Source organism: Anabrus simplex, chromosome 5 (assembly GCF_040414725.1).
Source record: "Anabrus simplex isolate iqAnaSimp1 chromosome 5, ASM4041472v1, whole genome shotgun sequence".
NCBI lineage: Eukaryota > Metazoa > Arthropoda > Insecta > Orthoptera > Tettigoniidae > Anabrus > Anabrus simplex.
The window spans coordinates 380,180,448-380,324,626 of record NC_090269.1 but is presented as its reverse complement, the minus strand read 5'-3'; the positions used below and the strand labels follow the sequence as shown (position 1 = coordinate 380,324,626).

The window sequence follows — 144,179 nt, the reverse complement described above, 5'->3', positions numbered from 1 at the left end:
CGAAAGGGGGATAGCAGCCTTTCGGTAGTTGCAAGGGCGGCAGTCTAGATGATTGACTGATACGGCCTTGTAATAATACTCAATATGGCTTAGCTGTGTTGATACTGCTACATGGCTGAAAGCAACGGGAAACTACAGCCGTAACTACCTCCTGAGGACATGCAGCTCTCTCTGTATGAAGGATGTACTGATGATGGCTTCCTCCCGGGTAAAATATTCCGGAGGTAAACTAGTCCCCCATTCGGATCTCCGGGTGGGGACTACACGAGAGGGGGCGATCATCAGGAAGATGGATACTGACATTCTACGAGTCGGAGCGTGGAATGTTAGAAGTTTGAATCGTTGTGGTAGGTTAGAGAATCTGAAAAAGGGAGATGGATAGACTGAAATTAGATGTAGTTGGTATAAGTGAAGTACGTTGACAGGAAGAACAGGATTTTTGGTCAGGCGACTACCGAATTATCAACACGAAATCAAACAGGGGAAATGCAGGAGTTGGTTTAATAATGAATAAGAAAATAGGGCAGCGGATAAGCTACTACGACCAGCATAGTGAAAGAATTATTGTCGCCAAGATAGACACCCAACCAATGCCCACCACAATAGTGCATGTCTATATGCCTACTAGTTCAGCGCATGATGAAGAAATTGAAAGAATATATGAGGAGATAGAAGATTTAATACAATATGTCAAAGGTGACGAGAATCTAATTGTGATGGGAGACTGGAATGCAGTGGTAGGCCAAGGAAGACAAGGTAGCACAGTAGGAGAATTTGGATTGGGACAAAGGAACGAAAGAGGAAGTAGGCTGGTTGAATTCTGCACTGATCATAATTTAGTCCTCGCCAATACTTGGTTCAAACACCACAAACGACGGCTGTATACGTGGACGAGACCTGGAGACACTGGAAGGTATCAAATAGACTTCATTATGATTAGGCAAAGATTCAGAAACCAGGTGTTGGATTGCAAAACTTTCCCAGGAGCACACGTGGACTCTGACCACAACTTGTTGGTCATGAAATGCCATCTGAAGTTGAAGAAATTGAAGAAAGGAAAGAATGCAAAAAGATGGGATCTAGACAAGTTGAAAGAAAAGAGTGTGAGGGATTGTTTCAAGGAACATGTTGCACAAGGACTAAATGAAAAGGCCGAAGGAAACACAGTAGAGGAAGAGTGGAGAGTCATGAAAAATGAAGTCAGTAGGGCTGCTGAAGAAATGTTAGGAAGGAAGAAAAGATCAACTAAGAATCAGTGGATAACTCAGGAGATACTAGACCTGATTGATGAACGACGAAAATACAAGAATGCTAGAAATGAAAAGGGCAGAAAAGAATACAGGCGATTAAAGAATGAAGTGGATAGAAAGTGCAAGGTAGCTAAGGAAGAATGGCTGAAGGAGAAGTGCAAGGATGTCGAATGCTGTATGGTCCTGGGAAAGGTAGATGCTGCATACAGGAAAATCAAGGAAACCTTTGGAGAAAGGAAATCTAGGTGCATGAATATTAAGAGCTCAGATGGAAAGCCACTTCTAGGGAAAGAAGACAAAGCAGAAAGATGGCAGGAGCATATCCAACAGTTGTATCAAGGTAACGATGTAGATAATTTGGTTCTGGAACATGAAGAGGCTATTGATGCTGATGAAATGGGAGACCCAATTTTGAGGTCAGAGTTTGACAGAGCTGTGAGTGACCTCAATAGGAACAAGGCACCTGGAATTGATGATATTCCCTCTGAATTACTGACTGCCTTAGGAGAAACCAGCATGGTAAGGTTATTTCATTTAGTGTGCAAGATGTATGAGACAGGAGAAGTCCCATCCGATTTTCGGCAGAATGTTGTTATACCTATTCCCAAGAAAGCCGGTGCTGACAGGTGTGAAAACTACCGCACCATTAGTTTAGTATCTCATGCCTGCAAAATTTTAACACGTATTATTTACAGAAGAATGGAAAAACAAGTTGAAGCTGAGTTGGGGGAAGATCAATTTGGCTTCAGAAGAAATGTAGGAACACGTGAAGCAATCCTGACTTTACGTCTGATCTTAGAGGATCGAATCAAGAAGGTCAAGCCCACGTACATGGCATTTGTAGATCTAGAAAAGGCATTCAATAATGTTGATTGGACCAGGCTATTTATGATTCTGAAGATGATAGGGATCAGATACTGAGAACGAAGAATTATCTACAACCTGTATAAAAATCAGTCTGCAGTGATAAGAATCGAGGGCTTTGAAAAAGAAGCAGCAATCCAGAAAGGAGTGCGGCAAGGCTACAGTTTGTCCCCTCTCCTTTTCAATGTTTACATCGAACAGGCAGTAAAGGAAATCAAAGAGAAATTTGGAAAGGGAATCACAGTCCAAGGAGAGGAAATCAAAACCTTGAGATTTGCCGATGATATTGTTATTTTATCTGAGACTGCAGAAGATCTCGAGAAGTTGCTGAATGGTATGGATGAAGTCTTAGGTAAGGAGTATAAGATGAAAATAAATAAGTCCAAAACAAAAGTAATGGAGTGCAGTCGAACGAAGGCAGGTGATGTAGGAAAAGTCTTAAAGGAAGTAGATGAACATTGTTACTTGGGTAGTAAAATAACTAACGATGGCAGAAGTAAGGAGGACATAAAATGCAGATTAGCACAAGCAAGGAAGAGCTTTCTTAAGAAAAGAAATATGCTCACTTCAAACATTGATATCGGAATTAGAAAGATGTTTTTGAAGACTTTTGTGTGGAGCGTGGCATTGTATGGAAGTGAAACATGGATGATAACTAGCTCAGAAAGAAAGAGAATAGAAGCTTTTGAAATGTGGTGTTACAGAAGAATGCTGAAGGTGAGATGGATAGATCGAATCACGAATGAAGAGATACTGAATCGAATTGGTGAGAGGAGATCGATTTGGCTAAATTTGACGAGAAGAAGAGATAGAATGATAGGACACATCTTAAGACACCCAGGACTTGTTCAGTTGGTTCTTGAAGGAAGTGTAGGTGGCAAGAAGGGTAGGGATAGACCAAGGTATGAATGTGACAAACAGATTAGAGCAGATGTAGGATGCAATAGTTACGTAGAAATGAAAAGGTTAGCACAGGATAGGGTGGCAACGTAGAAATGAAAAGGTTAGCACAGGATAGGGTGGCATGGAGGGCTGCATCAAACCAGTCTATGGACTGATGACTCAAACACAACACAAGTAATTCACACACTGTGGCATTCATGCCTGCTCTGAACTCAAAGTCAAATTCTCTTCAGTAATCCTTCCCTTATTTAAGTTGCAGCAAGTGAAAGGCAAGTTGGTAATATCAGAGCCAGGAAAGATCTTCATTGGGGTAATCACATAAATGGGATTGTAAATAAAGGGTACAGATCTCTGCACATGGTTATGAGGGTGTTTAGGGGTTGTAGTAAGGATGTAAAGGAGAGGACATATAAGTCTCTAGTAAGACCCCAACTAGAGTATGGTTCCAGTGCATGGGACTCTCACCAGGATTACCTGATTCAAGAACTGAAAAAAAATCCAAAGAAAAGCAGCTCGATTTCTTTTGGGTGATTTCCGATAAAAGAGTGGCGTTACAAAAATGTTGCAATGTTTGGGCTGGGAAGAACTGAGAGAACGAAGACGAGCTGCTCGACTAAGTGGTATGTTACATGTTACAAATCTCATATTATGATCCGTATTGAAATGTACTTAAAGTCAAATAATAATACTAGATTATAAATTCCACCTGTTCAATACATAAGAATTTTTTATTTAAATTTAAGAAATACAGTAGTTCTTAACATTTACATATAGGGACATGTTTCACCCATAATGAGGGCATCATCAGCCTAAAAATCTCATACCTGAAAGAAAGATGGATCCTAATTGTTCTTATACCTAAGTAAGAGGATACTGTTTTAGGTACAAATGTGTATAAAATGACTAGCAAGTAGAATATAGTAGTTATAAGTACTCTTATGACAAAGTCTCATAATCAATCCTTATTGTAGATATTTACGAATGTCTTGTTGTTTAAATGTGGTACCAAGTGGTTAGTTAAAAGTTCAAAAAGAAAACGTAAATTGCTGCGTTGAAATAAAATTTGGTAAATATGGTGCCTTATTCTGGAGATGGCGTAAGGAGCTTATAATAGCTTAATATTTAGGATAAAAGTCACTCTTAGTGGTAGTAAGTTGTTAATTTTATATGAAAAGATAATACGACAAACTTCTTGAAGCACTTAGGAGCGAGGACAAATACTCGTCAGAAATGTAGCTAGGTATTTTTATAATTAGCTGGTAGACGTGGTTGTAGCTTCTTGTATTAAAAGTTGAAAGGAAAATGTGTGAGGTTGAGTAGAGCTTGTGGTGTTATGTCTCTTCGACAGTTGTTGTGTTAATTTGGTTAAAGATGAGGTAAAATCCAAAGTTGTTTGTCTGATGAAGTTGTTAAATTTATATGAAAAGATAAGACGACAAATTTCTTGAAGCACTTAGGAGCAAGAACAGGTGTTCATCGGAAAACGTAGCTATATTTATAATTAGCTGGTAGACGTGGTTATAGCTTCTTGTATTAAAAGTCGAAAGGAAAATATGCAATCCACATCAGATACAAATGTTAAGCTATTAGGCCCAGTTAAGAATTGCTGGTATATCTAAAACACTGAGCGTATGTTGAACATTAAAGCTTGAAATTTTCTTCACCAAACGTAAACGAAAAATAATTCATGCAGTAGAGGGTTAACTTCTACAAGACACTTCCTGTAGGTACAAAATGCCTATGGGAGTGGTGACCCTGTCGTAATAATAGCCTATATATGATATGGTACTAGTAAATCAACCTCGGAAGAAAGAGGAAGATGAAGAAGTGCCATAAATACCCCGACCTGGCAGGAGCTGGATAAGGGGATATGATGATGGTAATGAAGACACTCCCTGAGGAGAACTTCAAAAAATAAGATGTCACTGCCCAGTGGCGGCGCGTGGATAAAGCGTCGGGGGGTTCACTGCTATCGAAAATAACGTGTTGAGATTTATTGTTACTTGACGTTTACATAGATGTAAAATAGTGACATTACTTGATTAGAAACGCGACTTTCCTTTGAAGCGACACGGCTACAGCTCAAAAAAGTTACCAAAACAATGAAGATGAAAGACAGAGAATATGAGGTGCATTGCATAAAGCTGATCCAATTTCCTCTGATTTTGGAGACGTTGCTTGCGTACAAATAACTTCTTCAAGAATGTGTTAGGCAGACTACTGTTGTTTATGTATTGACATATTTTGCTGCTTACTTTTCATAAAACACGTATTACTAATGAAAAGCTCCAGGGGCTCTCAACTTGGGAGTGTGGGTTGGCGACCGCGGGACCCTTAGCTGAGTCCTGGCATTGCTTCCACTTACTTGCACCAGGCTCCACACTTTCATCTATTCTATCCGACCTCCTTTGATCAAATCTTGTTCTTTTCCGACCCTGACGGTATTAGAGCCCTCGAGGCCCAGGGAGTGTTTCATTTTCACGCCCTTCGTGGCCTTTGTCTTTCCTTGGCCGACATCTTCATTTTCGAAGTGTAGGATCCCTTCCATTTTTTCTATGATTAGTGTTATACAGAGGATGATTCCTTAGTTGTACTTCCACCACTTACTAATGAAACGTTTCATTAATTACATAAACTTAGGCTACGTACGCCTATTGATGCTATACAAAACGTAGTTACCCAAATATCCTGGCTCATTGAGGTTAAGTACATCAGAATTGCAAAATTGTCAAATTAAAACCCCTCCAAAACCTACCACATACGGCAAACTTTAACCGCGCGTTCTGACAGTCCTTCGGCTAATTTCGGAACTGCTCGGTGTAACTCATGTCTATCGCTGGTCCAGTTGCCAGCGATCCCTGGGCTATGTTTTCCCTGCTCCTCACAGCCCCTCGCCTTCTGCACCCTCCTTACGTCTCACGGTCCCGCTCCCGCAGTCCTGAAATTGAACCTCTTCACTGGTTCCGAAGAGCAACAGAGAGTGTTGGTGTCAAAAATACTGCTACGCGTGTGAATATACAGAGCTTATTAAAGGAATAGGCTGTAATAAACCATTTTACATAGACTTATCTATTTCTAGGGGGTTCACTGAACCACTGAACATATAGAACGCACCGCCACTGTCACTGCCTGTAGGTACAAAATGCCTATGGGAGTGGTGACCCCGTCGTAATAATAGCCTGTATATGATACGGTACTAGTAAATCAACCTCTGAAGAAAGAGGAAGATGAAGAAGTGCCATAAATACCCCGACCTGGCAGGAGCTGGATAAGGGGATATGATGATGATGATGAATACACTCCCTGATGAGAACTTCAAAAAATTGATTTTCACTCATACCATGTTTTCTGTATTTTGGTCAACAAATCTATAAGAAAACATTTTCTAAAATGAAATATGTAGAATCCAAATACCGTACTTCATTGTCAAATCAGCATTTCAACTCTAACTTATTGCTTGGAACTACTGAATTTGAACCAAATTTAAAAGACTTCACATCCAGCAAGCAGTTCTAAGTGTCGCACCAAGTGCTAAGTCCATGAATATTATAGAGATATGGGCACACTATTTATATATTAAATTTTATTTGCTTATACAATCTTAAAAAAATAGAAAACCACAAAAAAGCACACTAAAAATACTTTGGAGTTGATTTTTTCTAATCCAGCTCTCACACTCTTCTGCCCCTGTGGGTCGGGGAGGTAGAATAACACCCACAGTATCCCTTGCCTGTCATAAGAGGTGATTGAAAGGGGCCCCAGGGGCTCTCAACTTGGGAGTGTGGGTTGGTGACCACAGGGCCCTGAGTTGAGTCCTGGCATTGCTTCCACTTACTTGTACCAGGCTCCTCACTTTCACCTATCCTATCCGATCTCCCTTGGTCAACTCTTGTTCTTTTCTGACCATAATGGTATTGGAGTATTCAAGGCCTAGGGAGTCTTTAATTTTCACGCCCTTCATAGCCCTTGTCTTCCTTTGGCCGATACCTTCATTTTTCGAAGTGTCGGATCCCTTCAATTTCTCTCCGATTAGTGTGATATAGAGGATGGTTGCCTAGTTGTACTTCCTCTGAAAACAATAATCACTGCCAACTCACCTCACCTTCTTCTTGCTTAGCTAATTCGGCCCACTGCACTGAAAAAAAAAAAGATTGGTGATCTGTGTCCCATAGTGTTAGTCTCTGGGGTTGCAAAGCAAAACAATCTCTGTACAGGCCATGAAGGTCCTTGGAAGTATGGAAGGTTAAGGCTTTCACTGTCCACAACCTCAGTACTGAATGGGGTAGAATTGTTAGTTCTATGCCCAGCAGCCTTTACCCTCAGGATTATTTATTTAGCATAGCCTATGACTTTTAGTACCAGAAGTGTCCAAGGACTAGTGCAAGTCTTTTTATTTCACACCCGTGGGCGACCTTCACGTCTGGGTGTGAGATGATGAAGCAGGGATAGGGTGAAACCCAGAGTCAGCACATAGCCTATCCCTGTCAGATAACACTATGGGGTTATCTCAAGGCTTAATGCCTCCATCCGATCGACTCGCCACCAACACCATCATATGAACACTGAGGAGAGGTCTGGAATTGAATCCAGGCTTTTGGCACACAATCTAGTGATTATAAATTGTATGCCACCACCTCTCCTACTCTGCCAGCCAACATTCTGATGGTGACATTTTTTCCACCAACGGGACTCAAAGCAGCTAACCACAGTGTCAGACCTTTAACACTTGACACCTTGACGATCATGGTCTGCCCGCAGGAATTAATCAGGTACTCATTTTTGGTGTAGGCTGAGTGAATCTCTGGTCCATGTGCATTTCCACAAGTTGAAATCTTGTTTCTAAAATATTCTACCTCCTAATGAGAAAGTTGCAAATTTCTCCATTTGGCACTGATAACTGTAACCCGTTGTGGGTGACATGGTATGTGAGCTGCAAGAAAACGTTTTAAGTTTTTATTCTGGGTGAATCGAACTATTGGACAGTGATCTCGAGAGTGTTTTCTATACTTCAAGAAATTGTAATTTTATTTTGTTTTCTCGGTAAAAATGTTTTGTGCATCTCGAGAAATTGTTTGTTTTTTTTCTAGGTAAAGACTATCCGAAAATTATTTTGAAAGAAAATTATTTAGAAACAAACTCTTTGGACATTTGAAGGAAAAATGTGTTATGTTTTGTGTATCCCAAGAAAGTTATGTTATTTTTTTAAGGTCAAAAGATTATTGGATAAGACTGTTAAAGAACTTTTAAAAATGCCTCAAGATATTTAAGATATTTATTTGATTGTTCAATTATTCCAGTGATAACTAGAAAACTTGAAGATTGTATAATTTGGTTTTGCTGATTTGATGTTTTAAAATTTTGGTCCAGTTTAAAAATGAACTCCCTATACTGACACGTGTAAGAAATTGATGGTTCAATTGTTGCGTCAGCAATTTCTTCATGGCGTGTCGTTTGCTTGATGCCCATATAAGGTTAGGGTTTTTGTAATTGGTTGTAATTAGAAGTGTTGTAATTTGTTTAACATGGAGGTGTTTTCCGATTGGCGGTTTGATATCGAACGATTTCCGGCATGATGTGAGGTACGCGTGTGCTACCGTTTTCTTGTTGTCTTTCGTTTTCGATCTTCGAAGGGGTCGGACACGCGGTGCGCGCAGTCCGGGCCTATGGGGCCAACCTACCCTAAGGTAAGCACGTTTAATTATTTTAAAATGTTGTAATATGTGATTTTGTTTTCCTCTTTCTAAGTTTACCTTCATGTGTTTCGGCCTTTCTTCTTAAATTTCGCAAAATGTAAATGTTCTTATCCTGCCAGGAAATCACCTCGAATCTTAGTTTGGGCTATTTCATTTATGCCTCTGTGTTACACGAGGCCACCTTTTGTTTGGAGGTTTTCCTGTTTTAAAATTTCTTTTATCCTTTATGTTGCAATGTGTTAATTTTCCATCAGGTTGCCTCCAGTAGCTCTGTATAATGAAATTACAAGAAAAGTATGTAGTCGTCCTTTGATGGACCATCAAGAAGATTGTCATATCCTATCTGGTTTATTGTTCAAGATTCAAGTTGCAGTTGTATTTCTGTTCCTTTTTCACGAACTGTTTTCGATACGTTTCTGTTCTTTGGTTTATTTTCTAATTATATTTTATACGAAGGGTATGGGCGAGTACGTTCTTTTCCTTACAACATCCTACGATCTTACAGCCTCATAGGGTCCTAGTCCGCTTTCCACACTATTCCTATCTGTAGTTGTCATTTAGACCTTTAAGCTTTGTGTATTCTATCCGCATCTTTTATTTTATTTACGATTTTATTTTTGATGTATGTAGCCTACCTTATCCTTGCTTTTGTTGTGTTTTACGTTCACATTTTATGCATCTCTTTGGCCGCAAATATCAATCCAGGCTACAATAACCTAGTCCTGAACACAATTGGTGGCATAGCACGGCTAGAAGCACCAACTTCAGACATGCTGGAATTAGCAGTTTTTTATGTGCTTACTATTAAAGTATACCAGTTTCTCGAACACTTCCATCGTTACTGAAGTGATATGTCTCAAAATAATGGAAATGAAACTCTTGCAGATCACTTCACTATGTGTAACTGAATGTGTTTCATTCTCAGCACACAGAAGGAAGTTACTAACTAGCACATGGAAAATATTTTTCCAAGTTTATTCTCTTATATGTTTTTGGTATGAACTTCTGTATTAAACACAAAAGCGCTATAAACCTACAGGATAGTGGAATGTGGAGTTTCTGTCACTCTGCGATCGCCAAGAGCAGCATTGCAGTTTGCAGTGATCACTTTGCCTTCGTATGTAGTACACTACAAAATCTCTTGCACACACTTCACACTTATCACGTTAGCTCTTGCTCGAAATGGCTACCAGATGGTAAGGAATATAACATGCTCCAATGGCATGCCATTTACAAGCAATTCCCTGGTATGCCAGTAGATGACATACAAGGTGAATGTACACACGGAGACATCTCGACATGGCACCATCTATTGTGCAATAGATATGTAGAATATCATGCAGGCCATCCAAGATATGCTGAATGGAATAAATAACAGCACCTAGTTGGTCAAGTTTATCAACAATGGTTAGAACTGTCGATTCGATCTGCCTTAAAGGTAATAAACATATGTGCCTCAGCAGCTTTTTTCTGCAAATGTCACTTACGATAATTTACTTCTGACATCCAGATTTAGTATGGAAGAAGTAGACCTATAACAATATTATGCTGTTCTTGGCTTGGATGGCACTTTCATCTCTCACCAGCACTTTTATTTAATTACTCCCCATCTTACTTCTCCAGTCATTTTATGAGATGGATAATTTGGTAAAATACATGGCACACTACCTGGTTTTAATTATCAAATTTTAAGATTTAGTTTGTCTTCGTTTTCTGAAAAATATTTGCTACAAACTACCTTGATACAGATGAGTTTATACTTAATATTTGGCTCAAACTTCTCACAGAATCACTTCTACATGCTTTCTATTAAGTTCTGAGTCCACAAGAGATTTGGCTGCCTGCATGAATAATCCTGATTTCTATTGAAAAATATTACTGTAGTTACTTAGCTTACTTTCAAATGTACATTCAACCACATAAAACTCATCTTGTTTGAAATAGGATGAATATATTGTGCAGCTGGTACAATTCCAAGCATCATCTCTTTGGCCACTGGCTATCTACAGTTTACAAATATCCTCGGCATTTCAAAAAGGTATAAAATTAAATATTAAATTGCTGGCCAATTTTTATGCGTTTACATTAAGTACGTTTTGACTTCTGTTCATTCATGCTGGTACATGCATAGGTTTTAAAACAGACAAACTTTGAAGTATCAATAATACGGCTTCACAGACACCTGCACATTACAGTAAACCACACACTATGAGAGCTCCTAGCGACAAATAACAGAACACCTTTCATTAAAGTATGAAGGCTTTCACGGCCAGTGTCAATGTAATAAAAATCTTCCGGGCTATTATGCCGCGGTCCACTCCTCTCATTTCGTCTAGATGTTTCGACTACTGCTGCGGTAGTCATCTTCTGTGGCGTCGTGTAGATACGCTCTCCTGTATCCCGCTGGCAACTGCGTAAGTTGCTTGGGAAGCAGCTGTATTTATATGCGAGTGTGCGGCCTCCAATTGGTTCGCGCCGTGCAATCGGACGTCTGATTGAATATCTGAAAGCATGACCTCCGATTGGGTTGCGCCGAGTAGTCTGACGTTTAGTTGGGTCTCTGAACACACGACCTCTGATTGGTTCGCGCCGTGCAGTATGTCATAAGGTTGAATATATGAGGGCATGATTTGGGTCGCGCCGAGCAGTCTGTCGTCAGATTGGATCTCGGACTGCACGACCTCCGATTGGGTCGCGCCGAGCAGTGGATCCTCTGGTTGGTTGACTGTGATGTCCCTGATCTTAGTTAGCTTAGTTATATAAGGGGGTGTACCAGGCCTTGCTGAGCTTCAGTCCTTCCTCCTTTCTATTAAAGTTATCCGGATGTTTGTGTACTTCGATTGCTTCCCTGTAGAGACGGGTGTGGAAGTGGGATGTTGTGGCTAGTATGTCAGTATCCTCGTAACGGATCTCATGCTTTCCGTCAAGCAGTGCATGCTTCGCTACTGCTGACTTGTCGTATTGCCCTAAGCGACAGTTCCTTTTGTGCTCCGTCAGATGAGTATTGACACTTCTGCCAGTCGTGCCAATATAAACAGCTCCACAGCTGCACGGTATCCTATAGACCCCAGTAGATGATAGAGGGTCACGTGGATGTTAGGCAGAATGTAACATGTTTCGTAGCTGTCGGGTTGGCTGATAATCGTGACGTTGAAGGAGCCTTCCAATACGATCCGTGACGTCCTGAATATACGGCAAGAAAGCGCTACCTTTCTTCCTGGGTCGTTCTCGTTTACTGTTAGCTGGCTGTCTCCTGGGGTGGAGTGCTCTCCTGACCTCTTGTACCGTGTAGCCATTGGTTTGTAAGGCTAGATCAAGATGCCGCAGTTCCTTCTTGATGTACTCTGGTTCACAGACATGAACCAATCAGAGACCGTGTGTTCACAGACCCAACCAAACGTCAGACTACTCGGCGGGACCCAATCAGAGGTCGTGCTTTCAGATATTCAATCAGACATCAGATTGCACAGCGCGAACCAATTGGAGGCTGCACACTCGCATATAAATACAGCTGCTTCCCAAGCAACTTACGCAGTCGCCAGTGAGATACAGGAGAGCGTATCTACACAACGCCACAGAAGATGAATACCGCAGCAGTAGTTGAAATGTCTGGATGAAATGAGAGGAGTGGACCACGGCATAATAGCCCGGAAGATTTTTATTATAAGAACACCTTTCATTCACTAGCTCCTGTAAGATCTGGCGAACTTAAAAAGACATCGCAGCAGACTATGCCCAGGTAAACCAAGCATGCTTTTACTGCCTGGGTTGGGCAGTTCGTCTCTGGGATTGCTACAAATCAAATCTTTGTGTTATTTTTCAAATACAGAAACAAGCTATTAGAATTATGTTGATGGTTTTCCGTGGTTTCCCATTTTCACACCAGGCAAATGCTGGGGCTGTACCTTCATTAAGGCCATGGCCGCTTCCTTTCCATTCCTAGGCCTTTCCTATCCTATCATCACTATAAGACCTATCTGTGTCAGTGCGATGTAAAGCAAAAAAAAAAAAAAAAAAAAAAAGAATTATGTTGAAATGTAATAGATTAGAACATTGCAAAATATTATTTAAGAAACTCCAATACCAAATATAAATGTCTGACTGGACATTCTGCTATGGCAATGGAGAAGACTGTACAGCCATAGTCTCAATGCCAAGTGTCAGGTAGCGGTAAATAACTTGACCCCTAAACAAGCCAGCGGTTTTGGGCAGATGAGCCCCTTTAAGCGAGGTGATGGTCCCCTGAGTGAATGAAACATCATCCAAATTCATAAAGCAGCATCTGTTCCTATAAAGGGCAGCTGAGGGTCCTATATTGGGCAGCAGCAGTATGGACGTCTGAGGTGGATGATCACTTGGGTGTCAACAGCACAGATCGATGTGTGAGAGAAGGCAATAGTAAACCACTCCTGTATATAACACTGGAACGGGCAGCTGCATATGAGTATGATGATGGGTATTAACCGGTAGGTGCGTTAAACAGCTACCATAGAATAAAAACAGAGGTAGGTGGAGTAACCACCAAAATCGGCAAAGCTACAGCATATAGAAAACAACAGGAAACTACCACGTTGAACCCTTGAACTTACTGTTCCATCATTGGTCGTCGGCCTTGGCTGCTTCAATACAGCAATATCGAACTCTTAGATCTTGGGGTCGTAGCAGGTTTTTTTCTGTCACTACATTGACCAAACGATGGGGTTCAGAAGAGAGCCTAACTACTTTAAATGAGGAGCAAAAAATGTGCTTGCTAAAATATTTATTCAAATTAAATCATGACAATTTTTTATTTAATTAGCCATAAAAATCACTTAATTTTTCAACGTTTTAACGCAGTCACAATACATAACGCGAGTGTTATCTTTTTATTATTGTTTAACATTATATTTCAGAGACTGAAAAAGTATTACAGTATAAAATTTGTGGACAGCAAAAACCAGAAAACGAGAATAAAACCTGAAAATCGGGCACCATTGATCCAAATGATAACTGAGAGTAAATCCACACGATCTGTGGAAAATCTGACCTTCAACAAGTAGAATTCCAGATTTACATTTAATTAAGGTTATCCACCAGTCTACTATCCTATTGGATATTGGAACATCCCCCAAATGGACCCTTAATCGAACCAAATCGACTATCAGTTGCTTTGGATAGCTTGCGAAATATTACGAGAAAGCATGGTGTTCATTACAAGTTAACAGAAAATTCCACCATGTAATGTAATCTCTTGACACCCTTAAGTACAGAAAAATCCCGATGCTGAAACATGCATCACCCCAAACATATGTTCAGAAGGAACCAACAACACTTGATCCGAGGGGATCTTACGTTACGTCGTCCTGAAGGTATAAAACTGCGAAATGCAGGAAAACATTAATTCATTATGCATTTAGAAGAAATGCCAAATACTGAAGTTAAAGAAAAGTGATAAGTCACTTGAAAATGTTCTTACTAGACCAACTTTCAGGTCATAAAATAATTATGTCGTTAAGTTTGTTAACATACAAGTCCACATCCAAACAAATAAAAAGAAATTTCAAATTTTCTATAACTACGAATACGACTGCCATTAAAAATCTGTCTACCTACACTTGTCCCATTAAACTAAACTGCAAGTAATCGGTAGATCAACGTCTCACTTAAAATAAAGTGAATAAGGAAAAATGAAAGTAAAATATATATTAACAGCTGATGAATCAAAACAGCATTCGTAGCGTAAATCCTACATAAATCAACTAAGTGTCAACACACGGCATTATCATAAGATACTGGACATCCAAACAAATAAATCTAAAAGAAAAGTAAAATAGAAAAATGAAAGTTCATCGAACTTGAACATGCGCAGCTAAGCAGTAATGATCAGTCTCCATTAGCTAGGTTTCCACATGGGACAACCCTCACATTCATGCCACTACTGATGCAACGCTATTATGGGAGCATCTCCTGGCTAGTAAGAATTATGCTGAAACACAGCCTGAATAGTACCTGTTAACATCCTTCACGTCTGTATTCACTTCTGCAAACACTAACAACATTCAAGTTGATTCGCAAAACTGACTAACTTATGACTTGACTATATACAGACGACGCCCTAATCCTGTCGTTACCAGGCGAGTTGGCCGTGCGGTTAGAGGCGCGTGGCTGTGAGCTTGCATCCAGGAGATAGTGGGTTCAAATCCCACTGTTAGCAGCCCTGAAGTTGGTTTTCCATGGTTTCCCATTTTCACACCAGGCAAATGCTGGGGCTGTACATTAATTAAGGCCATGGCCACTTCCTTCCAACTCCTAGGCCTTTCCTATCCCATCGTCGCCATAAGACCTATCTGCATTGGTGCGACGTAAAGCCACTAGCAAAAAAAGAAAAAAAATTCTGTCGTTGAGCCTATGTTACAGTGTCTACTCATCCTTAAATTATATAATACATGCAGCATCTTAAATCTATCATGGAGCCAACGTTATGGTATCTACACATCATTTACACAGTCAGGCGAAATCAAAACTTCAAACAGAATCCTGGATATTTAAATTTATTCCTCGTTGAGACTCTAGCACAATGCAGTGAAACTCGCCACACAATAAACTTGAACCTAGAAATACTGAATAACTGTGTCCATTTCTTACAATAAAACGTGAATTTGAAATTAAACATATCCGAATAGTTTAATCTATTCCTAATTACATTCTTAACACCTGCAGTGAAGTTTGCTAAATAAAAACAAACTCAACTCTCGTTTGATTTTACATAATCTCACTGAAAATAGTAATCACTACCATCGTGATTTCCACGGCATAACTCAAGTCTGAGGCTCCAAATGGCCTATCATCTCAATGTTCCAAATATGTATCACCGTGAACTGTCCAGTGAAGTAACTTTTCATCAATCTACCCAAGCTCAACTATCATTCTAATAAAATTCAATCTTCACACCCACAATGTTTCTAGTCAGCAATACTTTCATGTTGTAAAAATGCAGAATAGAATTCAATTTACAATAATCAAATATTACCTTGACCGTGAGTCAGAATGTATTTTGTTTGTGAGGTCGGCTATTACAAAAATGTACTTTGCTGGTACCAAACAGAATCGTAACTTGGACTTAATTGCCAAAACCTATGGCTTCATATAAAATAGCAATCATGGGAGAACATCAGCATGTACTTAAAATAGGCATTACACTTGGTTCTGACCACCTTTAATTTCATCAACTGTTTTGGATTGCTTACAGGACATTGTCATCTCACACAACCTGTCTCAGAAATATTACATCTTAACATATACCCTGTCACAAAAATTCCTCTCCGTCGAAAAACAGGGCCTCTTATTCCCAGCCTTCTGTTCATTATACATCACTCATAAAATACAGGCTTATTCTGCCTTTAACATCTTCCTAACTATTCTTACATTATTTCATTTCCATTACAATCCATTTCTTCCTGTTCAAAACATTTCAATTACAAATACTGTAATATAATTACCAACAACTTTATGAGGACCTCACAATTAACTTCTCTAAAGTTTCCTGACCTCAAGAGCAAAATAGCATACTTTGATTTTCTATATCACAAATACACGGTGTCACAAAATTTAAGTTTATAATACCAATATAAATGGTTCGTTATTGGTCATAAATTTTCCAGCTAACTCATTTCTGGTTGCCAGCGTTTTGCCCCAGTGTGCTAAGTTGGGCTCATCAGTTGGTAAATAGCACACCCACCAAGACGCATGGCTAGTGCATACCGTGGAGGCCACTGCGTAGGCTAGTTGGAGCCACCGGCAGTGCCAATGCATTATGAAAGACTTTGTCTCATTATCAAAAAGTGATGCCTGCCTGGCCATCAGATGACATAGATGTTGATTCCCATAGGGAACCTGAAATATTGGTATTATATTGGTATTATAAATTAACTCATTCGGGGCAAATATTTCAGGTTCCCTATGGGAATCAACATCTATATCAAATTTAAGTTTCCCAAAAGCAAATGCCAACTTTACCATACTTCACTGGATTTCGGTATAAATTGCAAATCTTGCTTGACATTACTACTGAACACATAATTTATCATACCAAATTTATCCTGATGTGAATATTACTTTATTATTATTATTATTATTATTATTTTTCAACTATTTATCATTATCAATATTGTAACTTTTATCGGCCCGAACATTATTTAATTGATTTTCATTACAATATTTAAAACTTCACCTTTTACATTTCTCTAAAGAAATTTAAACGCATTTTAATGTTTCACGCACTGACATGAATAATAGACAGTTTGCCTCAATATTGCAATACACTTAATTTTTACACACGTCACATATTAATATAACGGGACAAGCATATACATTTGTAACTACAACATGATATTAAAATTAGACAGACCTTGTAACTGCGTCGTGGGCACGAAGCTATCATGGCTCCATTTTGGGCCAGCTCCTCTCAGACACTTAGCCCTTCATATTTGGAGAGCACATTCTTCTCTTATTATATAACTTATGATTACACAGATTCTACACTTTAATTGATCTAACACATGTAAATAATAACTTATTCTATTCTAGACACACAAAATATGTACAACTGCCCCGTTTTGTGCCGAGGACTCAAACTCTCATCTGTGAGAACCTTCAACTCTCCTTACATCAGGTGTTTAGAAGATATGAAACCCGAAGCTTATCTCTGCCAGTCTATGGTTCCCTTTACCGATTACAAAAATACACCATCTCACAGTAATTCGCAAAAGCTATCTATGAATTTGCTGTTTCCATTTGAAAAGTTCAGGAATCCTATGCTAATTCAATTAACACCTTTCTTTTGCCATTACCCCCTCCCCCCCGTCCCCAAACCCCATGGCAGTACAGCCCTTGAAGGACCTTGGCCTACCAAGCGACCGCTGCTCAGCCCGAAGGCCTGCAGATTACAAGGTGTCATGTGGTCAGCACAACAAGTTATCTCTTTTGTCATTTATTGGTAAAATATTCTATCTCAAGCCAACTAACTGTGTAAATCTCACAAGTTTATTGAAGGAACCGTTCAAGACCTCTACTTGATGTTGCCCGATACAGGTTCACCCTCACAAACTATGACAAAGTGAGTGCGTGGTGTCCTGAGGTAGGGGTATTTAAAGACTTCCTAGGGACGCTTTCCTGGTCATGATGTATTGTGGTGTAATCATACAATTTGATAACCACTGTACCGATTTCTTCGAGACTGACCCCAAACATTCCACCTAATTTTCAAGTCATGATGGTGTTGTTCGCTGATTTTTCCCGTTCCTTTAACGGGGGTAATTAATTAATTTCGTGCAGGTGATTTTGCGCGCATTTTGATGGTGTGACCTTGACACGTGCTTTCCTCACAGACAACATAGATGCCAATTTCTCTCCTGGCCTAATTAAATACATTTCCACCCTGTGGACTTTGTTGTTGTTGTTTGAGTCATCAGTCCATGGACTGGTTTGAGGCAGCTCACCATGCCACCCTATCCTGTGCTAACCTTTTCATTTCTATGTAATGACTGCATCCTACATCTGCTCTAATCTGTTTGTCATATTAATACCTTGGTCTACCCCTAACGTTCTTACCACCTACACTTCCTTCAAAAACCAACTGAAAAAATCCTGGGTATCTTAAGATGTGTCCCATCATTCTATCCCTTCTTCTCATCAAATTTAGCCAAATCGATCTCCACTTGCCAATTCGATTCAGTATCTCTTCATTTGTGACTGGATCCATCCATCTCACCTTCAGCATTCTTCTGTAACACCACATTTCAAAAGCTTCTATTCTCTTTCTTTCTGAGCTAGTTATCGTCCGTTTCACTTCCATACAATGCCATGCTCCACACGAAAGTCTTCAAAAACATCTTTCTAATTCCTATATAAATGTTTGAAGTGAGCAAATTTCTTTTCTTAAGAAAGCTCTTCCTTGCTTGTGCTAATCTGCATTTTATGTCCTCCTTACTTCTGCCATCGTTAGTTATTTTACTACCCAAGTAACAATATTCATCTACTTCCTTTAAGACTTCATTTCCTAATTTAATATTTCCTGCATCACCTGCCTTCATTAGACTGCACTCCATTACTTTTGTTTTGGACTTACTTATTGTCATCTTGTACTCCTTTCCCAAGACTTTGTCCATACCATTCAGCAACTTCTCGAGATCTTCTGCAGTCTCAGATAAAATAACAATATCATTGGCAAATCTCAAGGTTTTGATTTCCTCTCCTTGGATTGTGATTGCCTTTCCAAATTCCTCTTTGATTTCCTTCACTGCCTGTTCTATGTAAACATTGAAAAGGAGGGGGGCAAACTGCAGCCTTGCCTCACTCCTTTATGGATTGTTGCTTCTTTTTCAAGGCCCTTGATTCTTATCACTCCAGATTGATTTTTATACAGATTGTAGATAATTCTTCGTTCTCGGTATCTGATCCCAATCACCTTCAGAATCTTAAATAGCTTGGTCCAATCAACATTATCAAATGCCTCCTCTAAGATCAGACGTAAAGTCAGGATTGCTTCACGTGTTCCTACATTTCTTCTGAACCAAATTGATCTTCTCCCATCTCAGCTTCCACTTGTTTTTCCATTCTTCTGTAAACAATACATGTTAAAATTTTGCAGGCATGAGATACTAAACTAATGGTGCGATAGTTTTCACACTTCTCAGCACCGGTTTTCTTGGGAATAGGTATAACAACATTCTGCCGAAAATCCGGTGGGACTTCTCCTGTCTCATACATCTTACACACTAAATGGAATAACCTTGCCATGCTGGTTTCTCCTAAGGCAGTCAGTAATTCAGACGGAATGTCATCAATTCCAGGTGCCTTGTTCCTATTTAGGTCACTCACAGCTCTGTCGAACTCTGACCTCAAAATTGGGTCTCCCAATTCATCAGCATCAACAGCCTCTTCATGTTCCAGAACCAAATTATCTACATCTTCACCTTGATACAACTGTTGGATATGTTGTTCCTGCCATTTTTCTGCTTTGTCATTTTTTCCTAGAAGTGGCTTTCCATCTAAGCTCTTAATATTCGTACACCTAGATTTCCTTTCTCCAAAGGTTTCCTTGATTTTCCTGTATGGAGCATCTACCTTTCCTAGGACCATACAACCTTTGACATCCTTGCACTTCTCCTTCAGCCAGTCTTCCTTAGCTACCTTGCACTTTCTATCCACTTCATTCTTTAATTGCCTGCATTCTTTTCTGCCCTCTTAATTTCTAGCATTCTTGTATTTTCGTCGTTTATCAGTCAGGTCTAGTATCTCCTGAGTTATCCACTGATTCTTAGATGATATTTTCTTCCTTCCTAACATTTCTTCAGCAGCCCTACTGACATTTTTCATGACTATCCACTCTTCCTCTATTGTGTTTCCTTCAGCCTTTTCATTTAGTCCTTTTGCAACATGTTCCTTGAAACAATCCCTCACACTCTTTTCTTTCAAGTCATGATGGTGTTGTTCGCTGATTTTTCCCTTTCCTTTCTTCAATTTCTTCAGCTTCAGATGGCATTTCATGATCAACAAGTTATGGTCAGAGTCCATGTCTGCCCCTGGGCAAGTTTTGCAATCCAACACCTGGTTTCTGAATCTCTGCCTAATCATAATGAAGTCTATTTGATACCTTCCAGTGTCTCCAGGTCTCGTCCACGTATAAAGCCGCTGTCTGTGGTGTTTGAACCAAGTATTGGCAAGGACTAAATTATGATCAGTGCAGAATTCAACCAGCTGACTTCCTCTTTCGTTTCTTTGTCCCAATCCAAATTCTCCTACTGTATTACCTTCTCTTCCTTGACCTATCACTGCATTCCAGTCTCCCATCACAATTAAATGCTCGTCACCTTTTACATATTGTATTAAATCTTTTATCTCTTCATATGTTCTTTCGATTTCCTTATCATCCGCTGAGCTAGTAGGCATATAGACCTGCACTATTGTGGTGGGCATAGGCTTGGTGTCTATCTTAACGACAATAATTCTTTTACTATGCTGGTCATAGTAGCTTACCCACTGCCCTATTTTCTTATTCATTATTAAACCTGTACACCTCTATGCCGCACATTTAAATCTTGCACCTAAAAGAACTCCTCTACAGGAGAAACAATGAACTTGAAACTAGACCTATTTAAACCTTTACTCAGAAGATGTCACTATCGTAATTTTGTTATTGTGAAGTTTCCAGTACTGTGTGAATTTCAACTTGTTTTTGTTTTCCGTTCATCAAGAAGTTTGGACACTCTCTCATAGATGTCACGGCTAGAAAACTATAATCATGCACCCTGGTATGAAGTGAAAGAACATTTTTGAAGAAGTTTTGTATTCATAAGTTATTTTTTACTAAATTATGTTCATTCATTTTTGGGTTGGCAATATTGATATTTCTTTCTGCCAGTTTTGAATTTAGCCAATCATGAATTTCTGTAATTAATTTTCAGCCTATCACAGGCTTCTTCTTCGATTTTGTGTGTAACTTTTATATCCACCAATAAAACCCTGTGGGTGTGCCATGATTATTCATGAAAGGTCTCGAACCTTCCCTGAGGGTTTATAAACTGCGGATTTTCACGTCTCTTGGCCATTTGATCAACATCTAACTAAGTGTGTGTGTGCCAAGCAGGAGGCGGGAGGTGCCTCTTTCATCAGGCAGCAGTTCTTCAGCAAGGTAATGGCCAGTTAATATCTTTATTTCTTGCAGTTTAACCTGAGGGAAAGGTCCGAAACTTTAACCATGTAACCTACTTTCTACAAATGTAATTTTCTGCCGGCTTATGTAAAAACTTCATAAAATCTTCAACTGCTAATCGGGGATAGAGAGTGATGCACCCTCTTGAGCTCCCCTTCATTTTGGTTTGAGGCGACTACGTTTTGTAACTGATTTTCTTCCTTTCCGTAATGTCTTAAATTTCTTTCTTATACGAGTCACCTCCATGGTTTGGGAATAGCCCCTGTTTCATCAGCCTAGTGCCTTTTAGGTTTTAAGAATGCATATTTAGGAGTGCAAGTTCATGCCTCTGTTCAATTTGTGTTTTGGACCATTTACTTAACCTGTTCCTCTCCGCTATGGCCCAATAGGTTGGGTACCAGATACCCCTGTTTCAATTTGGAAGTTGTGCCTTCATGGCAAATGATTGTAATTTTCTGATATCGCCTTGAATAGGCTGGGAAAACGGAGAGCACGTTAGCTCTTTTTTTTTTTTAGTACTGCTAAAGTGCCTCTAGAAGGCTTTATATTGTAGATTACGGAGCAAGTGCTCCAGGTAGTAGGGGATTTCTGCCCTTTTGTAAATTTATGCTCTTTGGTGGTAAAGTTGGAGCTGGAAGCTCAGAAATTGTAAAACTTGTAAAACCCTTTTCAGATTCTGTAATCTACCACAACGATTCAAACTTCTAACATGCCACGCTCCGACTCGCCCAAGTGTGTTAAAGTGTTGAAATCTTGAAATTTTTTTCTAAGTCTTGTTTCTAAATTGCTATGTCATTGTTATCTCACTAAGTGAAAAGTTGTTAAAATTTTGTTTTTGATTGTTGAAATTCAAAAAATATAACCTTTGTTAAAGTTTTAAATTAACTTTGATTTTGTTGTTAGACCCATTCACCCCGGCACATTCTTTCACCTCTGCTGGTCCACGGGTAACCCCATAACAAAACCAACTCCTGCATTTCCTCTGTTTGATTTTGTGTTGATGATGCGGTAGTCGCCTGACCAAAAATCCTGTTCTTCCTGCCAACGTACTTCACTTATTCCAACTACATCTAACTTTAGTCTATCCATCTCCCTTTCCAGATTCTGTAATCTACCACAACGATTCAAACTTCTAACATGCCACGCTCCGACTCGCAGAATGCCAGTATCCATCTTCCTGATGATCACCCCCTCTTGTGTAGTCCCCACCCGGAGATCCGAATGGGGGACTAGTTTTTTTTTTTTTTTTTTACTAGTTGCTTTACGTCGCACCGACTCAGATAGGTCTTGTGGCGACGATGGGACAGGATAGGGCTAGGAGTGGGAAGGAATCGGCCATGGCCTTAATTAAGGTACAGCCCCAGCATTTGCCTGGTGTGAAAATGGGAAACCACGGAAAACCATTTTCAGAGCTGCCAACCTACTATCTCCCGAATACTGGGGACTAGTTTACCTCCGGAATGTTTTACCTGGGAGAAAGCCATCATCAGTACATCATTCATACAGAGAGAGCTGCATGTGCTTGGGAGTTAGTTACAGCTGTAGTTTCCTGTTGCTTTCAGCCGTGTAGCAGTATCAACACAGCTAAGCCATGTTGTGTATTATTACAAGGCCATATCAGTCAATCATCCAGACTGCCGCCCTTGCAACTTCCAAAAGGCTGCTACCTTCCTTTCGATGAACTGTGGACTTTAGCTTCATTAAATATTTCTTAAAATTCTTAATTATTTATTTCTTTGTTAATGATAGTGCCAAAATCTCTTGCAGCGAAGGTTATTATCTAGAAGCTCATTATTAAATACCCAAGGTCAGCCGAAGTGTTCCAACCCTGTTCGAATGGGTAGGCAGCATGCTCTGGTGAGTTGTGATACCACAGAATGCGAGATGAGCTTGCAGTAAAGAATTACGGTTGCACTCGTAGTTGCAATTTTCTAGTTGCAATATTTAGCAAGGCAGAATTATGGGTTCAACATAATGTTTTACTAGTACAATCATCATCATGGTTGAGACATCCAATGAAATGGCCTTCAGTCCCCAGCAGGCTTAAGTGGCCGGAGGGTGCTAAGAAACTCCGAGTCAGCCATTAAGATTGCAACTTGGAATTTTCGAAGCATGTATGAGCCAGACAAGTTTAACAATGTCAAGTGTGAAATGGAGAGGTTGGGAACAGGCATTCTCAGTGTCAGTGGAGTGTGTTGGCCAAGAAGAGGACAATGGAACATTGATAATCACACTTTATATTAATCTAGAAATTACAAAATCCATCATCGTAATGGGCTCTGTCAAAACTTTCATCCCATTTTCGGACCAGGTCATGATGTTGTAAGTCAAGTTGAAGCCTGCAGACTTGAGTATCATTCAGGTATACGTACCCATGCCACATGCAGACTGCTGACATCGTAGAAGCGTTTTAACAGGAAATCAAATCCATCTTAGATTTGACGAAGGCTCAGAATGGCGGACTTCAGCACTAAAATAGGCCGAGGGAAAGAAGATAGAGTTGTGGGAACTTTCGGTCTGGGACTTCAAAATGAACAATTTGATCAATTGGTACAATTCTGTCAAGAGGAGGAATTTGTTGTCATGAACACCTTCAAATTACTAACTTGGAGGCTCTATTCCTGGAAGTCACCACAGGATGGCCCTCAAAATATTGTCCAGAATCAATAGACTGTAGTTCGATGAACAGATGGTTCAAGAATAGCATTCTGACAGTTAAAATCTTCCCAAGAGCTGAAGTCTCAATGGACCATAATCCTCTGGTTGGAAAGTTAAATGTCAGGTGCAGAAAGTACCTGTCAAAACTAAGACTGACTGGACTATGCTAAATAGACTCAGGTCAAGGCGGTACTTACTTCAGTGGCACAGAAACATCTGAAGGCTGATAAAAAGAAGCAACGCAAAACCTGGATGGCAATAGACATTCTCGAGCTAATGGATAAAAGATGATCATGCAAAGGCAAAGATCAACAGAGAAACCATGTTCTACAGAGGTTGATTCGAACTGAGATCCAGAAAGCCAAGGGGAAATGGTTGGTCAACAAGTGCCATGAAATCAAAAAGCTTCAGAATAAACAAAACACATTTCACCTGTACAAGAATATTAATGAACTGATAGGAAGACAGCCTAGCCAAAGCATTGAGGTATAAGTGGATGATGAAAGTTACTTCGTTGCCATGACTTGTGACAAAAGGAAGCTATGGGAATGGTTGTGAACAAGCTCAAATTACTACCTTGGAGTCTCTATTCCTGGAAGTCACTGAGTTGCAGATCACGGCATCGGTGAGACAGATATTGGACCAGGTATTCTCCGAGAGAAAATGAGGATTATTTGCGAGATGTAGTCTAGCAAAGTTCCTGTATCCGATGATGTTTGTGCTGAGATTCTAGAGGTTATCACATCCCTCTTCACTTCAATTCCCAAAGACTGGCTCAAGTCTACTTTCATTCCTCTACCAAAGAAGCCTAATACAAGGTGCTGCGAAGAACATCGAACAATCAGCTTCATGAGTCTTGTCCTCAAGCTCTTCCTGAAAATAATTTGTGTAAGAATCTTCTGAAAGTGTAAAAAATTTATGGAGGAATCCGTGGTGGATTTCACACCAGTGATAACTTATTCTCTATATAAGACATTGTGTAGTGCTGCTAAGACATGAACAAGGATGTGTGCTTCATTGATTACATAGTGATACAAGCTATGACAATAATACTGCTTCCACTTAACACTGCAGAAGACATCCTTGTGCTTCGTTTTGTTTGCGATTTGATTTTGTTCACATGCAGCTGTTGTTGGAAGTCGTTTTTAGACCTACTTTAACACACTGAAGACTGGCCCTAGAGAACCCCATATTACTGTTGCCAACGGTTGTGGATGGGCCCCATAAATCTACATTTTTACATATTGGCTTAGTTTTCAGCTTGTAGCACACTCTGTTAGCTAGAGTTTGAACTATTTGCCATAATATCATGTAGCAGTAGAATCATAGATGTTAGTGCCAATTTTCTTTTTCCACCTTTATGATCAGTGTAACCATGAAAACAAACGTGTGCACCTAGAGACAGCTGTTGCTCATGGCATGGCATGTACAATGACAAAGTATTTCAACATTTATACACAGATTCATTATCTGATGTGCCACATGGGTGACAAGCCCTGAGAATTCTCGTAGTTTCTAAGCTGACGGGCTACAAGAATCCTCGCTTTTATGCACATTGTATTTTCCTTGATCACTGATACAATTGTGGGCGAGATGATGAGTTTCAAATGGTGTAGTCATGGAATATAAACTATCGCGGCATCCTTCTTTCTTTAAACATTCATGTATCTAACGAAGTATTGGATATGTAGAGCTATACCCTGGAGCTCCAGGGCAGATATCAAAATGGCACGGGGTATTCATTTGCTGATGGATACAGATATTTGCGATTAATTATGTGCAGACCAGTTATCATAGGTACCGAGTGACAGTGAATTGGGTATGTCTAATGATTAACAGCTAATTGTAAATATGGAGTAATCATAAAGAGAAATCCTGCATAGTTAAATCCAATAAGTACACGAAAGGCACAAACAGGGCATTCCTATTACACGGTGCTAAGAAAGACTACCCACAACAGTACTGCTTTGAAAGGTATCACACCGCACAGACTACTAAGCTCCTAATGAGTACATGATCCAAGTCTGAGGTCACTATTTTGAGTACTTTGAGTTACAGTAGTTCGAGTGCAGCAGTGTAAGCATATAAATATAATGTATATACCGCTCTATAAAATGACAATAACATCAATGTAACCATAGTTATTCATGATCATGCAACCAATCTATTAAATAATCCAATTTCACCTATTAAATTTAAAGATCGGGGTGCAGCTATATTTGAACTACCCGGTCTACATGGGGTAGCAGCCTTTGTTCGGGGCCCATCCTCAATGTGTTAATTGAAGTCACACAAAATGCAAGCACAAAACTTCTCCCAAAACGAAAGGACAATGCTGATTTTTAGGAACAGTTGAAATGTACATCTGATGAAAGCAGAGTTAATTTTAACTACACTTACACATGACAAGAAGGCAAATATGTTAAGACCAATCATGAACTTCTGGCTGCTACCAAAAATGTAAACAAATATAATTTTAATTAAGATTTCTGTAGTTTATTAACTTTTGCAGTTTTTTTTTGATGCAACCTGTCTCAAATTTTTATTCTTGTTATTCACAGCCTGGAATTGAACCCAGGATTTCTTTGGCAAAAGCCCAGCATGTTAACTAGCGAGTCTGATTCTAAATAAGATTACAGATACTAGTGTCATTACTTCACTCATTTTGGCATTTAAAAAAACCTTCTCAGTAACATCTTTTACAGCATTGAAAACATGCTGGTAATGATGCGGTTACAGTGAGAGTCTCACTAGAGTTGCCATTATTCCCTATTCTATGTTTAACGAATGGCTGATGCAGTAGCCACTTGACCTATATCGTTCACCCAGTGATGTCAAGTTCTCGGCTAGCTTGCAATAAGTTTGCTTCTTATACAGCAGTAGTTGATCGGTTTAGTGTGTTTCATAACTTCTAAACTAAGTGATGACTAGCATATTTTTGTGTGCTGTAAGTTTTTTTAATGCAGTTCACACAGACATTTTGAGGATTTGAGGCTGAATCACAGAGAATGACTGGAATATCATCACATGGCACAACCGCTTGTCGATAGGCTGAGCGAGAGCATTTTCAACACTTACTGTAATGGGGTAAGTTTATTGTTTATCTATTTTTCATTTTGAATATCCATTCATTGAAGGTTATTGTTCTATGAGCACATGGGAATGATGTGACTGTGACCACACTCTTGTTTACCTACAAGTTGCATGCAGGAAGGTTTTATTGTTTATCTATTTTTCATTTTGAATATCCATTCATTGAAGGTTATTGTTCTATGAGCACATGGGAATGATGTGACTGTGACCACACTCTTGTTTACCTACAAGTTGCATGCAGGAAGGACGACAACTCTCTTGGAAATAGCTCTATATTAACTTCGAAAAGTTCTTGGAAACAGCCCTAAATATCTTGTAAATAACTTCAAATTGTACGTTTATTTATCACTGTGGCTTTTTATGGGTGCGGTATTTTTGCATCAGTCTTTTGGTTCTGGCTAGAGCAAAGTGTAACTTCCTGCAAAGTCATTTATGGCTGGGACAGTATGAAAGTTGCTAAGTAACTTTTGAAGCAAGACTCAGAGTGCCTTATTGTTATGAAAGGCACTAATCAGACAGTTGTCCGGCTCCATGGCTAAATGGTTAGCGTGCTAGCCTTTAGTCACAGGGTCCTGGGTTCGATTCTTGGCAGGGTGGGGAATTTCAACCATAATTGGTTAATTTCTCTGGCATGGGGCCTGGGTGTATGTGTCGTCTCTATCATCATTTCATCCTCATCACGATGCGCAGGTTGCCTACGGGCATCAAATCAAAAGACCTGCATCTGGCGAGCCGAACTTGTTTCCGGACACTCCCAGCACTATAAAAGCCATACGCCATTCCATTCCATCAGACAGCTGGTTGGGCTGCTATAGCATTTTCTTACCCAGTAAGATAACACAAAACCAGACGACAAGTTGGCTGTGCGGTTAGGGACGCACAGCTGTGAGCTTGCATGAGGGAAATAGTTGGTTCGAACCCCACAGTCGGCAGCCCTGAAGATGGTTTCTCCATGGTTTCCCATTTTCACACCAGGCAAATGCTAGGGCTGTACCTTAGTTAACTCCACGGCCACTTCCTTCCCACACCCAGCCCTATCCTATCTCATTGTTGCCACAAGACCTATCTGTGTCGGTGCGATGTAAAACAAATTGTAAAAATATAAATAAAAAATGATAAATGGTAAACTACTATTTCATGCATTTTCTGCCTCATTATGGTAACAATACTGGCTTTTGTTGTTTCCCTATTACAACATAACCTTTAGTGGTGCTATATGAGGATCCAATTAACCTCCCGGCTGGACTTAACAGATCTGTCATTGGATATTTACTTATTTTTACTTCTCGTACCTCCTTCCTTACAGATTTTTGCTTTATCTGTGCTTGTTTAATGTTGAGACAATACATTCATCATTGTACATATTTTAGAATATTTAGAATATGGCATCCAAGATTATCGTTAGTGTTAAATCACTTTACAATTCCTATACTAACTGCATATTTTGTAATACGTAATTGTATAGCCCATGGAATTATTACAAGATATTACTATTATTCCATATTGACGGTTTTCACTTTACGATAGAAAAGTATATAGCCCATGGAAGTTAAATAAATAAATGAAAATAGAGTGGTTATATGACAAGTTAAGATGCCTTCTGCCTTAAAATCCTTTAATGCCTGGCATGTCCATATGATCACAACCTGAGTTTGACTCATGGTTTTCACATACTTTCATTTGATGGCACAGTCACAGTGGCTGAACTACGAAGGTACACTTCAAGTAAGTTTGATATTTCACAAATGTTTATGTTTAGATTACACAACTTTTATGCTTAATGAGTTCAGAAATGATGTATGTTTATGTTACAACAGAGTGAATTTACATATAATTGCAAATGTTACTCCTATAGGCATTAGAGTATGCAATTCATTCTGTACACATGTTCATGTTAGAGGTCATGCTACCTGTTATGATTACCACCATACAGCAATTTTTATTGAAGAAATGGAACTCTGATTTACGGTCATCTATTCTACATTCACAAAAATGTGATGCGTCATCTCAAGCACAACTACTGATGGGCAGTCGTGAGTCAGGGTCTCGAGACTAGCGCAGGCACTGTTCCTTGCAAGAAATTTTGAGAGATCTTGAGTTTGTTGCCCCCACATTGTGTGGCAAGCAGCGTGTTGTAGGCCTACAGGTAGAAAGAACTGAATGTTGCTTGTGCCGAGTATGCAAATAGCCAACCACAGGCTTTTCCATTCCATAAATATGTGTCAACAAGTGTCAAGGCCGTACATTTCTTTAATTTCTACCGAGGTCTATTTTGATGCAGTATAACATAGTTATAAAGAATACATGTTCTGGCATTGTATGCAGCAGCAAATACACGAATGAGTAGGTGAAGTAAAGAAACAGACTGCTACTGTAGGTACACCTACATATCAAGACGGGGTAAGATGCGCCTTGCTAAATATTCAACCACCATCACGCATGAGTGGAACGTGTAATCTAAAATGCCTGAGTTTGCTCCAATTCTTTCAACAGGTAGGTGCACATCATTATCAGACCCCACATTCAATATCATACGACCACTGTTTTTGTTTACTGATGAAGTTTATTTTGAAGAGATGTCACATAGTATAACTCTGTGTTGTTTATTCAAAAGAAGTAAAAATATGTCAGCAGAAATACTTCTGGGATGATTCGGCACTTAAAAACACACAATATCGCTGAAGGGGAATCGTCACAGAGAACATCTCCAGCCCGGCCCACATAACAAGCTCTCCTGTTGACAACTGCGAAGTATCTGGTAGGTTCACAATTAAGTATTTAATTTATTTTCCACCTAGTCGATACAATGATTGCTTAAGGCAATTTTTAATGGTCAAAAGTGGTACATGTTTCGTATATTATCAACATCTTCAGCCACATAACACTGTTTAGATGAAAAATATATAAAAATTGACAAAGTAATGCTTTAGAGGAAGTGTCCTTAAAATTAACATAAGCTGATTTTATGTAAGTATCTGGTAGGTGTACGTTCTATGTACAGTTATTCAGCTAAGATGTCCACCTCAATTATGTTGAACCATTTAAGATACTGACATTGTATTTTCACTTTCGCTAGTGGAATTAAGGGGTCATAGTTGAACATGCAGTACTTTTCTATGCTTTTGAGAAAATTTATTAGCACACACGTTTCCATATGAGACTTTTTTTTTTTCCAGATAACAAATGCTGATATGGGATATACTATCAAGCTTACACTCATTATTGGAACGTCGCAGGGAATGCAGTATATGAGAATGTCTCTAGATTCTCGCAAGAGTTAGAGATCTGAGACGTCAGTCTCGAGCGAGAGCGTTACCCATCACTAAGCACAATTATGTAGTCCTGTATTTTAGTGATTGGCAGCCTGAGGCGTGGTCTCGAGATTTCTTGAGATTAGCTCAAGCATTTAAAGATAAAAATTTCATTGTTCCGTATTGAAATTATTGATGTTAAAAATTAAATAACTGGAAAGGAGGTTCAACCTATTCAATACTCAAAAGAAAGAAACGTAGCAATCACATTTCTATTTAAATGGGACCGGTTTCGACCTTAATCTAGGTCATCAGCCATAAAAAACATATAAAATGTTTATGAATGTTGGAGGTCAGTTCCACACTCTGTTAGGCACAAAGACACGACATCACATTCTGTGACTTTGTGCAGGACAGAATGTGATGTTGTGTCTTTGTGCCTGACAGAGTGTGGAACTGACCTCCAACATTCATAAACATTTTATATGTTTTTTATGGCTGATGATGACCTAGACTAAGGTCGAAACCGGTCCCATTTAAATAGAAATGTGATTGCTACGTTTCTTTCTTTTGAGTATTGAATAGGTTGAACCTCCTTTCCAGTTATTTAATTTTTAACATTAGCTCAAGCACCTGCTTCTCACTAGAAATTTAGAGAGATGTTGAAGACGTTGACCCCGCATTGTGTGGAGAGCAGCGTGTCACGGGCCAACAGGTAGACTGAACTAAATGATGTTTGTGCCAAGTATGGGAATAGCCAGCCATGGATCTTTTCCATTCTGTGAATATGTGTCAACAAGTGACCACACCGTTCATTTCTTCCATTTCTACAGAGGTCTATTTTAACACTGTATAACAATTATAAAGAATATGCATTCTGGCTTTGTATACGCAGCAAGTACATGAATGAGTAGGCTAAGTACAGAAACTTACTGCTACTGTAGGTGTACATCGTTATCAATTTATCAGACTCCACATTCAATATCCATTTGCGCTTGTGTTTACCGACGTTATAGTGACAAAAGGAAATAATTCCTTACAATGTTACAGAGTATTTGAATCATTAGGTACTTCGATATTTGATGGTGCAATGAGTAATTGTTCGCAACAATTTCAAACTATGCCCGAAATGCAATGTAAGTTGTGGAGGTGGGATTATTTTGTAGAGATGCTACATAGCACAGGCCTCTGTGTTTGTTCAAAAGAAGTAAAATAAGTCAGCATAAATATTTCTGAGATGATCCAGCACTAAAAACGCATCACTGAAGAGGAATTGTCACAGAACACCTCTGGCCCGGTCTGCATCACAACAAATTATCCCGTCAACAATCGAGAGGTATCCGTGTAGGTGTATATCCTGTCTATAGGTAATAAATTATACAGGGTTCTTCAGCTAAGATGACTACCTCAAGTAACTGTTTCAGATACTGATATTCTGCTTTCACTTTTGTTAATGGTATTAAGGGACTCCTTGAACATGCAGCATTTTTCCAGGCTCTTGACAAAATTTATCGGCACACAAGTTTCAATATGAAAACGTTATTTTGCACAATAACAGCTGATGATGTACTGTCAAGTTTGCACTTTTAGTTACTGGGACGTCACAGATTGCAACACAATAGGTTCTGAGAATCTCTAGATCTGTTAAGTCAGTCTCAGAGTCTTGAATGAGAGCAATGTCCATTCTTAATGTTATGTTGATATGGTGTATGGCTGGCACATATTGGGATGCTGGCTAAGCAGCTAAAGCAGCACAGATTTTTATAATCCACACAAATCATTACAACATCGCCAAGTAGAGACAGGGCATAACAGAGCAGAGCAGTCTGGTTCTGTACCTACTTCCGCCTACACGTGCAGTTTTCGAAACTGTTTCCTATGAAAGTCATGTAGTTAAGAACATATACATAATTATAGACTGTTCTGCCTTTCAGCATTCAGTCTGTAAGCCTCTGTGAATTTACTAAACATCGCCAAAATCCTCTATTTGCAACTAGTGCTGTGGCCTCATTTAGTTTTATACCTCTTTAAATCGTTAGAAACTGAGTCTAACCATTGTCATCTTTGCCTCCTACTTCTCTTACCCTCTATAACAGTGGAGGAGAAAATGACCACAGCAGTCCGGTCTCACCATGTTTTGTAGGTACTATGTGAACGATGTGGACTACAATGAAACGTTTAATTTTAATTTCCGTTATGTTTGTATAGGCATCGTGATAAAATGGCTTAACAGAATTTAATGAAAATCGGTATGTAAATTTTGGGAAAAAGGCACTACAGTCTAGGCTATAATTAATTTTATTCATGCCGGGTAAAATAGTAGTTTAGGGGGAGGCCTAAAATTTAACTCTCAAATATCTATGTAACAATCTGTGGCTGAAGTTCTCACAACATTGGGTATTTCGCATCAAGATCTAATGTTGATTATGGAGAGCATCATTGCCGACTCCGTGGTCGTCATCCATTATCACATTTATGTGAAGAAATAAGTACAGAAAATAATTTCTCTTGTCAAATATAAATGCAAACTCATTCACAACAGATTGCCAATGTTGACTGATTTTAGTATACCGTCAAACGGGGCGATTTCGGACACAAAGGTGGTTTTGGACAGTATTGTAGATTTGCCGTATTTTGTTGCATAGCAACGAGCAGCCGGTGCTTTGCACTTCCACGCGCGTTTTAGTTTAATCTTGAGGTTATGTTCCCCGCGTCCTATGCTTTTTATTACGAATCGAAATCATACTTCGGAAAATTTCCCGTGTGTACTGGCAATGTTGAAAGTTCATGCATTATCATTAAGTGGATACTTTCGATTGTTGCGGTCGGAAGGAATGCATTATAACTATGGCTTTTAGTGAGTTCAACTGACTGAAGTGTTTATAAACGATTGCTGTGGAATTTTGGTGTAATTTAGTGAAAAATAGCGTTTTACGCACATTTGACTTAAAATTGAAAGCAGTCTGGGTGATTTCGGACAATGTCTAGAAATTATCAGAGGCAGAAAGAAGCTGCTTTGAGGGGTAGTTACGAACCAAAATTATTAGAAAACGCCATACGTGATATTAAACGTGGCAAGTTGTCTTATAGGAAAGCATTATTGATTTCTATGGTAGGCCTATGCCTTGGTCCACCCTACAAAATAAAGTGCGGAATGTACATCCTAAAAATGGGACGACAACCTATGCTAAATGAGGAAGGAAATGCTCATGGAAGCTCGTCACCCTCCGGCCATGCTCCAACCAAATACCCAACACAACCTGCTACTTCTCGCCGCCACCGCAAATGAAATGTTCTACCTGGGAAGCCGATTTTTGGCCGTGACTTCCGTCGAGATGAAAGCAGTGCAGAAACAATTGATGGCGCTGGCAGCAGAAGTGAAAATGAATGCGATGAAGCACACAATGAATGTAATGACGTTCTGGTGGTGCAAGAAGAGGCTTTCCTTGTTGCAGATTATAAATATAAGTTGAGGAACAAAGAACATACAGGAAGTATTTTGGCCTGGCCTGAAATATTCGTTCAAGGGATGTGGATGTCTTCCCTAACATCCCTGCTGAGGATACAATAGCTAAAGAACAAATTTCAAAAATACTTCCAGTCCAAGTTGAGAAGAGAGGAATGTTTATTTTCAAAGAAAACTTATTTTAGATTCATAGACTGTGGCAACTACGTGTTCATTGTATCGATTTTTTTGCTCTGATATTTGTATCTTTTGTAAGAAAAATTATTAAGATTTCTCAGTAGGATCTCTGTACAGTTTATAACTATTAATATTTCAATTTAGACCGGAAAACTTTTACATTTACCTTGCCAGAAAAAAAAAATCAGTAACACATTACATTTATCATTACAATGATTTTAACCAGTTATATTTTGGACACCCTCCGAACACTTTAAATATCTCAAAACTAAAGCAAAAATAACGAGGAATTCAATAATGGACTATTTATGTCCGAAATCACCTAATACGCTTTGAAACTTCGGACAGCGGTTTAAAATGAATGTGCGTCCGAAATCACCCCGAAGTACGGGGTGAATTCGGACACTACGTTTTGTTTTATCAGGAAAACCTGTGTTGGCGTATATTTTTCATTTGTTGGGTATTGCATTAATTGGATATATTCCCCATTATTAGGATGATAAACAATACAATTTAAGATCCCCTTCGTGAGTTAAGACGAAAATAACCTCAAAACCGTCCGAAATCACCCCGTTTGACGGTACTGTGTTTTTTGGCAACTAGATGTAAATCTAGCAGTACATCTGTAAATGTTTTATCCGTCCCTCCCTCTGATCGTATTAATGAATACAGTATTACCTAACGAAAGTTAGAGAGAATCCAACTTTTTCATTTATGTCTGTTTCATCATACCAGCCGTAACAGAAATAGGTATTAATGAATTTACCAAGCAAGTTGACCGTGCTGTTAGGGTTTCCTTGCTATGAACTTGCATTCGGGAGATAGTGGGTTCGAACCCCACTGTTGGCAACCTTGAAATAGTTTTTCTGCGGTTTCCCATTTTCTGACCAGGCAAATGCTGGGGGGGGGGGGGGGGCGGGCTATACCTTAATTATGGCCATGGCAGCTTCCTTCCTACTCCTACCCCTTTCCTATCCCATCGTCGCCATAAGATGTGTGCCCGTGCGACGTAAAACAAATTTTAAAAATACTGAATTGAGACTTTTGTTGCTTAGTCCATATGAATGCCGAACATTGCCAACATGGAAATATTGTTCAGTCTTGTAAACTGGCGATGGTGGTTGTTTTTATTGGGATTGTCTTAAGGTGAACAACCGCATGATCATCAGCACATGGAAAATTGTGAGAAATAATCAAGAATGCTTGAAGAATAAGAAAAGGAGCCTCTTTATACTGGATGCGCCAATATCACAAGAGTCTGAAGAAAACATGTTCTTTTTCAAAACCGACGGGATACTGCGTAGCAATGTGCGCTCACATGCACTTCGCAGTTTAAGCCCCGCACTGTCCTGCTATGCGTCCAACTGCTTCTCAATGTGCGCTCGGCCTAAAGGTCTATATCCACCAAAGATAAAATATGTTTAGTTGTTGAGTAGTCCAGAGCAGTCTTACTTTGCGGTCTCATGGGTTCACTGGGGTAAATCTGACAAACTACCAACTTTTGGAGGTTGGCATTATTTGCTGTGACCAAACAGTCCGATTAGTCTGGTTGACCAAGGTGTAAGCATAGAGGCTAGAGACATGTCTCCTCTGTGGGACACAGTAGTTCGAGACATGCACTCTTATTCTCAATCCTAATTACAATGGACAAACCTGGCAAGCAACAGAAGCAATGTCAGACCATTCATGAAATGACTCACTCTGCAGCCAGATACTGAAGTCATTACTGTAGTTCTACGAATCTGTCATTTCCAAGCTCCACAGATCACTTATTTTTATTTACTTATGGGATAAATACACAAAGAGTAAAAAAGAAAGGCATTTCATTAGAGTGAAATCATTTTTGATATTTGCTTTGAAAGCAACAATTGTTCCTCATTTAGGGAAAGTTTGATTTATCTCTATCAACAAACATTTCTGGTGGGTGAAATCTCATTCTCTTAAAGACAAAAAGGGATAAAAGAAAAAGAGAAGCCATTGATATTTTTATATACACAAATTAATCTTTATTTAACATTTTTACAATGAGATCTGCATTTCAGTAGAATGAATGACTGTGCATGTAGAATCAACAACTCTCATTGCTGCATGTTTCCTGTCTTAATGCGTCTATTAAGACCAACCTGTAAATTCAAAATAATGAAAACAATTGCTCTTCTGTGAACATGCATACCAAATGCAATTAAGTTAAAGAAATAACTGAACACATTAAGCTTTTCTTAAATGCTTGAAGCTTACGTAGAATTTCCAATCATTAAACCAATTGGGTTGGAGCAAATTAAATGTAAATAATGAGGTTCCTACTTGGGAACAAAGTTATTGTTGCATTAAATAACTGAACAGAATACGATTTACAAGAGTAAGGCAACACTGGCATGAAAAATTAAAGAATCATCCCTGGAAATTAAGGCACTCAGTTGCTGATTCAAAAACAAAGAGCTTAGGCTGGAACAGAGGGAGAAGTAGTAGTGGTAGTAGTATTAGTAGTAGTTGTGGGAGAAGTACTCTCTACTTCACCAGGACTTGATGGCTTTTGGGGTGAAGAATCATTACCATTACTTGGTGGAGAGTTTGCATTGGTAGTACCAGGTGATGAACTAGGAACCTTTACTGGTGAATTGGGAGCAGTCTCTGGAGTAGTCGATCCACTAGCATCACCTCCACCCGATTTGTTTGGCGTTTTATTCTTTTGTGGCTTATTTTCACTATTTTGCTTCGCATCAGGATTGAAATGTTCATGCAAGATTGTCTGAAGATCCAGGAACTCTTTTGGTTTCACACGAGGTAATTTGTTCAAAAGTTCTTTAAGACCTTCATCCCCATTTTGCTTGTACGCAGAAGAAAGATCGTCATAGTTAATACCCGCTTCTGCCAACATCCTGCGCAAATTCATTGCACGCTGCCTCTCTCTGAGCATCATAGGCCGAAACACAGGACGCAACGAATTCTGACGTTCAACCACGACCTTCAGGCCAGCAAGTTCTTGCTCCTCGTCGGATATTGTATGTGCAAATGGGATGACTGCTTGCACCACTGCTGGGCTTGTAGTTTCTGCTGCATCTCCGCTACCCTGGCGGTCGTCGCTGCCGCACAAATGCTGCACTATCTGAAACAATAAATGCCCATGTCTACTAATTTTAACTCTAAGAAGAAAAGAGTACATGAATTTGTTACAAAATATGGTTTGTAGAACAGTTTGTTAAAAAGAACAATCACAAGAACAAATATATTGCCCAACAAGAATACTGAAGCTCCCAGAAGGGTGGGAGGAAACAAAATGAAACTTCATGTGTTGAGAGTGTATGTGCTATTTTAGCAATTATAAAACAAAGTCACGTGAGCCTCAGTGGCTCAGATGGCAGCGCATTGGCCTTTCACCACTGGATACCATGGTTCAAATCCCGGTCACTCCATGTGAGATTTGTGCTGGACAAAGCAGAGGCGGGACAGGTTTTTCTCCGGGTACTCCGGTTTTCCCTATCATCTTTCATTCCAGCAACACACTCCATTCTCATTTCATAGCATCACTCATTAATAAATAACTTTGGGAGTGGCAACCCCATCGTACTGACAACCTATATCTGTTTCATTCATTACATCCCTGACCAGTCTTTGATTGGAAAACAGGTTGTAGGTTTTTCATTCATTCAAAACAAAGTCAAATTTACAAAGAATTTGGCAGTATGAGGCCACTTATCAGTATGATGTTGCTTCACCTCTGGCCTGGATGCTTGCACTGATTTGGTTGGGAAGGGTGTCAAAGCCCAAACTGGCCCACAACTGTTTTAACTAGTCTATACTAATATTATAAAGAGGAAAGATTTTTGTATGTTTGTAACGGATAGACTAAAAAACTACTGAACCAGTTTTAAAAATTGTCACCTATAGAAAGCTACACTGCCAGTGAGTAACATGGGCTATATTTTATTTTCAAAACAACTCGGGTGGGGATATAAAAATAATAGGTTAATATAGGCGAAATCAAATTTGTCGCACAAGGACGAGACAAAGCTCATTTTAAGCCCCTTGATGCAAAGAACATAACTCTGCAACCCCTACGGGCCCGAAAACAGTGTTTTAACGCCCCAAAACCAACCATTATGGAGATATTGGCACCATACTACCCTTGATCCAGGAATCGGATAAAGAAATGAACTGTCGTAACCATGGCAACGTCAGCTCCAGTATTCTTACAGCAGCGAGATTATCTACAATATATCACAAAAACCTAAACATGTTACAGACATGAAAATTGGTATTTGGAATCTCCTTAAAAAATAAAACCACAAATTTTTGTTTCCAGAAAATCCACTTAAGGGGCGAGGGGAAGGGGGTTGAAAAGAAGTGAGGAAGGAATTGAAGTCTTTGTATGATACATATATCTCAGAAACTGAAGATGTTACAAACGTTAAAACTGGCACTTGAAATCTCTTCTAAAAATAAATGAACACTTTTTTTTTGAAAATCCACTTACGGGGGTGAAATAATAAAAAAGCAGGCAAATTTTTAAAATGATTATCTTCTTTTACCGCTTTTTCCACACCTGTGCGGTTGCGAACTGTGTCGCACATGTAGATTTGACCCTGTTTTACAGCTGGATGCCCTTCCTGATGCCAACCCCATGTGTAGGGATGTAATTACTATTGCATGTTCCTATTGTGGTTGGTAATGTGGTGTGTTCAGTGAATATGAAGAGGAGAGTGTTGGGACAAACACAAACAACCTGTCCCTGAGCCAGATGAAGTAATCACACATGATTAAAATCACCGATCCAGCCCAGAATCGAACCCGGAACCCTGCAAACCGAAGGTCTTGCTGTCCACTCAGCCAAAGAGTGGGGCAGTTATTAAAATGAGTATATCTACAGTATATCTCAATCTAACAGTTACAGACGTGAAAAATCTGTATTTGGAATCTCCTTTAGAAATAAAGAAACTTTTTTTTTCCGACTTAAAAGACTACTGTTTCTTAGATGTAGAGTTCCATGTCGCATGTTCCAGATTTAGCTCTGCCAGTAGCCTGGTCATGTTAGCCCAAAAAGGCAATGCCACAAACGTGGTTTAAAAAAAGGTTCAGGGGTAAATGAAATGCAATTTTTCGGTTGAGTTTTTATACTTCAGAGATTTTCAGATAAGTTCTTGGTGCAGTACCGAGGAACAATTTTTATCAACCTACCAAATCCTCGCGAGCGAAGTCGTGGGTAACAGCTATCCTAGATATCCTGGACACTGGGACGGAGTTGATATCCGAGCTGGTCTAACATGTTCTATTGGGGACAGATCTGGGGATCTTGCTGGCAATGAGTATATTGTTTTTGTAAAGTACCTCAACATCATGCAGAGTGTTCACAAAGACAAGTGTCATGTATGGACGAACACTGTCCTGCTGAAAAATGGCACCATGATACTGTCGCACGAGAGGTAACACATGGAGGCAGCATGTCCGCGACATACAGTTGTGCTATCAGAGGTCCTTCAATCACTACCAGCTGTGACTTAAATTCATACCTAATAGCTCTCCACACCATGATGCCAGGAGTAATACCACTGTGGCTCTCCAAACAATTGGAAGAATGGGTTCTCTTCCCAGGTAGCCGCCACACTCTCAGGCGGTCATCTGGGAACCTCTATTCATCGCTGAACACAATGTGGCGTCATTCATTAGCAGTTCCCAATCACGGCACCACTCCAAATGCAGCCTTTGGTGTTGTACTGTTAATGGCAGCTTACGCATGGGATGGTAACTCCCTAGTCAGGCTGCTGCCAGTCTCCGACCAATTGTGTTGGATGACTCACAATGTTGCAGGAGTCCATTACTTGCTTTTTCTCAGATGGCAGGCGCAGATGTGAAGGGGTTACGATTTGCTTGGTGCACAATATGGCAATCCCCCTGTTGGGGTCAGACGGGGTCTATCAGAACCCTGACAACGAGTATGCCTGCTCTCACATTCCTATATTGTACAATTTAACCAGCCAGCCAAATGGAGACCCGCAATGAGGCCCCCTTCAAACTGCCAGGTGCTAATAATGCCTTCTCATGCGCATACACAGCATCTGTCCTTCATAGATATTGCTCAACATCTGGTACTTTTCATGACCCTTATATACGCTACCAGGCCTGGTAACAACACCAATGCATTTTGGTGGCCATTCTACCTGCATACCTGCCAACTTTACAAAACCAAAAATCAGGAGATTTTGATATGAAAATCAGGAAAAATCAGGAGATACAATTGGTCAAAACTGCTTATTCTACATGTCTTGCGCAATACAGTACTATGATATATTTATAACACGTGTTGTCTCGAAGCCCAACCGCTGCTATACGAGGCTGCAAGGCTAAAATTACACATCTCTATTACCTCACAGAAAGTATGTGAGCGAGATGATCGGTCTCTGATAAGCCTTCTGAAAATAGTATGAACTCGTGTACCACATGTGTGAATCGGTCATGCAGTTAGATGCCATTACTTAGCAAATGCATATATTGCATCAAGCACCCACGCGATTATGTGAAGCTCAATGCTATTTGTATCAAATAATTAGCTGTTGTACCTGTGCTTTGCTACAGAATTCTCAGAAAGACTGTCCATATAGTTTTCCCAACTGAAGACAACATAGGTCATTACAATGTCAGTACGAAAGTCACAATTAAAAGTAATGCTGTCATATGAAATAATCGATAAAATGGAAAACAGCACATTTTCTCACTTTTAACGAAAAGTACTACGGTGTCGATCTAACCGTTGAAAGTCCCAGAGCTAGAACGACCAGGCCGCAGACAGCCGCGAACACTCCTGTGTCATTATTCCGTTTAAGTGTGCACACACCTTTCCAATCACTGCCTCAAGAGTAGGGATCGAAAAGCTGGAATACTATGATGATCCAGTGTGTTACGTACCAGCAGTATCTGAAAACTTATGAACCAGATGAACGGCATGCTAAAGAAGAAAGATATCTAACTCCCAAGCTACTTCCCGCCAATATTCAGGCAGGCTGTTATACTAGGTACGCAGCAGTAATTCCATCTATCGGAGATAAATGGCAGCAGAATACACAAAGCACATCACAAAAAAAATGGTCAATGTAATGTTATTGTTGATCAATTTTATGAGCTTTCTATATTGCAGGCCTTTACATTTAGTTTTCTTCCGACTCTGTGATATTAGAGCATTTAATGTAAAGCGAGTCGTCCTTTCTTCATGACTCCCTCTTGTGTTATTATTTAAGTGATCATTCCTTCGTGACATTTTTCTCATTCATATCTTCACAATTTAATCACCACCACCACCAATATTATTATAGTTGGTATGGTAAAACTGAATAAGACATAAATAACCAGACATTGTACTTTCTATAACTTTTGTTATGTAGTACTTTTCGATATGGCCAATAAGATAGGTAATTAAATTTTCGGCACCTTGCCCTAAACTACCATTTCGAACAGGGCGAACAAAATTATTTATAGCAGACTGTATTTCCTTACTCCCCAACTTCACATACCGATTTTCATTAAATTCTGTTCACCCATTTTCTCGTACTTTGGCGCTGATATGGACTTAGCAACAAAAATCCAAATTCATGAATATCTCTTATTATAGCTGGTATGGTGAAAATGTGTAAGACAAATGATAGGCATTTTAATAACTTTAATTATGTAGCATTTATCGATAAGGCAAATAATAAATATTTGAGAATTAAATTTTACGCCCTCCCCTAAATTACCAATTCACTCAGCGTGAATACAATTATTTATGGCCTAGATTGTAGCGACTTATTCCCCGACTTTGTATACCAATTTTCATTAAATTCTCTTCAGCCGTTTTCTCGTGACGGGTGTACATACATACATACATACATACATACATACATACATACATACATACATACATTACAGAAGATTAAAACTTGCACTTCTCCTTGTTACCGTGCTCACGACCGGTACAGGAATATCAGATGATATAGATGTTGATTCCCATAGGGAAACAAATATTTGTCCCGAATGAGTAAATTTATAGTACCAATATAAATGGTCCGCTATTGGACACCATAAATCCCCCAGCCAACCCACTCCTGGTCGCCAGCGTCCTGCCCCCGTGTGCTAGTTTGAGCTCATCAGCTGGTACCTAGCACACCCACCAAGACGCTGGTCAGTGCATACCGTGGAGGCCACTGCGTAGGCTACCTGGAGCCAGAGGCAGTGCCAATGGACTATGAGAGACCCCGTCTCTTGACCAAAAAAAGATGCCTGGTTGGCTATCAGATGATATAGAGGATTTCCATAGGGAACCGGAAATATCTGTCCCGAATGAGTAAATTTATAATGCAATATAAATGGTACGCTATTGGACACCATAAATCCCCCGCCAACCCACTGGCTGTTATCCCTGAAATTCTGTCACTAAATTACTAAAAAAGAATCCATATCTAGCGACTAGTCTAGAATCGACTAGGACTGATGTGAACGAACATGAACATAGCACGTGAGAATGAGAGATTTACAATCGATATACAGGTTTCAATAATCATCGCACATTCGCGCACATTTCTCGCATTAATAAACGTCGATATTTTGTTTGAAAGCTGCCAATGAGCAAAGGACTTCCGGTCACTGGTGTAAAAAAAAAAAAAAGCTGAAATGGCGGGATTTTAAAAATGTTTGAAGTTTACCAAAAAATAAGCTAAAATCTGAAGAAATAATAGAATAATCGAGAGGCGGGGAAAACTGTCGAAAATTGAGTCTCCCACCTAAATTGGGAAAGTTGGTAGGTATGTACCCGTCAGAGAATAGCAACTTTAATCATTTACATACCCATCGATGGTTGTGTGTGTGTGTGAAATTACATTGATATCTGACCATTTCTTCTGGGTGCTTAATTTTTTTTTTTTTTTGTCAGGCAGCTTATGTTCATAGATCACTGTTTAAACAATTTCCAATTTATTGCAAGTACTGTATTCATTTACTGGAAATCATTATTCAGCAAACATCCAGTTCATTACATACTGTTCCAAACTACCAAGTGCTGAAGGACATCAGTACACACACTAGCAGACAAATTATTAACATACAGAAATTTACTTAATATGTTTGGGAATAGGGAGTTTATACTCGGTTCCTATCTGAGAGAAAGACTAAGAACAATACAGAGACATACAACTGTAAGAAAAATTGATATTTAAAGAATGTTTAACAAATACCTCTGTGTTGCAGTAGATACCAGGTGTACGCACAAGTCTTGTGGTTTCACTACGAGAAGGTGCCAGTGAACAGTATGCAGCGTATGAATTTGACACAGGTCTGTTTGTTTGTCTGAAGGCCGGTCTCCACTGATTAACATTCAACACCAACATGTTAAATTTTTAACATGTTAGAATTGACATGTATGTTGTCACTACGTCTTCCAATCAACTTTGCAAGTTAATTACCTGCTGAGGTTAACACTCAACATGTTGGCGTGCTTTCCGCTCCAAGTCGAAAACTTGTTGAGTCAATTCATTGGTCGTGAGATGTCGGCAACTTCCGTGCCGTTTCTATGCCAACACATAGCTTAAACAATGTGCTTCTCATGAAAAAAGTAGGATTATAGTTAGAAGCTACAAATACAGTATGCGCACATGTCGTTCTCTCTGCACTATACTACAATTTATAGTCGGAAATGGAGTGGAGCAAGGAGATCACTCTGGACTTAATGATAAAATAGAAAGGCTGTCTTTGTGGGATGTCTCATCGAAGGAATACAGAGATAAAGCGAGGAAAGCCGACAGTTTCCTGGAATTTGAAATTATCTATAATTGCTCCCACAAGTGCATTGAGAAAAAAACCTCCCTCCGCTCCCAGTACAGTCAAGAATTGCAAAAAAGTTCATAAAAGTCGGTAGTCGGGGATGGGAGTGGACGAAGTTTATACTGTGCGGAAACTCAAGAGTTATCCCAAGACGTAGGAGAGGTGGAATAGCTGCTCATAACTGTGTGTCCTTTCTTATGGAAGAAAGTATTTTTTTTCCGAAACTACATTAAAATCATGCTCAGACATTCTCGGAAAGTTTTAAAATCCAAACCTGGCTTCTACTTTTAGCTCATTCAGAATGTCATCCACATTGTGCCTTTTATTGGGATATTGTCGTACCCCACATTCTGCTTTCCTTCCTTCAAGATACTGTAATAAGCAACAGTTTGAATAACAAAAGCCAAATCCTTTTCATCTGAGTCCATTGTCCTTGTTTGAAAATACAAGACACCACCTGAATGTATTACCACAAACTGATATGATGAACTGCCTGTATATAAACAAAGGAAGTCAAGTTTAATAATAATGTTATTTGCTTTACGTCCCATTAACTACTATTACGGTTTTCGGAGACACCGCAGTTCCAGGATTTTGTCCCGCAGGAGTTCTTTTACGTGCCAGTAAATCTACCAGCATGAAGCTGATGTATATGAGCACCTTCAAATACCACCGGACTGAGCCAGGATCAAACCTGCCAAATAGGAGTCAGAAGGCCAGCGCCTCAACAGCCTGAGCCACTCAGCCTGGCAGAGTCAAGTTTATCATATTAGTAAGTGTGGGCACAATGTTAAATGAAACAGAATTTAACATTTAATGGTTTTGAAATTTAACACGTTAAATGTTAATCAGTGGAGACCGACTTTGACATTAATCTACCAACACACACAAGTTTAGTCCGCCAAACACTAGCGTCTGTATTGCATCATTCAGTGATCATGTCGATGTTTGTGCCTGAAAAAGAACATTTGTGGAATGCATTGCTTTTCTTATTTAATCAAAAGAAAAAGGCTGTGGAAAGTCATCGTTTGCTGGTAGAAACATATGGCGAACACGTTCTATCGACTAGAACATGTGAGACATTGTTTCGACAATTTAAACGTGGTGATTTCAATGCGAAAGACTGTGTGCGCTCTGGATTCAAAACTGAACATCAATTGGCACATGCATTAAATGTGTCACAAGAAACAATCGGCAGACGTTTACGAGCAATGGGGAAGATCAAACACTATAAATGGGTCCCACAATTCGAACGAACGGCAAATGGAAACTCGCAGTCACTCAAAGGTTGCTTCAAAGCCATGAAAGATAATTTCTGTACAGAATTGTGACGGGTGATGAAAAATGGATTTATTTTCAAAACCCAAAGCGGAGAAAATCATGGCTGTCACCTGGCGAAGCTGGTCCTTCAATACCAAGGCCAATAACAGACCATTTATATTGGTATTATAAATTTAGTCATTCGGAACAAATATTACAGTTTCCCAATGGGAATCAACATCTGTATCATCTGATGGCCAAGCAGGCATCAATTTTTAGAAGTGAGACAGAGTGTCTCATAGTGCATTGGCACTGCCGGTGGCTACAATTAGACTAGGCAGTGGCCTCCACGGTATGCACTAGCCATGCGTCTTGGTAGGTGTGCTAGGTACCACAACTGATGAGCCCAGCCTAGCACATGAGGGCGAAACGCTGGCAACCAGGAATGAGTTAGCTGGAAAATTTATAATGTACAATAACGGACCATTTATATTGGTATTACCAAGGCCAAATCGCTTCGGCAAGAAGACCATGCTTTGTGTCTGGTGGGACCAGAGTGATATTGTGTATTATGAACTCTTGAAACCTGGCTAAACAGTTAATGCACAGCGCTATAGCCAACAAATGATTAATTTATATTACACATTGATCGAAAGACGACTGGAATGGGCCAGAAGACATGGCAAAGTGATTTTGTTACACAACAATGTGCCGTCTCACAGCAAAACCAGTGAAACACACCTTGAAATCGCTTGGATGGGACAACCTGCCGTACCTTCCATACTTCCCTGACCTGGCACCATCTGACTATCACCTCTTTGCATCAATGGGGCACGCACTCGCAAAGCAGCAATTCAGCAATTTTGAGGAAGTTGGAAAATGGTTCGACGAACGGTTTACCACAGAAGACTAGCAGTTTTTCTGGCATGGTATTCCTAACTTACCACCTGATAGATGGGCGAAGTGTGTAGAAGCCGACGATCAACGTTTTGAATAAACAAAAAATGAATTTCCCTTGAAAATTCTTTACCACAAAACCCAGCAAAAACTTAGGCATACACTGGTAGGTAATTCTGAAAATACCTTTAATAAATAATGTGAAGATAATATTCAGGTACATGAATACAAGTTAAGTGGCCTTGAAATGGACAGTTTAAAATCATTTGAGTGTAATGTGTAATAATGGATGTAGTGAGAGTATAAACAATATCTGCATAGCCTACTCCTTGTCATATATAACTGAGGGGTCTGCTCATGGCCTAATGCCCCCATCCTAAGGATGGAATAATACAGCCCCACTCTTATTAGCACTGTCGAGAGGTTTGGAAATAAATTCAGGCTTTAGGCATGCAATCTAGTGATTAGGAATTTTATACCACCACCTCCCATTCCCTGCCAGCCAATATTCTGATATATTCTTTTTCCACCAATGGCACTTGAACGGTGGCAGACCACAAAGACTTTACACCGCAACAACCATGCTCACCGAAAATGTACATACATGAAATGGATATTGGTCACCTCTTTGTTACAGAATATGCAAGGTGCCTTGGCAATTCCTTCAAATGCTGCTACAGATACATGTGATGAGCTGTCTGTGGAGAGATGGCAGGGAATGACAGTAGATGAATAAACTTGGAGTTATTAAAATTATGAAAGATCATGATCATAATATAAAACTAAAGTTTGAGTCCAGGAGGAAAAATTGGGACAAGTATCAGTTTATAGGAAGAGGAATTAGGCATTGGAATAATTTACTAAGAAAGGCATTTGATGAATTTCCTAGTTCTTTGAAATCTTTTAAGACATTGTATATAACTGATGTGGAATATGCCACCTGGATGACAACCCTAAATCCAGATTAATGGCAACTGATGACTAATTATTGATTATAGTTTTGTTGTCTTGAAAGAAGGCTAAAATACAAAAGCTACTGTTTACAAAGAGGATATTTAAATACATGGCAAGTCTGTATTCAAACAGCACGAAAACCATTGTTGTATACAATAGTTACACAAATTTTTGTTGCTATACCATTCAGTGTCAGTTAGTTGGACAACCCTCTCTTGAAAACCTGCATTTCAGCTCATAATAAAAAGCAATATTTTCTTTGTTAACGGACATTACTCTGCTAGAAGGGAAGCAGTAAAATTTTACTGACTCATACAAAGGAAATAATTGAAATGATTCTTTGTTTTGAAAAGTTTCTACCTACGCGATACAGGTCACAATAATGTAGGAAGACAAGCCACTCATTGGTGGATACCAATACAAATATGTCAGGAGGAGTTGATGAACTGCAGCGCTGTACGAAGGTTGACTGGAAAAGGTTCCCTGCAAATGATGCAGCAGAGCTATAAATGTGTATACTTGTAAATCCAGTATTATTTACTCTTAAATATTTGAAATACATTAAGTTAAAATACAATTTCAATCCTACAACTGAAACTTACTGACATACAATCCCTTTTAGAAAGTGATTATGATCAGAAATGTAGTTCTTTCATTGATATCAGTAGTAAGATTATTTCTAGTAACAGTTCTGATGAACAAAGTGATGTGAAAATCAAAGATGACCATGTTACAGCTCAGCAGGTGGACTGGGTATGGATCTGTGATGATAATAAAATAAAAAGTATTCCCTGTTCCATGGTTCATGGTATGAATGCTGCTGTGTTGAAGGAGGCTAGGCAATATCCTTCAGTTATACAATAGTTTCAGAGTTTCTTGGTGATAAATTTTATTACAGTAAAACCTCATTAAGACGTTTCTACAGGGGACAAGGAAAAAGAACATGCTAAGCAAGAAAACATACTAATGAATACACAAATAAAAACTATCCAACAGGGATATGGAAACACTAGATAAGATTATTTCCAACATGACTACATTTTACATCATATATCCACAGGTACAATGGAAACTATTCTCTACCATTTCTAAAGATGAGAGAATATTAAAAGGTGTGTGTGTGGGGGGGGGGGGGAAGAAAGAATATAAAAACCTTTCAACTCAGGATTATAAAATAAAAGTGCACTGAAAGGTGTGAAAAACATCTCACAACAAAAAATATGAAAACATTTGCACAGGTGCCAATAAAAATATCAAAGTATTATTATAGATCACACTCTTTCTAATAAATGTTATTAGAAGCCTTTTATTTTGGAGCAGTGGGTTATTAAACATTATTTTCTGGTCACCCTCTTAGACAATGAACTGAAGGTTACACTCTACCATGTGCAACTGTGACTTTGGCAGCCATTTTAAAATTGACAAAACTTCGATACGACCAACTTGAATGATCGAGTTGAAACTCGAAGGTGCGAGTTTCAACATTATCGCTACCACTGCATGCTTAAAGATGCGGGTGCCAGTCCATTTTGATAGATTTAAATTTTGTCCTCATTAGTAAGTAATTTCACGACTTTTACCGAATCCACAAACAGGCTGTCACAAGAAAATATGCACCACGCTAGTCAACTTCACAAGATTATGTTCCTAATCTCGATGTAGGCTATCAGGCACTACCCTTCACTGTACCACCCAACACAAAATAAATTTCTAATTTCGGAATGGAATGAAATACAAGCACAAATGGGCTCGCTGTGTTATTCAGCAATCTTGCTGCTAACCAGTAAGCAAAACTGAACATTCCTGAGGCTAACGGCTCGCTCCCTGAAGGTGCAACATATCCTATGAATTTCAGGAATTCAAGACCTTTTCCTATCAACATGCGACTGTAATAACGGCTCTTTCTTGCCCGAGTTGGAAATCGCGTTCCTTTTGCAAGGGATGACAAATAACATTTTCAGGGCTACGTAAAATGGGATTGTACTAAGCGGTAATAGAGAAAATTCGTGACGTAATAAGCGAGGTATTTTTATATAGATTTAATGGGATGAGAATCGGGACTTTGAATTTACGATGTGATAAGAAGAAACAACTGCTAATGAGGAGCACTAACTAGGTTTCACTGTATATGGTAACTGTGGCAACTAATGACTACGCTAAACATCTGAGTGATCCAAACCGAAACACACTATAATCAGAATGAGTATGGCAAGAACGTACTGTGGATGAAATGAAATCCTCTATTGCTTCGTATATTCTTACGGGTCAAATGAAAAAGTCCAAAATAAAGTCATACTGGAAAAAAAAAGGAAAGCGGCAAACCCTTGCATATAGCGCCACAATGGACTATGAATGGTGCTAATAAGCATGTTCCTTCACTTTTCTAACAACAGTTTCATTATTGTAACTGATAAGCTCCAAAAGATAAGGCCTGTCAACTATTTAGAAACCAAATTCATGCAAATTTGCAACATGGGATGTGATGAAGCTGTGGATGACAGCCCCATCAAGTTCTGTGGTCACCTGAGTTATATTTGATTCAACCTTTCCAAATGGGCCAGGTTTGGAATCAAAATGTACAAATTTTGCACAAGTGGGGCAGGCTACTAATATGCATTTAGGATTTATAAAAGAAATGACAAGGTCCCGAGCCCTGATCATTTGGTTACTGAATCTGTAGTACTGAACACAGGTCATGTGGTGCATTTGGATAACTAGTACTCATCACCACAACTGTTTCATAAGCAACTGGAAGTAGGTTTGCATGGTGCTGGACCTGTTAGGATAACAGGAAGAACATACTACATTTCAAGACCATTCAACTACAAACAGGGAAGGCAGTGGTTCGGAGTAGTTTGAACATAATGGCTGTGAAATGGAAGGATCATAGAGGTGCATGTATGCCGTCTACAATGTGTACAAACATTTCTATGCAACAGGAAACTTAGGGATGGTGGTGAGAAGATGATTGAGAAGCCTCTTCCGATCATACTCTAAGGGAATGCCTGGAATGGACAGGCAAGGTCAAGTACTTGCAAGCTTTCCAGTAATGCATCATACAGTAGAGTTGCCAGAAACCGTTCTTCTATATGATGGATATGACCTTATTCAAATCATATGTTGTGTACCAGAAAAATGTTATGAAAAAGATGGACTACACTGATATCAGAGTAAATGTAGCTGAAGGAATGTCAGCAGTGTCAGTCTCCCACAGCAGGAAATTTCAGGGAGATCTTCACTGGCCGATGACCCCGTTAGGTTGCAATCCAGGAACTTGACTCATTTCCCTACTCCTATTCCACACGCTGCAACAAAGCAGTTCCCCTTCAGAGCCTGTAAAGTTTGCACAAAACACAAGAAGAGAGCTGAAGTGAGAAGGTTGTGCCCAAAATGCCAGGTTCCACTGCATTTGGAAGCGTTTTCAGGCTTACAATACACTTTTGAACTACTGAGGAGAATGTTAGGTGTGATGTAGCATATATTAATTCATAATATGTTTTATTCATGTATAACTTCTTTAACACTCTCGTAAACAAGATATCTCCCATGTGAAGAGTCACTGTATTTCCTTCACAATAATCCCTATCTCAATGCAGTTTTAAACCAAAAAATATGCAGGGCTCAATGGGTTAAATAAATGCATGCAGCTCACCTCCATTGGGGGTGTGCATGAAAAGAGCTGCACCACCTGTGGTGGTGGTGGTGGCGGCAGTGATTACAGTTTTAAGTAGTCCAACTAGGCAACCATCCTCTATGTAACACTAATCAGAGAGAAAAAATGGAAGCCATTGGCCAAAAAGGTGTGAAAATGGAAGACTCCCTAGCTCTCAGAAACTGAACAGCGTTTGAGTCGGAAAAGAAAAGTTGACCAAGGAAGGTCGGATATGATAGATGAAAGTGAGGAGCCTGGCACAAGTACATGGAAGCAAAGCCAGGTCTCATCCGAGGGCCCCGTGGTCGCCAACCCACGCTCCAAAGGTACGAGCCCTTGGAGCCCTTTTAGTGGCCTCTTACGACAGGCAGGGGATACTGTGGCTGTTACTCTACTGCCCCCCACACACAGGGGGAAGAGAGAGGTACAGAACCATGGTACACGTGGCCTGCGACCAATCACTCTAATTAATTACTGGCCCTGCAAGTAAAAAGGTTGGGGTGGTCTTGGTGTAGACAATGCTTTCCTTGTTTCTACTAGCATAAATTAGGACGTTCTTACAATTATTAGAATATGTGATACTAAGTTTTGAATATCTAAAAGCCACCCACTATCAAGTGACCTAAACAAGTGTTAAGCATGTGATCATAATGTCAGCCCTGATGAAGAGCCACACATCCAAATCGCAGGCTTGCCGCAAGAATGCAGGTCAGCAGTAACAAAAGCAAACTGTCACTGCCATGCATAGCCTGAACTCAACAATTGTCGAGATTATTAGTAAACATTTCACAGGAAAAGTTAACTGCTACACAACTTCATTCAAGCTAAAAACTGTAAAATTTGTGGAAGAAAATTGTAACAGAGCAGCGGGTTCTGTTCGCGAAAAACAGGCAAAGAATTGGAGAAAGCAGCAAGTGGGATTAAAACACTAGTTCACCCAAGCATGCTTTTCATGGCTCAAAACCAAGCAAATTCCCAGGTATTGAGGAACCATAACCGGGATGTCCGACTCCATGGCTAAATGGTTAGTATGCTGGCCTTTGGCACAGAAGGTCCCGGGTTCGATTCCCGGCCGGGACGGGGATTTTAACCTTATTTGGTTAATTCCAATGGCTCGGGGGCTGGGTGTGTGTGCCGTCTTCAGCATTAGAATTCATCGTAGGTAGGCCCCATTCTCATAGACAAGCAAGTCGCCTATCGGCGTCAAAATGGAAGAACTGCACCAGACCTCTCCGGAGGCCACATTTTCTTTTTAAATACTGGAATGAGATCTATATATGTATTGGTGGTGATTGTTTTAAGAGGAAGTACAACTAAGCAACCATCCTCGTATATAACCCTAACCAGAAAGAAAAAGAATAAAATGGAAGGGATCAGACACTTTGAAAAGTGAAGGTATCACCCAAAGGAAGACAAGGTCCACGATGGACATGCAAATGAAAGACTCCCTATGCCTCGAAACCTAAATCCGTTGAGGTAAAAAGAAGACCAAGAGTTGACGAGGTCGGATAGGATAGACGAAAGCGAGGAGCCTGGCACAAGTAAGTGTAAGAAATGCTAGGACTCTGTTCAGGGCCCCATGGTCGCCAACCCATGCTCCAAAATTGAGAGCCCCTGGAGCCCCTTTTAGTCTCCTATTATAACAGGCAGGGGATACTGTGGGTGTTATTCTACTGCCCCCCGTCCCCCACGCTCATGGGAAAGAGATATACAGAACCACGTTTGCAATGTTTCCCACAAAATGTTACAATCAAAAGAATGGGAAATTGTGTTCCCACGATATTCCAAGAGATTCTTGATTACCTTAGGGGTTGGTTGCCTCCCCCCCCGAATCATGTTCAACTTATATACTGCAGATACGTTAAACAGTATCAAGAAAATTTGGATATGCAGATGACTGAGCACTTTGAGGAAACAAGGGAGGCCCCAACAGACGACCTTAGAAACAGTACAACAGAACGTTCCTTCTATGTACGGATAACAAAATGGCAAACAGAAAATTGAAGTTGTACAGTGGAAACCTGCTACTGAGGAACAACACATGCCCTTAAGTACTAAAGGGTTATCCTGCACAAAACACTCCACTGAAAGTCTTGTACAGAATCGTCATCGGATGTTGGCTGTCATCCGGGTGATCTGATTCTTACTCTCAGGAAATCTAAAAAGAGTGGAGTACTGAGCCCTACCATTCTCATACATTCCTTGCCAAGATATTCTTCCTCTACTTCTTTTTTCAATTTTACCTTTTAAGATAAGCTGAAGTAATCTATATCATTTAAAACCTTCCCTTCAAATACACCATCAGAATTAAGAACCAAATATAAAAACTGTGTGGAATAACTTGGGTTCAATGGCAACCACTTTTCAGTGCATGGCTTTGGGGCTTGTGTTGTCAACTGCTGAGTATTGCGCCTCTATCTGGCTAAATAGCTCTTGCATAAATTCTTAAATATGCAGCTTAACATCACAGTGTATCCAACCACAAGGTCTACACCCACACAACGGTTACCTGCACTTAGTGAATTACCCCTCCGTCAGACAAAAATGATCTTCAAGAATTCAAGAAAGTGATGATGAAGCTTGCCGTTTAAAGGGGCCTAACATCCAGGTCATTGGCCCCTAATGGAATGAAATGAGACGAAATGTAATGACAATTTAAAAGTCCAAAATTCATCCACTGACCAGAATTCAAAATAATCAGCAGATCCAACTCACAATATTGAAAGTTGAAAATACAGTTGCGACTTCCCCTTTCGGAGAACAATCATTGAACGAGAAATGCAACCATGCAAGCTAAGGGCGCCAATCTTTAAGTTGATGACTTAAAGATAAAAATTTATAATCAAGCTTGGACGGACTCTTATCACAGGGATAGTGCACTAATCATTGAGCAGGAGAATTAGAAATCAAAAGGCTAATTAAGGCAGATTGATTAAAGTGAACTAGGAAAATACTATTTATTATATTGAATATAAATGACGACGGTTTAACGAGAACTGAATTTAAAATAGGAAATGAATTTAACAAAAAGTTGAATGACTCTACTTCGCGAAAACATGCAATATTTTTAACTCGCTTGCTCACCATGTAGTCTTGTTCTGCTGGTCCTTGGAAAGCTTCCATCCTTGTAGCTGGGACATCACCGGTCGTCTTTGAGATATCTTCATCTGCAGCTAAGTACCATTCCTGCCTTGCAAATTGCATCAACCACTAATTGGATGATGGCTTTGAAACTATCACTCCCTGTTATGCTCTATCCCATATATTGGAGATGAGCCCTAAGTCATAGTCAATTAACAATCCTTCCAACTTTACTGAAAATGTGCACTGAAGTTTCATTTCTATCTAGTTTAATACTACCTATTGTCTTAGACTGGTATAAACGGGTCTAATACAGAGCTGTTCGTACTTCCTGATGAGAGTGGCTATACACCCATCATTCAGAAATTCCTAAGTACCACGTCGTGGTAACGAAGTAATGAATGTAGAAGTGATAAACTATCACACTAGTCCACTATGGTAGAACAACCATAAGACAAGTTATCAGACCTAAAGCGAAATACAAGATAGAAGAAGATTAAGAAGATTAATGATGCAAAGGGCTCCAACACGCCCTTTTATAACCTTTTCTGGCTCTAATTACAGGTCGCTACACGTGGTCCAATCAGTTGACACGTCTCTTCCCACTCCAGATATTAGAGTTGATGGGTCCCAACCAAGATATCAACTGTTCTTCTATTAGCCCTTTCACTCAGTATCCATGGCAACATGACGTTCCTTTGAAAATATAGGCGGTGATCAGTTTGAATTATTCTGGTCGAAATACAATAGCTGTCGTTACAACGCTTGAACACGTGCTCGCTTTTCCCAGAATTTGATGTCTAAATTTGTCCTTCCTTCTTCCTCGGTGATGTGGCAAGATAGAGGAAATCTACTGCAAGTTAAATTTAAACGAATGTCGCAAGAATCTAAGTGAATATTAGGATATTCAGCCCTCGTTTACAAGTCGTAGTTACAAAGTAATGAAATGATAGTGAGCAAATGATCAACCATGAATTATAATACAATTACATACCAAGATAAATATCATGACGTTAAATTCCTGAATTAATCACACATAATAAAATTAACATAATTACACTGTGACGTCTGGAACGTTACACAGTATAAGTCCGCTATAACGAGTACGGCCTATAACCAGAACTCCGCTATAGCGACTGTTTTCTGTCCCTTCAAATTTCCTATATTAAACTGTGTATCGTCCTTCGGTTACAGCGAGAGTCCTATCACTGACGCATCCGTTATTACGAGCGATTAAGCGCGCACGATTTTTCCGTTGCCGATATTTATGCACCCCAGCGATGATATTGCATGCGTTCGATTACCTTTGGCATCGTTTCCTCGCTATGTGCACTAGCGAGTTCTCTCGTCGACATTCGAAGGCGATGTCGGAGTCTATTAGTAATACCCGTCAACTGCTGTTCCGCAAAGAAAATTCGAAATGAAAGAGAACATAATTTCGTAATAAATGCGTAAATAATGTGTGTGTTAACGGTTGTTAACTCGTTAAAAATTAAGGCTGACTAAACGACCGCTTAATTTTGAGGCTAAATACTGCAATTAAGTAAGAATGGGATACACCTCGAGATATGGCAGAGTGCTTAATTGATTTCAGATGTTGGTTTATATCTCGCTTCTGGTTAAAGTACGAAAAGGCTATTATGAAAATTAATTACAGTTCCAACCACGCATAAAGCAATAAAAATACGAAGTTTTAGTACTTAATAAATATAAGAAGACGGCTCAATTTTCAACAATTATATTATATATAATGAATTTTATCCAACAAAAGCAGCTAATATACAAATGAAATGAACATTTTAACATCAAACAGACTACATGCAATTTTAATTCCTCAATTTTAAGTGCGCATTCTAATTAGACAGTACGAGAGCATAGAATTACAGACATTAAGGAATGTGAAGACAACTCATCAACCAGATGAGAAAAATTTTACATTCATGACTTACAAGAATTCTCTTGTTACATATTAGGGATATTTAATATAGCATAATAGATGTTTAGGATTTAACCAATAAATATTCTGTTGTATGTAAATATGTATATGTATGAGTTAAGTATGACAATATTTTGTTTAACATTTAGATCGCCAAGTTTTTTTCACATTTTCTAAATCAGCTGATGATGGTGATATAATAGAGCACCGAAACATGTACTGTAATAAATAATGTTGTAAATATCATCCAACAACATTGTATTAGTATTGAAAAGGTGGAACCTGATAGACTTTAATTGTGATCTCAGTTCAATACGGACAAATAAGATGAAGTTCCTTACGTTTAATGAAAATTTGTAGCGAGAAGGTTATAATTTCTCTACTGGCGCTTGAAGTGTGTTTTCATCATACGTATAGTACAGATAAGTTTGGATAGGTGACTCCGTTTGAATGAGAGAACTGAAACGTTTGCAACAAAATGCGATCGATCATCTTCAGTACGGTTGTGCATGCGTTTCAAATATGTTTTCATGATACATAAACGGTTACGTTAGGTGACGCCGTTTGAAGAAGAAAACTGAAGTGTTTGCCACAGAAACCTCTGGAGTTATACTGTATTTCTCCGAATCCAAGACTTTTTTTCTCAGAATCTCATGCGAAAACTCAAGGGTTGCCTTGCATTCGCGACCTAACAGTAAGTTAATGGATACCACTGGCAACTACCAAGGTAACCACGCTGCTTCTTTTCACACGCACACAAAACTCGTTGACAATAAACGACCGGCTCTTTACTATAGCCTACCTCGCTATCCGCGACAACCGGTTGTACAGTGCTTGTGTGTGTAACGTCACTGGATCTCAGGAAATAGTGAAGAGAGTATGGCGTTCTATTAGCTTCTAAAAAAAAGTTTCTCAAATCTGCAGAATGGCATCAAAACATGCAAGCCTTCGAATTCTTAGAAAGGCCATGGCTACTCAGTTGCAGTTATAACGCGTCTATTCTACTTGACGCTTAGTAAAATTAAGTTTTATAGACAGCAGAAATATTTTCGTGATGGATAGCCGTATTGTAAAGATACGTGGAAAAGGTATTGCCGGCAAATTTTCAACGGGTTCTAGTCGATATTATGATGCCAATTTTACTGTAAGTTAATGGTTATTAAACACTCGTAAATGTAGAATAATTGTGCAGCCGCAAGAAAATATGGCATAGGCCTAAATAAAGCCAATATTTGGCGTTAGCGTGAAGACAAAGAGGTAAAATACTGCGTACTGTACAAAAAAATGCATTCAGCGGTCCGCAACAAGGACGCTTTAAAGAAGTCGAAGGTGAAATTGTGAAGTATGTGCACGAAAAACGCAAGGGGGGAATGGCCATACCGATGCTCAATAAACTCGTTCGTTGACTTTCAACGTCCGCGATTAGGCCTATACATCGCTAGCCGCTGAATTTGGCCGAACCCGGCAAGCGAGACGTGAGTAGCGGTAGCCGGTTATATCTGACGCCGAGTAAAAGTAACAGTTTTATAGACAGGAAGAATAATTTCCCGATGGATCGTCGTATTGTAGAGACGCGTGGAATAGGTATTGCCGGCAAATTTTCAACGGGTTCTCTTCGGTATTATGATGCCAGTTTTAAGTTAATGGTCCTTAAACCAGCGGAAATAAAGAATAATTGTGCAGCCGCAAAAAAAAGGCATGATGAAATTTAATGTTCGGCGTCTAAAAATAGGCATAGATATCAAGGATAATTAAATAAAAAAACCACCTATTCAATACTTTCCACGTTTAATGTGGTTATTATCTACATGATTTTATGTAGAGTCATTTGGTCAGGTACATGTTTCACCCATTATTTTGGGCATCTTCAGCCTGTAAACAACCTTTAGGTCAAGGTTTGGGACCTTTTTAACTAATATAAACATAGTTTACAAATCTTGACCTTAAGGTTGAAGTACCTATTTAAACGGTATTTTGCCTGGTTGGCTACCAAATTACAAGTAACAACTCTCATTATTGTTCCGTATTGAAGAAGACGTTAGGCATAGATATCAAGGATAATTAAATAAAAAAACCACCTATTCAATACTTTCCACGTTTAATGTGGTTATTATCTACATGATTTTATGTAGAGTCATTTGGTCAGGTACATGTTTCACCCATTATTTTGGGCATCTTCAGCCTGTAAACAACCTTTAGGTCAAGGTTTGGGACCTTTTTAACTAATATAAACATAGTTTACAAATCTTGACCTTAAGGTTGAAGTACCTATTTAAACGGTATTTTGCCTGGTTGGCTACCAAATTACAAGTAACAACTCTCATTATTGTTCCGTATTGAAGAAGACGTTAGGCATAGATATCAAGGATAATTAAATAAAAAAACCACCTATTCAATACTTTCCACGTTTAATGTGGTTATTATCTACATGATTTTATGTAGAGTCATTTGGTCAGGTACATGTTTCACCCATTATTTTGGGCATCTTCAGCCTGTAAACAACCTTTAGGTCAAGGTTTGGGACCTTTTTAACTAATATAAACATAGTTTACAAATCTTGACCTTAAGGTTGAAGTACCTATTTAAACGGTATTTTGCCTGGTTGGCTACCAAATTACAAGTAACAACTCTCATTATTGTTCCGTATTGAAGAAGACGTTAGGCATAGATATCAAGGATAATTAAATAAAAAAACCACCTATTCAATACTTTCCACGTTTAATGTGGTTATTATCTACATGATTTTATGTAGAGTCATTTGGTCAGGTACATGTTTCACCCATTATTTTGGGCATCTTCAGCCTGTAAACAACCTTTAGGTCAAGGTTTGGGACCTTTTTAACTAATATAAACATAGTTTACAAATCTTGACCTTAAGGTTGAAGTACCTATTTAAACGGTATTTTGCCTGGTTGGCTACCAAATTACAAGTAACAACTCTCATTATTGTTCCGTATTGAAGAAGACGTTAGGCATAGATATCAAGGATAATTAAATAAAAAAACCACCTATTCAATACTTTCCACGTTTAATGTGGTTATTATCTACATGATTTTATGTAGAGTCATTTGGTCAGGTACATGTTTCACCCATTATTTTGGGCATCTTCAGCCTGTAAACAACCTTTAGGTCAAGGTTTGGGACCTTAAGGTCAAGATTTGTAAACTATGTTTATATTAGTTAAAAAGGTCCCAAACCTTGACCTAAAGGTTGTTTACAGGCTGAAGATGCCCAAAATAATGGGTGAAACATGTACCTGACCAAATGACTCTACATAAAATCATGTAGATAATAACCACATTAAACGTGGAAAGTATTGAATAGGTGGTTTTTTTATTTAATTATCCTTGATATCTATGCCTAACGTCTTCTTCAATACGGAACAATAATGAGAGTTGTTACTTGTAATTTGGTAGCCAACCAGGCAAAATACCGTTTAAATAGGTACTTCAACCTTAAGGTCAAGATTTGTAAACTATGTTTATATTAGTTAAAAAGGTCCCAAACCTTGACCTAAAGGTTGTTTACAGGCTGAAGATGCCCAAAATAATGGGTGAAACATGTACCTGACCAAATGACTCTACATAAAATCATGTAGATAATAACCACATTAAACGTGGAAAGTATTGAATAGGTGGTTTTTTTATTTAATTATCCTTGATATCTATGCCTAACGTCTTCTTCAATACGGAACAATAATGAGAGTTGTTACTTGTAATTTGGTAGCCAACCAGGCAAAATACCGTTTAAATAGGTACTTCAACCTTAAGGTCAAGATTTGTAAACTATGTTTATATTAGTTAAAAAGGTCCCAAACCTTGACCTAAAGGTTGTTTACAGGCTGAAGATGCCCAAAATAATGGGTGAAACATGTACCTGACCAAATGACTCTACATAAAATCATGTAGATAATAACCACATTAAACGTGGAAAGTATTGAATAGGTGGTTTTTTTATTTAATTATCCTTGATATCTATGCCTAACGTCTTCTTCAATACGGAACAATAATGAGAGTTGTTACTTGTAATTTGGTAGCCAACCAGGCAAAATACCGTTTAAATAGGTACTTCAACCTTAAGGTCAAGATTTGTAAACTATGTTTATATTAGTTAAAAAGGTCCCAAACCTTGACCTAAAGGTTGTTTACAGGCTGAAGATGCCCAAAATAATGGGTGAAACATGTACCTGACCAAATGACTCTACATAAAATCATGTAGATAATAACCACATTAAACGTGGAAAGTATTGAATAGGTGGTTTTTTTTATTTAATTATCCTTGATATCTATGCCTAACGTCTTCTTCAATACGGAACAATAATGAGAGTTGTTACTTGTAATTTGGTAGCCAACCAGGCAAAATACCGTTTAAATAGGTACTTCAACCTTAAGGTCAAGATTTGTAAACTATGTTTATATTAGTTAAAAAGGTCCCAAACCTTGACCCAAAGGTTGTTTACAGGCTGAAGATGCCCAAAATAATGGGTGAAACATGTACCTGACCAAATGACTCTACATAAAATCATGTAGATAATAACCACATTAAACGTGGAAAGTATTGAATAGGTGGTTTTTTTATTTAATTATCCTTGATATCTATGCCTAACGTCTTCTTCAATACGGAACAATAATGAGAGTTGTTACGTCTAAAAATAGTCTAAAATGCGTAGGTCTACTGTACAACAAAGGCATTCATATGATTTTACAAAGTACTTTTTGAGCCTGATTTAAATTTTTTGAAGGAAAAATTGGGTTCATCTTGGATTCGGAGAAATACGGTACTATATTTTTACAGAATGAAATTAAACATACACTTTCATGTAGTATCAGATTTTGAAAAATAACAAACAAGTAAGCCGGTGTGGATATCATCTGCAGAAATGCAAGTTTTGAACAAACTTATTGCCGTTTCACACCGATTTTAATGTTTATGGGGTTTCCCTGACTTTTATACAAAAATCGGATATAACGACAAACCGTTATAGCGAGTAAATTTTCCGCTTTTGTGAATTCTCCCTATAACGGACTTCTACTGTAATTCCAAAGTCAATCCACTGACTAGAATTCAAAAGGACAATGATGAACAATGATTATGAACTTAAAACAATCTGTGGATCCGACCCGCCAAGCCCCACCTTCCCAGAAACAACGTTAAAGCAATAGTATATATTGACCAACAGGCTGCTTCCAAAGCATAATCCTGAATCAATGATGCTTGTCTAAATGGGTGCAAAATCGAGATCAATGGCCCCTCGTAATGGTACTTACCGCTAGTAAAGTAGAACCATGGTATTTCTCATGTAGCAGTACTCATGACAAGCAATGTAGATTCGCTGTGTTCCACACATTATGGAACTACTCACAGGCAACGCAAACCCACAGTCACTCATATAGTGTTACTAATCACAGGCAACGCAAGCCCGTGGTGTTCCGCATAGCGATACTAATCATGGGTACTGTAAACCCATAGTGATCCACCCACTGTTGCTTCTAATAAACCTAATGTGTACCTAACACAGTGGTACTACCCGCGAGTAAAGGCGACCCATGGTGTTCCTCACGTGATGGTACTAATCACAAGTAGTCTCATGGTTCTAATTCAATCATCCCTTGGTCGCCCCTTTTAGTCACATCTTACGACAGGCAGGGGATACTGTGGGTGTATTCTTTATCTGTGTCCCCTATCCACAGAAGGTTCTTGAAAATAATAAACAATTCGAAATTACTTATACATGACATCATTGAAGCCGGTTTGAGATATATGCATTCCAGCCGGTTCCAGATATATGCATTCCAGAAGTCCTTCAACAAGAACGGCAATAGATCCAAGTGATAACTCCAATATCTTTCACATGATAGAAGAGAGTAAACTTCATACCTTGCATAACTAGGCCACGCATTAAGATACTGTCACCTGGCTTGGAGCTTCCTCACAACACCTGACCTACCCTCAAAAGGACATGAAACGGCCATGGCAACTGTGTAGAAATCAAACTATTTGTGAGCTGAACTCCTACAAATAAAATCAATTGCCACCAAACCCAACTAGGCTTGAGCCACAGGAGTTTGGAGTTCTTGTCAGTTTTGAAAACTTCCAAGGTTTACTTTTACCTCTTTTCACATATTCAGACTAGTCTACTGCAATCATAAAAGCTAGTCTTTATACAGAGATCTGCTTGATTAACTAAAATTTATATTTTTGCCAATGAGGAGTGATATATTCAGAAATACTGAATAATTAGTTGTCTTATACTTTTGTTTCATTGTTTACGGCACTGAATTTACACATACTGTATTGGCCCAAATATAGGACAAAGTTTTTGTACATTAAAATGCCCTTACAAAAACTATAGTCTTACATACAATGACTACCTGTTAAAAAGTTTGTATTATTCCCCAGCTGTACTGGCTTTTGCAGTCGAGTCACCACATGCTTCGCAGCCAAGCTCAAGGTCATGAAGAAACCAATGCTTCGAGTTTTAACCGCTTCCTAATTTGTGGCTTGCGATTATCAATGAGGAGAATCTAATACAATGCATTCAAGAACTTTAGGAGAATCTGTACTTGCATTCAAAACCATATTCGAGTACAACATAACTGAACAGCAATCCAGCAATCTTCTGCAGTGATAAGCATTGATGCTTTTGATTGGTTCTGGTTACTATTCCAGCCATGATGGATCGAATGAAACGGAAAGTCTTCATTTCACTTAAATAAAGGAGCGAAGAGAAATTGTGAGATACACTTCAAATGGCAACTTTTATGAAAGGCAAAACATACTAATAAGGTACAGGGTGAGGAAAAGTTTGGTGTTTTTGAGTGTAATTTTACACTTAGCAAGCATTCAGAGGACACAAAAAGAAAAAAATTAAATTGAGAAGCTTGTTTCTGAATTTGGGCACGAGAAATGAAACGAGCCTTGGGTGGTGTCAACAAATAATGCAGCTTTCAGGACTGTGTTTACAACGTTGCACTATTGTTTCAATACTACCTCTTAAAACTATCACTGTTGAAAAGGCATGATGTTTCAGCAAGTAATAAGGTCAGCACAGTTTATATTAGAATGACTATTTATTACATACGTAAATCACAAATGGATGCAGTGAAAACAATAGACATGGAGATTACAATCATAACATGTCCGAATGGAAAAAGAAACCGCAGTGTGTAGGTGGCTCAGCCAGAGTCGGATAAATATATATAAATATTCTCAACACCCCTTCTCGAAGGCTGAACCAGCTTCAAAGTTTGTCTCCTGACACCCAGACATTCTAAGCACTTCCAGTGCTTATCCCTTCGGTAGTCCCTTAGTTAATATGTCTGCAGGCATCTTCTCAGTTGACAAGTATTCGAGATGAAGGTCCCCAGATGAAAGAACCTCTCGTACAAAATGATGTCTCACATCAATGTGCTTAGTCCGAAAGGGGAAAACAGGATTTCCAGCAAACTTCCGAGCTCCAATGTTGTCATTATATAGCTGTACAATCGACACATTTAATGCCTATCTCACTTGCTAGTTGTAAGTGCACTGCCTCTTTTGAAGCCTCACTCAAGGCCATATATTCAGCCACCGTTGAGGACAATGCCACTGTCCATTGTTTCCTGTACTCCCAAGATATGACTCCGCCATACATTGTAAAGGCAAAGCCAGTGTATGATCTGTGATCGTTTATGCATGCAACCCAATCAGCACCTACATAGCCAGTTAAATTGCTGGCCAGTGTTCTTTGCCAAAAGAATCATTGCATTGGCTTAAGACACTCGCTGCATGAGATATATCTGGACGCGTTGCAGTTGATAGGTACATAAGAACACCTATGAGCTCTCTGTAGGGGGGCCTCTTGCCATCATCCCTGGACCACGTACTTTATCTTGACAGTTTAATTCCAGATTCAATTTGTGTGGCCACGGGCTTGCAATCAGACATTCAAAAGCAATCCAAGATGTCCATAACGTAACCTTTCTGTTTCAAAGTGATACTGCATTCATTACGAGAAAACTCAATCCCGAGACAGTACTTAATGTCTCCTAGGTTTCTGACCTCAAACGACTTTTGTAGAAATTTGTGGACCTCGTCAACATCAGCATCTGAACCCTTCACACAGATAATCGAATTGCCGGATGCTGATTTGACACCAAGCTTTAGTAGTTGCTTGTTCAAGCGTTGGTGCCAACAGTGGCCAGCCTGTTTCAAGCTATACAGAGCCTTTTTAAAATGGCACACACAATCCTTGTTCAGCATCCTCTTGGCTTCAGCTATGATCTCTGATGTTGCATTGCTTTCCTGTACGATGAATTTGAGTATTTTCCCGGTGGAGCTTGTTACCCCCATAAAGATTTCCTCTTAAACAAGGCCATTTAAGTATGCAGTTGCTACATTGAATTGTCGGACATGTTGAGCAGTGAGCGCAATAGACATTCGTATTGAGCTGAGTCGTGCTACTGGTACGAACATTTCAGTATAATCTATACCTGGCATCTGGGAAAAATCCCCTGGCCATTCCTAAGGACTACATGACTTCCAATTGTCGTCCTATTTTCCGGGCGGTCTATGAGATCCCAGGTCTTGTTTCTTAGAATAGAGAAATTCATCTGCCATCGCCAGCATCTACTCATTTTTCTCTGGACCTGAAAATGTCATATGAATTGGAACCTCATCCAGACATACCGAATCAATTTGTCCTCCACTGTGTTCCTGGTAAAGCTTTCAAGGTCTGTCTCGTGTTCCCAAACGAATCATTTTTGGTCTTCCAGGAGCATGTCGAGATGGTCGTGTTTCTGGTTCATTTTCAAAACCAAGAAATTCTTCTTCTGAACTATCTGGATCTTTGATGCTTTCTGTACGTTCTGTGTGTCTAGAGTTATGTTTACATTGATGAAACGATCAACCTGCTCTGGCTCTATCCTGGGATGATCAAAGTGCTCTACATTTGGGCACTGACTTGGAAAAATATCAAGATCGTACTTTTGCTCTTTTCTGTCTCCTTTCAAAAACTTGACATCTTGTGAGATTTCCACTTTTCGTTCCTGTGGTATCCAAATTCTGAAACCTTTGGACTGCTTCGCATATACGAGGAATATGCCCATTCTTCCCCCGAGGGTCGAATTTTCCTATGTTCAGCGATCGATTTAGGTCTCTCATACAAATTTTTCGAATTTACAAACATTTGGAACCTTTCCAGTCCAGGCTTCATAAGGAGTTTGTCCACCCAGTTTACTTGTAGGACATCTGTTCCAAATGTAATTCGCTGTTGCAAAGACCTCTGCCCAGAAAGGAGGAGGAAGTCTGAACTGCATTAATAAACATCTGGCCATTTAGACGAGTGTACGGTTTTTCCTTTCCGCTACTCCATTTTGATCCAGGTTATGCGGAATCGTCAGGCGTCATAGGATCCCGCAGCTCTTCAACAGTGCGTCGAATTGGGAATTCACGTACTCCGTACCACTATCAGACTGCAAAATCTTTATCTTCGCATTTTTCTATGTTTCCAAACGTTTTCTGAAGTCCTGAAACTCATTAACGACTTCATTTTTCTGACGAAGAAACTTTACTTCGCACCATCTAGTCACATCGTCGACAAACGTGACGAAGTAACGCACGTTTCCATTTGAGGAAACCCACATGGGGCCACAAATATAGGAATGATTCAATTCCCCTGGTTCTATTCTCCTATCGGACTTCTTTGGAAATGGGGTACGTGTTATCTTTCCTTGGAAACATATCACATTTAAAATCCTCTTTAGTGTATGACTGATTCCCTCTATCATTTTAATCTTAACTGCCACACGTAGATCCGTTATGTTTAATTGTCCCAATCGAATGTGCCAGTCCATAATAGACCCTTTGCGTGTATCTTCAGCTCGGGCAATTTTACCCTGTTCTTCGGTGTACGACCCATTAATCAAATAACTTCAGTCTTTTCTATGTGCAAAAAATAAGGTACTATTGTTCGCATCCGTAACTTGAGTGGATGTTTTGTCAAACACTACACGGTACCCCCGTCTATGATCTTCCCGAATGAGAGTAGATTAGTACGCAGATCAGGCACATATAATGTATTGCATAGGTTGAAACTTTTATCACAACCATAAACGTTCATTGACACTTCACAACACATTTGCACTTATTTTCATTGTAGAACTGTTCGCTAACTTTAAATCGTCAGAAACATCTGATGATACTTGTGAAAAATAGTCTAAAATTTTTACACATGTACAATATACAGCCGCTGTCGAGGCACCACACTGTATCTACATCGCAGTCCGTCACGAACTTGCACGAGTTAAGTTCTGGGGCCTATTCCACAAAAGTATGGTCTTGTACATTACAAGTAAATTCTCTAGTAACTAGTACAAATACCAGAGTTTCTGTTCCACAAAATAATTTTCTACAGTTGTACTTTACTACTCCACACTTACAAATTACCAGTGCATTTTTATAGGTATGTTCCACAAAAGTACTAGTACTTGTAATTTACTAGTGAATTGGGAACTATTCTCTACCAGTGAAAGGTCAATAATATATAAATGTACTAGTGCTATTTAAATATACTTATTTCAGATACATTTTGATAAATATGTGGTCTAGCAGAAGTGATAGAGATGGTAATGAAAATGAAAACTACCGTCTGTATAGGGAAATAAACTTCTAGTTCAACACTATTTGAATACAATGAGAGTTTTAGGTTAAGCACAATACAAGTGGAAGAACTTTTGATGGATATTTATCATAGGTTGAAACCTCCTACGAACAGAAATAAATCTCTCTCTGCTAAACAACAGTTAGGCCTACTAACAACACTGCTTTGGCTAGGAAATTGTGGTCAGTACCATGGTATTGCACATATGCATGGGATGCCAAAATCTTTGGTCTGTAGGTCAATACATTCTGTGGTAGCTGCAATAAATGATATAAAATTTCCTCAAATTGTTTATTGACCTGAAAATACTAAACAAACATGTTCCAAGAAGGATATTCCTGGAATCTTTAATTCCAAGTAATTCTAATCATTAATCCAACTTTTCCCCTCAAAAGCTCCATGAGCTTTTCCAAATCAAATATTTCCATCCAACCCTTTATTTTGTCTTGTTTTTTTCAGACTCTTGCTGAATGCACCAAAATTAATATCTTTCCTTCTTTCTGTTTCCTTCAAAATGAATAACTTCCTTTCCTTGACACCATTTTTACGGCCGAATGTCGTTATTAGCGGCATCCGATTCCAAATGACAGACCAAGGTGTTTATGTCAGACTATCGTGGAACATATGCGAGGATCGCGGAAGAACAGAATGGGTGATAACGGAGTAATTTCTTATCATCAAAGAAATAAACTGAAAAATAACATTGTAGCATTGAGAAATTCACAGAAAAATTAGAGTTCTTTGAATCTTTGCTACATAACTTAAAATACGATATTAAGATTAATGAGGCAAGCATAACCTAATTCAATGAATGGAATATGAAGATAAACAGCTGATTCATGCTATGACATAGTATGTTTATTGATATATTGTCACTTGTAAAACTTGTAACAATTCACTAGTAATATACAAGAGACTATCAATCTTTTGTGGAACAGAAATGTACAACTCCATACATTACAAGAACCCACACTAGTAACTTGTAATGTACAAGACCATACTTTTGTGGAATAGGCCCCTGATGTAGTATACAGCGAGGTACTTCCTTCGGCCTTGTGAGCATTGTCATGATCATTTTTACTCTATTTGCACTCCTTCGCCTTATGACCTATCTTTTTACAACAATAACAACGAAGAGATGGGGATCCTCTGTTTTTGCCTTTGCTTGTGGACTTTCTATAATTCTTGTTATTGTGCATTTTCGTTCAACAGTCATACAGTTTTGCATCATGTTGTTCCGGTCACTGCTCATCGCGTCACTTTCTATGACAATTTTTATGCGTAATACCTCACGCTATGGACGTTTGTTGTGGGATTCTATCGCGCACCGATTCGAAACTGACTGGCAAGCTATACAGAAGTAATATGGACAACAAATCATTGTTGATTGCCACGTCCGTACCACTAAGCCTGTCCACAGCGTTGAAAAATCTCCGCAAATGATCGCATACATCCCATCTTCACTCATTCTTTGAAGCACGATCTGTTTTAATAATGTTGCATTCCGCGCTGGCCCCTTCGATTGGTAAATCAACTAGTTTTAGTCACAGGTCGCGCGAAGTGACATTCTTTTACCTGCTTCAATTCCGAGGGCTGAAGCACCAAGATGATATCTGACACTGTTTCACTGTCATGTTCTTCCTATTTTGTAACAGCGGCCGCATTCTCGCCGACTGGTTCAGGGTTAACCTTTATATCAGCTATGTACGCCCATGTACGATTTTTTACTAACACAGCCTTCATGTGAATTTTCCACGTGTCAAAGTTGTCCTTTGACAACGTCTCGATGTGCACCATACTTGAAGAGTTCATCTTCACACACAATTTCTTCGCAGAAGACACTTGGCTAAATGTTAAACTCAACCTCGCCTTCCGTACGCAACAAGATGTTTTCACGCGTCTGTTTTTCAGTGTATTTTATCACTACGCATTTAATCACTTTCCAAACGCACATCCCAGGCTCGCAACCTGTTGAAAACTCATTAGGTTTCGGAAAGTAATACATGGTTTATATTACAATGACACTATTTATTACACATGTAAATAACAGATGAATGCAATGAAAACAATAGACATGGAGATTACAATCGTGGCATGTCAGAATGGAAAAAGAAACCGTAGTGTGTAGGTGGTGCTACTTGATGGTGGCTCAGCCAGAGTCATATGAATATACATACATATTCCCAACAATCGCTACAACCGCTATTGTTTAACGCCTACCAGCAGAATACGCCGATAAACTGATTGCTTATCAGCGTTCCATAATAAAATTTTGTCAGATTGGAAATTTGTATCTAACTCCAGTATTTAGGGGTTGTAGTAAGGATGTAAAGGAGAGGGCATACAAGTCTCTGGTAAGACCCCTACTAGACTATGATTCCAGTGTATGGGACCCTCACCAGGATTACTTGATTCAAGAACTACAGAAAAACCAAAGAAAAGCAGCTTAATTTGTGCTGGGTGATTTTTGACAAAAGAATAGAGTTACAAAAATGTTGCAAAGTTTAGGCTGGGAAGACTTGGGAGAAAGGAGACGAGCCGCTTGATTAAGTGGTATGCAACTTAAAATCCAATGAAAGTATTTATAAAACCACCTATTCAATACTTTTGTCCATTGATATGTGGTTACCAATACATATAATCATTTATCACTTTTGGGATATGTTTTGCCCTATTTAAAGGCATCTTCAGCCTTGAATACAATCTTAAAATATTACACTTAAATACTAAAATAGAAGCTAGAAAATTAGCCTTGTAACCTTATTATCTAAAATACTGGTACACATATTGTGAAATGGATTACATTTGATAAACTCTTGATAAAATGTCAATGGAGTACTATCTATGGTCATTCTAAAATGTTCATTCCCATGGCTTGGGACCCCCCTGTGGGTGGGGCAGTAGAATAACACCCACAGTATCCCCTGCCTGTCGTAAGAGGTGACTAAAAGGGGCCCCAAAGGCTCTGAACTTTGGAGCGTGGGTTGGCGACCACGGGGCCCTTAGCTGAGTCCTGGCATTGCTTCCACTTGTGCCAGGCTTCTCCCTTTCACCTATCCTCCCTATCTGACCTCCCTTGGTCAACTCTTGTTCTTTTCCGACCCCGACGCTATTAGGTTTGCGAGGGCTAGGGAGTCTTTCATTTTCATGGCCTTCGTGGCCCTTGTCTTCCTTTGGCCGATATCTTCATTTTTCGAAGTGCTGGATCCCTTCCATTTTTCCCTCTGATTAGTGTTATATAGAGGATGGTTGCCTAGTTGTACTTCCTCTTAAAACAATAATCACCACTACCACCACCACTATGGCTTGGGAACTGATAATGTCCCTAAAATATTTTGCTGTTCACGCACACTCTTCCCTACCTCAGTATCATGCTGTTTCCCTTGCACTGCAGAAAATGCCTGCCCTCATTGGAGGATCTGCCTTTTTAATGTCTGTATCTGGCTGTGAAAGCCACACAGTATTATTACTGTAGTAATCTTATGAAGCCTCCATATTGGAATGATCTGAAATATGTAACTCCAAATGTTTGGCACAATGTGGGCAGTTGATTGTCATGCCTTTTGATCAACTGCAAACAACTTTATCTGTCTTCAGTTCTTCTGTCAAAGTGATTTACTTGTGCTCTAAAAATAACTTCTCTGTTTTCAAAATAATATATGGTGAAAGTGTCCTACCACTTGCAGTAACCAGCAACATGAGTCATGCAGAATTACTAGTAGACCTTATCACTGTTCTTGTGCTCTTTTTTCTCTCTCTAGAGTAACATACATTAGCTTGTAAAAAAATCAATCACTACTGATCTGCATTTAGGGCAGTCGCCCAGGTGGCAGATTACCCTATCTGTTGTTTTCCTAGCTTCCTGGTAATGAACCGTTTAAAATCCCAGGACTTAGCCAGGAATACAACCCAGGGCTCCAAAGCCCAAACACCAAGACTTGACCACCCAACCAGAGCTGAACATCACTTTAATAAAGAAACTTGTCTGCCTGAAACAGTCTGTCCTCTTGGTTATATACCATTCCCCATCATCTAACACTGTAATGAAACACTGGCTGTACAGTCTACTGAATACTGGAGCAAGAAATTCTTTTGGCCTTGTTATAATGGCTTCTGAACATGAACTCTGAAACCCTGTTTAAAATAACTTCACAGGCTCAACAATTAATGCAGTTACACGTATGGCAGGGTTTCCCTTGCCTTGTATAAGTTGTTTATTTTGTGTGCTTTTAGAAGTTTTACTTGTCTTATCTCCTCTAAAAAACTTTCATAGCATTGTTTTAAACCAGTCCTACTCTATTTCTGCAATTACCAAATAGACCTATACGCAGACACTCCAGACATTACTCTGAAATTTAGTGAAGAAAAATATTGGTCTCCTCAATGTAGGAAATGACGATGGAACCCATTGAATAGCATGACACCAGGTTAGGGGCGGCTGTGAAAGGAGTCTTTACTCCATTTCGGGAGCGGCCTGATCACCTGCTGGCAGCAGCTCTAAAATTCCTTTGGGAGTAGAGACACCATAGTAATAATAGCCTAAAATGAAAATGGCACTTTTAAATCAGCCTCAGAATAGGCTAGGGATTTCCCCGGAACTGACTCGCAGTTCTTATGCTGAGAGAACTGTAAGAAGTGGGCAACCCGTGGAGAACATTATGAAGGTGGCCATAATAAACCCCATGTCACCGACTGAAAAGTCAGAAGAGGAGACCGATTTCATGGAGATAGAGAATATAAGTATGATGGGAATGAGTGAGATTAAGTGGAGAGGCTGTCATTGTAGGGAACATGGGCTTCAGGAGTAGAATAGATTTGTTTGCCCTGAATGGCATGGTTGAATGGTAGAGATCATTTCCTTTGAAACTGATGAAAACTGTTAGTGCATATACTATTGAGGATTGATAGGTTTGATGCAGAGGTTCCCTATGGGAATCAACATCTATCATCTGATGGCCAGGCAGGCATCAATTTTTGAAAATGAGACTAAGTCTCTCATAGTGCACAGGCACTGCCGGTGGCTCCAAGTAGCCTATGCAGTGGCCTCCACAGTAAAGCACTAGTTGTGTGTCATGGTAAGTGTGCTATTTACCAACTGATGAGCCCAATTTAGCACACTGGGGCGAAACGCTGGCTACCAGGAATGAGTTAGCTGGAATGTACTTCTTCCCAGAGTGTACGAACACGGCCGGAATTCATGTTCATTGAAGTAAATATCAACAGACAAAAAGTGATGTTTTCTGTCATATACAAACCGCATGGTGTAACTGATATGACCAAATTCGAAACGTCTTTACTAGACTTCCAGGCTATTTATGAACACATCATTATGGGTGACTAACTGTAACCTACTTAATACGACTCCTAACAGTAAACGATTAGTAGATTTGTTTACAACTTGTAACATGACTATTCTCCCACTACAACTCACGAACCACACGTATGCAACAAACGGTTTATCACACACACTCGTAGATCTCATAACTAACAACCCAGGTAAAGTAATAACCCATGGACAAATCCCTGTACCATCCATTTCGACCCACGACCTTATATATTTATCCTATTCCCTCAAAGTGCCTAAATACAAACCCAAGTACATAACTGTCAGAAATACGAAGGACTTAAACTTGGATTACTTGAAATATGACGCTTATCAACTACCGTGGGACGATATACGGAGTCTAAATGATACTGACGCTAAAGTTAACTTGTTTAATACGATGGTAAAGAACTTATATGACAGACATGCCCCCAAACGTCGAATAAAGGTTTCTCGCCCTTCTTGTCCATGGCTAGATGATGAAACCAAGAGAATGATGGTCCACCGTGACTATTTCGACATTATAAGCATACCCTAGATGACGCAGACTTCGAATTTTACCGGATCTTAAGAAATCGCACAAAGCAATTAATCAGAAATAAAAAATGGGCATATTTCCGGAATTTAGCTAACAACATAAATTCTAATCGTGCATGGGACCAACTTAGAGCTCTGGGAATAGGAAAACATCAACAGAGACAGACAACTCCTGACATTCCACCTGACGAACTGAACGATTACTTTAGTAGAATAAATATTCAACCTGCCCCAATTAACTGCACCGTCTCACCGCCCTCCCCTCCAGCCAATCCACCATTCACATTTCACAGTGTCACAGAAAATCAGGTTAAAAAGGCTTTGTACTCAAATCAAAGGCCACAGGTGTAGACTATATTCCTATTGCTTTTATACATAACATTATGGGTGCTGTCCTGCCTATACTGACGCACATACTGAACGTTTACTAAACGGAACTTTCCCAACTGTCTGGAAAACAGCCAATATTATACCGGTACCTAAGAGTTTAGACCCACAAACATCCTCTGACTATCGTCCGGTGTCCATACTCCCTGCGCTTTCTAAAGCCTTAGAACGTTTAGTATACGAGCAGGTTCTGGAGTACCTACATAAAAATGCTCTTTTGGACCCTTTGCAGTCTGGATTTAAGAAGGGGCACAATACTGCGACAGCACTTTTGAAGGTTACTGAAGACGTTAGAAATGCTATGGACAAATGACTGCTTACTATACTTATCCTTCTTGACTTCAGTAGCACCTTTGACACTATAGACATTCAGACTATGATAAAGAAAATGGAACTACTGAATTTTGACCTGGCTGCGCTTAAGTTTTTAAGTTATTATTTGAGTAACCGTCAGCAGCGTGTAACAGTAAACGACAAGGTTTCTAAATGGAAAATGAAACTTAGTGGTGCCCCACAGGGCAGTATTCTAGGGCCCTTACTTTTCTGTATTTATATCAATGACATATCATCGGTGACAGGAAATAACACACACCACCTCTATGCTGACGATCTTCAGATTTATCGACACTGCAAGACTTCAGACTTAGATGAAACAATACAAGATATTAACAATGACCTCTGACGACTCAGTATATATGCACAACAAAATTCTCTTATACTAAACTCCACAAAATCTCAGGCAATCATAATAGGAACACGAAAATTACTGAACTGCTCAAACAATATTGCAATCCCGCCTATCCTACTGAATGGTAACATTATTCCCTACAATAAAACAGTTAAAAATCTCGGCGTAATTATGAATGAAACACTTGATTGGTCTGACCACACGAAAATCATCTGTAAAAAGATTTTTGGAGCGCTGCACCCTCTTAAACGGCAAAGGGATGTATTTCAATTTCAGCTTAAGGCCAAACTAATACAGACACTGGTTCTCCCTATTCTTGATTATTGTGACGTTGTTCTAGTTGATATGACAAGAGAAGAAACACTTAAACTTCAACGAGCACTGAATTCCTGCCTGCGATTTATTTACAATATTGGGTACGATGTGCACATTACTCCATACTATAAGGCTCTCTCATGGCTGAAGCCTGATAAATGTCGGCAGCTACACATTTTAACAATGGTATTTAGAGTACTAGCAGAAAGTCAGCCACTGTATATTTCTTCTAAATTCACCTTTCTATCATCATTTCACAACTTAAATACACGTTCCAGATCCACTCTTTCTATTCCAGTGCACCGCACAAAATAAAATTAATAGATCGTTTGTAGTGACCGGCGCCAGATTATGGAATTCCCTGCCAGCTCAGGTCAGAGAAACTAGCTCTTTACAAAGGTTTAAGGTCACCTGCCGAGACTACCTGCTGAGGACAGCTAACTGAATGGCTGAAGTATGAATGAGTGCGCGCCTGAGGATAAGTCATTATTAAGAGTTCTTACTTTTAATTAGTTTTATTATTAACTTAGTAATGTATTTACATTTGCTCTCAATACTATTAATTTTTTGTTTGGTTTTAACTATTTTAAATATCTCATAATTTTATGTATGGTTTTGATTAGTATGTGGTTAAGTGGAAGAGAGGGCCTCGAGCCCTAACTTCACCACTGAAAAAAAGGCATAAATAAATAAATAAATAAATAAATAAATAAATAAATAAATAAATAAATAAATAAATAAATAATGTCCAGTAACGGACCAACTATACTGGTTATGGTCAATGTCGAGGAAAGTGAGGGAGATTAGCGAAGTAAAATCGACATTAATTTTATGCTGAGTCATCAGTCCATAGATAGAGCCCTGCATGGACGTGGATATCCGCGAAGTTAGTGTCTTGGCGGATACAAACTGTATGGCAGTGCGGGCAATTTTGCTGATAATTTCTAAATATGACGTTTATTTATTTTCACTCAGGTTTAGGCCTACTTTTGTTTTTGCTTGTGGTCAGGCAACCCTTGACATTGGTATGAGAGAATAGTAATATAGACAGAGCCTTGAAACCATTAAGCCGTAAATCTGACCTAAGCCTAACTGGCTCCTGCCCGCACTTAATGGTAGGAACAAAGGTCAATATGTCGGCAGTTGTCGCAAGAGAAAATCTCTCATAAACCTGCGAGTGTATGGTTCTGGTGCCAGGTGTCAGGACACTTGTATTATGATATCTGTTTCAATACCCTGGGTGTAATATACTGTAGTTAAATATTTAAATTATCCGCAGATAACCATTTTGAGGATGCGGATGAAGGAAGGGTGGATGCAGATATTTTGTATACCCGCACAGGGCTCTAGCCATAGATTGCTTTGATGCAGCTCTCCATGCCACCCTATACTGTGCTAACCTTTTAATTTCTACGTAACTGCTGCATCTTACATCTGTCATATTCATACCTTGGTCTACCCCTACCGTTCTTACCCCAAAAACCAAATGAACAAGTCCTGGGTGTCAGCAGATGTGTCCATCATTCGATCTCTTCTTCTCATCCAATTTAGCCAAATCGATTCGATTCAGTATCTCTTCATTCGTGTTTAGTTCTATCCATCTCACCCTCAGTATTCTTCTGTAACACCACATTTCAAAAGTTTCTATTCTCTTTCTTTCTGAACTAGTTATCGTCCACATTTCACTTCCATACAGTGCCACGCCCCAGACCAATGTCTTCAAAAACATCTAATTCCTTTATCAATGTTTGAAATGAGCATATTTCTTAAGAAAGACCTTCCTTGTCTGTGCTAGTCTGTATTTTATGTCCTCCTTACATCTGTCATCGTTATTTTACTGCCCAAGTAACAATATTCATTTACTTCCTTTAAGACTTCATTTCCTTAATCACATATTACCTGCATTACCCAACTTAATTAACTGTATTGATTGATTGATTGATTGATAATTCAACTGAACTCCATTACTTTTGTTTTGGACTTAACAAAAGCACCCATATTTAACATTTTTACATGGACCTGATATTTTTAACCTTAAATGGGGGTTTACCTTAAATTGAGGTTACAGAATAAAGCACACCTTTTTCAGAGAGCTTTGTCTGTATTACCATTTGTACTATCATACATTATTTGCACAGTGATAGCAATAAAACAGAGATATCTACCCCACACACTGTAATTACAACTTTGTACGGTTTGTGTTGAAGATTACTCTTGTGTTAAACTGCCTGTGCTATCTAAGAGAGAGACCTGTATAGCACTAAAAGTCGCACTAAAACTCGAAATAAGTGTAGTAATAACAGACAGATAACATTTGTTACATAAATTTTTCATAAAAATGATCAATGTAAATAATAAAACAAGTGTTTCACAATTTAACATGCTTTTTCCTTAGAAAATGTAAGTGATCCATTAATTTTGCCGGTCAGTGTTTTACACATGTCTTAAAACTTTTGTCTCCCTCTATATCTCTTAGTTGGTTAAGAAATTGTTTTCAATGTTATTTAGGAATATGTTCACTGTCTTTGATAAAGTTTATAGAAAAATATTTGGCCCATGGTTCGATCCTATCTCTCAAAGCTGGCAGAAAAGATCTAATTAAATGAGATTTACACCCTCTCTCAACAACAATAACGTACAATGGGTGAATGTTTGGTCCGCCCTTTGCAAAGTGTACATATAGTATCTAGAGTTGAGGTTAGAAATGACAATGCTTAATGTTAATGTGATAAGATGTTATAGCTTGAGACTTAGGTAAGGTAGATTTTGATGTAAATACGCTGACGAAGGGAGTTAAGGCTCCCGAACATGTATGTATAAATTATTCAAATATTAAAATATATTCACAGGGCGGACCAAACAATCACCCGTTGTACGTTGTTATTACGAGTCAATACGGACCAATTAAGGACAGATATGGTAAAGTTTGTCGACTCTCTCAACAACACACTATGGGTGTGATAGAATCCAACAGACTGCACAGGGCTGGACATGTACTGAGGATGCAGGATAACAGAGTACCAGCAGATCTATACAAGGGATCTCTTAATGGGAAAAGACCTTCAAGAAGACCCCGAAGCACCTGGAAGGAGATCAAGGTATTCCGGACCCTCCAAATTGATAACTGGGAAGAGCAGGCTGAAGATCGAAAAGGATGGAAGAGGATTGGGAGATCGGCACAGGAACTTCAAGATCCTCACAAGCCTACGAAGTGAGTATTATTCCTGATAATGGTGATCTCATGGTCAATCCTTCCTTTTGGCATATTTTTGTTCATGAAAGCAAAACTACTTCGGTTTAAAGTTGCTCTTGTAACGATATACATGATTTTCCATAGAAGTCGGGAAAGATACCAAACTCGCACAAAAACACATTAAAATCTGTATGAAACAGTAATCTGTTTGTTTAAACATTTTTGTGGATGTTTCCCAAGCAGCAGCTTACTCATTAGCAAGTATTTTCTAATTCCAATAGTCTGAACACGCATATTCAGTTTCATTCATAATTTGTAATAGCATCACTCCAGAGGCCTGTGGCTTCTTACTTCAAATGGTGGCACCTAACCTAGGGTTTTTTAAAACAATTTTCTTAACGTCGCACTGACACAGATAGGTTTTGTGACAATGATGGGACAGGAAAGGGCTAGGAATGGGAAGGAGACGGCCGTGGCCTTAAGGTACAGCCGTAGCATTTGCCTGGTGTGAAAATAGGAAACCACGGAAATCCATTTTCAGGGCTGCAGACAGCGGGGTTCGAACCCACTATCTCCCGGACGCAAGCTCACAGCTGCGCGCCCCTATCAGCACAGCCAACTCACCTGGTAAACTAGGTTTACTGCGCACGTATTATGAAAACCTATTTCAAGCTCCATGTAGAATAATAACCCTTTCGCTATGATTTACACAGGAACAGCCTTTCTGAAATTTACACCAGTCAGTGTTGTGAGGAAAGCTCTGGCTCGCTCAAGATTGACTCGCTCGTGTGTAGCGAGGAATCGATATGGAAGATGATCGATTGCACTTAATATAAACGCTGGAATAGAGTATGAATATTGATCAAAATTAACACGCCCAAATTTGCTCATAACAGATGAATCAGTAAAAGGGTTCTCAGTGTAACCGAAGAATATTGCAAAGTTTAATGTAGGAATTTTCGAAGGGCATGATAATATTGTCATTAAAACAGGGGTTCTCTTCCGCTGTACTACAGCGGCCGCAGCTGGATGTGTATCCGAGTCATACATCTCACTTCAGCCTCAAGTGCCCGCACTCTAAATATCCTCTTCTGCCTTGAATAATCCTTAGGAAACTTATGTCTTTTTCACGGGTTCGTGTCCCATAACTAAAATTAATTGAAATAAATATTTGAGAGTTCTAACATTTACTTAACGCTAAATGCAGGTTTCGCCCTATTGTGAATTACGTTAAATCTAATATAAAATTGCATTGCTCTTATGGAATAATTTTCAGGACTTAAAATTTCTTCTGCTAAATGCGGGTTTAGGCTAAATCAAGGTTATAGGCCAACTGTACTTATTTTCATCTTTTACTCCTTAGCCGAGACTCCATCCATACCATTCAGCAATTTCAGCAGATCGTCTGCAGTCACGAATTTTATATATACTTTATCTGTGTAATTTTCCAATCCTTAATTCTGAAAATGAAATGCGGTGGGGGGAAGTAAGTTCGCATAATTTTTCCACCATGATAATGTAAAAGTTTTCTGTCATCAACGTTTTCTATTTATTTCTTTGTGAAGTGCGCAGTCGTGAAAACTTTTATAATTTCAACAGCCAGCCATCCCTTTGTACGCAGTGACCGAGAACCGCAAGCGACGACACTGCAGTGATGGGGCCATTTAGCAATCGCACAAATAAGCAATATGTACAGTGTATATCAGAAATAATTTATATAGGCCTATTATACATGCAAAAGAGGGTGGCTGTGTAAATTTACAAAGAGGAACAACCTTTCTCTTCATAGGATATCTATGCCAGTGATTGCTGAAGGACCATAATGAAAATTTGGCAGAATTAGATCCGGTTTTTTGAATTAAAAATTTAATTTGAATAATTCTCTCACCCACCACCAGCACTTTTTGAGATTAAATACACTAAAAATGTGAGGAAATTATATAAGAAAATGAGGTATTTACAATGTATAAGGGCATGTGTTTTTTTTTTGTACCTGAACATTAATAATTCAAACTGTATAGCTGGGAAGATTTTTGTTTCAATAACTCACTGTAACGAATGGACAACTTACTTGATAAGCTAGACGAGCTCTATCCGTTGCATTGTTCAGATTCTCCTCCCTGTCGAGCAGTACTCGAGACAGAGTGCGCAACGAAAAGGAGCGTACACTTTTGGCACACTTGTATTCTGCTACACTGAAGCTGTTACAGAATCCTTTAACTACAGATGAAAATTTATCCAGCAAGTTATATTTTCTTAAAGCTTCCAAAAGTAGAGGAGCAGCCACCTTACGACCCTCATGACTCACAAGTATCACACCGTCTCCAGTCTTCCCGCGTACTGTTTCCAACCACTGGATGAAATCTGTTAAAGCCGAAATTTCACTCTTTGTCTTCAAGACCTAGAAAAAGTAAGTACAGCATACATCAGAAATAATTCACATTTGCCTACTACACATTCACTTTATTAGTAATATCCTGCATTATACTTTGCTAATTTCAAAGTCATGATTCCAAGACTTACCCAAATCACATTCAATAACAGAAATCCTGTCTAATGGACAAGGTGTATGGCAATAATCTAATCCAAAATTTCAGTAATAATGAAATCACCACCTGAGCAAATACAAAAATCAAGAATGTGAAAGTTCCAATCTATAGTTAATCTATAGTTAAAACATGATTTACTTCTGACTCAGGACCAACCTTGAATTTCAAATATGTACATATGCAAATAACCACCACATACTTTTTTCAAAATTTGGCAATTAGGTGGAACAATTTCTCTGCTTGATTTATTGATTAATTAATTAATTAATTTATTTATTGATACAGACCATGAAGTGGATGGTTTGCAAAAGATGTGTGGGTATTTTTTTGTATCAAGGTTGGTATAGTTTTGCCGACATACAGAAATAATTGGTAGTTTGTATTTTTACGCCCACACACTGTTTATAAATATGTTCTCGCCATAAGCAAGAAGTAAACTGCAAACGTGCAGTGTCATTTGCATGGCCTAAGTTTAAGTACTAATGTGTTTAGAATGACTAGCGAGTTCTAGTTTAAGGCTGTGCATTATAAAAGAGGCAAAGCAATTTGTAATAATGATGTGAGAATGAAGTCGATGTGGACAAGAGTTGAGGTATGCAAATGGAGGAAAAATATGTCTTCGACAAACAGAAACTGCTGGGCAATTTGCAGACAAAGTGAAGTTTCTAGAAATCAAAAAACAGGACTTGCGAATATGTGACAGAAAAGAAAGTCTGGATGTGCAGACACAAATTAAATGTCAGCTGAAAGCTACAAGTAATAGCATGAGTTGTGTGTTTTAAGGTTAGCCATGCATGACTCATGTTTTTGAGCAAAAATTTTGGTAGGAAAACTAGCGTTGTGCAATAATGTCTCTTAGTCAATTATGAAGAAAGACTGAATTTCTACTGATCTGTTATAGATTTACGCCAAAGGAATTAGTATTTACTCTCGCAAATTGACAACTCAGACCAGACGGCAGTACATTATGAAATACTGCTCGACAATATCAATGAAGATTTAAGATTCGACTAGGTTCACAATTAAAAATAGGAAAGAATTTCCACCAATCAATACTTGTTTATTGCTTATATTAAGCTACAGGACCGGTTTCGACCCCACATACAAGGTCATCTTCAGCTGAACCATGAATACATATTTATATGATGAAGCTTTGATTAAATTGCATTGTCAAGGGAGTGTCATATGATGTGCATTTAGTCACATACAAATGGGGCATGTCTTAACTTGAATTGGCATATGTCAGTATGTACAATATTGCAACTGTATGTCTAAAATATTATGTTGAGGTCCTAAAATTAGTGTATAAAACATATCTTCACTTAAACTAACATATATATATATATATATATATATATATATATATATATGTACAGGATAAAATACAATATATAAAAAACATTTCGTGCACATGAACAATCGTATCTTGCTTGTTGGTCAATTCATCAACTCTCGTATTTAAGTCCAATTTTCAGTTGTACACTCAGCTGCTGTTCTTGGAGTTTAAAAGATATGGTTGTAAAATTGCATGAGTAAAAGGTTTAGTCTTCTTGTGGGATAAAACACTTTCCAATTTTAAAAAAGTTGCCAGATGTATGGATAAAATTAGGCTAAAATATGTTCAGCTCTGATATGTATGTTGCCTTATGTTAGAATCAAATCTTGTTGTCCTGCGGCGTCCGTAAAATTGGGTTCAAAGTAATGGCTCCTTTCCCATTTGTAGTTGTGCAATGGTGCTATGTTTATCTGTGGAAGATAAGATTGAGCTATGAGAGATATTATGTTGGAGGAATGTCTAAAGGTTATGTGTGTAAATTTGGATATGTACTTACCATTGTTGGTGTAGCCGAGTTGCGTTTGACGTGCGAGCTTGTAATGTACTACTTCGTGTTCTTCTTGGGCTCATACTAGCTGCTGTGAGGGAAAGGGAAGAAGAGGTAGGGAGAGTTGTTGTTGTGGGGGTAGGGGTGGAGCTGGGTGTGTTGTTTGATGTTTTTCTGTTACGTGTCGCGTTCTGTTTGTCAATTAACTTAAGGTAAGAGTTTTTTAGGGCGGGGATAACTGTATTGAAGATGATGTTAGTTTTTTCTGTGATTTCATTTATGTTGTAATTGGGATTGGTGTTTTAGGATTTGCATATCGTTATCGATGTTTGTAAAACTGTTTATAGTCTGCGACATGTTGTCCTATTGAGGAAAAATGATTGTGTTTTACCGCATTTATGTGTTCGTTATATCGGGTTAGGAAGTTTCTACCGGTGCGTCCGACATAGCTTGTCTCGCAATTATTACATTTGATATGGTATACCCCTGAGTGGTTGTATTTGTTGTTGCTATTGATTGTTCTGACGTTGTGTATGATGTTGGTACTATTGTGTGTAGTTTTGAAAGCTATTCTTAGGTTATGTTTTTTAAAAATGTTGGTTATGGGGTATATGTGTGCATTATTGAAGGTGAATAGTGCGTAATCTTTCTTGGATTCGTCTACTTTTGTTAGTTTGGTTTTGGGTTGGGATTTTATTTTGTGAATGATTTTGTTAACCATTTCTTTCTTGTATCCATTGTTCTTAGCTATATCATGAATTAGTTGTAATTCTTTGTTTAGATCTTTTGTTAACGGTATATTGAATGCTCTGTGTATCATGCTATAGTAGGCTGCTCTTTTGTGTGTATTGGGGTGAACGGAATCCATTTTAATTGTATTTGAGGTTTGCGTGGGTTTTCTGTATATTCTGTAAGAAAGGTGGTCATCATGTCTAGTTGTCGTTATGTCCAGATAGTTCAGATTGCGATTGTTTTCGGTTTCCATGGTAAATTTTCTATGGGAATCTATTGTGTTGAGTTTATCTAATATGTCAGTTTCATTTGTGGACCTATTATCGATGATGACAAAGATGTCATCAACAAATCTGCACCAAAAAAATATATTGTCTATTTTGTTGATGTATGTGTGCTCTAAATAGTCTATGTAAATTTCGGCGATTATACCAGAAGCGGGAGATCCCATCGGTAAACCCTGTTGCTGATAGATAGTATCATGAAATTTAAAGTAGTTGTTACTAATGGCAAAATTAAGTAATTTAATGAACTCTTCTATTTCTAAAGTGTTTAGACTGCTGTGGCTTTTTAGGTTAGATTCAATGATTTCTATTGTTTTTTTTGTGGGAATGTTCGGGTACATGTTTACTACGCGAGATTATGATATGGTTTAATCTTTAATCCTTTTGTTTTATTACAAAAATCTGTTGAGTTCCGTACTGTTTTTTTAGCTAAGACATAGTAAACATGTACCCGAACATACCCACAAAACAAACAATAGAAATCATTGAATCTAACCTAAAAAGCCACAGCAATCTAAGCACTTTAGAAATAGAAGAGTTCATTAAATTACTTAATTTTGCCATTAGTAACAACTACTTTAAATTTCATGATACTATCTATCAGCAACAGGGTTTACCGATGGGATCTCCCGCTTCTGGTATAATCGCTGAAATTTACATAGACTATTTAGAGCACACATACATCAACAAAATAGACAATATATTTTTTTGGTGCAGATTTGTTGATGACATCTTTGTCATCATCGACAATAGGTCCACAAATGAAACTGATATATTAGATAAACTCAACACAATAGATTTCCATATAAAATTTACCACGGAAACCAAAAACAATCGCAATCTGAACTACCTGGACATAACGACAACTAGACATGATGACCACCTTTCTTACAGAATATACAGAAAACCCACGCAAACCTCAAATACAATTAAAATGGATTCCGTTCACCCCAATACACACAAAAGAGCAGCCTACTATAGCATGATACACAGAGCATTCAATATACCATTAACAAAAGAAGATCTAAACAAAGAATTACAACTAATTCATGATATAGCTAAGAACAATGGATACAAGAAAGAAATGGTTAACAAAATCATTCACAAAATAAAATCCCAACCCAAAACCAAACTAACAAAAGTAGACGAATCCAAGAAAGATTATGCACTATTCACCTTCAATAATGCACACATATACCCCATAACCAACATTTTTAAAAAACATAACCTAAGAATAGCTTTCAAAACTACACACAATAGTACCAACATCATACACAACGTCAGAACAATCAATAGCAACAACAAATACAACCACTCAGGGGTATACCATATCAAATGTAATAATTGCGAGACAAGCTATGTCGGACGCACCGGTAGAAACTTCCTAACCCGATATAACGAACACATAAATGCGGTAAAACACAATCATTTTTCCTCAATAGGACAACATGTCGCAGACTATAAACACAGTTTTACAAACATCGATAACGATATGCAAATCCTAAACATAAACCCCAAAGGCCCCCTGCTCAACATAACAGAAGAATTTTACATTACTCTAGATCAGTACACCAATCCCAATTACAACAAATGAAATCACAGAAAAAACTAACATCATCTTCAATACAGTTATCCCCGCCTTAAAAAAACTCTTACCTTAAGTTAATTGACAAACAGAACGCGACACGTAACAGAAAAACATCAAACAACACACCCAGCTCCACCCCTACCCCCACAACAACAACTCTCCCTACCCCTTCTTCCCTTTCCCTCACAGCAGCTAGTATGAGCCCAAGAAGAACACGAAGTAGTACATTACAAGCTCGCACGTCAAACGCAACTCGGCTACACCAACAATAGTAAGTACATATTCAAATTTACACACATAACCTTTAGACATTCCTCCGACATAATATCTCTCATAGCTCAATCTTATCTTCCACAGATAAACATAGCACCATTGCACAACTACAAATGGGAAAGGAGCCATTACTTTGAACCCAATTTTACGGACGCCGCAGGACAACAAGATTTGATTCTAACATAAGGCAACATACATATCAGAGCTGAACATATTTTAGCCTAATTTTATCCATACATCTGGCAACTTTTTTAAAATTGGAAAGTGTTTTATCCCACAAGAAGACTAAACCTTTTACTCATGCAATTTTAGAACCATATCTTTTAAACTCCAAGAACAGCAGCTGAGTGTACAACTGAAAATTGGACTTAAATACGAGAGTTGATGAAATGACCAACAAGCAAGATACGATTGTTCATGTGCACGAAATGTTTTTTATATATTGTATTTTATCCTGTATATATATATATATAAAAGTTAGTTTAAGTGAAGATATGTTTTATACACTAATTTTAGGACCTCAACATAATATTTTAGACATACAGTTGCAATATTGTACATACTGACATATGCCAATTCACGTTAAGACATGCCCCATTTGTATGTGACTAAATGCACATCATCATATGACATTCCCTTGACAATGCAATTTAATCAAAGCTTCATCATATAAATATGTATTCATGGTTTAGCTGAAGATGACCTTGTATGTGGGGTCGAAACCGGTGCTGTAGCTTAATATAAGCAATAAACAAGTATTGATTGGTGGAAATTCTTTCCTATTTTTGATTGTGTAATTCGTCAATACGGAAATGAAGATTATAGATTACGATTGACTAGGTTCTCCACATTTTATTAGCTGTTGTACCAGTCGCTGATGGACTATCACCTAGCATGTACACGATTACATTTCTATTGACCCTTCATGCTGTTTCTTACATTCTGAGGTATTTGTCATGACTTCTTGAGTCTCTTTCTACATTTGATCACTATCATATGGTATAAAAACCAAATAACAGGTTAACATTCAAAAAGCACAAAGATGTACAACGCATTTAAAATGTTGCCGGTATGATCTCCATAGCAACTCTCCACAGATTTACTGGCTCTTGGACTATCTTTAATATTTTCTACAGGATCAGGGGGAAAAAAGTTTGTAATTAACATTCTAAATCAATGTTGTCATGAGCAATTTTCTGTAAAAATAGATACATGGAGTTTTATGATTTTGCCCCCCCCCCCCCCCCTCCAAAGAAAACCCCTCCCCATTCCTACTGAATATCTTTAAACATAGTTAAGAACTCAATTGCTCTTATCCTAAACTCAAATACCAATTTTCATGAAAATCACTCCAATCAAGTTTCCTGTGATGCTGCAACAGACAAAATGACTGAACCCAACATAGGCTATTATTTGTGCTGTGATATAAAAACCAAGAATCAGGTTAATATTAAAGTACGTAGGCTATATATACTTTAATATTAACCTGATTTTTATATATATACCTACCTACAGGAGATTTGCATAATGAGGTGATGTTTTAAACTGATATATTAGCATATAATATTTCCCTTGTGTCAAGGTCTTCTTTCCTCCCTTTCCCTTGGTATAACAGGTTAATATTTAAATATCAGATATATGCACAAAGCATTTAAAGCACGGCCCAAATGATCTCCATGGTTCAATCGAGTTGGGTAGCAGCTCTGGGCCTCAACTTTCACACGACTGCTGCCTATATCCCATTTTTTTTTTACTGTATTGAAAAAGTATAGAACAAAGAAAAGGTGGTTCTTTCACATTCATGACCACACAGATCACTTTAGGCAATCCATTATCCAAGTCTCTTCGAAGGGACTGTTCGGGCTAAGTGGCCCTCCCAGTACTTTTTCATATGTTCCGACCTTCATGCCCTTTCTGGTGTTAAAAATATTTTGCCTCATTTCTTTATTATGACTGAAGTGGATATTTGTGTCCTGGATTTGGAAAAAAAACCCACCTAATCTTATATGTGGTGTCTTTTGGTGCAAGGCCTCATTTCTCGAAAAACAAACAAATTTATAAGTAATACATTTTTTTTCATAGGAAGTTTTCCCATAAAACCAACCTAGAGAGAGACCTAAATTTATGTTTCAGACCATTCTTGATACCTATTTAAATAGTCAAAGTTTCCTAAACCATTTCAGTATCATTGTTTGCCTTACTAACAGACAAATGAAAAAGTCTCCTAGGATGTAATCTTCAATTACACGTAAAACAACCAAACCCATATATAGGATATATCAGAACTACACAAGACAAATCAGGGATGTTCTTCGTGTTATGTTAAGAACGATGGTGCAATCAGATTGGCGGAGAAAATTTTTCTTTTCAAGAAAATGAGGTTACTTCTGGGCGTGCGATTCAAATTGACGAACGTGCTGTAATTGCTATGCCAGAGCCAGCCACTGCCTGTTGCTATAATGCTCTGTGTGAATGCACAGTTTCTCTCTTTTTTTTTGGCATAGTCACTCCCCTGCCCCAGTAGGCAGTGTACAGTTTTTTTTTTTTGCACAAACCGACTACTATGTGAACCCTGTAGAAAGAGACTATTTTATCAAGAATACATGCAGCTTTTCACGTCATTCGCAACACACAACATATCCTGAACAGAGTCCAAAGGTCACTACTACACCGTTTTGAACTATGCATCGAAGTACGACAGGGACATATTGAACCTCTGCCTGGCTGAGCGGTTCAGATGATTGAGGCGCTGGCCTTCTGACTCCATCCTGGCAGGTTCAATCCTGTCTCAGCCCAGTGGTATTTGAAGATGCTGAAATATGTCAGTCTCCTGTCTGTAGATTTACTGGCATGTAAAAGAACTCCTGTGGGACTAAATTCCGGCATCTCCGAAAAACGTTAAAAAAAAAAAAAAAAACGTAGTTGGTGGGACATAAAAACAAATAATTATTTTACTTATAAGAACCGTATAGGACTAGCACTTTGGAGTGTTCAGCCTGCCAGGAGAGTTGTAAAACTAGAGTGCTCTGGAACGTTAGGAACAGCAAAGGATTAATTTATACTAAACTAATGAATTTGTCTTGAATATATTAATTGCCTGATTCCATTAGCTTTCTTTAATATAAAAATGTCAGTACTGGTTAAGAAGGGCTTTTTCCTGTGCTTTTAATTTTTACCAATGTTTTTCAACAATGCAAACTAGTCGATAAAAAACCTAATGACGTAAAAAATGAAATTCACATTAATACATAAATTTAATAAATCGGTGCACACACAGGATCAGATTGACTTGCATCGAATGCTATCGTCATGACACGCGGTAGGCCTGCAAGTTGTTCTCAGTCGCTTAACTCATGTCCAAGTATTGTGATCACATGTTTGCTATTCGACTGTGTCCACCAGCAGTCTCTATTGTCTACAGTCTTCGGCTTTCCAAACTGTCACTCGAAGAGGCGCGTGAGTTGCGTCTAATCTGGTCTATCCATCTTCTGACAGCTCTTCCACACGGCCTGATACAGTTTACTTCTTGAAAAACTAGTTTTTCAAGGCTATTTTCTCTCTTTTTCAAATGCGTCCATGTGCTTTTTTATTTTATTTTTTATCCTTGGCCTTCAATGTTCATTTTACAATGGCGAAAAATGAGGGTATCCTCCTATTCAATACATCATATATTCCGTCATTAGACGGAGCAAACAAATTCAGACATGTTTCGGTTCGCTTGAGCCATCTTCAGTGAAAAAAATTAGGGGGGTTGGAATAATTTACATAATATAAGTTGAAAAAATGCTAAAAAACATAATGAAAGAGTAAACAGAAAAACAAAAGAGAGCTTTCTTTGTGTTCTTATCGATTGCCCAGTCACGCCAAATCATTTGGAGCTTATCCATAGCAATTTTTCCAGGAGCAATTCTTGTTCTGATCTCTTTCTCGCAGCTGCCAGTGTTGCTCAGCAAAGTGCCAAGATAAATTCGTTAACATCTAGGCCTACAAGACGACCACTAAATTTAAGCTTCTTTCCTCCATCAACAACCATCACCTTGGTTTTGCTGTGATTCACTTTCAATACAAGCCAAAGTCTTTTCAACCCGCTGCAACAATTTAGCAAGTTCATCTTCACTGCTTGCCAACAGAATACGGGTAGTATAAGCAAAACTCAATTCTGTAACATCTTTCCTACAACTGACACTCCATGCCAGCTGTCCAGAGCCCTCTGCACGATGTATTCCCATATATGTTGAACAACAGAGGAGACAGAATGCAACCTTGTCACACTCCTGACACTCTGAAGACCTCTGATAAGCCACAGTCCAGCCTGATATGAGCAGTGTTGTATTCATGTAACCTTTTTATCAAAGCAGTAAAATGAGGAGGAATGCCCATTTCATGCAATACTTCCCAAAGCTTGCACCAACAAACACGGTCCTTCAAGTTCCATTTAATTATTTTAATATTATAATGTATAATATTTTTTCTCCTTTCTATGTAATAACTGTGTGGTTAATATTGCATAATAATTTACTAAACAAGGTTATGAACTTGCGATATTTCTTTAAGATTAAATCTGGATACACACTTATGTTTCTACAATTTACCCTCTATGAATTGTGCTTTTTTTCCTTTTTGTTTTCTTTTCTTTCTGTTCTTATATGTTAAATATTTAATTTGTATTAATTGTATGTTGAATGTATTATTGAATGAGTGAATAATGAACTGAGCTTACTGCCTGTATATTCACATGTTAGGTATCTGCTCCCTTGAACACAACCTGCCAGTTTTGGGGGAATTTCTCTCTGGAAAATTGACTTTAGGCACTGGTGTATAATAAGTAAGAGAACTTTGCTGGCACGCACGACCAAAGTAATATAGTTCTGATAGTTACTGCAGTCCAGTGTGGATACCTTTTTGTGTAAGGGTAGTAACCCAGTCGAAGCCATAACCCCGTATTCCAAACTTTACTGCAGATTGAATGTCTCCTGTAGAACAGAATATACCGTATAATCTCGAATACCACCCACACTGTTTTTTCGAAAATATCGCTTCCAAAATTGGGTGCGGGTCTTATTTAAAATTTTGGGAAATTTATCTTTCAGAATGTGCGTAAATCGGGCATCACCGCCGGCGTGGCTTGGCAAAAATGCTCTCTCAGTATACGCTACTTCTGCGCTTGGCATCAGTCTCTCGCACGTTCTTGGAGTATCAACATGAATTCCACAAAGCGTTTCCGATCTTTTACTGAGAATGAGAAACTGAAAGTAGTTCAGGAAGCCGAAATTATTGGAAATCATGTCGCCGGTAGGAAATACGATATTGACAAGTCGTGTATTCGCGATTGGAGAAAGAAGAAAAACGTACTATTAACATGTAGTGGTGATCGCAGAGCGTTTCGTGGACTGAGTGTACAGTTTCCAGAAATTGAAAAAAAAAAAAAACTTTAAAATAAGTGACAGAAAGGTAGGAATTGGGATATGGTGTGTCAACCGAAATGTGTCAGCTAAAGGCATTAGAGATCACAAAGGAACTTTCATTGGAAGGGTTTATGGCAAGCCGAGGATGGGTTTGTAATTTTTATAAAATAAATGGATTGAGCATACGAAAGCGTACCTCAATTTCACAGCGTCTTCCTGGTGCCTACTATGAGAAGTTATTGTCGTTTCAGCATCACATAATTCGGTTGCGGAAGGAAAATGCATATTTGCTTTCCCAAATTGGCAATGCGGATCAGACGCCAGTCTACTTTGAAATGCCAGTGGACAGGACTGTGAATGTTAAGGGTGCAAAAAGTGTTACCATTAGAACAGGTGGTAATGAACAACAACGGTGTATGGTAATGTTGTGTATTCTTGCCGATGGAACCAAATTGCCGCCATACATTGTTCTCAAGCAAAAGACGCTTCCTAAAAGTCTACCCGCTGGTGTTATCGTCAGATCTCAGAACTCCGGCTGGATGAACAGTTCACTTGTGGAAGACTGGGTAAAGTGTGTCTGGCAACGTCACCCTGGTGCATTATTGGGACAAAAGAGCTTGCATGTTCTCGAGAGTTACCGCGGCCACACAACAGACGCTGTGAAGAAAACCTATCAAGGATGGGAAAACGGACCTAGCAGTCATTCCGGGTGGGATGACTTCTATGCTATAGCCGCTGGATGTCTGCGTGAACCGTCCACTTAAAGCAGCCTTGAAACAGCTCTATACAGAATGAATGGCAGCTGATAATCACACACTGACGCCAACTGGTCGCATTCAGCGCCTGGAAGTTCAGTTGCTGTGTTTGTGGATTTTGACAGCATGGAATCGTATCCCTGGAGACCTCATACGGGAGAGCTTCAGGAAAAGTAGCATTTCTAATGCTTTGGATGGCAGCGATGACAAAATTTTGAAGGAAGGTGATGGTGATGAAAGTTCCGAAGTTGGTACTGATGATGATGCTGATGAATGAACTTGTTGGATATCGCTCTAGAAATGATGTTTAGGTACTTTTATTTGTATTTTCTAATCATTTTATGTGTGTTAGTAAAGACTGCAAATAATTGACACTTTTTTTAAATTTTGTTCTTTCAAAATAAGGGTGCGGGTTTTATTCGGTGGTGGCTGGTATTTGAGATTATACGGTATTTTTGTTGAATTACAGAGGGCAGATTGTGATGGCCCAGAGGCTTGGCACGAGCATTTTGGAAACTGCAAGATTTGTTGGGTGTTCGAGGACGGCTGTGGTGAGCGTTTTCAACAAGCTGCGAAACCACGTCCAAACGTCAAGGGGTTGGGCGGCCACCCCTCATTACAGATGTTTGACATCGTAGGCTGGGCAGAATGGTAAAACAGGACAGGCGAAGAACTGTGGCGGAACTACCATCAGGCTTTAATGCTTGGCAGAGAACAAGTGTGTCTGAATACGCAGTGCACCGAACGCTCTTAAGGATGAATCTCCCCAGCCGATTGAAATGGGCACGTGGCTATCGTCACTGGACGTTGGCGTAGTGGCAGAGTGTTGCATGGTCTGATGAATCTCGATACCTTCTTGATCATGCCGATGGGAGGGTGCAAATCCGTCGTCTTCCACGGGAACAGGTCCTCGACACCTGTACTGTGGGACAGAGACAATCTGGCGGCGGCTCAATTATGCTCTGAAGAACGTTAACGTGGGCATCCATGGGTCCAGTAGAGCTTGTGCAAGGCACCATGAGGGCCGAAAAGTACCGTACACTGGTTGCAGACCACGTACACCCCCTTCATGACTATCATACTTCCCAACGGCAGTGGCATTTTTTAACAAGATAATGCGCCATGTCACAAGGCCAGGAGTGTGATGGAGCGGTTCAAGGAACACAGTGGCGAGTTGCAACTGATGTGCTGGCCCCCCAACTCGCCAGATCTTAACCTGATCTAATATATTTGGGATGTGATTGAACGTGGCGTCAGAGCTCATCGCCCCCTCCCCAGAATTTACAGGAATTAGGTGACTTGTGTGTGCAGATGTGATGCCAACTGCCTCCAGCGACCTACCAAGGTCTCGCTGCTTCCATACCAAGACGCGTCGCCGCTGTAATCTATGACAAAGGTGGACATACCGGCTATTAGGTAATGACTAATGTCATAAGGTTCTGGCTGATCAGTGTATAAACAGCCAGATGTGTACGTAGCACACACCTATTTTCTTGAAGTGCTAAATATTTTATTTGATACTGTTGAATGACTTGCGTGACAACTTTTCTAACATAGCAAGATTTTCCTCTTTTTTGCTCAATAATAGGGCACAGCCTGGAAATAAGGTGCTTGAGAAAAGATTCCGGAAAGGGTTAAGCTTGAGCGTTACATGAAAACTAAGGTAAATCATTTAAAAAACTTAAAATCAATGCAAGATTTTCTTTTGTCAACACAGTTTACTTTTAATTCAACTTACCTTTCCAGACTTATTATCCTTTAGCATACGAAATCGTCCAATGGTAACTACTCTAATGTTATGTCGACGTCTAGCAGCTGGATTAAGTTCTCTAAATGGCATCACATACTGCGAAAAAGTATTATTAGGGGTATACGCTGCAATTTGACATATCTCGTCTATAAGCCGGCGACCTGTAGTGTCGACATCCCAACCAATCAGAATGTAGTCTCCCTGAGGAAAATTTGAGGGTTTCACACCCTCTGTACCATTCTCCTTCACTACAGTTGACACCATCACTCACTTATTCTGAAAGAAAATGAAAAAGATTAATAAAAATATGTTATTAAATTTCCCTTTGGGAAGATCAAATGATCATAACTATGGCTTACAGTAAAATGTGCAACACAATGTTACCTAGCAACCATGCAGGCTGTGAAGCATTGATGGATGGCCATGAGATACACAGATCCGTGGCCTGTGCAGCTCGCTACAGTATACAGATCCATGGCCTGTGGAGCTCTCAAAGGCCTGTTGCCAGGTTAATATTGCATCACATTTTGTTACAAGACAAAATTTCATTACACAAATTTTTGGATGACCCCAAACTATAAGGCATATTTATATCAATAATACATTCTACTAAACAAAGGTCACATTAAAAGGCTTGAAACGGCAAACCAATTAATTTGTGTCATCTGCATGGGATGCAATAAATTTTACATTCATACTTTGACCATTAATATCTCCCATAAACTAAACTCAGACCTTGAAATGACCTAGAAATCATTACTGGTCCTCTATTCTTAGACCTCCGCAGCAGAGTTGGCTAGGTTCTAAAGGAATATGTGGAACTAATATGGAAGGAAAGGGAACCACTGGAGTATTCAGTATGAAAATAACTAAATGACTTTTTGCAAGTGGTTTAACACTGTACTACCTTGGACAGATTTTTTTTTTTAAATGATGGTATAGGAAAGAACTTGAATTGGGAAGGAAGCAACTATGACCTTAAGGTACAGCCCCAGCATGTATGGTGTGAAAATGGGAAACTACACAACACCATCTTCAAGGCTTCCGAACTGTGGGATTCATATTAAAACTTCTCCTGAATGCAAGCTTACAGCTACACGTCCCAACTCACATAACCAATTCGCTTAGTAGAATACAAAAGTAAAACAATGGTGGTGACAAGGAGGCTGAAGACTGGGAGAGCAGAGTACAGTTAGACAAGGTCTTTTTAAGTAACAGTGGCCAAGCAGTGTTACAAGATAGGACAATAATCCAAGAGATCAACAGGGAAAAACTAGCAGAAGATTCCTCCAGAACTCAGGCCAACAATAGAATAAAAGGTACGAAAACAATGCAACAAAATTGTTTAAGACCTAGTTCCTCTATTTTTGTAGGAAATAGCAGAAACATGGTCTATAATGGAGAAAAGCAGGATCCAATGATAAGTAAATTAAATTCCTGCAAAGCATGCTCAGAAAAACAAGGGATTGTGAAAGAACAGGTATGGGAAAGGCTGAGAAGAATGAAGTTACACGACATTATAGAGATCAGATGAAGCAGTTTGGCCATGTAAGAAAAGTGTGAAACTAAGAGGAATGAAAGAGTGACAGAGGAAGACCAAGTGGTAACCCCAGATAAAGTAGTTTTCTTCTTCCTCTTCCTGATACGTTTCTGCTTATGCAGCTCGTTCATTAAGCCTCTTCCAATCTTCTCTCTTTTCCCCACAGTCTATCATTCATCACTGTCTGCCAGTGTAGTCTCCTCCAATTTAAGTCACTCTTCACCTGATCCATCTTGTTCGTGGTCTTCCATATTTAAAACACTAGGCTGATGTTTGTTACCGCGAGTTTGAGAAGCGGCTGAACCGATTGACATCATAAAGCATTCTGATGAAAGCTCTTGGCCTGTAGATCTACAGCGAGTCTCTAAAAGCATTCAAATTTCTTGCCGTATTTTTTTTTTTTCAATTATTAAAGAAAAATGTAGCATTCTGATTGGCCAAAGCACTCACCAGTACTTCAAGGTCACCTGCTAGTACACTGCTGGCCATGTGCGTGACTAATTCTAAAGGGCACACATACATGCTGCATCTCATATGATGTCCCCTTCCTGTAGTCTATAAGTAAGCGGTCAGTCGTGGACTGTGTTTGTCAAGAGTATTTCAGATTGACTACAGAACATTCATTATTTCCCAGCTCGAGTTTCCCTGGTGTGGTGTACAAGCACTCCCCATTTCTTAACTCACCACACTACTAACCACCACAGGATGTGCTATTTACCAACTGATGAGCCCAACTTAGCACAATGGGGCAAAACACTGGCAACCAGGAATGAGTTAGCTAGAAAATTTATTACAACGTGCGTTCCATAACTAATGCGACCAATTTTTTTCTGACGCAACTGTACACCACAGGGTGTTCTAACCTGCTGGGCTAGGTGGAGGGGGGGTGTTTGCTTCAAATGCTCTGTCTCATTCGGCAGCGAGCTGCCGGAGAGTCAGGATGTGCGTTTCCGTCAAGCCCGTTTTGAGTTCATGTAACACGGCACAATGGATCATTCTGTATAGCAACGGTACGCTATCAAATTTTGGGAAGTCCGCCACTGAAACGTTTCCATTACTTCAGCAGGCCTTTGGGACTGATTACTTATCCAAATCACAAGTTTTCCGATGGCACAAGTCGTTCATGGAGGACCGAGAGATCACCGACGAACCTCGCAGTGGACGGCCATCAACCTCACGAGTCGACGAAAATGTGACTCGTGTGCGCGATTGTTTGAACTCTGACAGACGGCTGAGCCTTCAATTGATAGCACAAACTCTAAACATGGCAAAAACAACCGTTTTCCGCATTGTGACCAAAGTTTTGAACACGAGAAAGGTGTGTGCCAAACTGGTCCCAAAAGTGTTGACCAACGAACAAAAGGACATGCGAGTGCTTCGGTGCCGAGAAATGTTGGAAATGTGTGAAAATGATCCTAATTTTTTAAACTCAGTTATCACTGGTGATGAGTCATGGATTTTTTAGTACGACCCTGAGACAAAAAGGCAGAGTTCAGAGTGGCACACCCCATCGTCACCCCGTCTCGAGAAGGCACATGAGCCACCGAGCACAGAATAACAGAGATGGCAATGTGCTGTCTGAGTTGAAGTCAGTGGACAAAAGCGGCTGCCATGTTTGTACCAAAACATTGGAGACCAGTTAGTGTAAGTGAACAGTGCACCACGTGTGAAGTAAATAAAGGAAGTTTGTGTTATGGTATTAAAATGCCGATTTGTGTAGCGTATGGATGTGCAAACAGAGGTTCAAAGAAAATACCAGGGATAACTTTTCACAGGTAAGCAATATGTTTTTGCGAATATTTAGTGAGGGATTGTTTTCCCCTTGCACATGCAGTATAGGTTAAGAAGCCCCTTTATCATTTACAGTTTTCCTAAAGATAATGAACAATGGAAGAAATGGATAAGAACTATACGAAGGGAAAATTGGTCCCCCCACACCTTTCAGCACCATATGTTCAGCTCACTTTACTGAACGTGATTTTGATCGTACTTCATTGTGTGTCGTAAAGCTGAGGGAATGGGCTGTGCCATCTGCGTTTGCTGCTTTCCCCAAGTACCTACAAATACGATCAAAGGTTAGTTTCTCTTCATTTTAGCATTTGATTGAGAAATATGTCGAAATACATATTTATAGAGTAAGCCTACTATTTCTTACATTTATTTTACAAGAGAGGAGGGTCCTTAAAATCATGAAGACTGCAGAAATGCCTTCATTAGACTCCTCTACAGCAGTCCAGGAAGTACCTGTAGTGGAAAAATCTATCTGTAATAAAAGTGCAGAAAAGTGTTTTAGTGCTCAAACAGATCATATGTAGGGGCCGTATTTTTTGGTAATAACGATATGCACGAGTTTTCTTGATATCTTCTTGTCTATATATGACTTCCCAGGTACTAAAAATACCGTATTTTAGCAAAATGAACTCGCGAAATATTGCGAAATTTGATTTATTGCGCGAATTGCGCAAATAATCGCAAAATATACACCATTTGGTGCGAAAAATGCAAAATGGCACCAGAAGAGCTCTCCAATAAACGTTTAAATGCTTCTGAGAACTTGACTATTGTAGTTTCCTTCTCATTTGCTGTATATTCCCCACACAAATGCACACAAAGTGGTACGCACTGTGTATCAAAAGTATGTGTATTCAGTTCCGCGATCTCTAAGGCAGTCGATAAAAATCAATATCTGTTATCGATTACAGCAAATAGCGTTGTGGTCGTAACAAGATACAAGACCGGTCGTAGATACAGCAGTGCGCATTGAGAGTTCGTTACTTACAAACCTTATCGGCAAATGTCCAACATTTAAGTATAAAAATGCAGAAAACTGAAGTCACAACAGGTTTTTCGAGGGCCAAAGAATACAAGAGTGAGGGGTTCTATGTATTTGACGTTGCAAGAAAGATTCTAATGTATCAATAGAGTACTGGTAATATTCGTAAAGTTGAAACGTAGGCTACGAAATACTATGCAGAGAATCAGAATGAAGCAAATGAACATAATTCCAAGCGGCAAATAACAATCGGCGATACTTTACATATCGTAAAGGTGTTGAAAAATTATAGACACAGTCTGACTGTTGCACAACTCTGCATCCTGATAATGTTGAAACCATGCTTAGTTTGTACTTTGGAGACAAGTAATTCAACGTCTAAAAAGGTAGGCTATGTATAAATGTATATCACAGGGCAGATCACCTAACTTAAAGCATTCATGCAAGCCAATATGCCTCTCGAAAAATAGGATAATCCTGGCATGAGGAGAATGAATATTAAAGGAAAGATAAATAATACTGTCTTTACTGGAAAATATGATGGTATTGGTAAGCCTATTGTAAATAAATCGCCTGTTTGAGTAGTAATAATGGTATTGTTTTTATGTCCCACTAATCACTTTTATGTTTTCTGGAGATGCCGAGATACCGGAATGTTGTCCCGCAGGAGTTCTTTTACGTGCCAGTAAACTAGTGACACGAGGCTGACGTATTTGAACTCCTTCAAATACCACCGGACAGAGACAGGATCGAACCTGCCAAATTGGGGTCAGAAAGCCGGCGCTTTAACCATCTGAGCTACTCAGCCCCGACCGGGGAAAAAGAGCATATCCATGAACATCTTCCAGAGCCACATTACTTTGAAAAATGCAATGAAAGCACATCTGGTTGAGGAAGTGAAAGAAGACAGTGTTAGCAAAGTTTTAGGAGGTTTTATAAAAGACCACAGTGACTTTACATCCAAGTGTTCGCAAGCTTTATGGTTTCCGACGTCTAATATGGTCAGCGAGAGGAGCTTTCTGCTTACACAAAGACACAATCTGACTGTCACACAACTCTGCATCCTGATAATGTTGAAACCATGCTTGGTTTGTACTTTGGAGACAAGTAATTCAATGTCTAAAAAGGTAGGCTATGTATAAATGTATGTCACAGGACAGATCACCTAACTTAATTTCGAAGTATCAGTGATTTATATGCCGGCCCCGTGGTGTAGGGGTAGCGTGCCTACCTCTTACCCGGAGGCCCCGGGTTCGATTCCTGGCCAGGACAGGGATTTTTACCTGGACCCGAGGGCTGGTTCGAGGTCCACTCAGCCTACGTGATTAGAATTGAGGAGCTATCTGACGGTGAGATAGCAGCCCCGATCTAGAAACCCAAGAATAACGGCCGAGAGGATTCGTCGTGCTGACCACACGACACCTCAATCTGCAGGCCTTCGGGCTGAGCAGTGGTCGCTTGGTAGGCCAAGGCCCTTCAAGGGCTGTAGTGCCATGAGGTTTTTTTTTTTTTGTGATTTATATATTTATTTCTATAACAATTTGCATATTTGTTTTTTCCTAAGATTTAATAACAATGATATATTACAAGAGTTTACTTTAAAACCCCTGATCACAAAGTTACATTTACCCCATACGCTACTACAAGGAAGATTTTTGCAGGAAACATCAATCAGTATAACAATTTATTTCACGAAATATCTACCGAAATAGTGTCAGTTTTAACACCGAAATCAACAGTTTTATTTCACCACAAAATAAGGCTCCTAATCATATGAAAACAAAAAAAAAATTGCGTACAGAAATAAAATAAAATTATTGCACCAGAAAAAAAGGCGAATGAAGAAAAAGGTGGCTGAACTAAGTATGTTGTAGATAGTTTTAAAAAGAAGGCTCTGATAGATAATGGGTACTGTGAAATGTTAAGTGGTTTGTCAGATACCTCATTGTGTCTATAAACGACAAGATAAGGCTTCATGTAACAAAGTGCAAAAGTTGTATGATGAGAGTTAAAAGCATTTGCCATTACTCTTCATTTTCTTTCTCCAAAGGCATATTCATTTGTGAGAAATGCTTTTGACACTTGTCTTCCACACCCTAGAACATTATCTCAATTGGTATCAAAGTGTAGATGCTAATCCCGGGTTCTGTGCTGAAGCTTTTCAGGTACTTAAATCATACACAGGCTCTAAGATTTGTGCCCTTTTATTTGATTCCACGGCTATAAGGAAACATTTGGAATGGGATGGCAATAAATTTCATGGGTCTGTAAATGTTGGGATTAATAATGATGACACAGCACCATTAGCTTCAGAAGCCTTAGTTTTTCACTTAGTATTTGTGAATAATTCCTGGAAGATTCCTTTAGGATACTTTTTTGTGCATGGCATAAAAGCTGCACAAATAAGTGCTCTTACAGAACAGTGTTTAACATTGCTGCATGATTCTGGTGTGACAGTGACTTCATTGACGTGTGATGGTGCTGCAACAAATATTGCTTCAGCTGAAAACCTGGGTTGTAACTCCGATGTAAATAACATGGTTACTCATTTCCTCCACCCAGTTACCAAACAGCCAATTTATTTATTTCTGGATGCTTGTTACATGTTGAAATTGATTAGGAATACTTTAGGTGAAATACTTACATAATGGGTCAGGTGAGGTAATAGAGTGGAATTTTATTGAGATGTTGAAGGTATGCATCTAGGGAACAAAGTCAGGAATTCACACATACATTATAGGAAAATGAAAATGAAGGTCAAATTAGCTGCACAAGTTTTAAGTCAGTCTGTGATGCTCTGCTGTATTGTTCAAGTAAACACATTGAATGACATGACATGGGATATCTCAGTACATTGCAGGGTTTGTAGCCAGGAGTTTAGAAAATAAGATTCTATGTCCAGAATGTCTCCGCATCCTTATAGACACTAGTGACAAGTTAAATGGCCTTATACAGATATTTAACATTCTCTTTGATGTTCTAAACTCTAGGAGTATAAGGGGTAAATACTTTAAGCAAGCTCTGAATTTACAGAATATTTCTGAAATCAAAGATTTCCATTTGAGGGCCAAACAGTACATTATGCAGCTACAGGAGGGATTCAGTGACAAGCCCATGTACTTATCCACCAGAAAGACAGGATTTGGGTTTTCTAATTGATATTGAAAGCACCATTTCAATGTATGATTTCTTTGTTGGGGACTCATCAGAAAACTTCCCACTGAAGTATTTTCCTTAGTATAAAGTAAGTCAAGACCATCTTGAGAGACTGTTTAGTTATATTAGATCTCAGGGTGGACATAATAACCCCACTGCTAGGCAATTCACAGCTGCATTGAAGAAAATATTAATTAGTTCTGAGTTACATGAATCCAGAAATAGCAACGCTCTCCCACTGGACAAAATTAGTATTTTGACAGCTCAGAACAAGTCTCCCGAGGATGTGATAAATGCATCATTCCCTAAAGCACGAATGCTAGAGTATTCATCTGAGGTATTGTCCCAAACATCTCTTCAACATTGCCTTCTGGATCATGACTATATTGTATTACCTGGAAAGACAAACTACAATGACATGACATGGGATATCTCAGTACATTGCAGGGTTTGTAGCCAGGAGTTTAGAAAATAAGATTCTATGTCCAGAATGTCTCCGCATCCTTATAGACACTAGTGACAAGTTAAATTGCCTTATTTCAGTCAAAGATAGGGGTGGTTTAGTGAAACCATCAAGAGATTTTTACAAAATTTGTAAATTTTGTGAAATTGCATTCAGGCAAAGTATGAGTATTAGGGATGTTAAAGTTCCTTCTGCTCAGAGTTCATTTAAGGTTAAGCATCTGGTTTGTAAAGTGTTATGAGAGTGCATAGGAACTGACATTTTTGAGGATATTAAAAGCCATTTTCTTGACCAGGAACTTGAAACTAATCATTTCCCATTTCTAATTGAAGCAATTGCCAACAGATATTCGCCCATAGCGTTTCACCACTTTTGTAGAAACTACAATGATCAAATGCATCCCTCTCAAATTTGCCAACCAAACTGGTATTGTTTTCTGACAATAGGGAAAAAATGAATTCTTTGTCTACTGGTATGCAACACACATACTGAAATATATTTAATTAGAATGTATTTTGTGTGTTCTGACCAGTAAAATATTAGGCCTAGTCATGTGTACATTATTTTATATGATGTAAATGTCATTGAAAGTGTAATATTTGTGAGTGTTTGTATGTACCTTATTTTATCTCACTTGAAGTCCATATAGTTATATAGTTATTTAAGGTATGGCTATTTTATTTCATTACATTACAACAACTATCGAGGTATCTCATTGATTCGTATACCAGGCAAAGTATTCACTGGCATCTTGGAAGGGAGGGTGCGATCAATAGTTGAGAGGAACTTGGATGAAAACCAGTGTGGTTTCAGACCACAGATGGGCTGTCAGGATCAGATTTTCAGTATGTGCCAGTTACTTGAAAAATGCTACGAGAGGAATAGGCAGTTGTGTTTATATTTCATAGATCTAGAGAAAGCACATGACTGGGTACCGAGGGAAAAGATGTTCGCCATACTGGAGGACTATGGAATTAAAGGTGTATAATTCAAACCAATCGAAGGCATTTATGTTGACAATTGGGCTTCAGTGAGAATTGATGGTAGAATGAGTTCTTGGTTCAGGGTACATACAGGGGTTAGACAAGGCTGTAATCTTTCACCTTTGCTGTTCGTAGCTTACATGGATCATCTGCTGAAAGGTATAAAATTGCAGGGAGGGATTCAGTTAGGTGGAAATTTAGTAAGCAGTCTAGCCTATGCTGATGACTTGGTCTTAATGGCAGATGGTGCCGAAAGCCTGCAGTCAAATATCTTGGAACTTGAAAATAGGTGCAATGAGTATGGTATGAAAATTAGCCTTTCGAAGACTAAATTGATTTTCAAGTCGTCCATTTCATGACCGTATCGATGAGTATAATACTAAAGTATCGATCAGGTGGTTCTTTATATTAACTTCCTGACTAAACTGATGTCAGTAGGTAAGAAATTCAACAGAATTGAATGTCAGATTGGTGATAGAAAGCTAGAACAGGTCGATAATTTCAAATATTTAGGCTGTCAGGATGGTAATATAGTGAGATTGAATCAAGGTGTAGTAAAGCTAATGCAGTGAGCTCGCAGTTGTGATCAATAGTATTCTGCAAGACGGAAGTCAGCTCCCAGACGAAACTATCTTTACATTGGTCTGTTTTCAGACCAACTTTTCTTTACGGGAATGAAAGCTGGGTGGACTCAGGATATCTTATTCATAAGTCAGGCGTAACAGACATGAAAGTAGAGAGAATGATGGCTGGTACTAACCGACGGGAACAATGGCAGGAGGGTACTCGGAATGAGGAGATAAACGCTAATTTAGGAATGAACTCTATGGATGAAGCTGTACGCATAAACTGGCTTCGGTGTTGGGGTCATGTGAGATGAATGGAGGAGGATAGGTTACCTAGGAGATTAATGGACTCTGGTATGGAGGGTAAGAGAAGTAGAGGGAGACCAAGACGACGATGGTTAGACTCAGTTTCTAACGATTTAAAGATAAGAGGTATAGAACTAAACAAGGCCACAGCACTACTAGTTGCAAATAGAGGATTGTGGCAACATTTAGTACATGCACAGAGGCTTGCAGACTGAACGCTGAAAGGCATAAGTCTATAATGATAATGTATGTGTGTATACATTACAAAATAATCCTTGAGATGACCGGCTCCATGGCTAAATGGTTAGCATGCTGGCCTTTGGTCACAGGGGTCCCGGGTTCGATTCCCGGCAGGGTCAGGAATTTTAACCATAATTGGTTAATTCCGCTGGCACGGGAGATGGGTGTATCTGTCGTCTTCATCATCATTTCATCCTCATCATGATGTGCAGGTCGCCTATGGGCGTCAATTCGAAAGACCTGCACCTGGCGAGCCGAACTTGTCCTCGGACACTCTCAGTACTAAAAGCCATAATATTTCTCTATTTTTGATATGATTTACTTGGCTCAACAACTCTATAATGATTAGGCCTATTTACCTCATACTTACTGGTCTTCCAGGATATCTTTATTATTGACCGTGTATTATTTTGTTTATAGGCCTACAGACTGTGTATATTTTTATTGGGTATGATATGCGTGGATGTGTACTGTATATGGTATATCTAAAATAGGTCTTTATGAAAATGTTCCATTATTTTTAGCTGCACCTTGCAAATCGGCGATTTGTTTGAGCTAAATACAATCTGATATAATAACAGGCTATTTGTGCTCATATTTCCGAATTTTAAACTACCATTACTGCAATTAAAACAGTGTTCTGGAGTGTCCCGTGCTTATAATTATGACTTAAGGCACTTTTGTACTGCGTTAGATATGTTAACCAATGAAATAATGTTACAGAATCTTTAAAAATAACAGACTCTGATAGGAATTAACGTGACTCGGATAAGAATTAACTAACACTGCAGGTAATACCAACATGGCGATGCGCACAAAACTCTGCTTCAGCGGGCCAATGCATTGCGGTAGCCACTGTCATCTCTATGTTATTCTGTGCTCGGTGGCATGAGCAACTCCAGGATCAAAACCATGCTCACTGTTTTCTTTGACGTCAGAAGCATTGTCCACCATGAATTCGTACCTACCGGGACTACAGTGAACTCAGCTTTCTACTTGGAAGTGCTCAAAAGACCGAAAAGGAGGGTCTCGCACTGCCGAAGCGACATCAAGGACACGTGGAAAGTTCATCACGATAACGCGCCGAGTCACAGCGCCTTCATTGGCAACGACTTCCTGGCCAGGACCAACACCCCATTGATTCCCCAGCCTCCCTATAGTCCTGACCTGGCTCCCGCTGGCTTTTTTTTTTTTGTTTCCTTGGTTAAAAGGAGTCATGAAAGGAAAACATTGGGACATGATTAAAAGAATCCAGGCGCATGTTACATCGGCTCTAAAGGACATTCTGGAAAAGGCCTTCCGGGATGCCTTCCAGGCATGGAAACACTGCCTCCAGAAGTGTATCGACGCAAAAGGGTGCTATTTTGAAGATTTTTGATTATTTGTACGAATATATTTAATAAGTGATTTTTTATGAATTTGGTTGCATTATTTATGGAACGCACATTGTATGTCCAATAACAGACCATTTATATTGGTATTATAAATTTACTCATTCGGGACAAATATTTCAGGTTCCCTATGGGAATCAACATCTATAACATACCACTTAGCTGAGCAACTCTTCTCCTTTCTCCCAAGTCTTCCCATCCCAAACTTTGCAACATTTAATGCTACTCTTTTGTCAGAAATAACCCCCAACAAATAGAGCTGTTTTCTTTGGATTTTTTCCAATTCTTGAATCAGGTAATCCTAGTGAGGGTCCCATACACTGGAACTGGGGTCTTACCAGACACTTATATGCCCTCTCCTTTACATCCTTACTACAACCCTGAAATACCCTCATAACCATGTGCAGAGATCTGTACCGTTTAATTACAACCATTTTTATGTGATTAGCCCAATGAAGATCTTTCCTTAAGGCCAGTCTCCACTGATTAACATTTAACAGCAACATGTTAAATGTTAAAAGTGTTAATGTTAACTGGTGACACCATCAGCATGTTAAATGTAAAAAACTGTTTCATTTAACATTGTGTCCACACTTAATAAACATGTTAAACTTGACATCCTTTGTTTATATACAGGTAGTTCATCATATCAATTTATGGTAATACATTTAGATGGTGTGTAGTATTTTTAAATAAGGACAATGGACTCAGATGAAGAGGAATTGGCCTTTGTTATTGCCACTGTTGCTTCTTGTTACGATTTAAAAATGCAGTTTTATTAGGCACATTTCCTCCCCTCACTCTGCTCATTGCTTCAAAAGCAAATCACTTTGAAGTATAACTTCGCCCGCTCCCGACTACCGAATTTTCTGAACTTTCTGCAATTCACGACTGTACTGGGAGCGGAGGGACGCTAGTTCTTTTTCTTCTTCGATTTACGCGCGGGAACAATTATAGATATTTGAGTTCCTGGAAACTGTCGGCTTTCTTCGCTTTATATTTGTATTCCTCTGATGAGACATCCCACAAATAAGGCCTTTCTATTATATCATTAAGTCCAGAGTAATCTCCTTGCTCTACTCCATTTCTGACTATACATTTTAGTATAGTGCAGAGAAAACGACACGTGCGTGTACTGTATTTGTAGCTTATAACAAAGAGAAGGAGTGTTGCGGAGTGTTGTAATTATAATCCTACTTCATGAGGAGTACGTCGTTGGCGTCGTTTAGGTTATGTGTTGGCATGGAAACAGCATGGAAGTTGCCGAAGCTGTGCCAACATTGCACGAACAACGAATTGACTTGACACGTTTTCCACTTGGAGCGGAAAACACGCCAACATGTTAAAAGTGTTAACTCAACATTCTGAGTTAACATGCAAAGTCAATTGGAAGACACAATCACAATATACATGTCAACTGTAACATGTTAAATTAACATGTTGGTGTTAAATGGTAAACAGTGGAGACCGGCCTTTATATTAACATGTAGGTACTTAAAATGATCCCCAAAAGGAACTTTCATCCCATCAACGCAGTAATTAAAACAGAGGACTTTTCCTATTTGTGAAACTCTCAAACTGACTTAACACATTGGAGACCAAGCCCAAGTGTGTATCGGGGTGGGGTAAAAGCGCAGACTGATCGCGCCCGAGGTTAACTCGGGCCCGTGTATTTCTTACATTGTCAACACAGTCAGAACGAGAATCGGGCGGAAACTATATATACCACTTTGTAGAACTTTTATAACAACTACACCGTGCACTCATGTCCCCTGTTTTCTCAAACTTATAGCAGCTTATTTTTTGCATGTGTTCACTTCTACACTCCATGCTTCCAGCTGCTCACGGCGCAGACTTTCAGAATTTTGTTTACATCGTGTGAAGTGTTGAGACTGCGATTTGTTTCTGCTATCATGAGTGGATAATTGAATGAAAGTGGAATTGTAGAAATGTTAGAAGAGATTTTTGACGACAGTGATTCATAAGAAAGGTTAGACGATTCAGATCTAGACCCTGATTTCGAACTTCACGTTTGTGATAAAGGCATTTATAACCTATTTTATCATATTCTACCCAGTTTTGATTTTGCACTCTAGTTTATTTAGCTAATGTTTCATGATCTTATGACTGGAAATTCATTCAGAAATAAATCGGTAATGTAGTTTTCTTTATTTTAGAACGAAGTGACAAGAGATGATAATTCAAAGGCAGGGAATGATTAACTTTCACCGGGTACTTCTGGTGATTTGGATGTGGTTTCTGACATTGTGCCAGCTCCAAAAGGCGTAAACGTTGTGCTTATGGTACTAACACTTGTAGGAAGCCTACAGATACTGAATTAGATTGGACTTTCACCGATTCTCCACCTCAAGAGTTTATTTTTCAAGAATAATCGAGTGTGTCCACTCCACTGGATGCAAAATTGACTGTGCTGGATTGTTTTTCAATTTTTGTTCCTGAAACAAAGGTGAAACTCTTGAAGTCCAAGACTAACACGTATGCACCTCAGTCACTAAAAAACTAAGGCGAACAATGAAATTGAAACCGAAAAGTCTGGAGCTTACAGCGACAAGTCAAGTTATGAGAGATTTACACACTGCTCAGTCATTCATATGTGCCTTGTAAAGAAACCAGAACTGAGTGACTATTGGTCAAAAAGTCCATTTCTTTTGACTCCATTTCCATCATCTGGTGGTGTCCAGTGTGTTCTGTAGCACTGTGTCCCTGAATACTTCAAACTATTCCACACTCAAGCTCAATATGTGTAAGACTTTTGTCAGACTTTTGTTGTTGCAAAAGGCATACCATTGGAAAATGTGTAATGTGAAAAGTGTTCAATAGATCTTAATGAAACTTTTTAAGCTGTACAAGAGACACTTAATTTTTTGATGATATAAATGTGTTACAATTGCAACCTACCTACTATTCTATGCAATTTTTTAAAAACCTTCAAAATATGGCAGCCTGCCTGCCCATATGCCACCTTAAGACGTGGTCTCCAATGTGTTAACCCCGTTTATCATCATCATTGCCTATACTGCCCATCTCAGAACATTATCGAGGTCATTTTGCAGTTGGTCACAATCTTGTAACTTATTTATTACTCTGTACAGAGTAACATATGCAAAAAGTCTCATCTCTGATTCCACTTCTTTAGACATATCACTGATATATATATATCAGAACACACAATTGTCCAATAATACTGCCTTGAATTCCCCTCTTCATTATTACAGGGACAGTGAAGCTTCACCTAGAAATATAGCCACCCATTCAGTCACTTTTTTCTACTCCAATTGCACTCATTTTTTCCAGTAGTCTTCCATGATCTACCCTATCAAAGCTACAACTTCCTGGAATCTCACAAGTTAAGCTCCAGTGAAATAACCCTTCCTAAACCCAAAATGCCTTCTATCAAACCAGTTATTAATTTTTCAAACATGTCTAATATAAAACTGCACCTAAGCAAGGGAATGCAAAGGACAGCAACAACTATGAAGGTATTTCAGTGATCAGTATACTGGGCAAGGTGTTCACTAGCAGGCATTTTGGAAGAAAGTGGCGGTGGTGGATGAGCCATGATTTTTATCCCCCCCCCCCCCCCCTTTTATAAAACTTGATGTATGTCACTGTGCTATTTAGCTCGTTTGGTATCTAATTATCCTAGCTTCCTTTGCATCACGCCCATTGCTATGTTATAAGAAATGTGTTCTCTCCCTGTTTCTAACTTATGGCTCCAGGGTAAGGAATTCTTTCCATCCTGGGGCATCCTTTCCCCTCTTGCCCTTTCCTTCCATCTTTCTTTCATACCCCGGTCGCTTGCGCTTACCCCCCTCCCGGTTCTCCGAGAGAGGGAGCACGCTGACGTAAACCTGGGTCATTCCCCTCCCGCCGAGACTGTTCACCTCGCCGGGCGGTGGAAACACTCAGCTGCTGCACTTTGAGCAGATCACTTGTCTTTCATCGAACCAAAGACAGTGGGGGGCATGGGAGGTAAGATGTTAAGGTTTTCAAATGTTGCAAGGATGAAGGTAGGAACTAAGAAATGGTAATGTAAAGCCATGTATCTGGCATCTTTGGTTTGTGTATTGATATCAGCAAGCTTGGTCTTAAGCTATCATTGTAAAACGTACTTTGAAACTAGGTGTACTTTCTTTTAAATTCTGTGTCGGTTTTAAGGCTATCATTAACTATTGGTGGGCACTTGAGCCTTCGTTATCAATGTTTTGGCTTGTAGTCATGGTAGGAGCTAATGAATTGGTTCAAGGGAATATGTAAAGTGCCAGAATGGTCTGGGCGTTCAGTTTGAGGAGCGATGTGTTTCGCTTGCAATTGTAAGTTAATGGGGTATCAACTTTATATTGACTTTTAGATGATGTAAAATTTGAGAAAATTTGTGAACAAGATATTAGCCCAGTAGTCTCATTATTAGAATATTATCTGGTACCAAGCCAAATAATTTACGTTGATGTTAGTCCTCTTATAGGAGAAGAGAATTATATGGGGCTGGTTCCCCCATTACAGGTGAATAATGAAAACGGGTCAAAACCCTCTACTTAAACATGTTAATTCTCAAGCGCTTCCAAACCTGTTCATTGTTATTAATTTGTAAAATAAATATTCTAGTCAAGTTGTTAAACCTATTGTCTTGGCATTGTAGCCTCTGGGTTGGTCCTTACGTTTGTTAGTCCAGATCTTTGGCCCGCACCACTTTGGGTCGTCCTGCTGGTAGAATTACGGTACAGTGGTGATTGTTTTAAGAGGAAGTATAACTGGGCAACCATCCTCTTGACACTAATCAGAGGGGAAAAATGGTAGGGAACTAATACTTCGAAAAATGAAGGTATCCGCCAAAGCAAGCCCTATGTAGGCCATGGAAATGAAACTCCCTAGGCCTCGAATACTCTAAAACCATTGGAGTTGGAAAAGAAGAGTTGAACAAGGGAGGTCAGATAGGATAGATGAAAGTGAGGAGCCTGGCACTAGTGGAAAGAATACCAGGACTTGGCTAAGGGTCCCGTGGTGCCAAACTACACTCCCAAGTTAAGAGACCCTGGAGCCCCCTTTTATCTGCCTCTTACAACAGTCAGGATATACCATGGGTGTTATTCTACTTCCCCCAACCCTGGGTAGGGGTGGAAGGGAAGGTATGATCAGTGGTTTGAGAGTACGTTAGATGAAAACCAGAGTGGTTTCAGACCACAGAGGAGCTGTCAGGATCAGATTTTCAATATGCGCCAGGTAACTGAGAAATGCTACAAGAGGAATAGACAGTTGTGTTTATGTTTCAAAGATCTAGAGAATGTATATGACTGAGTGCCAAGGAAAAAAAGTTATACATACTGAAGAACTATGCGATTAAGCGTAGATTATTAAAATCAAAGGTATTTGAGTTTTTCTTTACAATGGGCTTTATGACGCACTAACACAGACTGGTCTTATGGCGACACTGGGGTAGGAAAGGGCTAGGAATGGGAAGAAAGCAACAGTGACCTTAAGGTACAGCCCCAGCATTTGCCTGGTGTGAAAATGGGAAACAAAACCATTTTTCGGGCTGCCAACAGTGGGGTTTAAACCCACTATCTCCCGAATCCAAGCTGATAGCTATGTGAACCAAGCAGCACAGCCACCTGCTCTGTATTTATGTTGACAATTAGGCTGCCATAAGAATTAATGGTAGAATGAATTCTTGGTTCAGGGTACTCACAGCAGTCAGACAAGGCTGTAATCTTTTACCTTTGTTGTTCATAGTTTATATGGATCATCTACTGAAAGTTATACAGTGGCAGAGAGGGGTTCAGTAAAGTGGAAATGTAGTAAGATGTTTGGCCTATGCTGAAGACTGTCTTAATGGCAGATTGTGCTGAAAACCTGCAGTCTAATATCCTGGAACTTGAAAGTGTAATGAGTGATACAAAAATTAGCCTTTCGAAGAATAGTTATGTCAGTAGGTAAAAAACCTAGGAAGTGTCTGTCAGGTTGAGAATACAAAGCTGCAACAGGTGGACCATTTCAAGTGTTTGGGACATGTGTTCTCCCAGGATGCTAGTATAGCAAGATTGAATCAAGGTGCTGCAAAGCTAATGTAGGGAGTTTGCAGTGGCGATCAACAGTATTCTGTAAGAAAGAAGTCTGCTCCCATACGAAACTATCTTTACACCTGTCTGATTTCAGACCAACTTTACAGCAGTGAAAGCTGGGTGGACACTCTGGATATCTTATTCATAAGTTAGAAGTAACAGACATGAAAGTAGCAAGAATGATTGCTGGTACAGAGAGGTGGGAACAATGGCAGGAAGGTATTCGGAATGAGGTAAAGGCTAAAAATGAACTATCGATGAGGCTGTACGCATGAACCGGCCTCGGTGGTGGGTCATGTTAGGCAAATGGAGGACAGGTTACCTAGCAGAAGAACCGACTGTCATGGAGGTTAAGAGAAGCAGGAGGAGACCAAGATGACTATGGTTAGACTGTTTTTAATGATAAGAGGTACAGAACACGAGTGGTGGTGATTACTGTTTAAAGAGGAGTTACAACTGGGCAACCATCCTCTATTACCAGTAATCAGAGAAAAAAATTTAAGGTTCCAACACTGAAAAATGAAGGTATCAGCCGAAGAAAGGCAAGGGCCACAAAGGGTTTGAAAATGAGAGTCCCTAGGATTTGCAACCTACTACCGTCGGGACTGGAACAGAACAAGAGTTGACCAAGCGAGGTCGGAGATGACAGATGAAAGTGAGGAACTTGACAAGAATGTGTAAGCATTGTCACGACTGAACTACAGAACTAAACAAGACCACATATTTGGTTACAAATACAGGATTGAAACAATAACAATAAATTAATTTGTCCACCTAATCAATACAATAAATATTGTCTTTGTTGAATTACATTGACATGTTAATTAAAGATGGTACACGTTTCGCCTTACATATAAGCATCATCGGCCATGGGTTTAAAATTGAAAAAAACAGGCACCTGATTTACATATAAATAACATAAAACTAATTTATAAAAAGCCTTGAAGAGACTTGAAAGAAAATAGAAAAATGGTAAATGACTAGTACAATGTTGGTTTTAAAGACAAAATTATGAGTGAGAAGTTTAAAATTGGGGAAAGGATTTATAATAGTAACATTAAAAGACTATAAATGAGTAAAATGAATAGTCAGTGTATTATAGACAAGTGGTAAAATTGCTGTAAAATGATTAATAGTCTTAATGTTACTATTGTAAATACTTTCCCCAATTTTAAACTTCACTCATGTGTTGTGTTTGAGTCATCAGTCCATAGACTGGTTTGATGCAGCTATCCATGTTACCCTATCCTGTGCTAACCTTTTCATTTCTACATAACTACCGCATCCTACATCTGCTCTAATCTGCTTGTCATATTCATACCTTGGTCTACCCCTACCGTTCTTACCACCTACACTTCCTTCAAGAACCAACTGAACAAGTCCTGGGTGTCTTAAGATGTTTCCTATCATTCTATCTCTTCTCGTCAAATTTAGCCACTCTCCTCTCACCAATTCGATTCAGTATCTCTTCATTTGTGATTCGATCTATCCATCTCACCTTCAGCATTCTTCTGTAACACCACATTTCAAAAGCTTCTATTCTCTTTCTTTCTGAGCTAGTTATCATCCATGTTTCACTTCCATACAATGCCATGCTCCACATGAGTCTTCAAAAACATCTAATTCCTATATCAATGTTTGAAGTAAGAAAATTTCTTTTCTTAAAGCTCTTCCTTGCTTGAGCTAATCTGCATTCTATGTCCTCCTTACTTCTGCCACCGTTATTTTACTACCCAAGTAACAATATTCATCTACTTCCTTTAAGACTTCATTTCCTAACTAAATATTTCCTGCATCACCTGCCTTCGTTCAACTGCACTCCATTACTTTTGTTTTGGACTTATTTATTTTCATCTTGTACTCCTTACCCAAGACATCGTCCATACCATTCAGCAGCTTCGAGATCTTCTGCAGTCTCCGATAAAATAATATCGGCAAATCTCAAGGTATTGATTTCCTCGCCTTGGACTGTGATTCTGTTTCCAAATTCCTCTTTGATTTCCTTTACTGGCTGTTCTATGTAAACATTGAAAAGGAGGGGGGGACAAACTGCAGCCTTGCCTCACTCCTTTCTGGATTGCTGCTTCTTTTTCAAAGCCCTCAATTCTTATCACTGCAGACTGATTTTTATACAGATTGTAGATAATTCTTCATTCTAGGTATCTGATCCCAATCACCTTCAGAATCTTAAATAGCTTAGACCAATCAACATTATCGAATGCCTTTTCTAGATCTACGAATGCCATGTATGTGGGCTTGTCCTTCTTGATTTGATCCTCTAAGATCAGACGCAAAGTCAGGATTGCTTCACGTGTTCCTACATTTCTTCTGAAGCCAAATTGATCTTCTCCCAACTCAGCTTCCACTTGTTTTTCCATTCTTCTGTAAACAATATGTGTTAAAATTTTGCAGGCATGATACTACACTAATGGTGCAATAGTTTTCACACCTGTCAGCACCGGCTTTCTTGGGAATAGGTATAACAACATTTTGCCGAAAATCGGATGGGACTTCTCCTGCCTCATACATCTTACACACTAAATGGAATAACCTTGCCATGCTGGTTTCTCCTAAGGCAGTCAGTATTTCAGAGGGAATGTCATCAGTTCCAGGTGCCTTGTTTCTATTTAGGGCGCTCACAGCTCTGTCAAACTCTGACCTCAAAATTGGGTCTCCCATTTCATCAGCATCAACAGTCTATTCTTGTTCCAGAACCAAATTCTCTATATCTTCACTTCGATACAACTGCTGGATATGTTCCTGCCATCTTTCTGCTTTGTCTTCTTTCCCTAGAAGTGGCTTTCCGTCTAAGCTCTTAATATTCATACACCTAGATTTGCTTTCTCCAAAGGTTTCTTTGATTTTCCTGTATGCAGCGTCTACCTTTCCTAGGACCATACAACCTTCGACATACTTGCACTTCTCCTTCAGCCAGTCTTCCTTAGCTACCTTGCACTTTCTATCCACTTCATTCTTTAATCGCCTGTATTCTTTTCTGCCTTTTTCATTTCTAGCACTCTTGTATTTTCGTCGTTCATCAATCAGGTCTGGTATCTGCTGAGTTATCCACTGATTCTTAGTTGATCTTTTCTTCCTTCCTACCATTTCTTCAGCAGCCCTACTGACATTTTTCATGACTATCCACTCTTCCTCTATTGTGTTTCCTTCAGCCTTTTCATTTAGTCCTTTTGCAACATGTTCCTTGAAACAATCCCTCACACTCTTTTCTTTCAACTTGTCTAGATCCCATCTTTTTGCATTATTTCCTTTCTTCAATTTCTTCAGCTTCAGATGGCATTTCATGACCAACAAGTTGTGGTTAGAGTTCACATCTGCTCCTGGGAAAGTTTTGCAATCTAACAGCTGGTTTCTGAATCTCTGCCTAATCATAATAAAGTCTATTTGATACCTTCCAGTGTCTCCAGGTCTCGCCCACGTATAAAGCCGTTGTTTGTGGTGTTTGAACCAAGTATTGGCAAGGACTAAATTATGATCAGTGCAGAATTCAACCAGTCGACTTCCTCTTTCGTTCCTTTGTCCCAATCCGAATTCTCCTACTGTATTACCTTCTCTTCGTTGGCCTACCACTGCATTCCAGTCTCCCATCACAATTAGATTCTCGTCACCTTTTACATATTGTATTAAATCTTCGATCTCTTCATATATTCTTTCGATTTCCTCGTCATCTGCTGAGCTAGTAGGTATATAGACCTGCACTATTGTGGTGGGCATTGGTTTGGTGTATCTTGACGACAATAATTCTTTCACTATGCTGGTTGTAGTAGCTTACCCGCTGCCCTATTTTCTTATTCATTATTAAACCAACACCTGCATGTCCTCTGATTTTGTGTTGATAATTCGGTAGTCGCCTGACCAAAAATCCTGTTCTTCCTGCCAACATACTTCACTTATACCAACTACATCTAACTTTAGTCTATCCATCTTCCTTTTCAGATTCTCTAATCTACCACAATGATTCAAACTTCTCACATTCCACGCTCTGACTCGCAGAATGTCAGTATCCATCTTCCTGATGATCGCCCCCTCTCGTGTAGTCCCCACCCGGAGATCCGAATGGGGGACTAGTTTACCTCCGGAATATTTTACCCGGGAGGAAGCCATCATCAGTACATCATTCATACAGAGACAGCTGCATGGCCTCGGGAGTTAGTTAGGGCTGTAGTTTCCCGTTGCTTTCAGCCGTGTAGCAGTATCAACACAGCTAAGCCATGGTGAGTATTATTACAAGGCCATATCAGTCAATCATCCAGACTGTCGCCCTTGCAACTTCCGAAAGGCTGCTACCCCCCTTTCGATGAACCATTCGTTAGTCTGGTCTCTCAATAGATACCCATCCGATATGGTTGCACCTGCGGCTCGGCTATCTGTTTCATTGGGACACCAAGCCTCCCCACCACAGCAAGGTCATATGGTTCGCAGGGGAGGTTCTCACTCATAACTGTCTTGAAAACCAACATTGTACTAGTCATTTACCATATGTCAATTTTCTTTCCAAGTCTCTTCAAGGCTTTTTATAAATTAGTTTTATCTTATTCATATGTAAACCAGGTGCCTGTTTTTTTTATTTTTAAAGTTAAACCCATGGCTGATGATGCCCATATGCAAGGCGAAATATGTACCATTTTTAATTAACATGTCAATGTAATTCAACAAAGACAAGATTTATTGCATTGATTAGGTGGACAAATTAATAAATTAATTTACCGTTATTTCAATCAATTATCATCAATACGGATCAAAAATGATTACTTGTAAATACAGGACTGTCGCAGAGTTTAGTAAAATCACAGAGGCTTGCAGACTGAATGCAGAAAGGCTTAACGTATAACGAAGATTAATATATGTATGATTTTACATTCATTATTTTTTAACATACTAATTATAAGTTATAATAACCAGCAGTAAGTGGGATTTATTCTTTTATACCACTAAGCAATACAGAAGATACAGCTTCTATTAAACAACCTATAATGAATGACAGTAAATCAGTGAGGTAGGTCTTACTGTACACATTCAAACAGATTTCTTTTTGGCAATTCTTACAATACCAGACCCTCAAAAATCACTAAAAACTGAGTTACTGAGGTATAGAATACTGTATCATGCAAGATATTCTACATACAAAATGAAACCACTTCAGGAATAATCATGACAATTACTACACAAAACAATAAATATAATTATAGAGCACAAAAAGTAAAACATTTCCTTAAGATATGCAGAACATGTTGGAATCAGATTATATGATCAGCTTCCACTGAATGTTAATGGGTTCCTTCCGTTAATTCACCAGAGCATTAAAAATATGGTGTTCAGATACTGCTTCTGCAGTGCTTTCATGTTTATTTATCATGGTTACCATGGCCTTTAGTGCCGGAAAGTGTCCAAGGAAAAGTTTGGATCTGCATGATGGATGCAGGGCGACTGATGTAGGGAGAAGGTGAAACTTGGTGCCGCACATAGCCTACTCCCACCAAATAACACCAAGGGGTCTGCTCAAGGCTTAACACCCCCATCCCATGGACGAATCGCCATCAACAGCTTCATATGTCCTCACTCCATATAAACACTGTAGAGTTTTGGAGTTGTATCCAGCCTTTTGGCATACAATCTAGTAATTTTAAATGTTATACTACCACCTTTCTTACCCTGCTGGCCAACATTCTAAACAGTGATTATGTTTTGTTCCACACACAGGACTTGAACTGGCTAACCTTTGTGTCAGACCAAATAAATTTGACTCAACGATAATACCTCCCCCCCCCCCCCCCCCCCAGGCAGCCCATTCTACAGTACTGAAGAATACAGTTTTTTTTTTAGTTTTTTAATTTGCTTAACGTCACACTGATACAGAGAGGTCTTAAGGCGATGATGGGTTAGGAAACGCCTAGGAATGGGAAGGAAGTGGCCGTGGCCTTAAGGTACAGCCCCAGCACTTGCCTGGTGTGAAAATGGAAAACCACGGCAAACCATCTTCAGGGCTGCCGACAGTGGGGTTTGAACCCACTATCTCCCAGAGTCAAGCTCACAGCTGTGCGCCCGTAACTGCAATGCCAACTCGCCCAGTAGAATACATAGTAGTGATGCTGTCAAACTTATAAATAACTGTAGAGTGGTATGTCTGGCCAGGAGTAATCCTGCTACAGTAACTGAATAGAAAGTCCAGCCAGCTACTCAACACCAAGTGTCAGGTGGTGGAAACTATCTTGACATGCTCAGGAGACCACCGGTCTTAACGGAGAGTTTCTCCACAAACGATTGTGGAATTGCCACTTAAATATACAAAACCCCTGCACTGGGATATGGGTGAAGTTCACACAGGCAGCGATAGCAAAGAAGACTACTTCAGTATAGTGGAGCTGGCATAAGTGGCAAACCTGCTTTTCAGGGTTTTCTCCAGTGGACATAAATATGGAGGACCCAAACAAGGGTAATGGCAAAGTCGTCAATAGACGACTTTGTGGAGGAGACCTTCGGAATGATCAATTGAGTGGAAGGCGCACATGGGCACTCATGTCCACTCTTGTCAACAGTCTAATAGCATTGCATCTTGGAGACAAGGTGAAACCAACTTATCTTCCCATGAGCACATCATGAAGCATCATCATGAAGCATCAAGAAACAATACTGTTGTCCAAAGGCAATCAAGTAGTGATTGGCACCAGTCTAAGTCCAGGATGGCTGGTATGAAATTGGCAACTGGACATGCAGCAGTGGGCGATCAGGCGCTGCACAGCAAATCTGCTACTGATTGAGCAAATACAGGACACCTCCATTACGGCAAAGTTATCGTGACATGGAACGTAAGGGGACTGCTCCATGCAGAGAAACTTTACACTGTTGAACACAAATTAAAGTAGCATGGAACTGATATTTGTGGCCTATCAGAAACACTGTAAAGGCTGTGAGCACTTTCTAACACAGAAAGGCAAGTGATATTTATTGCCGATACAGATATTACGGAATGAAATGGCATCTCTTTTCTCTTCAGAAAGCAACTTGCTCCTAACGCTGAAGCCTAAAGGCCCATCAATGAACAAGTACGGATTCTCACCCGTAACACAAGTTGCACCTGATGCAAGTAGGCCTATACCCATCTACCATCGACACAGATGACCAAGAATTACAGACTTGTACACGAGCCTAGAGAACGCCACGGCAGCCCTCAAATACAAAGGGATCACGATTTTGCTGGGAGACTTTAATGCGAAGGTTGGAAGCATCACAAGGACCACCACTTGCAGGACATGGTAGGGTACTATGGATTGGGAACAACGATCAAGGCAACAAACTGATCCAGTTCATGACCGACAACAGCCTGTCCATAAATAATACAATGTTCAAACATCACAAAAGCTGCCTCAACACTATGACATTCCCAAACAGGCAATATAAGAACAAAGTCTATTACATCTTTGTTGAGGAAAGACAGAAAAACATCTTTAATGAGTAGTTCGTAATGTTTTCAAATCAAAATCATAATTTCTTTATTTGCAAATGAGGTGTCTACCTCGGTGGCAAATGGTACACTAAAATACATTATGTCAAGCACTAAATATTAAATTAACAAGAGAATAAAATTTTCCTATAATACAATATTGTATAATTTACACTAACAATTTTTTCTATTAAACACACAGCTCATCCTTAATAAATTGACATTGTTTACAAAATTCTACTTATAATATCTCCTGTACTACTTACAAATATAGTCAACTGATATACAGTATGTGGAATTACTTCGAATGATACTGTACAACTGGTATAAGATTAAAATTTACATTGCATTTATTTACTTTTTCTTTTCTTTACCCATTCTGGAACCTAAGTAGCATAACGACCTGCTGCGTCTTAACCAGAGCCTCTTTTACCACCACTTTGAGTTCCTGAAGGGCCTTCACAGCTACCGTAGCAGTCCCAGGGCCCTCGAAGTCCCCACTGTACTTCACCCCCACAGGCAGTCCCCTACTTTGGCTGTCAAAACTCCTTAGACCAGGGGATGGAATTAATTCATTCACACACATTTTTTATTTACATTAACCTGCACTGGTCGAATGCCCTCTAACATTTCATTCATTTTCTCTGTTGCTGTTTATTCTCTCTTTGAATATCTGTACAGATTTTGGAAAAGGATCAAACACTACCCCTGGTAAACTGTTCCACTCCTTCACACCCTTCCCAATGAATGAAAATTTACCACAATCGCTTTGGCTAAAATTCCTTCTAATTTTATATTTGTGGTCAGTCCTGCCGATATAATTATTTTCCAACTGAAGCCTCTCAATGATATCTCCCCATGCTGCTTTTCCTGTATAGGCTCTATATAATCCTATAAGTCTAGTTTTCTCCCTTCTCTTAAAGTTTCCCACGCTATTTCCTTTAACATTTCTGATACACTACTCTTTCTCCTGAAATCCCCTGTTACAAATCTTGCTGCTTTCCTCTGCATACTATTTCTTTTATTAGGTATTCTTGGTGAGGATCCCAAACACTGTTTGCATATTCCAATAATGGACGAACCATACTTAAGTAACTTTTCTCTTTTAATTCATTGTTGCATCCTTTAAGTAGCCTCAGTATGACATGTAACGATCTGCATGCTTTCCCAACAATGTCATCCACATGACCCTTCCAGTGCAAATTACTTTCAAATCTTATACCTAAGTATTTGCACTTGCCATCTTTTGGGATAACTACCCCATCCAAAGTATATTAAAATTCAGTTTTAAAACTCCTGTTTGTAAATGTAACAGTTGATTTGCCTCCATTAACCTTCATGTTATTCTCTTCAACCCATTGTTGGATACTGTCAAGGACCCTTTGTAATTCTGAATAATCCTCAATGGTAGGCCTATTTACTTCCCTATAAACAATTATGTCATCTGCATACAATCTTATTTTTGATGATATATTATTCCCTAAATCATTTACGTATATTAAGAAAAGTAACGGACCGATTATACTACCCTGTGCAATTCCCTTCCAAACTTTCTCTTCCTGCGATACGTTAATTCCTACTTTGACTTTCTGAACCCATGAATTTAGAAATGTTTTTACCGAACGTGTAACCCTTACGTCCAATCCTATTCCATCCAATTTCTTTAATAATATTCCATGTTCCACTCTATCAAAGGCTTTGGAAAGATCTATGGCTATGCAATCTAACTGGCCTCCTGAATCCAACTGATCTGATATTACTTAACAAGATTAAGGCCTTCAGGCCTTCTCTTCCATCTAACCAAGCACTGAAATATACATGTGTTACATTACAATAATTAGATTAATTACAATGAAAATCCACAGCCTGTTTCCAGTCATTTGACCAGGTCAGGAATGGAATGAATAAAACCCCCATCTAGCGGTGAGGATAGGAATTGTGCCGGCTGCCGAAGCCTGTCGCACTCCTCTGGAGCAATGATTAATGACCGACATTAAATTAAATTATATTGGAGACTGTTGCTGGAATGAAAGATAACAGAAAACCAGAATACCCGGAGAAAAACCTGTCCCGCCTCCGCTTTGTCCAGCGGAAACCTCACATGGAGTGACCGGGATTTGAACCACAGAACCAAGCGGTGAGAGGCCGGCGTGCTGCCGCCTTAGCCACGGAGGCTTCTAATAATTACAATATGAAAATCCACGGCCTGTTTCCAGTCATTCGACCGGGTCAAGAATGGAATGAAGCCCCATCTAGCAGCGAGGACAGGAATTGTGCCGGCTGCCAAAGCCTGTCGCACTCTTCTGGGACAATGATTAATGAATGATAGATGAAATTAAATGATATTGGAGAGTGTTGCTGGAATGATATGACAAAACCGGAGTACCTGGAGAAAAACCTGTGCCTCCACTCTGTCCAGCACAAATGTCACATGGAGTGACCTGGATTTCAACCACGGAACCAAGCGGTGAGAGGCCAGCATGCTGCCGCCTGAGCCACGGAGGATCTCTCTAATAATTACAATAATTAAATCTTTCTGAGACATCCAAACCAGACAAGATGCTGAATGCGATGCGGTGACTGTCTTCTCTGGGCTTACTTCAAAATCAATCTGAGCAAGCCAGAAACCAAAATAAAATCCCAGAGGTTAGTTGCTCCAGAACCAATTGCCTTTCATAAAGCTCCTAGAAAGTGGCCTACCACATCTCAATGGAAAACTGTGGCAAATTTTAGAAGAGAGTAGCAAATGGATTGCTGAAACAGCAAAGATTATTCCCAAACCCAGCAGTACAGTGAAGCAACAACACAATGTCATAAGACCTTGCCACTAGTCGACAACTCAGCATCTGACTCAGTCACAGACCCTCAGCAACAGAAACTGATGATGGTAAAAGTGAACAGACAGTTCAGGCTCCCTTATAGAAGAAAAGAAAAAAATGAACACAATAAGTTGTGTGCAGAGCTGCAGAGCCATGCAACTGAGAACAATTCTAAAGATATCCATGACAAAGTAAAATGCGTGGCTTCAAAGTTCAAGTAGTGGTGGCGATTAATGTTTTAAGAGGAGGTACAACTGGATAACCATCCTCTATATAACACTGATCAGAGAGAAAGCATGGAAGGGACCCCTACACTTCAAAAAATTAAGATATCTGCCAATGAAAGACTCCCCAGGCCTTGAGTGTTCTAATAACACCGGGAACAGAAAAGAACAAAAGTTGACCAAAGGAGGTTGGATAGGATTGATGAAAGTAAGGAGCCTAGCATAAGTAAGTGGAAGCAATGTTAGGACTCTGCTAAGGGCTCCGTGGTTGCCAATCCACACACGTAAGAGCCCCTGCGTCCCCTTTTACTCGCCTCTTACAACAGGGAGGGTATACCGTGGTTATTCTACCATCCCCACCCACAGGGGGTCTTGAGAGTTCAAAGTCAAGACAAAGGTAATCAGGGATGAACAAGGCAGGGTCATCACGGATGCAAAGGGCATAGCCAAAATATTCCAGGAGTACTGCATAAGGCTATTCGACGGCAACTCATGCAAGGAGACTAGGTTGAAGGCCTAGAACTAGCGATCCTCAGAGAGGTGGAGCATACAGTGAAGAAGTTGTGAACATCTGGGAACTGACTGGAGCAGTGGTGCCACTCCAACTTCAAGCCATTGTTCAAGAAGGGCTTCCCTCTTGACTGCAGGAATTATTGCACAATGGTCTTCATTTCCTATGCCAGCAGTCAAGCTGACGATACTGAATGAGAGTTTACAGACCCCCTCCCTCCACCTCACCATGAATATGGATGAGGAGACTTGGTTCGTTCTAGTCAAAGGAACATGTGAGCAGATATTTAATGTTCAACAACTCATTGACAAGGCTAGGGAGTTAAACATCCTAATACTCATATACTCTTAGGGATTTCAAGAAAGCCTTTAATAAGGTGAATATCTCTGCTACATTGACACTAACACTAATGACTACGAGCTTGAAATACGCCGACGAATGACAATTGCTAGAAACCCTAGAGCAAAACTGACTCGCATCTGGAAGAGAAACCTCCATCACCATCAAGACAAACTAAGATTTGTTCAAAATCTCACCTTCCCCATCACAACATATGCAGCAGAAACTTTGACTGTGAAGATGGCAGGCTGCCCCAGGTCAAAATGCCTTGGAACATGGGGTTACAGACTTGGCTGGCACACTGCACCAACGAGTCAATTCTGAGAAAACTCAGTGTAAAGATTGTCAACCATGCTGAACCAACAGTTTTTTTAAATCCTTCGGATACATTACGAGGAGACCAGAGGCAATGGGAAAACTCAAGAGGGAAAAGTTGATGGTTGAGGACCCAGAGGACTTTTACCATCGCAACGGGCAGACAAACTCTAGAGCCTGACCAAAGAGCGCTTGCAAAATACAATCCACCATGCTCAGAAGAGGGAATTTTGTAGAACTGTCAAGATGCTTTCGAATCAAGTTGCCACACCCTTACATAGGGTTAAAACATGAGAGCTTTATAATGTATGTTTATGTATCATCAGTTGATTATTTTATACAACCTCTTCCTTTTTGTCCCTTATTAATACATGCTGTTCTGTTTTTAAAACATTTTCTTTCCAAAGTATTCATAATTGTACTTTGAATATTGTAACTTGCAATAGTGTTAGGAAATCAGTAGTTCCTTATGCTGTCTGCATATTTCTTAAAATGCAGTTTTACATTCTGTGAATGCTGAAGTGGTTTGGACTGCAGTGAATCCAGCGAAGTGCACAAAGGCGACAACTCAGGAAAGGATTTCATGTTGCAAGAAATCACTTCTGCATTGCTTCTGAACTGAACATACATTTGGATGGCCATAGTTTCGATGGAAATGGCAGACAACCAATTACAATTGAGCTCTAAGTGAGCTGTTTTCTCCCTCCCTCAACATTAGAGCTGCAACAAGGCAGTTTCAAAGCAGAAGTTATGTACAGTAGTCAAAGTATACCTCAACTTCCATAGACTATCAACCGCTAACTTTTGGTCTTACCGTGTATCTACAGTTTCAACAGGATTAGTGTGTTAAAGGTTCTGTGTCAACTGCGCCCTTTGAGCACCGCTCTACATTTTCAGAAAAGGAAAAACTATGAAGTGCTACTTTTGCTCCTATGATGAAAATTTCTGTAAATTACTACACTTATTTTCACTTGAGTTTGTTAAGTGATGCTTACCAAAATATTTGTCTGTCTGGAGTAGGGTAGACTCCACCTACCGACATTATCTCTGTAAGAACTGCACCATGACCCTAAACAGAAATGGACAATGAGGACGAGCAAAGAGGCTGTGGTACCGGAAGGATGTGGACCGTCGCTTCTGAGCTTTATAAGCTAATGGTTAGAACAAAACAGGAAGAGACATGTGAGAAAGAAATTCCTTTCATACATCCCAGTGATAACAGAGGACCGACTACGTTTTAAAACATCAGAACACCAAGATAGTCTTAACAAAGAAAAAATTCCAGCAGTAACACTCAGGTAAGAACCTTCACTATTCTCTTTCCAGTGCTGGCATATATTACATCTCCTGTTCGTGCGGGAAGGTTTAAATCGGGACCATCAAACACAGCATGAACACCAGGCTTATGTTCTATAAACATCATTGTAGATGCAAACTAGAAAAATCTGCAGTGTCAAAGCTTGTTCTCTCTTTCTCCCATCATGAAAGAAAATTTGAGACAACCACGATTCTGGCTACCACCCGAGTGTCAGTCATACTTGTCTCTACCGAGAAGCTGTGGAGATAATGAAGCATGACAACGGTTTCAACACGAAAGGAGAGTGCTAACTGATTAGCAGAGTAGCAGAGTTTGGTGAGTGTAGATTGCTACCAAAAGACAGAAGAATGAAAGCACTGAATCACACTCCACAGGTCTTAAAAACACCCATCTGAACGAGAGGAATGAGTTGGTGCCACTAGCCAGCCTTCTCACTGCTATAAAATTTTGTCAGCCACAAGTTCGAGTCATTTTTTCTCGACACTGGCTACCGAAGTGTACTTTAAACGTTAACATGTTAAATGCCGAAGCGACCTAATAACCCAGGAAAACCATTGTGGGGAGCAACAAACTACCCAACACCTGTATGACTGTCAGTCCTGCCCTGTTCGTTGTACACTTCAAGACTTGATTCAAGCCACTGAAGAGGGAATTTCTGTTGCCCATTTCTGGACAGACATTGTGTGAAACATGTTTTGTGACATAAAATGTATTCTGTTTTATTTGTATATAATACCTTATTTATATTTTTTAAGTTTCTCAACACTCGGACACGAAATAAATAAATACCATTGAAGCTTGTCAACTGACATCAGTGAATGCCTGCACAAGTAGATAAATAAGACTGGCAACAAGGCACTTTCCTGCTGGACTCCTTTTTTAAAACCATTCAGATTGTCCACTGCTTATTTGGACATAGCCTAACAATTCTAGTAGGCCTACAGCATCTTTACTTTTTCAATCCAGAATCAATCACTTTGATCATCCATCACAGTTATTCCCGCATTTCCAACATTTCTATTAACATCCTCGCAGCAAACATAAGAACAGTGCGTTGATCTATCCTGAAAACACATTCATCTAATAAAAGCTCAACTATCTTCCCCTCTTTCCTTTATTTTCCACCAGGTTCAGGCTACATAACAGTTGTTTGTGTGTCTGTATTTTCAACTTTTTTTTTCCATGTCCCTTTTTAATCAAGGAATAACACTTTTTGTCCAATCTAGAATCCTATGTATGTTTGGTATTCAGCCCGAAGGCTGGTTTGATCCTCAACAGCCTATCCTCACGAAATGTCGAACAGCAATCTGTAAATCCAGCATAAGCCTGGTGTTCCGACTGCCTTCATCATCGCATCTAAGCCGAGCGACTTCCCATTTTGCATGCTCATCAATGCAGCCTCTGCTTTCAGCCATGGGCTTAAATCTATCTTTTAATCACTGGCACTGTCAATGTCAACATCACCTTTAAACAATATTCTGAAATACACCATTTGTTACCCAATTCCTTCTCTGTCCTCTGAGTTGTGAGGGCCACGATATTCCCATGCCCACGTCTTTAATTCTACCTTAAATAGTAGTTTCATATTTTCTCGAGTTCTTATACCTTGGCAGTAATGTCTCCCCAGAATTTTATCCTTTTTCCTGTTGGCTAAGTTGGTTAACAATCTGCTTCTTGTATAGACATTCCTGGAGCAGATGTTCAATTTCTATGTTACAGAGCACATTTCTAATTATCTGTTGTTCATAGTCTAATTCCCTCTTCAGGACCTGCCTTTCTTTCACTTTCTTTAAATTTTACCATACCGTTTCCCTTTCTTTCTGTGCTACACTTGTTTATCCACAGATTTCCTAAGCTTCCTAAGAGTTTTGAACAAATTTCATTCTTCTACCCATCCTTTCTCATTTTGGCCATGATCCTACTTTGGTAATCCTTCCTTTTTCTCTCTCTATCCTTCAATAGCCAAGTCTTTATCTTTAGCATTTTATGGTGTTTGATCATTGGCACAAGGAAATTACCGAGATCTGTGATAAGGTAATAGTCTATGGTAGCCGTTTGGCCATTCACACGCAATAACATCTTTAGCTTGCTGGTCAGTTATTTTGGAGTCCATTACAGTTCCTACCTGCACACCGACACTATATTAATTTTTTTTTTTTTTTTTTTTTTTTTTTTTTTTTTTTTTTTTTTACTATCTTCTGATAACGAGTGTTCCTAAAAACAAACTGAAATTAGTAATGTAGTCAAAACAAAACTTTAAAGAAGACAATTTAGTGGAAGTAAGTTACTGTGGTTGATAAGTTGCATCTACAAAAGAACGAATGTCTATCGTATACTTAGGTTGTTTTGCACACAGAAGTTTACCAGATATACTCCCTCAGCAGTTCTGGTTCCCATAGCCAGGGGTCCAATGATGGCCTTTCTATAACCCATAATGGTGGCATTTGCTGTTATTTCATTCATTAGATCAACCAGAATCGTTCCTTCTTTATTTACGGCACACCCTGCTTGTGGTAATAAACTGCGAAGAAGGTAAGAAATGTATTAACATACAATTTCATCTGGATAATCCTGTTACCACAGCCATGCCTGTATGTTTTTGTAAGAGTACTGCCCCTCCATTCCTGTGAGGTTTCTTACCAGAGCCTTTCCATTTGGTCTTGCTCCAACCTACATTCTGAGTCTATGTATATCCATTAGGTCTAAAACTTCCCAACATATGTATGCGACAGCACGTACACAGAGTCCTAATACTAATTTTTTGGTCATTTTTTGCATCTTCAAGAATCTGATAAATTCAGTTTACTGGCAATGATATACATGAGTTACTTGAACTGCCATGTCTGGTACTTGGATTTTTCAAATCCCAAGCTGGTTTCAATTCTGAGAGCACAACTTAAAACACCATTTGCTACTACATTAGCCCCCATTAGCCATATTTCAGAGTTCCCATACAACAGTCACAGATGCCGTAGCAGTCCTGGGAAGCAAAGTCCTCACTGTAGTTCCCCTACTTCATGCTGTTACACATCTACAACAATGTAGGTCAGGGACTGGACTTCTGAAACAGCATAATTTTGTTACATTTGTACAACAGAAAATAAAAATCTCTCTTCTATTTTTTTATAAATACATAGACCTGTTTATTTCTACAATGGTTTACATCATTTCACAGCTTGAAGATTTAGCTATTTTTCTACATAACCACCATTTTGGTCGATGCGTTTTTGTAGATGCTGGGACAGTTTTTGTATGCCCATGTCATACCAGCTCACCGCCATGCTGTTCAGGAAGTTGTGAGCGGCGCTTCGGGAAACCTCAGGAACCAAAGTGCAGAGCTAATCCAGGGTGATCCACCGATCTTCACGCATGATTTGTTCAACCTTCACGACTGTCTTGACGGAAATTGACGGTCTCCCGCTCCTTTGTTCGTACGTCGTGAATTTCAGTCCAACCGGCTGCAAACTCTCTACACCATTTATGAACATTTTTGACATCCATGCATGACTCACCATACACTTTCATCAATTGGCGATGGATTTCAATCGGTTTGGTACCTTTTGCATAAAAAATAATAATAAAAAAATAAAAATAAAAAAAGAATAACTGAGCACTTCGCACTTGGCGGTAACATCCAACGTGAGCTCCATTCTCAACGGCTGCCAAGTCAAGACTGAGTGCCTCAGCGCATTATATGCGAGCACGGTAAACACTCCACAATATTGTGACCCAACAGCCACACGAACAGAGTTCTGTATTTATAAAACAATAGGAGACATTTTTGGGATTACCCTCGTACAGGGTGGAACAAAAAAGTACGCTACAAATTGCAGGACACATTCATTACACACAGACAAATAAATGATGTTACATGAACATGGGTCCAAAAATGCTTTGTTTCCATATTACACCTCATTTCTCCAACTCAATCATGGGAAACGCACAAGAACAGAACACACCGGCATACCACATGAAACTCTTTCTCACAAGAAATGTTCAATATGCCCTCCATGAGCTTTGATACATGCTTGCCAAGATCGTACTGATCACTGAAACAGTTGATGTTACCCGTAAACAAGCAATGAAGTAAGTCGTATGACAGCAGGGACATGTAAAACAAAACAAAACACTGGTGGTACACCTGTGATGATACCATAACCAGACATAACCAAGATTGCCCCATGATTCTAACGTTCTGTTCTTGTATGTTTTCCATGATTAACGAGTTGGAGACAATGAGGTGTAACATGGAAACAAAGTGTTTCCGTACCCGTGTTCATATAACACAATTTCTTCGTCTATGTGTGAGGAATGTGTCCTGCAATTTGTGCCATACATTTTTGTTACATCCTATATAAAATAACGTCCTGATTGATTTATCATCGCTGAACCAAAACTACTGGACATAAAGAAATGTAATTTTGGGGATATATTTATATTCGAGTGTAGGTGCTCACCAGTGGCATGCACTGAACCCCATCTACCCCAGCGCTGCTGGGGTAAAGAACTTTGTATTAACATTTTCTAATTATTCCTTAGAATGCTTTTTATAATGTTTAAAAAATTGTGAACATCTAAGCCAAGCAAAGCACAGCTGTCTCGACAATCCAATTGCACTGTGTTTTCTTGCTGGCGCGAGAGAAAGCTACCCCTGCGAAATTAGTATCGCTTAGGTTATGCACGCACTTGAAGCTTCCTCGAGGTGGAGCTGTGCCCCCTCCCCCGACAGCAATTTACAGCGACAGGACAGCTAGCTTAGGTAAGAGGTGTTAGTTTTAATACTTGACACTCGGAAGTCTTCAGCGCCACACACTAGAGACTGCAAGAAAAATAACATCTCAACAGTATAGCCACTTGCACGTCTTGCTAATAAAAATAGAGCCAGTATATGACACCAATTGTAATACAGAAGAATATATTTTAGTCTTAGGTTTCGGCATGTATACAGTTTTTTCGAGCAATTCATTGATAGCACGTGTGGAGTACGTGTTTCGACAGCTGCAGAAAAATATTTAGGTTGCCCAGCATGAACACAGAGTTAAGCGCGAACGGTTGTCTGTGATGGTGGTATATAGTGAATTTTTGTAGTGTTCCTCTTGGATTATAACTGAAGGTTTCGAGACTTCTGTGGCATTCATGAACATAACATACGTTACCTATATGTCGTGACATATTTCCCCTCGTTTGTCGTTGATGCATGTACACTCAGTATGCAAGTGAAACTATAAAACTTAAACGACTGTAAAATACCAGTTAAATTTTGCTGATTAGTTTAGATTAGGCTTTTTAAGTAAAAAGCAAATAGTTCCAGTGTATTTTTGTGAAAACCATGACTGTACTATCACGAAGTGTCCACCAGATGAAACTAAGTACATTGTTTAAAATCTGCTATAGATTAAGTTATGATGGTGTCGTCACTGCCGTGAATATCAATTTGGAAGTATGTGCGAGCGTGTAGTTGAAAATATTCTTGATCTTTCTCAGGTAGACTTTTCTACGAAAAATGCAGCCTTACAATAAAATGGTCATGTTGACTTTTAGAGAGTAGTGGGGCTAGATTGTTTATATTTTAAAAACTTTTTTGCAATGGGGGTAATGAATATGTTCACCACACGTCACTGGTGCTCACTAAGGGAGGATTTTTGGATATGGCTTCGCTAAGGGGGTAAAAAGGGGATGAAATTTTTAAATGAGTGTATCTATATCTCAAAAACTAAAAAATTTACAGACATAAAAATTGGTATTTGGAATCTCCTTTAAAAATAAACATTTTTTTTTTTTTTTGGAAAAATCCCATTAATGGGGGTGAAAAATGAAGAAAAAGGGTTTGAGTACCATTTATAAGGATACTTGTATCTCAAAAACTTAAGGTATTTTTTTTGTTTTGGAAAATCCAATTAAATGGGGGGGGGGGGGGGAGTAAAGAGAAGTGACAAACTGGGTGAAATATTTAAAAAAATAGATTATATTTACAGTATATCTCAGAAATGTAACATGATACAGACATGAAAATTGGCATTTGGAGTCTCCTGCAAAAGTAAAAAACAATTTCTTTTGACAAATTCCACTTAAGGGGAGCTGAAAAAGAGTGATTTTTTTAAATGAACATATTTACAGTGTACCTCAAAAAATGAATATGTTACAGAAGAGAAAATTGGCATTTTTAATCTCTTTCAAAAATAAACGTATTTTTGTGTTTTTGGAAAATCACTTGGGGGGGGGGGGGAGGACTGAAAGGGGCGCTGAATTTTTATTTTTATTAGAATACTGATATCACAAACACTTAAGATGTTGCAGACATGAAAATTTAGGCTATATTTGGAACCTCCTTTTAAAGTGAAGAAACACGCAGGCCTATTCTTTTGTTTTCAGAAAGTCCACTTAAGGGAGTTGAATGAATTGAAAAATTAGTTGAATTCTTTGTATGACGGTACTTATATCTCAAAAACTAAAGATGTTCCAGACTTGAACGTTGGTAATTGGAATCTCCTTCAAAAATAAAGAAACGCATCTTTTGTAGGAATAGAACAAGTAACTGAATTATTTGTATGAGGATACTTATGTCTAAAAATATAAAGATGTTACGGACATGAAAATGGTATTTGGAATCTCCTTTAAAAATAAAGAAACATGTATGTTTTCAGAAAAGGCACTTAATGGGGGTGAAAAGGAGTTGAATTATTTTTTATGAGGTTACTTATATCTCAAAAACTGAATATGTTACACACGTGGAAATAGGTAGGCCTATTTGGAATCTCCTTTAAAAATAAACTGTTTCTCACATGTACAGTTTTATGTCGCATGGCCATCTTAGCCCCAAAAGGCAATACTACAAACGTAGTTTACAAAGTTTTTGGGGTAGTAGGGATTTTTCTGATAATGTCCTAATACAGTACCGAGGAACAATTACTTTTATCGAATTATGAAATCCACACGAGTGAAGCTGCGGACAACTGCTAGTTAAGAATAAAATTTAAAAATGAAGTTAAAGCATAGACTTTGCTGTTAAGAAACTCAAATAATTCAAGTCTATTATGTTTAGTGTTAACTGGTGTGCCAGAATTATGTGTGACAGTGACTATTGTGCTACAGTGTGCAGGTAGTTTTGATCCGACACCTTATAGGCAACCTGGGTATCAATTTCAACGTTCTGTAGGACTTTACTAAATGGCAGTGAAACCGACATGTTTGTGAGTTTTAATCAATTTTATCGGGTACACAACAAATGTGTCACCAGGGATCTTTTAGATGCAGATATTGTACGAGAAAAGTCACAGGGACTGTCTACTGGCCTTCAAAAAGCAGACTGCTTTCTGCAGAGGTTGAACCTGTAGTCTTTGGATTCAAGGTCAATATATCATTGATCCACTGTGGAATAGTCATCCCCAATTGTAAGTCAAGTAAATTTTGGTGAAGTAGATTGAATTTTGAAGAATAAGTTATGCAACAACATTGTGAACATAACGCAATTTTAGCATACATCTCTACAGAACGCAGTCCCACGTAGAAGTACAGTATGAAAACTGTATTTGATTTTAGAAAAATAGGAAATTTAAACAATTCCCACTGTGTTACAATAGAAGGACTTGATCAAATTGAAGGAATATCAGATGGCTCTCATGACAAATATCTTGCCCAAGGAAAAGGTAACTAAATTTCTTTACAAGCTGTTTTACGTCGCACCGACACAGACAGGTCTTATGGCAACGATGGAACAGGAAAGTGCTAGGAGTGGGAAGGAAGTGGTTGTGACCTTAAGGTACAACCCCAGCATTTTCCTGGTGTGAAAATGGGAAACCATGGAAAACCATCTTCAGGGCTGCTGACAGTGGGGTTCGAACTCACTATCTCCCGAATACTGGATACACTTAAGTGACTGCAGCTATCAAGCTTGGTAAAACTCAATTATTAGCCAATAAAGCCTGGGGGTCAGTCATCCGTGACACGAGAAAATGTGAAAGAGATATAAAAGGCCTATTATCCTAGATCAAACTGCAATGGTTAGACTTTTTAACACCTGGCAATAGCAAAAAAACAACAAAGAAGCATTTGGTTAAATCTTTAGTGTTCATCTTTTAGGATGGCTGCAAGATCTGGACTGTGAAAGCTAGTGACAAAAGTCAAATCAATGCCTTCCATATGTGGTAACTGGGCAGGATGCTATGCCTACCATGGATAGGAAGACTAACAAATGCTTCCATTATAGATTAACTGAGCACCAAGAAAAGTCGTATCTTCCCGTGTTAGAGAAAGCAACCTTGGCCACAATTTTAGGAGAAAAGAATTTGGAAAAGACTTTTTTGCAAGGCAAATTCAAAGGCAGTAGATTACAAGTAAGAACAGCAAGAAGATGGTTATAGATCAAGCAAAGATCACCACTCTGGCACTTCAGATTATGTTAAGAGCTGAAGATCGCTCTGGGTTGAGAAGTCTCGTTAGGGATTGACAAAAGTGATTTAAAAAGTGAGGTCATGTTCCTCAGCAAATGAACACATGATCTAATGATGAAATAGATTAAACTTTTTAAACGGAAATTTTACAACATAGCCTATTCATAGTTTTAAGAAAAAATGCATGACAATTCAAATCAAGAATTTTTGCAATTTCATTTTGCAGAACATTAACTTAACAGAAGTGTCAAACTAGGCTTCAACTGTGTGATCTTGGCCCAGTATTGGCTGCCAGGTGCACATCTAGAACACAAGAACTCTTAACAGTTCTGTAAAATCTATGATTACAGTGATAATTATCTTCAATATGAATGTAACCAATCTCAAGGACCTGTGATGAGTGGCTCAGATGGTTGAGACGCTGGTCTCCTGACCCCAACTTGACAGGTTCGGTCCTGGTTCAGTCCAACGGTATTTGAAGGTACTCAAATAAGTCAGCCTCGTGTCAGTAGATTTCCAGGTAAGTAAAAGAACTCCTGCTGGACAAAATTCCGGCACCTTGGAGTCTCCGAAAACTGCCAAAAGTAGTTAGTGGGAACTTAAAAACTAACAATTTTTACGTCTGTAACATCTTAAGTGTTTGTGATATCAGTATCGTAATAATAATTCAATGCCACTTTCAGTCCTTCCCCCCCCCCCCCAAAGTGGTTTTCAAAAAATTTAATCAAGGATCTATTATGAAGCCAATGCCTTGAAATTATTTTCATGCACTGAATTTTATTTTGAAGGAGAAATAACAAAATGACAGATCTTTATACACATTAAAAATAAGGCAACTTGTTACTCGAAAATGTTACACCTTATGTGGAAAAAAGTTCACTGAAAAACAACAAAATCAGAATGACCAACATAGTTTCAGTAATCAACTAAGGGTTTAATGTCGCACTAACACATTTAAGGTTTTCATCGACCCAAGGATGGGGAAGAGCTAAGAAAGCACAGGTAACGGCCTTACGGTACAGCCTCAATATTTGCCTCGTGTGAAAATGGGAAACCACAGAAAACCATCTCCAGGCCTTACAGACGGAGGGATTCGATTCCACATCACCTGAATGCAGGCTCACAGCTACATGACCTTAACTGCACAGCCAACTCGGTCAATCATAGTAATCAATGAGTGTATTTCAGGAGCACTGGCAACGAAGATCTCAGATTAATGTAGTACCGGTAATTAAGAACATAAATTTCATAAAAATCTTGCCCATAATTTTAGTTAATTATTTTAAAATTATACAGTACACAAAAAAATAAGGAAACTCACATATCTAACTTTTGCAGGCAGTAACGAGCTGGTTATCAACATGAAAAATAATTTTAACAACAGAGTTATATGGTGAACTAAAACTGTTACAAGGGACTAACATTCCATGTAGTCCATACACGTACTTCCCTCGTTTATGGCCAGAAGACTACTTAAATACTTCTGTATGCTTAAAACACATTTAATATGACCAATTTAGAATGCATATTTTTATAGTGGAGGTAAGACTCAGGCAGTGATGATATTCATGCTTCGGGCAGGTTGTGCAGGTGGTCTTAGCTGCCAAGTGTAAATCCCGTACATAAAAACTTTCAGTCAGTTCTGTAAAATCTATCTTGAATACAGTGATGATTTTCTTCAGTATGGATGTAACCAACCTGCTTTTAGTAAGATTTCAATCCAATTCTGAGTAATAGCATTCTGATTACAAGAATCATGAACTGTAAATAAAATAATAAAAAGCTTTGAAATATCCTCTTCCATTTCAAAAACAATTTCAATACTCTGAAGCACAGTCCACAAAATCTTCAAATCAAATTCCAGAAACTCAACTGACGAGTGAATGGCAGTGGCCTTCAGCAATCTGGCAGTGCTTTTGCTATGTGTACCAGATTCCTCTTTCACGTTTGATAAATTCACTCCTTCAGATAACTGAATTATGATGTACACTTTAGTCTTTTCTATATTATCCACAATATCTTAAGTACAATGTTGTAGCTTGATAACTTAACAAGCTCAATGTTTTAAAAACTGTTTTGTTCACATGAATGTGCACTCGGCAGACGTATCACTGACAAAAATAATGTTCAATAAAATTTGAACAACCTTTCGCGATACTGAATCCTAACTTCTAACAAGCAGTCATTAATAAATGTTGAAGTCAAATAAAGTCAAATCATTTCACATCAGCACAGTAACAATGTAGGAGAAGAGAACACACAGATACTCTAACCGACCTATAACAAACTTGTCACAAAAAGAAAATGTCAAGGATATTAGCAAAATCTCCCTACATAATAATACAGACAATTTACTCTAATATTCACTCTCAATGTTTAGCAATAGCTTTTAAACAGTTCATAGAATAAACACCAATACAGAGATCCGTCATACAAGACCTGTCAACAGGTGGTAAAATACACTGCTGAGTAACATTTACTACCAAGTTAAATGTAACTTGCCTAGATACTTGCCAAGTGAACTTGGCAGTAGAGTGTGATAAAACAAAATATTGAAGTTTGCACTTTTTTATTAGAAGAATGGACATTCCAACATACATTATTTAATAGCAAATTATGGCCTACAAGCTTCCGCACAATTTGAACGTCCGCAAAATTAAATAAATATGAATGATACATCAATCGAACCGGAGAAACACTTTCTCTATTCACTGTAAGAGCGAATGTAATCTAAATAACCCATCATTGCTGCTTTTCTCATGCTCACAAACTAAAACTGTCGTGTCCCCAAAACAAAATTCGACGAGGATAAATAACTTTTTTATAAATGAGCGTAAAAATAAAATAAATTAATGCAGGCAAGATCCACTGCATAATAGTGTTACCCTCGTCGCCGGGTCAACATCGGATATTCCACACCATATTAAATCACTAAAACTACAATCCACTGTGAACGGCTGCTAAATATTACTGCTTCAGACTAGCCCCTACTTATCTGATCACACACCATTCATAATTAACCTCCACTTACTTGCAAAATATCCAAAAATAATGAGGTCGTTCTCAGTTTAATCCAATGCTCCGATGACAAAGACGAAAGGCCAAGAAAGAAGTCATACTCCTGGAGCACGTGCTCTTTATATATTCCAGTACAGTTCTGACCTTGGCAGAACAGTAGTCTACCATATTTTAAGCGCATTCGACAACAACCGGAAGGCCTACATAATTAATTTCTCTACCAATGAGGTTATCGGCAAGGCTCAGGTCTATATAAAATAACTATTTTAGAGAATATTTTTTAAAAGACTCTTGCTCTGCCCCGCCCCTTTACGCACTATGAACGTAGAACATGCTAAATATTCCGAAATACCCGTACAACTTACCTGGTATCAAATAGAATCGTTAATGTCTAGCGTAAAACTTGACTAACAAAACAGGTCCAAACGAATCGGAATAATAAACCTTGACAGTCAACCTTACACACCCTCTGCGTCAGTGCATGAACAGATTGCACGTGGAGGAAAGTACGATGGTCGAGTTCAAGAAACTACCTCTCTAATGAAACACCAAGTTACAAACCTCAATGTTAATAATTCGGTTATCGTTTCATTAGAACCAAAAAGCCCATTATGTCTTCCAATGTAAAATAATACATCATATTTGATTTCTACGGCTATAATTTATTTCCTGATAAAAATATACAAAAATATATTTGTATTGATCCTAGCTGGCTATTGAAACTTCCGATAGAATGCGTTGAGGGTCATCGGTGCTAGAGAGGTGAAGTTATAGACAGAGACGCAAATGTTAACAAACATGAAGATACATGAAGAAACATGAAGATTTTAATTCATGAATAATATTTTTCTACGATCATTGACGCATACATCATATTTCGATTCATGTAAATCTATATATATAAAATTGGATGTTAGTATATTTGTAATTAATAGACTCAAAAACTACTGGACCGATTTCGCTGAAATTTTTACAGTTTGTTCCTGTTACATCTGAGAGGGATTATGAAGTAGTTTGAACGAATCTGATTGGTAGTTCGGTACTAAGGGGTAAAAAAAAAAAAAAAAAAAGAAAAAAGAAAAAAAAGGAAGATAAGCAAACTGCAAAACTAATCCGATCAGCGGGTTGCCTACCCAACAGTATCTGATGATTATGATGTGTTCCTTAAAACTTATTTCTGCTTTTATCAAATAGTGTTGGGGCAGGATACCCCTCCCAGCCCAAAGGGGGGAGGATGAAATGTAAAAGTAATCGAAAACGACCGATATTAGGGTCGTATCCATAGTTTTCGGGATCACTGAGATGAACTATGACACTCAAAATGCTGTTTAAGTCAAGTTCATCCCGAATAGCACCCCTAGGGGTAGGGTTGAAAGGGGGCTGAAATAGTAATGTAGAATCCATAGTTTTCTGGATCGCTGAGATGAATAACGTGAGCGCAAATTTGGCTACCAAATTACTTATGAAACTCCATTCTAAGAGTAATCACCTAGGTAGGGCCTATGTCCCTAGAGGCCATGACGAGTGCACATCTTGCACTCCTTGAAGAACGTTTTGTTGTGTACGGGTCGATGTGTGTGAGCAATTGAATGTAGTATTAGCACCGTAAGTAGAATCAAGTGTTTGATAAGTTTAACTGCAGTTTATAATTGTAGCATAACTATTCTTATTACAAAATATCTTGCTTACTTTTTCTGTCTGCAAGCAGTTACAATAAAAATCGTTATACTGACTGGAGGGTAATTGGGAATTAAAACGAGACTATGGAATGAGTATGTGGGAAAGTGGGTGCGAGATTTGTTGATACTAGGGCCGATTCCTAGGCCTTTCCCATCCCATCGTCGCCATAAGACTTATTTCTGTCGGTGCAACATAAAAGCAAAATAGCAAAAACAATTGGTACCGGTATTTGGAAAGTCCTTTAAAAATACAGGAACACGTACTTTTTGTTTTCGGAAAAGGCACTTAACGGGGGTGAATAGAAGTGATAAAAGAAGTGAATAATTTTTAATGAGGATGCTTATATCTCACAAACTGATGATGTTATAGACGCGAAAATTAGCATTTGGAATCTCCTTTAAAAGTAAAGGAACATGTATTTCTTTTTGTACTCGGAAAATGGGAAGGACTGATAAAGGGGTTACATTCTTTTTATGGGGATTCTTATAGCCTATCTCAAAAACTGATAGTGTTACGACGAGGAGATAGATATTTGGAATCTACTTTAAAAATAAACAATTTTTTTTTCTATTTGAGAGAAGACTGTTTCTCATATGTACCGTTCTATGTTGCATGGTCATCTTAGCCCCAAAAGGCAATAACACAAACGTGGTTTACAAAGCGTTTCCGGGGTAAATGAAACTCAATTTTTCGGGGAATGTTTATACTTTAGGGATTTTCAGATAATGTCTTAGTACAGAACCGAGGAACGATTAGGTACTTTTATTATTTTACGAAATTCACGCGAGCGAAGCCGCGGGTCCTGCTAGTACGGTATATATTTCAAACGAGCACGTGCATTTGAATAAAAGTATATATTTATAGCTAAATGGTTAGCGTGTTGGCCTTTGGCCATAGGGGTCCCGGGTTCGATTCCCGGCAGGGTCGTAGACTTTAACCAGAATTGGTTAATAATCTCTGGCACGGGGGCTGGGTGTATGTGTTGTCTTCATCATCATTTTATCCTCATCACGATGCGCAGGTCGCCTACGGAAGTCAAATCGAAAGACCTGCACCTGGAGAGCCGAACATGTCCTCGGACACTTCCGGCACTAAAAGCCATACGCCATTTCATTTTACTACCACACAGTTATGGGCTACCACAATGGGCAAAGTGCAGTGTTTGCATGAATAAAACATCACAATTAAGTAAAGTGCAGTGTTTGCGTTAATAAATCATCACAATTTTAAAATACGTTGATAAATCTGTCTATTTAAAACACTTAGCTGAAGCTAGAGAAAGTTATTCTTTTTTTTTTACAATTGGCTTTACGTTGTACCGACACAGATAGGGCTACAAGTATAAAGGAAGCGGCCGTGGCCTTAATCAAGGTATAGCACCAGCGTTTGCCTGGTGTAAAAGTGGAAAACCACGGAAAACCATTTCAGGCCTGCCGACAGTGGGGTTCTAACCGACTATCTCCCAAATGCAAGCTCACAGCTGCGCGCCCCCAACTGCACGAGGCTACAGAAAGTGTCACATTTATATCCGGCATATAAATACTGGCCAATCATTACTGTGTCACCTCTTGTGACCTGCAATAGAAGAAGTCATTGTTGATGTAGGTTTTGCCTGAGCACTGCAATAGATTTTTTCAGGGCTGCAAGGACGTACCCAGGATTAATTTCAGGTGGAGAGGTGGAGGGGGGGGGGAGGTAGAACTTTTTCAGAGGGAGGGCTCCAAAACAGAAGCTATAGGAGCAATAAAAACACCCTGTGAATGGTGATTGCAGAGTAGACCCACCGTATATTCTGCCTGTCGTAAGGGGTGAATAAAAGGGGACCTGGAGCCCTCAAGGTGGGAGCGTGGGTTGGCGGCCATGGTTCCCCTGAGTCTGACAGTGCTTCCACTTACTTGTGTCAGGCACCATCTTTCCTATCCAACCACCCTTGGTCAACACTTCTACCCGACCTTGTTAGGTTTGCAAGGCCTAAAGAGTTTTGCATTTCAACCTCCTTCCAGGACTTTCCCTTTCTTTTGCAGATGCCTTCATTCTTCGATGACTGGGCATCTTTCACATTCCATCTGATTAGTATTAATAGAGGCTGGTTGCTCAGTGATAATAATAATAATAATAATAATAATAATAATAATAATAATAATAATAATAATAATAATAATAATAATGGCATATGGTCCCCGAGGTGTGGTAAAGGTTTTTTGAGATGACGCACTATAAAGGATCTGTGCATTTGTGAAGATGAATTCTACTGCTGAAGATGGCACAAGCATCCAACCCCGAACCACAAGAATTAACTAATGAAAGTTAAATAACAGATCCGGTCGGGAATCGAACCCTTAACTCCTTGAATCAAAGGCCGGCATGCTAACCATTTAGGTATGGGGCCGGTCAAAACTCGTGTTCTAGTCTCGAGATGGTACAGACCTTTTCTTGACACACCCCGAATGGAGGTGAGATATGTGTCATTTTTACCTCATACCACTCCTCCTCCTATTTTTAAATTACTGGCAGTATTGGGAATCAAACCCGGGCTTCCGATGATGGCAGTTAGTAGCACTAACAGTTACGCTACGAAAGCGTACATTGAACAGTTGAACTTCCTCTTAAAGCAATAACCATCACCATCAGCAAATAAAAACACTGTATTTTTAGTTATGAAATAGAGTTAATAGAATAAGAAAGTTCAAACTTTTTTAGCGCAGTACCATTTACAATGCCCCAGGATCTCTTAAATTGGGGGTGAGGACTGGTGACCACGGAACCCTTCTACTAAATAACTTCGCCCCATTTCTCCATTTATTTATTGCAAAGGTGTCCCTTTCGGTAGGAAAAACAAAACAGACTAAAATATGCATACTAGGAAAATGGTGCCCCACATCTGCTGTGTCCTTTCTCCAATTTCTGTAGCTATAAATTTGCACTACATATGTTGGGTTTTCTCCAGGCTAGAAGTTCCCTTTCGGATCATGTACCTTCCTGCTTCGCTGACAGTGATTAGATTTTTGTTAATCGGCTGACTCAAGTAAGGGGTTTACAAAATGCAATTATTCAAAGCCAAATTCAAAACGATGAATTCGTTTAGTGACTGCCACGAACTAGTTAAAAATATTTAATTTTTATTTGTAAGAAATAATGGGCAATAACTATTATAGACGAAATCTAATAGACCTAACCTAACCCCATGGCACTACAGCCTTGTAGGGTCCTGGCCTACGAAATCCAGTAGGACAATGGAAAATTCATAATAGTTTCGATTTAGTGGGTTTTATTCGAAATATGATACATGCTGTTTAAATTTGTCACGGCATTATTTATTTCAGTGGGGTTTGAACCCCACTAACCCATCCCTTCAGCACGGCCTTGAAGGGCTGCAAGGGCTACTTACTTTAGAATACTATTAAAACACTTGAAAGATGTTTTTAAAATGTATGTTAAGTCACCCCTGCACCAAACATGAGTGCGATAACTTAAATCCACATGAGTTTGAATTTTTTAGGTAAAAGGTATGGTCGGAATGTATACTTTCCCGTTGTTTTCAGCAATTGCCACATCCCGTATTTTCGGGGCAGATTGGTATAAAAATACAAATAGCTGAAATATTAAAGATTTTGTAGGTTTGGGAACGATTTGGTGTGGAATAAGTTAAATCGCTTAGAGACGAGCTAAGAATTTGATTTTGAGATTACTTCAGTGTTTCTTGACAAAATGAAGAATAATTGTTCTTACTATTTCCTGTTCATCAACTCGAGTTTCAGTTATTTTTCTTATAAATTGGAAATATTTCTCTCCATGTTATGAGTTAAGAAATCAAAGTTATAACTATCTGAATTGATGTGTGAAATAATGATATAAAAATCGGTATTAGTTACAAAAGAATATCTTGGTTTCTTTCAATTTATTGTTTACAAATTTTGATCCAAGTGTGAAATACTCATGTCGGGATATATAGGAGCGTTATAAATAACATAGTGGCAACATAGATATTACCAAAAGTTCACTGCAGTCATCAGTTAAATTCCATTACATCCCTCCAATATAATCACCGATAAAGTTCTGGAAACTCTGCCAAATGATTGACCATCGTAGGATGCCATCAGCGAAATGGTCTCGGTTGATTACAATGATAGATCGTCCCACTGCTCGGAATATCGAGAAATCTGATACCTCGGATACTTATGTCAGAGCAATATGGAGGATTTTCCAAGACTTGATAAAGCCATTTGCGCAACGTGGTAGTCACTCTTTCCGGCACATGGAGACGCGCATTGTCATACAAGATGCATTATATCGCAAGAAATGTGGACGTTTCCACAGGATCGCCGGACGCAAATGTTGCTCAAGTGAACGGTGATAGTAAGCTGCGTTGACAGATCCACCTTGGTGTACTTTCGGCGTCTACCAATATTACATTCACCCTACGGGATTCCTGCCGAGTTTTCGTTGGGCGTGGCGATACTGGGTAGCGCCATTCACTCAATTGTCACTTTAGTTTATGCTCACTTCCGTCCCCATGTTTCGGTAACAACAAAATAGTCGCAGAAAATGTGACATATGCCCAGATTGGTATCAGCTACAACTGTACAACTGCTAGGTGGTGGGTACCTAACGAAATGAAGTTTTCCTCAGATGTAGGATATTAGTTTACACTTGCCAAACCGATAGATGGCTAATCCCAACATTCAAAGATAATTATCGGGCAGTTCTATCTGTGATCTTCGGAAATGAGGCATTACATTAACTCCACCTGGTCACTGGAAATGGACGACTGACATATGTGGGGTAAAAACAAAGAACATACCGACGCCCACAGCCCAATTTGGTAACGCATCGACGCAATATCTTGATGACATTCTCTTGTATTTTTGCCAAGGGCCACCTGTATTTTAATATTTGATTTTTGCACAAACTTTCTAGCTGCTTCACACAGACAACAACACTCGTTGCACCGATTGTTCCAGGCGTTGAACCAACGACACAAACTCCAGCTGATACCCTTCACTGCCTAACAGTACATGCGCGATTTTGCAACATCTTCGTAACAATGTGATGCTATTTTTTTGCCACCTCATACGAAGGTTATGACGAAAGATTTTAGCAGCGCGTAAACCGTAATTCTGTGGCAATGGGATTATTTTCATTTAAAAGAGCGATGTTTTTCGATCTTGGAACATGCGCGCTCAATACCTCCTAGTGGTAGTTCCTCCACAGCGAGGGAAGAAAGCCCAGACAGTGCTGAGTCAGACACGATGCAAGAAGGATCTGTCGCGCCGCGATTTTCGAGCAATGATTTTTTATGATTATAAAAAGAAATTAAGTGCCGAAGAATGCCATTCTTCTTTGCAGCGCGTTTTTTGCGAGGCTGCCCCGTCTGGAGCCACAGTTGGATATTGGTTTCGCGAGTTTTCAAGGGGTCGGCAGTCAATTGAAAATGAACCTCGTCCCGGTCGCCCAGCAATAACTTGAAGATTTTCTTATCACTGAGCTGCATTAACCCTAATGTACACCAGCATATCTTTCTGACTCAAGAAAACATTGATGCTGTGAGGGAAATGATGAAAGCAGATCCATATCTTGCATTTTGTGACATTGAAGGGACCTTAGATATTGGGTCAAGAGCAACGCAGACCACCGTTCACGATTCTTTAGGCCTTACCAAGAGATATGCCCGTTGGGTGCCACATTCCCTGACAGAAAGCCAAAAGGAGGAGAGAGTGGACTGGTGTCATTTCATGCTAGAAAATTTCAATGGAGGGCAGTCCGCAGACACCTACAATATCGTCACAGCTGATGAAACATGGGTCTGCCATTATGACCCTGAAACGAAGAGACAGTCTTCTGTGTGGTGCTTTCCAGGGGAGGAACCATCCACAAAAGTTTGACGAAGTCGGAGCTCCGGAAAGAAGATGGTGGCAACTTTTTTTTATGAAAATGGGGCATCTCACCTCTGTGACCTTGGACACACGTCGTACAGTCAGTGCTGAATGGTATGTGACCACTTGAAGGTCACAGCACCCAAAGTCCAAGAGTGGGCACCTTCTGCTCCATCACGACCATGCATCTGCACACAGGGCTGCCAGAACAATGAACTTTTTGGAAAGGGAGAAAGTGCGAGTGTTACCTCATCCCCCTATTCACCTGAGCTGCCCCCATGTGACTTCTTTCTGTTCCCTAAGACCAAGGAAGAAATATGTGGGCAGCGGTTTTCGTCAGATGAAGAGGCCATTGCAGCGTACGAGAGTGCACTAAGTGACATCCCTAAAGAAGGTGGGACTGAAACGTTTTCTAAGTGGTTTCAGAGAATGGAAAAAATGTATACGTGCTAATGGAGAGTATTTTGAAAAGTTGTAATTGTTGTTTCGCAAATAAAAATTTGTTCTCACACTCTGCTAAAAACCTTCGGCATAGCCCTCGTAGTTACTAGGTACCGTTAATCTAGCACTGAATGATTTTTACAAAAAGGCAGATTTCAGCCTTCACCGCTGGATCATCAGGCTGTATACATTCATGATAGATTAGTACTGAAATAATAAAAAGCAATTCATTCCCAACCAAACCTACATAAAATGTACTTGTAGAGTAGCCCGACATGTTCCAAGATTGCTTTACGGCAAATCTAGATACATGTTCTTTTGTGGCTGTTACATAGTCAAATCTCCCTTTGCTGTTAAGGTATTTGTCATATTTTTACACTATGTGAGTGTAGGTTGTTTATTGTTAACGCTTTAAATTTATCAGATACGACAATAATTCGATCATGATCAGAGAAACAAAACCTAGTAGAGGAGAAAAATCAAGAGGATCACAAATGTGTGGCTAGGTATCTCTTCATACCTACATTGAATTTATCCTTTCTGCACAATGATATTTTATTTAGAATTACGGAGCATTATGTGTGTAAACAGCTTAATTACGAGGTGCTAGTACATAAAGATTTATCAGTTAATAGTTCTACCATACGGACTGGAAGCAGTAACGTTCACTAGATCTGCAGAAAGTCGCCTACAGGCTACTGAAATTAAGTTCTTTTGGTCATGTCTCCAAAAGACAAGGAGAGACAAAATAAGGAATGAAAGTATTCGGCAGTGGCGTATACTGAGGGCTACCAAGGCTATCAGTGAAGCCAAATCTCAATTGAGGATGATGGAAGTCTACAGCACATTATAATGTAAGCATCTGAAACATTGTTCCATTTACAAAACTTGAAAACAGTGAGAAAAAACGTCGCACATATTTCTGAGAGCAAGGCATCTGAGACTGATATTGCAGCCCAGACTCTCGCCCCTCTCCCCTATTGCATCCCAGACTCTCGCGCTTCTTCCCTCGACTCACAACACGCGGCTACTGAACCGGGGCCATCGGACCAAAGGAAAACGTTCTATCCAGTTAGCCACAAAGGTGGACTTTCATTTGCTAAATCTTAGGCTACCATCTCCACTGATCAGCATTGGCAGTAGCAGAGGCCGGGGCAGTAGCCTGTAAAGCAGTCTTAACAACACAGCAAGCTTATCCGTTGGCTACTGGTTGCAGCTCAAAACGCTGAAGGCTTGACGTTCACTAAACCAACCATCGAAAAGAGGTAACATAAGTATAGTGGTAGTCCATGTCTTAATCCCAGCGTACGCCACTGGTATTCGGCAATAACTTGGATTGTACAGGAGCCTGTTGGGAACAGATAAAGATGCTATGGACATTTGAGAAGTATGGCTCCAATTAGGACCCCAAGAGCATACATACTATGGAAGAAATGTTGTTGGTAAGAGGCCCAGAGGGAGTCCTCGTGATTGTTGGGAAAAGCAAATTTTAATAAGACCGTGCCAAGCGTGATGTAAATTGGCAACAAATGGTAGAACATCAGCTGTGGATGGACAGGACGAATCGAAAGAGGCTTTAACATCCGCACTCGGCTTGCTGGAAAATCGATTATGATGATGAGTTGCCGCACGGAAACACTGGATCATAAAGCTCTTTTATTTGTTTATCTTCCTAGGATTTATTCTAGCAATTCTTTCAGGATTCATATACATTTCTTGGCTAGATTATGTACCATAGATGGCAGGTCACCTTTCAATGTATCTTCCCTTCTTTCCAGGAAGATTTTCCTTAAAGGAGGGGCTCTCTGTTAACTGGAAGGAACTATAGGGGTTGTATATAGAGCCTGTGGAGCTTGAAACTGGTGCTCTGAATGGTTTAGATGACATTGAATACGAAGAAAATAGGGTTCGGGGAAATATGCGTCACTGTCAACTGAAAGATAACTGTGTAATAGTCCTAAAATGGCCACGTGATCGATTATATCCAGGGAAGTTACAAAAGTCATATTTTGATCAGTAATAGGAAAGGGATGGGACATTTTGGCAGTTGTTGATAGAGACCGCGGATCTAAATGCTGAAGCACTTCTATTGGTAGTTGTAGGCACGGAAGTACTTACATCGTTTACAGAAATGTTTTACCAATTTGCTTTACGTTTCACCGAAATGGCGACGATTGTATAGGAGAGGCCTAGGAGTGGGAAGGAAGCGGCCGTAGCCTTAATTAAGGTGCAGCCCCAGCATTTGTCTGGTGTGAAAATGAGAAACCACAGAAAAACATCTTCTGGCCTGCCAACAATGGGTTTTCGAACCCACTATCTCCCGGATGCAAGCTCACAGCTGCGCGTGCCTGACTGCACGGCCAATTACAGAAAGTCAAGTCATAAAATCTAGATGTTCTCTCCCGCCTTCTAACAAGACAATCAATTTGGTGTGAATGGAATTA

At 39.1% G+C, this 144,179-nt stretch overlaps 1 protein-coding gene across 2 annotated transcripts; it reads right to left on the bottom strand.

Moving 5' to 3' along the window:
• Positions 1-36,027: 36,027 nt before the first annotated feature.
• Positions 36,028-134,271, bottom strand: exu (exuperantia). Of its 2 annotated transcripts, none has more exons than XM_067147720.1 (4): positions 134,107-134,271; positions 91,839-92,126; positions 78,763-79,092; positions 36,028-37,152 (listed from the first exon to the last, which is right to left on the bottom strand). In XM_067147720.1, exons 2-4 carry the CDS (start codon positions 92,112-92,114, stop codon positions 36,487-36,489), a joined length of 1,272 nt encoding a protein of 423 aa, XP_067003821.1. In that variant the 5' UTR covers positions 92,115-92,126; positions 134,107-134,271; the 3' UTR covers positions 36,028-36,486. The 2 variants fall into 2 exon arrangements, with proteins under 2 accessions (XP_067003821.1, XP_067003822.1); XM_067147721.2 differs by lacking the exon at positions 134,107-134,271 and adding an exon at positions 133,755-133,888.
• Between the last annotated feature and the right edge of the window lie 9,908 nt (positions 134,272-144,179).

Bases quoted from the DNA above. Each gene is read 5' to 3' on its own strand.
- exu (XM_067147720.1), bottom strand. From the start codon at position 92,114: ATGGTGTCAACTGTAGTGAAGGAGAATGGTACAGAGGGTGTGAAACCC. The intron at 79,093-91,838 runs GTAAGTTGAATT...TACTTTTTCTAG, and splicing joins AGGATAATAAGTCTGGAAAG to GTCTTGAAGACAAAGAGTGA. The intron at 37,153-78,762 runs GTAAGTTGTCCA...TTATTGTTTCAG, and splicing joins GAGCTCGTCTAGCTTATCAA to ATAGTGCAGCATTTGTGCGG.